General features: G+C 34.7%; 3 protein-coding genes, 2 long non-coding RNA genes and 1 other non-coding gene across 6 annotated transcripts; 3 read left to right on the top strand and 3 right to left on the bottom strand.

The window, feature by feature from the left end:
- Positions 1-38149: 38149 nt before the first annotated feature.
- Positions 38150-45812, bottom strand: LOC149082831 (uncharacterized). Its single transcript, XR_016193302.1, has 4 exons — positions 45674-45812; positions 43243-43257; positions 39192-39292; positions 38150-38325 (listed from the first exon to the last, which is right to left on the bottom strand). It is a non-coding gene; the product is annotated as an uncharacterized LOC149082831 (long non-coding RNA).
- Positions 45813-62828: 17016 nt separating this feature from the next.
- LOC149082830 (uncharacterized) lies at positions 62829-64965 on the top strand. Its single transcript, XR_016193198.1, has 2 exons — positions 62829-62869; positions 64732-64965. It is a non-coding gene; the product is annotated as an uncharacterized LOC149082830 (long non-coding RNA).
- Positions 64966-67001: 2036 nt separating this feature from the next.
- On the bottom strand, positions 67002-91716 carry LOC149082828 (uncharacterized). Its single transcript, XM_089235996.1, has 10 exons — positions 91592-91716; positions 90202-90312; positions 87445-87568; positions 85395-85493; positions 83139-83289; positions 80232-80310; positions 77821-77866; positions 76325-76432; positions 74122-74194; positions 67002-71855 (listed from the first exon to the last, which is right to left on the bottom strand). Exons 2-10 carry the CDS (start codon positions 90307-90309, stop codon positions 71852-71854), a joined length of 792 nt encoding a protein of 263 aa, XP_089092122.1. The 5' UTR covers positions 90310-90312; positions 91592-91716; the 3' UTR covers positions 67002-71851.
- Positions 72287-72360, bottom strand: TRNAS-UGA (transfer RNA serine (anticodon UGA)). The gene has a single exon. It is a non-coding gene; the product is annotated as a tRNA-Ser (tRNA).
- A 5971-nt stretch (positions 91717-97687) lies between the features above and the next one.
- Positions 97688-119785, top strand: LOC149082827 (uncharacterized). The gene is made up of 8 exons (XM_089235995.1): positions 97688-97875; positions 104072-104095; positions 107164-107271; positions 107457-107554; positions 110976-111099; positions 113323-113496; positions 119239-119402; positions 119488-119785. Exons 1-8 carry the CDS (start codon positions 97803-97805, stop codon positions 119599-119601), a joined length of 879 nt encoding a protein of 292 aa, XP_089092121.1. The 5' UTR covers positions 97688-97802; the 3' UTR covers positions 119602-119785.
- A 5302-nt stretch (positions 119786-125087) lies between these two features.
- LOC149082826 (uncharacterized) lies at positions 125088-135785 on the top strand. The gene is made up of 2 exons (XM_089235994.1): positions 125088-125297; positions 131547-135785. The coding sequence occupies exon 2, from the start codon at positions 131694-131696 to the stop codon at positions 135597-135599; it is 3906 nt and encodes a 1301-aa protein (XP_089092120.1). The 5' UTR covers positions 125088-125297; positions 131547-131693; the 3' UTR covers positions 135600-135785.
- The last annotated feature ends 8394 nt before the right edge of the window (positions 135786-144179 follow it).

Below are 144179 nucleotides of genomic sequence, written 5' to 3'. Positions count from 1 at the left end.
CATTCACATCTGGGGATTTTTTATAAAGCATGACGGAATGAGTTTTGTGTGTATATGCATGCTCTAAGGTGCCTATAAAATAAAGAGAGTTCGTGATCTATTTTTCAGCTATGTTCATGAAAAGAATTATGCTCATAAACCAAGTTCCACTGTATAATACATACATGGGCGAAGTCAGACATACATATAACGAAGAATTATTATATTTATAATTATTCTATTGCATATAAATGCCCATAGATGACTAGGGGTCCTTTAGGTTCCCTGATATATAGGCACCTGAATAATTTTTTTCCTCCTTGTTACTCAGAATTTTCTCCGGCGCGACCACGCCCTCCGGGGCAATGAGCTAACATCGCGCAAGCTACAGAGCCTGATCATGCTCGGTCCATTCTGTTCTGTATAATACATAGTATAGCACACATAAAAGAATGCATTAAAAGAGTAACGTATTTCCAAAATATTAAATGCACGTATTTTGTTCTTTCAATAAGTTGATATCAATATTCACATCACACATGGTATTTCAATAATACAGCCAGCCGTAAGTAATCTATCCTTTTCCAATTTTGATCTTCGTTAAAATAGCAAAACAGTTTGTTCAAATATAACTCAGTTCTTCTGCCCAAGTGACGCACTGGTAAGATGCTCGTCTTCCGCTATGAAGGTTACCGTCAAAGTCCGCGGGTTCGAATCCGATCAAGAACAACAGAAACAATTCCTTTACCTACCGAACCTGGGACGACTACCGATAGATGGAGTATTCGTTTCTCACCCACTTTCTCTAGTTGTAAATTGTCGTATAACGATATATGACCGGAGTTGGGGTGTGCGGTGAAGTAAAGTAGTTCTGTGAACAATTCGTGAGATGAATTTTCAGGTATGCGTCGTAATCATCATGATGAGCAAGTAAAGAAAAAATTAAGATTCCCCTTAACGCGAGTGTCGATTAAGCATTTCATTGAAATTCTGGTCACGTTAATTATATCAAGTTAGTTCATTTACATAATTCCAAAATCTTTTCAATTCTGACCGGGTAGTAAAAGCCTAGGTAAATAGAAATAATGAAAATTCGGCGCAAACTTTGAACTGAGAATCTAATAGCGTTCATCTTTTCATGTTTATAATATCTTACTTTACACAATGACTGCAATGAAGAATTTTACAAAATTCTGATCATTATTTCAAAAGTGCATAGTCAAGTCCTTTTACCATTGCTAGGTTTACCTGATGAAAAGGTTGTAGTAGTTTTATGAGTCAACGTTTTTCTCAAATATGAAAACTTCGTAAAATTTATGGTTCACAATTTTCCTCAAACATATAATTTGAAAAGAGCATAACAGCAGGTTTTGTCCATGCTATTAGATGCATTAAGCAAAGTTTGGCTTCCACCATAGTTAAAATGCTAATTGGTGGAACTTTTATACAAATAATCTAGTGGTTTGGTTCAGATTTTTTCTTCATTTACATATCTGATTGTGCACAAGTATGTTAAAATTACTTTCATGACATGTATAAAATATATATGAAATATAATAAATACTAATTGCAATCTCTCTTCAGGCTGTAAGTATTATTATTAAATTTCATACGGCCGTATTCACCAACGCAGTTTAAACTGCAATCGCAGGTGAAAGGATTGAAGATCGAAACCGGATTGGTTAAATTGAGGATTTTAACCAATCCGTGTCGATAGCTAATCCTTTAACCTGCAATTGTGGTTTAAACTGTCGGTGAATACGGCCAATAGTGTATAAGAAATGATTAACAGACCAACTTTAAATAGTTAATCAATGATATTGCCGCATCACTTCCAAATGAATGGAGTCAAATGTATTATTCCTTATAATGAATAATCCCATGAAAATGATGTGACTATAATGATTGATGAAAAAGTATTAGTTTTGAATTTCAGAATTTTTCTTTCTTTGAATGAAGAAAATATTTAGAGTATTTTTTATAATAAAAAAACACATTGGAAGCCTTTGACTTTACATAACATTTATTCATTCTTATTCCTAAGGGCTTCGTAAGTATTTCAAAATTTATATTATCGCCAATAGATATAATTTTCATTCAATAAAATTACACCAAATAAATTATTTATACTGTAAGAGAATTTTTATATGGATAACATCATTGTTTTTTTTCTTTGAAGGGTGTACGTATTTTCTAAATGCAAATTATATATATTATTTTTTCGCAATATAAGTATAAATTACTCCTATTGCTAACTCTCACAATAAATTGTGGTAGTTAGATATAGGAGGGAAACAAAAACACTCCTACATATTTTATAAAAATGTATACTCACTCACATTTTTGGATCAGATTGTTATGGTCTAGACCCGGATGTTAGATGTAGATGCCCTAAAAATCTTGAAAAATGACAAAAGAATTCCCTAAAAATTGGAAAAAAAAATTCATCAAAATTATAAAACAAAGTTCTCTTGAAAAACCGGTTACGTCCAAAATGTGGAAGAAAACAATCAACATCAAAAACATGTGCAAATTTTTTTCCCCTCTCGTTTAGATTTCATTGAAAATAACAATTTTTATAATAAGTCAATAAAAGTGAAAAAAGGTAAATATCATTTACATCTGGGCCCTAATCGCTATTCTTTGGGAATATGTAATTCAAAAATCCACAATTGTCAATTTTTTTTAAATTTATGAATTTTTTTTTTGAATTGCGAGGGCTCAGAGGATGTTCGTGGGGTCAGTGATCATGTATATGATTGTTCTTAAAATGTTTCGTAATTTTAAAGCAAATTGTAGACATTGAGGTTGTTTCTACTTTTTCTTCACTTAATAGCCTGGTGCTGTAAGTATAAGAACAATTTTCATTCTCTGTCCATGTTTTAGCCACATAAAATAATAATAAGGATCAAGCATGTGTGAAAATACTTTATATACATATTTACGAATTATGTATGTGCTCAACAAATTATTTTTTTTTGTCAATTTATCTTTTTAACAATGAATTAAAACATTCTGGCAATTTAATTCTTTAAAAAAAACTATATGAAAAAGTAATAATTTTTTTTAAAGAAATTTCTGAATTTTTTTTTATATAAAGATGATAGATAAGTTGAAGGGTTCGAACGAATAAAAGTCTGTTACATTTTTGAAAATCAGTTTTTTGACTGAATAACGTTCCGTTTTGCTTCCGTTATAGGTTTCTTATATTAGTTTTTGCAGAAACCCACATGTTCCGTTGCTATTCCCTTTTAAACAGCTGCAATCGGGAGTTCTGTAATTCGAACAACGGTCTATGTTACCTTTCAAGACGGAAAAACGGTCTATGTTACTCTCAAGCGAAAAAAAAAAAAACCTCCCCTTTTCGGCGATAAATTTAATCGCGTCTGCTGTAATGTTTGAAAAAACTGCATAAACCGTTATTCGTCCGAACCCCTTTAACTAACAAAACCCACGACTTTTTGAGAAGTGATTAAGATTTTGTAATAGAAAAGTTATTCCATCTTATGTTATCAAGGAATTACATCTATATGGTGTTCTATATATGGTATTACAATAACTTCAAGGAAATTCGGATGTTATGTCAAGATGAATTTCAGAAACAAAAATTCGTAGTTTCCGCCGGGAACCAACTTTTCTTTCCGCAGTTCCTTTTAAAATTTCAAATTTATTTCACCTGCACATGTTACGCAATTACAGGAATTGTTAATAGCTACATGGATAAAATAGATGGGATAATGGAGTAAAGATCATAGAGTATGGTCTGACGAGCTCTCTCACCCCGTGTGAAAAAAAATTCATCGCTAGGTCACGGGAATTTTTTAGACAGGAAAAAATAACTCAAGAAACCGCCGATAGATGGCGCTGACGCACCCAAGTAAACGAAAGGATACGCCAAGAACGAACAGAGTGCCTCCAAATCGTTTATTACAGTAGTATGTGTTCCACATGACCACCACCACACAGGGGATAACACATTGCAGGCGAGTCGCAAATCCAGCAACGGCAGAGTGCCAGAGTGCAGCAGGCCCACATACACGGTTTACAACGTTGGTTGTGGTACAACTGCTTGTGGATTAAGAGCGCAAGTTCTTATAACCGTCTCATTTGCATATTTCCACCGAAGTTGCTCGTACCAGCGCCACCTATCGGCTATTTTTCTCATCTTTTTTTCTGTCTTATCCGGCATGCCACTAAACTCGAGGGACACCAGATTTTTCAATGTTCGGGTATGGTCCATTCCCATGAAAAAGTCTCCTTCTTTTAAGAAAGATCTAAAATTTCTCTCTTCACACACCCTTTAGTCACTCAATTTTTTTTTTTTCTCAAGTACTTTTTTTATTTTTATTTTTACTGCAAACTGTAATTGAGTTTAAACCTGTAGCTTTGTTTCATAAAAAATAAATAAATAAATATTTTTATACAACTTACCTCGAACATTTAGGATTTCAATTGCTGGTTATCTTTTTTCTCGAATTTCAACTTCAACAACATGCAACTTTTTTCAAAAATCGCCAAAATTTACCTATATTTTGTGACAATTTTTTTTTTAAATAACTTTGATTAAAAAACATCCTTGTGTTAAAGTATGTAACACCATGGTACGAAGAGCCACACAAATTTGCGAGAGATTTGGATGAATGATGTTTAAAAAATGTTCCTTATCTAACAAAAAACTCAGTTTTCAGAAAAGAGCATTTTATTTAAAAACATTAGCATATATAACGCCTGCCAGCGGTTTGTATTAAAATATTTCTAGTACAGTTAGAACAAAAACTTGGACACGGTTAGACGCAGAATATTTCGTAGCATTTGAAAATTGAAGAATTCGGGAATATGTTTTTTTGGAAAATATGCGTGCACCATCCCTCTTTAAAGAATTTTCCAGAATCTATGATTCGAATTTCCTGGCATGCAGCATTGGTATGATGGTCTCCCTGACTGTTTTTCGGCTTGCCGGCTAATGCGGGGGGAATACGGTATTTGAGAATTCTGCTATGAAAGAAACTAAAACATGTTCTTTACATTTATAGGTTGGAAAGTAATTCCTGAAACCGATGATGATGCCTTGGTGAACATAGCGGTCCTTAGCAAATATCTCACCGGAAGAATCGAATGGAATCATGTGGATATGTTTAAAAGAATTTTAAAAGGATATTGTGTTTTTGGGGGAAGCATAATAAAAGTATGAGAAAAAAAAAAACGAGATCTCTGTATTTCTTTTGCATTCAGAAAATGATATGCTCCTTGACTGATTGTGTTTTGTGTTTTCTTTGTTGTGGAGGGTTGGTTGGACCTGCCCAAGACAGGTCCTTCTTTCTATCGATTCCTCCGTAAATTTATAAGACAAGAAATTAAAAAAAATTACTCCTGGCCCAAAGAAGGCTTTGTAGGACACCCATTAATGTTGATTGACCATGGGGTAAATGATATGGGTAATTTCCAGTTTATGACTCTATATTTATTTTATTATTTTACTCAACTTTTTATTGATTAAAAAACTTCATTGAACAAAAATGTAAAAATTCAGTTGAATATTCGCACTTTGCATGTGTGGGAAGAAGCACCAAATACGTAGCTCTGCGGAAAAGCAATGCTCACTAATTGATTTCAAACCTGGGACGACCCGCTGCCAGTTGGTTCATCAAATAGACATGTGGCGCTACGATCGCAACCGGTTTGAGAGGTGGCAAGTACACTGAAGGGATTTTTTCTTTCTCTCGAGGAAGAAAAGATCATGTCTCTGTGGTATATAATTGTCGGTGTGCTTGCCCGGTTAGCAAGAGACCCATGGTTCGATACCCGGGGTCGCAAGAGAAATTCCAAAATAAAAACGTCCTCGTAAGAAATCAACTTTCACCTTTAACTACGAAGTAAAAATAAATCAAACCAATGTAATGCTTCAATTCTCGGCTGAACTATTTAATACAGATATAAATTGAAACATATATCTACAGTCGACGCTCGTTATAACGACCTCCCCCGTTATAGCAGAAATTCAACTACAATGACCGGAAGGATAATTCCCAAATGTTTTCATAGAACGACTATCATATACGTTTTACTTTCGATATAACGACCCCACCAATATAACATCCATTTTCGATGGGACAAAGGGGGTCGTTATATCGAGCGTCGACTGTATTTAGAGCAGTGGTTCCCAACCTTTTTTAGGCCATGTCCCACCAAAGTCTATCTTAAATTCTGATATCCCCCTGTCAGGGCGGTAACTAGAACTTTTGTTATGATGAGGCACGCCCCCTCCCCCGTGAAAATTCAAAGTTCCGTGACAATTTTTTTTTCCGTTACATGAACACTTTTTTTTGCTTTACATCCTCAAATTTTGCAATCTGGATCTTTATCCTAGTTCTGTCTCTTTCTCCCATTTCTTGTAATCCTTGTTACTCAAAAAGTTGTCCTATTTCGAAGCCAAAAAGTCGTTTACTTAGTTAAAAGCAGCGGTTCTTAACCACGAGTCTTTGGAAAGACTTCTGGAGTCTCTGAGCTTGGATGAGATAACAATGATCTCATTGTTTTTACATTAATACATACAGAATATTATTTTGTAAAGGGGTCCGTGGCTTGCACATTTCTTCTTTTTATTGGCAGAGTGTGTCCGTGGGCTTCATCTCACTGGCACAAATTGCCCGTGAAATACAAAACGTTAAGCTCCCCCAAAGGAAACACTGAGAGAAAAATTAAAAGAAAGAAGTCATCAAAAGAAATTGAGGAAGTAAAGAAATCAAAATAAAGGCTACTAATGCCTCTACTTCAGCGACCACAGTGCGTGAAATCAGGAAGGCGGGTCCAGTGGTGTATATGGAAGCATGCTTGCCCGATTTGCAAGAAGGGCTGGATTCAAGCCCAGGTGAAGACCAGATGACTTTTCTTACCGAGTCTACTCCGGCGTAATATCAGAAAAAATATCTGTTTCCTTCATAAAGAAATTGTTCAAAAAGTGCAAATTTGAACTAATATAAAAAATGGCAGGGGTTCTGAAAAGTTCCAAGTCTTAACAGAAAAAACTCATTCCCATATTGCTCCTCCTAAGACGGGGGTCCCACGAGAGTGGGCTGGAGCACTATTGGTAAGATAATTAAAGTTAAAGATAATAAAAGTCTTTGTCAGGATTCGCGGTCGTCTCGGGCCTCGGGGAAGCAATAATTTTATGGCTTTCAATACAAAGGCAGCGAAACGAGCGTCTTCCTTTGTGAATAACCGAACAAGTAGGGATTGCTTCACGCCGGGGTTCACGCCGGCTGTGGTTTTTGCGGTTATGTTCAACAAAGACTTTTATTATCTTTAGACTTTTATTAACTTTAATTATCTTACCAAGAGTGCTCCAGCCTACTTTCGTGGGACTGAAGCTTAAAAAGTCGAATTGCCACCTTGTGCGGTGGGGTCCCACATTGTAAATCACCGATTTAGATTTAATCAATATATTCCGTTAACGCTCGTTATAATGACCCTTATCATAATATGGAAAATGAGCGTCACTTTGGCAGGTGAGAAATATTCTTATGAGGCCATGGAATATGAATTTCCTGTCAATATAAAGCTCAAGTCTATTTTTCATCGATTTGAACAGAATTCATCGCAAATGAATGGGCTGCACGCAAAAAAAAAACCTTGAACAAAAATTCTTCTGATCATGCATAAAATATTTATTCTAGAAACAAAAAAAAGAAATTCAGAGAAGCATTTTGCGTATGTGGGTTTTATTGAATTATATTTGATAGAGCTGGATTACTTCAAAAACAATATGCTGGAGTCGCTTCCATCACACTTATGTATGCTGTTTCTGTGAATTGTTTTCTTTTTGATACTGGCGTTGTGAGACTATTGTTGAGACGTTTGTTGACTGAGTGTTTCCGTCGTTGTGGTGAAGCCTTCATGTCATCGGTCTTGCAGCAGCTTACTTTCCACCCTGAAATTTAAATTTGGAGTAAATTAGATTCTTCATCTGAAAATCACATTATCCACAAAAAGTTTTAAGTAATACTCATACAAATCAAGAGGGGGGAAACATGTTGTAAAAAATTATATATGCTACTAGATGTGTTCAATAAAACTCCATTACAATAAGTGCAGCTTACAACGAGTGATTTGCATGTGATTGTCAACAACTAATGTTAAAGATACAAAAAATATTCGGTTGTAGCGAGTTTAAGTGTGGAAGCATTCACTATAATGTCAAAAGAATTCTGCAACACATGCTAGTTTTCTTACCTTTATCTTCTCTTTGGAACTTTTACTGTACTAAATGAATGCATTGACCTATTTCTAGTACATATAAGCTTTTTTATATACAGGGCGAATCCGGCCTATTCTGCCAAACGGAAATTGGTGATAGACGAGCCCAAGAGGATCATGAAACACTCCACCAATATCCTGCCCTATATCAAACCATTTTCGAGTTATGGTGGATAATCGATAAGGATAAAAATGCGTCAAGTTTGAAAAAACCATAATTTGTGAAATTTCTTAAAGATCTATACGCACAGTAAGCATACGTTTGGAAAGAACAGAAAAAATGCAATAAGGTGACACCAATTTTATTGAAATATTTTATTTTAATGGTGATCTACAAGCTCTGAAAGATTGGAAAAGTTCTAAATCGAATTGTCGAAAGAATGTTTAATCGCCAATTTTGCGAAACGTTTAGCTAAATTTATAAAATTTGCCGGAAACTTGCTCATTCCACCAACTTCCGAAACAGCTTACAATGAACTATATCAGTTTTTCTGGTTCGGGAGAACTTTAGTCTTTTGTTTGAAATAAATCACTGAAATCAGCGTTTGTTGAAGCAGATATTCGGTAAAAATTCGGAATTGTCGGTTACAAATTTTGGCGACAATTTGATTTTGCACAAAAATACTCCAATAAGGTGACACTACCTCTATCTACAGGATATCCGTATTTATTGGCGAGCTACAAGTGCTAAGAAATCAGTGAAGTGAAAAATCGATTGTAAGCCAAAAAATCTAGTAAAATTACTTCGACGAACACAGATATCAGTGATGTATTTCAAACCAACGACTAAATTTCTCCTGAACTAGATGACAAATTTGGTTTGTTCTAAGCTCTTTCGAAAGCTGATGAAATGAACAACTTTTTGGCAAATTTGATCGAATGTAGCTAAAAGGGTGTTTGAAGAATTGACGATTAAAAATTCTTTGATTTTGAACTTTGCCAATCTTTCAGCGCTTGTAGCTCACCATTAAAACACTAGATATGTCGATGAAATTGGTGTCACCTTACAGCATTTTTTCTGTTTTTTCCAAACGTGTGCTTAGTTTGCATATATATCTTTCAGAAACTTCCCAAATTCTTGATTTTTCATACTTGACGCATTTTTTTTCCATTATCGATTATCCACCATAACTCGTAAACGGTTCGAAATAGGACAGGGTTGGTAGGTTTTTTCTAGGATCCACTTGGGCTCGTCTATCACCTTGTTTCGTTTGACAGAATAGGTCAGATTCACCTTGTATATAACAAGGTTTTTTATGAGGTATTTTTTATTCTTCACTTATATGTTTTTCACAAACTTAAGTTTTTTAGGTTTCAGTCTCTCAAGGATTTTTTGCAAGAGAAATATGTGCATTTTTGTGTGTCACTTACCCCCTAGAATAAGAATAAAACACACGATTATGAAAACAAATCAAACAGTGGTACGTTAAGCAAACCTTCCTCTAAGAGAAGTTATCATATATATCTTTATGAATATTTATTTTTCAACAGTTACCTAAAGAATTGTTAATGTTATGACAATTGGCGCGCGCGAGACACGGACAGAATTTCGATGCCATTAAATAAAAAGTCTGAAATCCCCAACATTAAGTAATTATTTCTCCGATGTCTATATACAGAAAGTTTCATCAAATTTAAATCTTAATTTAAATATTTGTTTCCAATAAAAGAAGTTCTTTAAAACAATGAATTCATGGAGAATTACAAAACATGAAATGTTTTATGGAATAAAATACTTCAAAACAATGAATATTATGTGTACATAATATACTGATCATTTGAATTTAAGAATGCGTAGTCAATATATATATTACGACAATTTACATTGGAAATAAAACTCGCAATACTTACGCCCTTAGTTCAAAAGTTCAAAAACAAAATAGAATGGTAGTACTTAATAACGCACGATTATACGAAAAAAAAAAATCACTATCTAAGAAGGGTACGCATGTCACTTACTCCCTAAATTGTGATAGCAATACATGTAATTCTAACGAATACTTAGTTATCTCTTCAAAAGATTTAAAGAATATTCAATCTTTTAATAGTTATCTGATCCTATCATTGAATTCGATTATCGGCTATCTTCACCAATTTAATTTCAATGAGTAGTAGTAGTTCATCTCATCGAAATTATTAGACTATTCAACAGAATATAATCATTAATAATCCTGTTTAACAAGTCTTTAAATATACTTAGTTTTTATAGTCACTGATATTTGTCATAAAATTGTATTATACTTACGCCCTTTGTATGAAACAGAACAATATTAATTTTATATTAGACGGATTTCAAACTGCAATTTTAAAATTTATTAATAAATTACAGCACAAGAAAAATGCTCTAATAAATTGTGAAATTCAGTGGTTAAATAGAGAAAACAAAAAGAAGAAGAAAAAAGTACTTACACCCTATATTCAAACCAAAGACAATAAAATATGGCCGCACAAAAACCTACTACTTATTTAGCTGAGTGAGAAGCAAATAAAAATTGATGAGAGATCAATTAATTAAATGAAATTTAAATGTTATGTTGAGTACGACGAACATAATAATATTAATGCTACCCAATTTTATTAGCATCAAAATTATTATTTCTAGAGCATTCACACTTTAGATATTATTATACAATAATTTCGGCATACTGAATGGTGGAAGATAGTAATACAGTTCTAACAGCTTTAATACAGTACCTATAAAATCCGGCTTTCTTAAATTCGTTGTGATCCATAATATCTGACTTTAACGTCAGAATTTCACGTCATAAAAGTTTCACTTCTAGGTTTGACAAGACTAAATTCACTACAATTAAATTTAATTTTAATTATTTAAAATGTAATTTAAAAATTTAAACTTAATTTCATATAAGATTGATCATGTTGACCCTTTATCTTTCTTAAACCTTCCCCCTCCCCTTAAACTTGATCGATTTGACCTAAATTACCCCTTAAACCCAAGATACCATCCACCCCGTAGAATTCTGACGAGTTTGGCGTAATATGGAGTCATAATTGAACCCGCTTTAAATCCCATGAGTGGCAGATTTGTTCACTAAAAATTTCTGCGGTAATCGGGGTTAGCTCTAAGTCGGGGGGGGGGGGAGGGGGCTTTAGTACAGGAATGAAGAGTAAGTAGAAAGGGAAAAAAAGTGAAACACTATGGATATATTCGGCGGTATGACAGTGCCCGTATGAAATATACTCTCATGTGACCAGAGGATACGGCGTCACGGAGGGTAGGTAATAAACTGTCTTTGTGTGACACAAACCGTCCAAACCAACCCCTCCATCCAGCTTTATTTTCTTACACGGCCGAATGTCTATTGACAACCCCACCCCCCATCGCCCCCACAACACATCTGTTTCTCAAAACTTCATCACACAATCAGTTATTCTACGGAACGATTTTTTTGGGAAAAGAAAGCGTTTCACACTTTTTGTGATGAATTTCCTTTCCCTCACACAAAAATTTACTCCCCTGGCTGCACTTCAAAAAACTGCGAATTTTGAATGAATCTTTTGACAAAAAATCCATATTTTTATCAGTCATTTACTTTCTTCTTTTTTATTATTCCCTCTGTTTTTTTACGTGTATTTATTATGTATAGTTGATACCGAATTCTCTCTACTAAGTCGTAATATCCTGTATGATCAGCGATTTTGTTGATGGTTTTCGAAGGTTCCGATGAACATGAAACGTCTTTTAATTTTGTAATGGAATTATATTTGATTAAGTCTTATTTGATTAGTCTTACATCAAAGACTTAACAACTCTATAATCATATCCCTTTTTTGCATAAACAAATATTGAGTAGAAGAAATTCTCTGTAAAATATTTCCTTGTACGAGAGAATTCATTTTCTTTGTCAGTCATGTTAATTGGTTACTGAAACGATGCTATATACTCACTCCACCCTAAATTATTAGAGTAAAAAAAAAAAATCGTACGATTAGAGTTTTGCTGAATAAAATATTTTTATATACCCTGCTAATGTTACACAAGTTTCAAATGTTCTCAAGCAAATTACTAAACTTACGCCCTACGAAAGGGAAAAAATTTTCCAACGCAAAAAATGTTAATTTAATTTTTCTTCAAAATTGTTATATGCCAAATAAAAAATTCATTAAACTGCATAAATTTAACTGACAGAATTTGAATTTTTTTCTAATTTCCTACTTGATATCTCTCTTATTTAATTATCATTACATTAATACAGCATTGTCATTAATATTATCATCGTAAACATTTGCTTGAAATGTTCTCAAGGGAATTGCTAAACTTACTCCCTACGAAAAAAAATTGCGACATAAAGACTAATTTATAACTTCGAATTTTCTTAAATCTGAATATGCTAAATAAAAATTACATTTTTCAGTACCTGTCTTATTTAATCATCATTAATAAATACAGTCGACGCTCGTTTTAACGACCCGACTTCCCCATCTCTTTGTCAAAAACAGATGGTATATCGGGTAGCGTTACATGGAAAGAAAAAATATATCATTAAATGAAAACATTTAAGACTTATACTACGTGTCGTCATAATGGAAAGGTCGATATAACGAGGTGTCGTTGTAACGAGCTTCGACTGTATTATCATTAATATTATCATCACAAGCATTTGATGTTGATAAAGTTGTAAAGTTTCTCAAACGAATAACTCAACTTACTCCCTACAAAAAGAAAGAAAAAAAGAAATTGCTATATAAAAACGAATTTGCAATTGAAAATCTTTTCTGCTAAATAAGAAATTGACAAACCGTGTAAATTTAACTGATGAAATTTGAATTTTTTCGGTTTCATATTTCAATATGTTTCTTTTATATAACTACTACGTTATCGCATATAAATCAAGTCATAAAAAAATCTTTAAAAATATGTCCACAGTGATTTTGTAGAGATTAAAATGTGCTGAAAATGTTTAAACTAGTTCTTCACTGCACGTGTGTAGACGTAAATAAGAATGAGGCTTTTTGGATCACGTGATATTTCCTCTTTCTTTGAGGGACATACAAACCGTGGACAAAGTAACCAATACGGTGATTTCCTGTACGACTCATGAAAGACACAAATCTAAATTAAAGAAACGTAGAAATTAATCTTTTTTTTTTTGAAAGGGCGCTAGATATTTCGAAAATTTCCTTGAAGTTCAAGTTATCAATTTGCCTGTTTCTGTTTCAAAAATGCTTGATTAAAGCTGTGGAATTTCTTCAATGTAATTTATGGGCCCATAAATTAATTTCAAACCACCCTAAACTATATGGATTGATGCAGTTAGATATTATAAGACAATACGAAGACATTAATTTTCATTTTCGTGCTTTGAGAAGATATAAATAAAAAGTTATTGTTATTAAAATTATCAATGTTATTGCATGAATACGCAACTCAAAAGTAGTTCCGGTTAATTATCTTATAATTAATTTTCTGCGCTTTGTATCTCTAAGCGAACTCGATATTTTGAAAATCGAGAATTCAATGCAATTTTTAAAATTGCTGATGTGGTGGAAGGCCTCATTAAATTTCCGCATTTCGACAGTAAAATCGGCAATTTTAACATTGATTTCTATGGGGGATCATCCTGTGCTTGTCCGTCAAAGTGATGCTGATTATGACGTCTATTCAAAAAGCCTCATGGAAAATATCGAGTTATCACGTAAATCACATTAGCACATACCCACTGAAAAATTGAATGCAATATCTCAATTAAAAAACTGCAATTCATTTTCTTTCGTTCGAATCGCTAAATGTGTGTGTGTGTGTGTGTGTGTGTGTGTGTGTGTGTGTGTGTGTGTGTGTGTGTGTGTGTGTGTGTGTGTGTGTGTTCACATTGAAATTCATTCAATTTTAAACTAGCAGTCATGATTAATTTTTTTACACTTACGCCCTAAGAAGAAAAAAAAGTTGATAAAAAATAAGTAAATATATATGGAAACACTGTGATTAGAAGCATTTCTGAATTGGAGTAAAAAATTTAAATTGTGCTGAAACAATGTTCTAGAACGGAAAGTTTCCCCTTTTCCGTAACAGGGGATCTTTGAGGAAACATGGCGGCGATAACAATGTACGGTGTTTCATAAATTCGTAAATAGTTGAAAAATTTATAAAAATTAAAGGCATCGGTATACAGTTGAGAAGGAATGTGATTTGCGAAAAAATTATTCTCACAAAGGGGACCTTTTTTTGGTAGAGAAAAAAATTAGTTCAAATCTTTGTCGATAGTGGGCACTACATGAAACCACACAACAGAATTTTGGACCTGAACCTTCCCTCAATCTCTTCTGCGTCCGAAACTTTAGTAAAGCTTCAGCCAGTGATTCGTGGCTGAGGTAACACAGCTTCGTCAGTACTGCCCTATTTTCCAATATTAACATCACAATGAAAACCTTATGTAGTGCCACCAACAGCAAAATTCACAAATGAGCTGTTAATCGTACGCCCTGCATTTTATATATAGACTAAACGAATGAGACGTTTCTTGATGGAGAGACAGAATCGTTAATATGAGAGATTTAATTAAATGATTAAATTATATGATACATCAGAGACCCATCGGGAGCGCATTTTCTTGCATGCGTCCGGTCTCACACTTCAACATCGAATGATACTAAATGATAGTACCGCTACATGGCAGGTGTCTTTCTGCTACGCACCTACATCTAAAGAGCAGGTGGTATTCGCTAACATTCGGCCACCCTGCTACAAGAACGTCCTCGTTCACAGATACATTATTTTGCACAGCACAATTTTTCTGGAGTATATCAACAAATACACTAATTGCAAAAGTAATTATGGAAACTATAAAATACGATACACAATATAAATGTCAAAATATAACAAAGTACAAAAATTAGTAAACACACATAATATGAATTGAAGTCAGAAAATAATGACAGTTCTCTCATAGTTCATAGTCTTTCAAATACGACGGCAATTTTCTCGCCCTTTTAGTACGGTTCACTGTGTTTGAATCATTGTCAGGATCGCAATATTCCTCTCTCGGTGTACATGCATTTGATACATGATTATCGTTGATTTGTTTCACTTCACCATCATCATCGTCATTGAGCTCTGAGTCAATAACTTGATCTTCATCGTCAACAAGATGGAATAGTTTCATCTGAGATGCATGGGCTGTTGTTGTATAATTTTGTCGTCTTCCTCGCCCTTGACCACTTTGACGAAAATCAGTGATCTTATATGTGTCTGATGGCAGTATTCCAGCAACCACCATTGGACCTCGGTACTTTGCTTGTGTTTTGGTGCTTACTCCGGTCTGCTCTGGTAACCGTCGTACCACTATCACATCACCAACAGAATATTTAAAAGCAACGCTGTGATGAGCATCGTACATCTCTCTCATTTTCTCTTTTGAGTCCAGAATATTTTCTCGAGCTTGATCACGCAATTTGTTTGGTGACTCATATTCGGAAGACGTTGGCAATAATTCCGGTGGGAAGTAACCGGGTCTTTCGGGTTTGTACCCATGCAGAAGTTCAAAAGGGGACTTGCCTGTGGACTTACTGGGTGCCCAATTTATTGATCTTTGCACTTCAGGCAATACTCGATCCCAATCCCTATGCGACTCAGTTTTAACAGACGAGGTTATCATAGGTATAAGAACTCTGTTTATACGCTCGACTTGACCATTTGCTTGTGGCCTTTGACTACAGATAAGTGTATGTCTGATTCCATGCAATTTACAGTAATCTTCAAATGCTTTTGACGTGAAGCAGCTTCCTCGATCAGTTATAACACGATGGGGAGTTCCATAATCACTGATGAATTCATCAAAGTACTTGAGTACACTCTTCGTGGAGCAATTAGGACACGGTCGTAAACGAACAAATTTCGTGAAGTTATCAATAATGACCAAAAGTTCTTTGTTGCGATGAGAACTGGATATCAATGGTCCTAAGAAATCCATGTGAATAATTTCAAACGGTCTTTTACCTGGGAGTATAGGGTTCAATTTCCCTTGTTTCTTTCCTGACGGTGCTTTTGTAAATGCACAGACCACACACTGTCTCACATGTTGTTTGACGTAGCTCACCATTTTTGGAAACCAAAAATGTTCTCTGATCATCTGTACTACTTTTTCTGCACCATAATGACCTGAAAAATCATGATATTTCACAGCAAGGTATTTTCTCATGGTTCGTGGCATCACAAACAACTTTCGTTGCTTGCAATTAATTTCTTCGATGCGATAAAGTATACCTTCATTCAACTCATAGTTATCAATAGTAGATTTATCATGATGAGTACGTTTAGATACTGGCTTCTTGAGAACGGAAATAATTTTCTGCAATTCTTTGTCCTGAGACTGAATAAGAGAAACTCTATCTCTTTCGTTGGAAATGTAAAATGCCTTGGGATTTACATTAAATTCGCTTGGACCGTTAGAACGAATCCCGTCATACGATGTATTTTCGCATTCTTCCACAGGTGAACGACTGAGAGCATCGACGTGCGTCATATTCTTTCCAGGACAATGTTTCACCTCATAATCAAATTCGCTAAGTTGTTCAGCCCATCTCGCAATTTGAGGCTTAATATTTCGTTGAGTGTTCAAGTATATGATAGCAGAACAGTCGGTAACAAGCGTAAATTTCAAGCCAAGTAGTAACGGTCGAAGTCGCGTCATTGACCATACAACAGCAATGAGTTCAAGACGACTGGAGTGGTACTTTTCTTCATTAGGATGAGTTCTACGACTCACACAGTACACCAGCCTTAGATTGTTGCTATTGTCCCGTTGAAGTAGCATACCTGCTAATCCAACCGCACTTGCATCAGTGTGCAATTCTGTTTTATCACGAGGATCGAATAACTTTAACACCGGTTGCGACACTAGTTTTTCTTGCAAGATCGCAAAAGCATTTTGTTGTTCATCATTCCATTCGTTCCTAAGTAAACGGTTAAGAGGAAATGCTATGATAGCATAACGTTCTATGAAGCGCCGAAAGAAACCAGTCAAACCCAAAAATCGTCGTAGTTCTTCTTTAGTCTTGGGAACTGGATACTCAGCTATAGCAATTAATTTCCTTGGCCCAGGCTTCAATCCCTCTCTGCTCACCACGAAACCAAGATATTCCACTTCAGGCATACCAAATTCACATTTGGATAGTTTCAATGTTACCCCAGCTGTTTGCAGTTTTTCCAGAACCTTTTTCAATTTTACCATCATGTCATCGAAATCACATGCGCCAAAAAATATATCATCAACAAAACATGTTACAGTGTTCCACAATAGATCACCCAAAGCAACAGACATCGCACGCTGAAAAACTGGAGGCCCATTTGCTAATCCAAAAAATAAACGAGTTGGCTCGAAATGCCCATCAGGTGTTGTAAACGCAGCTTTACGTGATGATTCATCATCCATTGGGATCTGGTTGAATCCCTGACATGCATCGAGAATGCAAAACATGCTAAATCCTGAAAGACGGTCAAGCAAATCATCAAGACATGGAAGGGGAAATTTATCTTTCACGGTTTGAGCATTTAACTGCCTGTAATCAATCACCATTCTGTATTCACCAGTCTTTTTGGGAACAAGTAGTACTGGACTACTGTACTCCGATATACTATCTCGTATAATTCCTTGATCTTTCATTTCAGTTGTAATTTTTCGCAGTATTTGTCTTTCATAATGTGAAGCACGGTATGGAGATCGTTTCTTGATGGAGAGACAGAATCGTTAATATGAGAGATTTAATTAAATGATTAAATTATATGATACATCAGAGACCCATCGGGAGCGCATTTTCTTGCATGCGTCCGGTCTCACACTTCAACATCGAATGATACTAAATGATAGTACCGCTACATGGCAGGTGTCTTTCTGCTACGCACCTACATCTAAAGAGCAGGTGGTATTCGCTAACATATAGGACTGATTTGCATATTTCAAGTGATTTGCTTCCGTGCAGTGCTCTCTATCAACAAGAATTTTAACAAGTTTTTTTTCTGTTCCAAAAAAATCACCCTTCGTGAGAATAACTTTTTTTTTTTGCAAATAGCATTCTCTCTCACAGAGACATACCAATTCCTTAAATTTTTATATATTTTTAAACTATTAACGAATTCATGGGACGCTGTGTGCATGAGAGTCATCAGTGAATAGCTATAAAACTTACGCCCTTAAAATAAAACGAGAAAAAAATATCAATTGAAATAGAACAGCAATATCACTACCAAAAACTCTCTCTCTCTCTCTAATAATATTTGTTTTTAATTAGTGATTGAAATAACCGACCAGCCGGTATACGCATCTCAATACAAATAAAAATACGTCTAATACATTTATTATACGAGCAAAATGCATGCTTCCACAATTCAGCGCTGAATGATGTTAAAATAATATGCATCATTGAAAAAATAGTACCAAATCCAATAGCACCAAAAATTACCATTTTAAATAACTTTGAAATTCATTATGAATGCATGTTAGAGACACATTATAAAGTAAATTTTTACGCACAGTAAGTATTTTACAACTTTATAGAAAAGAATCCCGTGTACCAAAAAAAACCCATATGAGATAAAGCAATATTCAAGCGCAAAACAAAACTTACAAACTGTAAGAAAAATGTTTTCAACTCAATTACATTACTCATAATATCTCTAGAACACGTAATGCGATTAATTTTGAACAAAAATACGGGATACAAATGAGCATAGCAGTTACGTAATTAACACTAATACAATAATCAATCGATGTGGGTTTTTTTTTATAAATATTGATACTTACGCCCTTTTGAAAATATTCAAATTCCTTGTGAGATTTTTAAAATAAATATATTTTTTAAATGCAAATCATAATTAATTTGATAATTACTAAAAATAATAAGTATTTCATATTCTTCTGAAATCATTTTTTTTATATTGAAAGCAAAATACTTACACCCTGAAATATCATTGTGGAACAAAAACAGTATTAGTAAAGATAAATGTGCGGTTCATTTTTATCAAAAATATGCACATTTTTTGTTTTAAACCATTGTGCACTGGTCATTTGTTTATAAAACTGCATGAAGGCATGCGTTCATAAATTACATGTAAATATGAGTTCTGTCCTTTTCCTCGTGTGTAATTATGGATCAGCTACTGATTTTTGTGATTTATTTCATGTTAGTTCCAGTTTTTATTCGAGAACTATAATTCTATAATTCTTTCAAACGGGATGTCAGTTTCCATCTCTAGTTTACACATATGTGCATTATTTCAGTTTGAAGCTCAGGGTATTTTTGTATACAGGGTGCATAAATAACAGGGCGTATAGCACTTTACTGCCGTATGCCATTCTAGAGGCATACTTCCTATTAGAAAAAGTAGTTGTAGTTGTAGTACTCAAATATATCATCATGTTGTAAGGGGTTGTATATTTATTAAAATATAAATTTTTAACTTTTTAACGGACACCCTGTGCTCAAAAACCTAGTGGAAAAGTAGTTGTCCTGTCCCTCCTGAGGCCACCAAAAACATTCCACGTTTCTAAGTGGTCTATATTTCACTGAGATATTGGAATTAGAAGAACGGAGGAAAGTTGTAAAAAACATCATTAAATGCAGGTAAACAGGTTAACCTTTTTTTGGAATCAGGAAAAACAAGGCAACAACTTTCTAATTGGGTTTTTAAGCACAGGGTGTCAAAGGTGTAAAAAGTTAAAATTTTTATTTTAATGCCATACCGCATGTTTTCTGTACACCCTGTTATATTCAATAAAGAATACAGAAGAATAGAGATAAACATTGAATTTTTGAAATTTAAACCCTATTACGCTCAATTAAATACGTGGGTAAAAATATTTATGGCATTACAGTATTATGTGCCTATAGTGCATTAAATAATATTAATTTATTTTTTTCTATTTTCCGCAATTTATATTCTTTTTATTTATTTTCCTTGGTTGCAGAGAAACACGTTTCATACTGGATTTCAAATAACAATATATTTTGCTGTTCTTATAAATTTACTGCAAAAACATTTATATACTTACGGCTCCCTGAAAAGTTTAAAACAACAGAAAATTCAATTTCTCAGTTTAAAAAATGTCTACATCATTTACCTGCAACGATTTATTATTATTATTATTATTATTATTATTATTATATATATTTTTTGTCATATTCCTTTTCTAAGGCAAAAAAATCCTTCAACTGAAAGTACCCCGTATAAGCTATATCATCGAAAAAATTATTAAAATAACGGTGCTTATGCAGTTTTCTGATTTCACTACCTAAAAAATCAGGATATACGAATATATAAAATTCTTCATAATTATTTTTTTTCCAAAAGTTACTGTGTAAGTGAAATAAATTAACTAGACTCATCATTACAAATTTTCGAGATATTTCTTAGTGCTACCGAATAAGAAATGCACGTGTTTTAACTTACACCCTGTAAGAAATGAACGAGATGAAAATTAACAGTCATTCCAGAAAATAACGTCGCTACATGATGTAATAGTACAGTATATAGCTCTTTGTGGTTACTCGATAATGATTTTAATGTTTATTAATTAAAAAAAATAATTATTAGTTGCATAAATAGCGCGCGCGTCATTGAAAGATATAATACCAATTAGTTATTTAAATTGAATGTCATCGATACTTACACCCTTTATGGTAAAATATCATTATATATAGTACTCTCTCAGATACACTCTGTTGAGAGAAAAATATGTAGGTTTTATGCTTGAGCTTTTTATAGACTGAAGTGTATATTGACTGGGACTTTATACAACAACTAAATAAATTTATTGCAAAAAAATGTATTATATATATGTATATACTTACCCACTATTAAGGATAACAAAAATGCATTAGATAATTTACGCATATAAAGTACACAAAATATTGAAAACTTGAAATATAAACCTTTGTTGCGAATAGTATCCTTTAATTAAATGACTGTTCTCAGATATTTTGATTGGAATAATGTTGGAAAAATGTTTTATCAGTTTTGCCATTAGCTGTCAAATTTATATCAGTTTTCAAATCTAAAATTTCAACAAAAATCATAATGACCAAAATCATATCCTACCGGATGATCCAAAAGTCACAAGACTTTTGAAAACTCAATAACTTTTCAAATATGTATAATAGCAAGATGCGGTTTTCCCCAGATATACTTAGAAATACAACCGGTTCGTCCTTGACAGAAAACTTTCCTCACACGGGTACAACAGAAACGGCGACATGACCACAGCAAAAATTGCTACCGCAATGAGTCTCCCATCAAGGGGTTAGCGCACCAACCTCTCGATGAGTATTAAAAAGAAGCCTGCCGTTCAGAATTGGCAATAAATTGTAGGTCCCGGTCGAAAAAAAAATTAGCCCTCATGTGCAAAATTTTTAAAATTTTCACGTGCGGTAAAATCAATTGGTTTCAGGTCTTGCACATGTTTAATTTTGTACGGATAATATTTTGGAAATTCTAAGAGATCGCCACACACTTCCATAAGCAATTCTAGTTCGCTGTGAATTGCACGTGCACTGCATTCACCCAGTGCTGATGACGATGTCGATTGTGCGTCGGCATCGTGTTACCACCTCGTTCACGAGGTGAACTTTTTTTAGTGTCCTGCTTGTTGGACGATTTTCCAAGTGGGGGGGGGGGTTTATCATTGTGCCCGGGGGGGAAGCTCGAACTTTTTTATCATTGCCTTCAGTGGTAAAACTGCCATCGTTCCGTTTGCAATTTTAACGCCCTGCATTGTTTGAGAAGAACGGACTACAGATCAAGTTGTATCGAACTTTCGAACAGAAATATTTCTCACAGCAAAATCTTAATCCGAAAAAACAATCTAAGCAACATCGTTGCTCGGATCTTACGCAACTCATTTACTTACGAAATGCGTGTTAGGTACTTTGTGAAATTATAGAATAGCGCCATCTGTTGAACAAAAATCCAACTATTCAGATTTTATTATTATTGTTATTATTATTATTATTATTGAAAAATAAAATCGCAAGACATTTCCCTCAGCATATCTGCGATCCAGATGTGCTAAGCAAAACTGCATCTTTCTATAGTACATATTTAGAAAGCTATCAAGTTTTCCATAATCATGCGACTTTTGGATCAACCCGTTATGATTGTAAATGATTAAATATATATACAGAATCATCAGTATGTGTATCATATAAATTATGGATAATCTTTAAAAATAATCACTCAAAATAATGAAAAAAAAATGTGATACGTACGGGACCCTTCATGGGGAGGGAGAATAGTGCTTTCAGAAAATCACATTGAAAAAATTTGGAAAAATATAAAAGATAAATTATATATTATGTTTAAAACTGCAATGGTGTTTCATGTATGAGGCAAAAGCCACATTGAATCACGGGATAACTATACTATTCCAGTTTTAATGAAGCTCTAGTGATGATACCATGAAGATAGTGGCAGAGTTCTGGCGTTCATTGATTATGGTAACTACAAAGCAAAGTGGTATTGGCTGTACAAGAAATTTCATAAATTAAAACTCCACTTTTTTATAAATTCTTTCATCAAAAAATTTGCATATTCTTTAAAATTCAATCTTCGCAATCTCAGTTATTCGACGTTGCGGTAATAGGGTAACGCTTTCCTCGTGCTCTTACAAACTGAGATCAGATTGCTGTCGTACTCATCCTAATCATGTGATTTTAACGACTTAAGAACGCAAATCTTTCACCTTATCACCTTCCAGTATCAGGATGGCGTTTGCAGAAATATAGCAACCTCAATACTCAGTTTTCACACACGTTAATCTCCGTTACCATTTAAGGGCACTACAGTGTAACTTCATTAGTATTCGATTTTACTGAATGCATAACATTATGAAGAATAACGCTTAATTATGGAAGCTTTTTTTTCAAAAGAGGAAATCCTGTAAGCTTCAGACCGCTCAATTATGAAGACTGTTAAGGAAATGGTTTTTATGAATATTATGCCGAGGTGAACGCGGAAAGAAATGTCAACTGGTTTCCGTCGGGGATCCCAACCAGGTCCTCTTGCTAAGCGGACAAGTGAGCTACTGTATACACCACTGGAGACACAACCCTGCCTTCTTTAATTAATGCACTGTGGCGTGAGGCGCTGAGGTAGTAGCCACCCTTTTACTTTGGCTGAGAATAAGCCGTCTCACTCTATCGTCTGGGGGCCATTTGCTGAAATTAAGGAATTCTACTAATGCTTCTACTTCAGCACCTAACGCCACAGTACGTGAAATGAGGAAGGCAGAGTCGTGTCTCGAGTGGTGTATATGGTAGTGCACTTGCCCAATTCGCAAGAGTACCTAGGTTCGATTCCTGATGGACACCTGATGACTTTTCTTTCCGAGTTCACCTCGACATAATATCCTGAGAAAAGTGTATTTCCCTGATGTGTTGGGCTAAAAATATAAGCCATCTCGCTATCCTCTTGTCTCACGAAAACTGTTGGTTTTTTACATGAAAACTTGATTGTTTGTGAAAGCATACTTACACCCTGTCGTATGCATTTCGTAATAATTAGTATCACAAAATAGAGGAAGGACGATAGAAGTCGTGAAAATTAATAACAAATTGACATAAAAAAAGTATGTGGTTTGCACTAAATTACTTATCATGACATGGAGGGTTTTTTTTTTGCTTTTAATAAATTAAAAAAAGTTCAAATTTCACTAATAGGTAGCACTAACTCATAAGTAGACATAGGTAGACATAACACATAAAATTCAACACACACACATTGTATGATGTTTATGACAATTTGCGTTATATTAAACCATTACATTTCAATGAGCGCTTTTTTTTATTTCTGGCTACATCGAAACTAGTTAGAGGGTGCTCATGTCGAAATATGGCAGTTATATGTCACGAAAATTGTCATAAACATTACGTATGCACTGCTTTTGTTGCATTTTATGTGCTATGTCTAGTTTTTCGTTTTACAGCTCCGTCTGTTAGTGAAATTCAAACTTCTTTTTTTTTGAATTTATCAAAAAAAATCTACGCTATCATAAGTACTATTTCAGCCATAACCGCACCTTTTTATGTCAATGAGTCGATTTGTTGTAAATTTTTAAAACGTGGTCAGGACTTCTCGTCCACCATATATGAAGAATATGACATGAATGTCGCTCTCCACTTGTTAATACAAGATATACAGTTGACTGGATGTTGTGAAGATATTTATTATTTTAGATGTTAATTTTTTAAGGAAGGAAAAAAACTCATCTCTGCCTCTACCGGGAGTCGAACCATAGTCCCTCGATTGCCGGACGAGTGCTCTGACCACTAAGCTACAGAGGAGATAGAGATGGTGGCTCGTCGTCCATGAGCTATTAGCTGATCGGTTTCACCGTCCATTGCACGGTTCCGTTCGGCATATATACGCTCTAGCGAAGGAAAATCTCTATCTCCTCTGTAGCTTAGTGGTCAGAGCACTCGTCCGGCAATCGAGGGACCCGGGTTCGACTCCCGGTAGAGGCAGAGATGAGTTTTTTCCTTCCTTAAAAAATTAACATCTAAAATAATAAATATCTTCACAACATCCAGTCAACTGTATATCTCATATATGAAGAAATTCTGTTAAATACATTAAATTATTCTATTTTGGCTGAATTCCAGGTATGCCTACAATTACATAATCAAAATTGATCGTTGAATGTAGTAGCCGCTTGCTTCTGAAAGAAAACTGAAAAGTTTCACGAATGATCCTTTTTTATCATATCTACATTTTTATTGAATACCCAACATCGGTGTTTTGTATATGTGTTTCTGTTGTTTTTAATTAAGAATTTATGTCTGAGTTCGGTCTGAAGTTGACCCTTATATCAGGCAATTTCGAAACAACGAATAGAGTCGTTTTGAATGTTTAAATGCATCTTAAAAATAATAAAAATTACTTACAGGGCCCTTCAAAGAAAATGAAAATTTATTTCTTCTTAAGCCATCGATAATTATAAAGTTATTTTCTGTTAGTGTATTATCAGCCAACCTTCTGTCAATTAGATTAAAGGAAAAGAAATTCAACTCACGCCCTTTAAAAACGAAAAATATACGCACTTTAGATAGTACTGCGAAGCAATCGTCAAATAATACATTATTCTTTTATATTTACACGTGATATTTCTGCAATCATATTTTAATCAAAATTATTGTCATCATTACAGGCACAAATGCTTATTTTCATCTAATTTTTTCTCTTCTTTCTAATTTTATGTGTTTTCACGAAATGTTTTTCTTTGTTTCTCCTTTTTACATTAAAATATTTATTAAAATAGTGATTAAATCATGGTCGCATTTATTAACAGTTAATGTTGAACAGGCGAACTAGTTTTAATATACTAATTTAGATGTATCTATTTATTAATGCAAATAAATAGATACATCTGCCACGTTATGCAAAATATAAGGTTTAGGCTGGGGGTTTCTTAAGATACGCAAAGCACCATTCATTCTAAGTAAGCAAATGAAAACAAATACTTACTGCTCCCTTAATATATAAATGATATAATGAAAGTGTTTATATTATATAATTTACAAAACAATTTCGATTGAAGCAAGAAGTACATTGAACTGAATTTCGGCTCATAAAAGTGATTTAATGAGACTTGATAATAATCAAGATGTACTTAAATATTATTTATATTGACATATTTATTTTTTGCATCAGGGAAAAACATCAACTTACTCCCTGTTAAAATAAAAATGATCATAAAAAAATAATCATTCAATTCCATTATAGTACTGCTCATAAAAATCAACAACAACAAACGATATTTCTATAGAGCCATTCTATTAGAGAGCACACACCAACATTTGTATGAAAAGTTTATTGTATTAAATTAATATCGATTGATAGCAAATGCATTAACATTATTATACATATTATTTTATGAGTATACATAGGCCTACACTTCATGAGCAATATTGATTACGTAACACAATTTTTTAGAGCTCGTGTTTCACAATTATATTTAAAAATATTTTAACTATTGAAGAGTGACTTCCACAAAATTTCAAAATATTAAAAAGAAACCAACTTACCCACTGTTGAATTGTTTTTCCCAAAATTAAAACGATATTGTACTGCCGAATAGCACAGCTATAGAAAAATGCTCGTCGTGTAACAATCAAATAATTAGTAATCTCTGAAGATAAAAAAGAGCACTGTAAACCCCTACTATACAAGAACAACACTGTAATTTCTATAATTGGTTATACAAACTAAATATAAAATTCTATTTTATCTCTGGAGATGTTCAAATTCATAACTTCAGGTTTTTATTTCCGAGTGTGAAAGGACTAAAACAAAATGGCTTTTACCTTTAATTACATGGACATGCTTTACTGTTGTTTGAATTATATTAGATGTTTTGAAATAATTTATGATGGACAAATCTCAAAAAGTGAAATTTTTTTTTTTTCATTTAGACAAAATGCAATTTATCTTGTCGGGTGGGAAGCAGGGCTAGACAAATCTATTGCCGATATGCCCGGGGCACGTATTTTTTTTTAATATGCTCGACGCAGGCATATATAACAGCAACAGAAAATTTAAACACGTTCGTGTCTTTAATTTTAAGATTTCTCCTGAACATTTGTATGTGTCAGAAGAATAAATTAAGTTACCTTGAATATTGATGAATAAGTTCGAATTCTATTCGCTTTCTTGAAGATGAAAAAGAAAAAACCTTTTCGTATAGATAAAAGAATATTGCGCGTAAATATTGCTTAAAATCAAGAAACTTTGCGCTGAGACCTCTGCTGCCATCTATTGAATAAAAATAAATCTATCTGATATAATTCTTAAAATAAAACTATTGTCAGTTTTGAACCAATAAATAGCCTAAAAATGAACAACATGCGGTGTGAAACTATATGTATTTTTTATTTTTATGCTGTGTATCGAAATAAACTTTATGAGCCAAAATGCCGGATACTATATTTTTGACTTTTCCCCAAAATCACTTTGTTAACACCAGCAAACATGGTAAGCTGCATTTTGGTGCATAGAAATTTGTCATTTTGTACCATGCAGTATACAGCCATGCTGCACATCGGTTTAAAACAAACAATCGTTTCATTTTAAGAACTATAACAGATAGTTTTGTTTTTATTACATAGGTGACAGGAAAGGGGCTAGCTTGACGTGATTTCTCGTATTTATGATAGCAAAGTATAAAAATATGAGATATAATAAGCCAGAAGGTTAGGAAATTTTTCTCCTAATTTTTTTTCGCCAGTTCACAAATTAATTGCTGAAATAAATGAATTTAAAGAATTTAATTTCAGCAGTCTGCAATGAAGAATGCTGCACTAAACCGTGCAAAACTCAGGCTTTTGTGCCAATGAGTAATTTTATGCATTACCTTACATTTCAACACTATAATGCCCTCCGAAAATTTGTTTAAGATGACCGGTTTTTATCAGTGAATGTACTTTATGTGTGTGTGTCCAGGGTTTTATCAGGATTAGGCCCGCGCTCACCAAGTCAGGTCCTGTACCGTAATTCAGCAATAATTGTATAAGCGAAATGAATTTTTAATTCTTGATTTCTTTCCCGACGCCAACTGAGCAGGAAACTATAATTAGCGGTTTTATTTAATTTTAGATTTTTAATTGGTGACCACACTTTTTTTCCTTTTGAATTTTCTAATTTTTTAAAAACTTCGATTTTAAAAAAAATTATACCCTTTCGATATTTTTATGCGAAAAAAAAATAATCCGTTTTTAATTTTTTCAAGTACATCCATCAGTACATTATTTTGTAAATTTTTGGAGATTTGTCCAACCCCGATGGGAAGAGGTAAAATAAATAGGGTTAATCAAAAAACTTACTAAAAACATTTAAAAGCTCTTAAAATTAATTCAAATTAAATCAGCTCAGATAGTTTAACCTTATTCGATCGACTAAATATTTAATGCACTTATAATTCGGATTAACAAGTCTGAATAAATTCATCGGGGCCAATATCACGTCGAAGTTCGCCAACTATAGGAATGATAATGGCAAAGATCAGAGTTTATATTCACATAATATAATTTGTAAATTTAGTTAAATATGAACATTTTAACTGTACACGATATCTATGAATATTCTTCTATCTATGAAAACATTCTAATTATAAGCAACGTTAAGTCGTAAACACGTAAACAGTATTTATCAATTCCTCTCAATATAGAAGAGTTGATCAACTTTGCCCAAGAATATTAAGAAGACACCAACGAATAAGGCAAATACACGAATGTATGTATTTGCCTTATTCGTTGGTGTCTTCTTAATCCTCTCAATATACTTGAATATTTAAATTCTTTTAAAAAAATTTATAGCTTTTCATTATCTATGAAAATACGTCTTTCATTACCTTCATTATCTTTTTTACGCTTTTTTAACAAAAAAAAATCAAAGAAATTCCAAAAAATCTTTTGAGATTTACCGATTAGCTTATAGCTATTTATTTCATAAAAAATGCACGCTAAAAATACATCAAAACTTCAAAAGTTTCTCAAATCAATCTTCCAAAAAAGAAATCAATATTTTTCTTATTACAGTGAAACCTGTTCGAAACGGAATGTCAATAGACTGAAATATTATTCCCTCTTATTAGACAGATTTCCATTTTATAAAGGTGCAAATCAAAACACTAAATCATTAAACAAAATTTATTTTGATTTCGTTTAAGATAAGTTTCCTTCACAAATAGTATCCGTCTTAGACAGGTTTCGCTGTCTAATTCTTATTCCATAAGAACATGTATTTTTCCATTAACATATCTGCAAAGTTTCTGTTGGAGAAATGAGTATAATGAAATTATGATTATAACTTACGCCCTGTACGCAAACGAAAATGAATTTAGTGTCCTGCTTCTATATATAAAACTTCTTTACAAATTTTTAACAATTTTTTTATCCAATATCTAAGATATTATTTGTTGAAAATGTGCATATAAAGACATTTATACGTTTAAATACATATTTTTTCGGAGATACAAATATGTTCGATAAATAATAATTTAAAATTAATTTTGAAGTGTAGATTATAAAAATTTATTTATTTATTATTTCTAAAATATAATAAAGTATTTATCACTTCATTTCGGTATTTAATATTTGTTGCTAATCCCATTAAAACGATACTTTGGCAATTACGATTCACTGATAGAAGTTTATAATTTTTGCCTTAAAAGCGAAAATATTTTTTTTTCAATATTTTAATTAATATTCAATAACGAGCATTTTTTCCAAAAAAATATTCTTACCCACTGAAAATGATGAAATATAAGAAAATACATAATGATTAATAATATTTAAAGTATCGATATAAATAGTAAATAAGGTGTGAAATGAGATAATGGATAAAATCCTTTTTTTTAATTTTATCAATGTTAATATAAATTTTAAAATCAGAGATTAGGTGTGTATGACTTTTTTCCTACTTTCAAGCTTTTATAATACTCCCATACCTTTTCGAACTTTTTACTCCCCTTGAGTATGAGATTATAATTTAAGCTACTATACATTGAAGTTTCCCCCCCCCCTTTTCTACTATATCTGCACAAAACTTTTATACTCTAAACAATTCTGCACAAAACTTTTATTTTTTTCTAATTTCAAAATTGAAAAAATTTGGCATAAATGTTTACTGAATATAGTGTATATATAATTTGAGATATTCCAAAAATTACTTATATTTTTACTTAACTTAACGTTATACACAGATATGAACAATTTCATGTTTTTTATCATGTTATTTTTCTTGTATTTTCGAGATCCTATTTAATGAAGTAAAAATAGAGTATTTTATTGTACACTCAAACTTTACGACTTTAAAGTAAAAGAATCAACTTACAACTTGCTGATGTAAAAAAAAGATTTAAAAAAATCATTCCTAACTTCCATTAAAATACGTACTACGGGTGATTTCACTAATTTTTCAATGTTTCAAGGAAAATGTCTATCACTAACGAAATTACAACGATATTTATGGTGATTGTCTTGATGTTTTCCATGAAAATCTTTAATGAGTATTTTAATGCATATTTACATGAGAGCGTTCCCTCTTATGAGTAATTTAAGTTGCAAGAGAAAGCATATAGTTTTTTTTTAAATCAGAATATTCCAATGCAGTGGTTCATGAGGGCGTCCGTTCTTGGGAGTAATTTAAGTTGCAAGAGAAGCATATTCGACAATCTTGAAACGTATGTAAGAAAAGCAAGTCTTGATAAACTCACGCATACAAAGGTAGATAAACATTTTAAATATGCTGAGGTTGACGGGGTTGTCGGACTATAAAATGCAGGATAATAATTTTGCAAGCACTACCACTTTCATTCTTCAAACGAGTATTAATATGCGTGCTACATAAAGTATGATACAAACGAGTATTATTATTTTAGAGATTTGGGATGAATTCAAGGGGTTTTCATTGAGCGATTTGATTGAAAATACGTGATTTCGATGATACCAGTAGCAATCGAATTAATCTCGTAATTGTACCACTACATCCACTGATATTATTTTAAATTGGCATTATCGTAATTTCGTAATCCAATACCATGTTTTCATTAAAAACTATAAGCATGAAGGTGACTTACCGGGCCTGTATAATATGAAAAAATAACAATTCGCTTAGCATATGTTTTTATTAATTTTCTCCTTGCAAAAATATTATTATGTATAATAAATATTACGTATAAATATTACGTTCAATATATAATTTTTTTAATTTAAAACGTGAAATGCATATGGGTAACATTTTGTTAATTCAAAACTAACGAACGAATATTTGTTATTGCAATAGAACCTCGTTAAGTCGGACCCCTTTAACTCGGATCTCCTGAGAACCCGTACATGAAATGGGAAAGAAAATAGTATTTAATTTTTTTTTTTTAATCTAAGAAGATATCTTCAAATTCCCATAATAACTTTTTTTATTATTATTACGCTAGCACAGTGACAAGAAACGCCCTAACGTAAAACGGGGAGGGAGGGGAGGTTGAAGGATGTGAATTCCACTGATTTCTTAAAGCTTAAACAGCAATAAATGCTTCTCTTGACTACCCACTAGAAGGTCTTTATTATCTGAAGCAGTGTTATCCGAAAAAATAATTTTCAAGAGTAATTTTTCTCCTCTTAAAATCTTTAAGGAGTAGTTTTGTTGAGAGGAGTATTTTTTATGAAAAGTTGAGAAAGTTAGAAAAATAACTATCAAAAAACACACCTAAAATTTGAAGTATTTTCACATAAAGCTAACAGACATTGCTATCAAAAATATTCTTGATCTTCGCATAAAACTGTATAAGAACATTGTCAACCTTTGCCACCCCAGGTGGTACGTATTGAGCTTATTTTCGGGTTTGGCTCATGAACTAAAGTATGTTTTATGAATGTTATTCCGTGTTTTCCACGTTCTGCGGTTAAACCGGATTTTCGGTAACCCGGATAGGCTTTGGTCCCAATCTGTCCGACTTAATAAGGTTGTACTGTATATTATATTTTTTCTAATCAAGATTCTGTTGCATCTGAACCAGAGTAATTAACTATAATTATCTGAGATCTGAGTATCTATAAAAAAAAATATTGGTTATCAATTTCTGGCAGTGCACAAGTGCTAGATGACAATAAGGACCGACTCACAGGTGAAACCAACCCTTTATTCGAGGAAAGTTGTAGTAATTGTTTCTTAGTATGCAGCGTGTACAGTATTTATTAGCCCTCTCAGTGAAAATTGCGAAATATCTCGTCCCGATATCCTCTTATTTCGTCAATGACGCGCCCATCTCAATAAGCGGGCTTTTTTTTCGTGATCCAGTTTATTGATAAATGAAAAAATTAACCAGAAATGATAGTTGATTTTTTTTTTCATTCATAGATATTGACATTTAAGAATGACAAAAAATGTTTAGACTACATAGGCTTTATTGTATTATTACTTACGTTTAGCCACGACAGCTACAAAAAAGTAAAAAAAAAAATCGATCACCCATTTGATCATTCAAGTAATAAACATTCAATAATCGATAAAAACAATAAAAAAATCATATTTTAAAAGATGAATTTGTATTATATTTAGTTTATGATTTTTTATATTAAAAGAGCTTAAAGATGTGTGATTTATGTAATCGAATTCATGTAATCTCAGCAGAAAATTTTGTAAAAATTTTAGTAAAAAGTTACAATATTAAAATATGTGAATTTCTGAAATAATGGCTGCAAAAGTTATTTTTTTCTTCTAAAATGCACCGAAAGTTTAAAAATTAAATATTTAATTTGTGCAAACTATTCAAAAATATACGATAGTCATATTTTTATATAACATAGCAATAATTATTCTTTTTTTTTGTCTAAAAATTTATAACATCGCGGAAAAAACTGAAATATTTTAATGCATGATATCTTGATAATAATTCGCGTCGTATAATATTAATTTGGATGAGAATTTTACATTCTTAATGAACTAACTTTTAATCCTTATAATAGGTGTATATAGAAGGATTTATGTGGTTTTGTTTAAGCATATGTTACGGTAAATGTGATAAATCCTTAATTACATATAATAACTGGTTATTATGCATTCTTACCAATCGTCTTGGTAAGTTTGATAAATTCTTGGAATTTATCGTCCGTATCTGTGATTATACACGATACCTTTGTGTAATTGGTGAATGTAATAAATATAAAAAAATTCCCCAAATGAGAGAGATTAGTAGGTTATGTGTGATGAATATAGTCGTATCCCAATATAATGATAATGAATTTTACGATCGTACCCCGATGTAATGATACATTACATGTATGAATTATTGTGCATAGTATATCATATAGTAAGATTTATCGTATTTACCAACGACGCGGTGCTTGGTATTATGCATAATCAGCGGTAAAAGGTAATTTTTTTATTACTTATTAAATTTACCAACGACGCTTGGGTACTATGCATAATTGCCGGTGAAAGTGATGAATTGGGGGAAATTTATCAAACTTACCAAAATTCTTGGCGATTATGCATAGTAACCGGTTATTATGTATAACATATACTTATCCCTTGTACCATAACTGTATTTACTATAATACATTTACAGTATATATACGATATTCCAAATACTTCTCAAAACTCAGTTGAATAATTAATTTCAGCCTTTCCCCTCTCAAACAGTAATAGCTCTTGTTGTTTATTTTGTACCTTCTTTTTTGGAAATGAAAGAAATTTTCAATTTTTAAAAACTTTCTAAGAAATTTTCGAATTTCTACAATTCGATGAAATTATAATCCCTGATCGATATTGGTTCTTTGTCTTACCTTGAGCCAAGAAAATAGCACAAACGGCCAAGCTTATGAGGGCAGAGATGAACGTCTTCATTACGCACAATGCAAATGAAAATTGCTTTCGTGGAGTAAATAATATTTTGTCTCTGTGTCCTATGCGTTTTTTTAGAAAATAAAATCTGTATGTTCAGCGTTTCTACTAAGTATTTTAATCTGCCCCAAGATATTGTTGATGTCAATATATTTTCGATTCAAGAGATAGACATTTTTCCGCCATCCAAGAAGGATCGTACTTGTATCGCAAGCAAGATGGATTTGTGTGATTTTTCTTTTGCGAGGTGAATAAAGAAGACCTATCTGGAAAGGGATGTGAGCGCATATAATCTCGAAAGAAAACACCAGGAAATAATGTAGAAACATATACATTATTCCTTGAATATTATTTGCACAAGAACCATTAGTTCTAGTTTATCGCTGATAATAACAAACACAATCAAAAAGTTAACCTTTTTTCAGATAAAAACCAGGTTTAAGATATCCGACTACCTTACTTGGTATTTTTCTATAAAATGGTACGGGAGTGATCTTCTCTCATTTTTTGACAGAAAGTGTCTTGTGATGGTGAAAACAATAACAAATTTGGGACTACCTATGTCATTTTCATGACAAATTTTTAAGCAAAAACTCATGTGATATTCGAAACACGATTGCGAAACAAAATTATGAATAAAATGTTTTGTTATTTTCATAGTAACATTTAACAATACGTAGTAATGATGCAGGCCAAGAACCAAAAATTTAAAGGATTGTATGATATTCCCAGAAATTAATTGATGTACGTATGAATTTTTTGAAATTTCAGTTTACATATCGTGTATAAAAACATTAAAATTAGACAAATACATGCGATAGACCTTAGATTTTGGTTCATAACCTTAGCAATTTATGACAAAATGATACAGTTAATAGATTTTCAGAAATAATGTTTCTATAATTCAAGTAAAATATCAAAAATGGCATTCTTCGTGAAACGTGTTTAAAGTTTTATCCTCTTATTATTTCGTGTAAAAAGGCAACACTAAGTAAGCTTAACTTCTGTTCTAAGCGTAATACAGTGGAACCTCTTTTAACGAACACTTCTCTGATCCCCGGTCTTGTGAAATAGGGCTTTAATGTAATTTCACTCCCCGTTAGCGGATGCTTTCGATAGCGGACACTAAAATTAGACAAACTCTATTTTTTTTTTCAAAACTCTGATTTATTAATCCAGAATTCATCATATTCAACAATGATTATGTATAATCTCAAGCTCGTTTTTATAAAAATGATAATCCGGCAATAAATTACCTGATTAACGGAACATAGCCCAGGATTTTGATTCCGAATGGTAATGTTGGTTTTGTTTGCACATGTTGATACTGTGAAGAAAGCCAACATGACAAGGCTGATAACGGTTTTTTTATATTTTTTAATCTTCACACACTTATTTTATTTTAATTCAATTTTTATTGCAAAATACTGTAGTGCAAGTACCCGTTATCGAGAGGGTTTTACTGTATAAGCAAAACTAGGCCCGTTTTAGAATCACAGGAAATGTGGTTTTCATAAAAAAGGAAAATTTAAAAAAAATCGTTTTTTATTTTCTTCCAAAATACGTTTTCAACATAGTCGGATAACTCAAGAATCCCTTTTATCGTTTCGGTGCAATATTTCCCACAGTAACTTTCGTACAGTAAAACCTGTGTATAACGATACTGTCTATAACAATATAAACCTGCCCCTAACAATATTTTCTTTGGTCCCGGCGGAAATTTAATAAGAAATAGCGCGAATGCCTACAACGATAATCTGTCCATAACAATGTGTTTTCCGGGTCCCTAGAGCATCGTTAAAGGCAGGTTTTACTGTATAAGGCATTACAGTTTCTGTAAATATCGCTTTCAAAAATCAGTATGTTAGATTTGTTTTTACTTAATTTTTGTAATAATACGTCGAGGTATGACACAATTTTAATATTTTGTCAATTTAATATTTTTTAATATTTTATTCACTTTTCAAAGCTATAAAGGAAGAAACGGCATAAAGATATAAAGAGATGAATAAAATCTTGGCGAGATTAGGAAACATATAACCTAAGAACTACAATTTGACGTCGATTCTGAAACGGCTGAACAAAGACAACCATGCCCCAACTGAAATTCAGATCCCAGACCTAACCTATACATAAGAAGGTTGGTTTTGCTAAACCATGCGATTGTCAGAGTCACGTTTACTTAATTAAACATTTTATAAATGTACGAAAATTTCACGAACAAAAACAATAAACATTTCATTAGTCTTTCTTGTGATTTTTAGTGCACATTATAATATTTCGAACCTTTTTCTTTTAGGATATAAAATATTTTTTGTACTTCACCAAATTGAAAATCTCAAATATTTTCCGTTGCTTCCAAGGAAAAAAAAAGACAACGTTAGACGTTGACGTCGAAAAAAAGACCCTCTACAACGTTATTTTTTCATGGCTCACAGAGTATCCTTATATCGCGATTTCGCTGTAATCCATCGAACGCCGGCCATGAAAATGCCGAAGAAACTATTTCAATTCCATATTCGTTATAGTCACCAACTTACTTATTAAACGAAACGTACTGCCGAAAAATTGTCTATGTCGTTTTTTAAACTTTATTGTAGACACATTTAATGCTATTCCTGAATTTGAGAAATAACTTCGATAAAGTAACATAGCAACGTCATCTCTTGGTTTCCGCAAGAACTGACTTGAGGAACGTGTAACGGAAGTTATATGGTACGTTACTCAGTCAAAAACATCCAATTTCGCAAAAACGTAATATAGACCGTAATTCTGCCAAACGCTTCAAATGTTCATTAGAATTTTATTGAGGGAACTTTTCCGAGCATTTTACACATCGGATTTTTTTTTGTCACTCAAACCATTTATTTGAAAGCCTGAATCTGTTCCTGAATGCAATGAATTTTGTAGTATCCAATACTTCCCATACTGTACGAGAAAAATGTGATACAGTCGACGCTCGTTGGTTACAGTTAGCCGCTGTGATAGTCGAGTGGTCATAGTGACAGACTCGGTTGGTTTTCAAATTCGAGGCACGAATGTGAGCCGATGTCCCCGTTAAAATTCTCGCCCCGGAGAGCAACAGCCCCACAACGGTAAAATCTTCAATCATCACACTTCACTCATAGTTGGAAACTTTTATGGCGGATAGCAGCACGACACATAACAAGCATTACACAGAAACAAACTTCACGTTAAGTTCACAGCACGTACACGCACATTCCGACATGTACCAATTCGTTAGAAATTCCGTAGAGGAATGTGTATGTGAGGCTAAATAGTAGTAGTCGCAGTCGCTTGTTATGATTACGTTATAAATTCTGTATTGCAACCATTCCATTATAACGACCGTGACATGATAAGTCCTAATTTTTTCCTAGCCATCCATATTATTTTTCATCGAATATAACGACCTACACAGACCATTTAATACAATACAGCGTCCGAACTCAGCTTTGGATCACCGCTTTTTTTGCAGAGAAATTTACAAAATTCGTCTTTTTCGTTTGAAAAAATTGTGTTAGATCATTACCTTTGATACAGTCAATGCTCGTTATAATTGCCCTACATTATATAGCCATTATGAGCGATATGATAACTCCAAATTTTTTTCATATAGCAACCTACCAACCTATCCATAGGCCTATGTTTTCCTTTCAATATAACGATCACCCGATGTGACGCCCAAATTCGTCAGAATGAGTGTGGTCGTCATATCGAACACGGACTCTATTGGAGAATTTGGTACGTAGATGCGGGCATGTGTGTGTGTAATTGATTGTTACAATTTTATATAGCATTTCCTCACCTCATGAATTTTCACCGCAACTGCTCACATTATAGCAAAATATCGTTTTTTATTTAGTCTAAATATTAGTTATGTTAACCCTTGAATTGGCAAGCGTTGAAATATTCCGAGGAGAAACTTTTTGAAGGGTTATACGTATAACTAAGCGAATGAGGAACCCTGAATGCTATTGCATGAAAAAAACAATTGTTGTCAATATTTTAAAAAATATCTGAGGTTGCTCTGCAGGGAACAACACACTGTGTACATATATGATTTACGTAGATTTGAATGGCATAAAAATAGTATTTATTGTTTGCAACTTACTTTTCTATCATTTTTGAAGAATGCACACAGCAATATCTCTCCTCCACGCATGTTATTTCCCTCCAAAATGCAAGGGTGAAAAATCGTTCTTGCTTTTCTTGTCAAAAAAGGTGACATTGAGCCATTCTGCTTTTAATTATAGAAACTTCATAAACAGGTCACAACTAAATATCGAATGCTTAGTAGTTGCTTCGAGACATCAATGCCAAAATACAAAATAAGCTCAAAATAGAAAATGCCTTTATTTGGAAAATATAAGAAACTCGTGTTGTGTGCTTGAGGACAACAATGCCAAAAAAAAGGCTCAGTTTTTTTTTTTCAAACCTGCGATATAACGACCTCCCAATATAATGTCCGCTTTGCATGCACTGAGCGGGGGGGGGGGGGAGGTCATTAAAACGACCGATGACTGTATTCTTAAAACCAGGGGCAAAACATAAGAACTGCAAATGAATTTATTTTATAAATTTTATTTAGTGTTCAGAAGTATGAGTAATGTACAAACAGCAGTAATTTAATTTCACAAGCTTAAAAATGCCTATTGCGGATTGTTGAGTTATTTCATCATGAGGTTTCTTTGGTCGTCGCCGTTGTGAAACGTTTGCTTGACTTGAGAGCATTACTTTCCACCTCCGCCCTAGAATCATTAGAAAAGTATTAATGCAATTAGTAATTCTACAAGAGGAAAAACTTAAATGCCAATGTTGAATGAATGCGATTTGTTTCGTCATAAGCAACTAGTATTTTCGAAGTCATTAATTTTTCTTTTCAATTAAAAACTGAAGTAATCAGTTTTCATTAAATCGACTTGTATCTTCCCCATGCCAAAAAATACTGGTCCAAATATATTTAAATTTTATCACTTATTCATAATAGTATATATAAGTACATAATTAAGTACTAAGACATAGGTGTCGCTAAAAAAAATCAAGTTAAATTACAAACTTTTTGCGCAAATTTTAATCGAGTTTTAATCGGATTGATCGAATCGATTAACTCGACTAAAATTTTTAACCGCGATTAACATTTGATCGATTAACTGAATCAATTAATCAGACCAGTTAATCAGACCATTAATCAGTGTACTACTTATAAATAAATTTACTATTTTGCAACAATTCCTGTACCTCTATTGGTCCCGAATTCCTTATTTCTTTATAAAAGAATCTTTTCACGCTTTTCTTTAATTTTTTTAAGAACAATAAATCATTGCGAAAAACTTCAAAATGTGCATGATTCTTACCCACTGTAATATTGAAGGCAAGAAGAGTTGAAGCTGCGAAAATCTTTAATCTTATACCTATTTATTGGAATATTAAAATTTCCTATAATTTGGTTATGTGTGTTTCACTGGTATTTATGTTTCAAATACCTGGGGAAAATTTATTAACTGACACTGATGGACTAAAAGAATGGTGATTATAATTATTTAATTATATGTAAAAAATATGAAAAATCTTATTTTCTACCTTTTTTGAATTTCTATAGGTATTTCATATTTACCATGTATAGCTCCAGTTTAATTGGGTCTTGATGTTTTTCTTTTGCTTCTCTATCAAGCACAACCATCAAGCAGCTTACTTTCCCAATTTGATACCCAAAATCTGAAAATTATATAATTTCTTTCTAAATGAAAGCCAATTATAAAAATCAACGTTAACATTTCTTATTAAAAGATCACTGTACTAAATATAAACCAAATAAATGTACGTGTAATTAAAAGTCAAATGCAACACAATATAGTATTTTGCAGTATTTAATGGTGCAATTATTTTTTTAAATTATTTAATACGTCATGCATCACGACATTTGTACAAGATTTACTCCTTGTAAAATATTTTAAAGGGGGTTTTCAAATTCAACTTTTTTTCTTTTTTCAATTTTAATTTTATTTTCGTACATGAAGAAATTGCAGAGCATTATAAAACTGATATAATTTTTGAGGCAAATGAGCATTAAACAATAAAATATAAATTGTTCGTGTACAGTCAAACCACAGAGAAAAAATGCGCATAAATGCCCTGGCGAGCTCCGGGGGCTATAAGAATTGTTGGCAAAAACAATGAGGAAAATAAAAAGATTAAAAAAAAAGAAACATAAATTGATGCTATTAATATAATAAAAAAAAAATACAGGGTGATTCAGAAAAGATGGGAAAAACTTTAAGAGGTGATAGTGCACACCATTACAAATAATTGAAATCAAAGAATGTATGGTCTAACATGAAACGCAAACGTGCTAGCGCGTTTCGAAACGTCCACTCCACAAACGTTAAAACGGCATTTCTGTTGAAATTTATCGGGGGAAAAAGATCACCATGCATGTAAATGTAACCTGGGGGAGGAAGAAGAAACTATATGCAAGTCTGCGTCACTGTTAATAATGGGCGCGGACGCCAGCCCTGTGAAGTTATTCCAGCGTGCAACCGTTCTAACAGTTGTAACGTACAGGATAATGGCGCACTTTAGTAATACTGAAAAGGCAGACATGCATTTCATTTACGGAGCTGCAAACGGAAGTAGCAAGAGGCAGCACGAATGTACGGTGAGCGTTTTCCCCCACGGGCGGTTGCCCAATCCGAAAACATTTGCGCGCTGCATCGGCAGCTGTGCGAAACGGGATCCTTTCTTGCTTTTCGACATGTTGTGCCCTGTAACACGTTTGCATTTCATTTCAGACCATGCATTCTTTGATGAAAGTTGTTTGTTTTTCTGTGTACTATCACCTCTTAAAGTTTTTACCATCTTTTCTGAATCACCTTGTATACAAAATCTCTCATGGCTGTTGTGTTAATTAGATTTTTAGATGAGTCCTTAACATGCGTAGGTTATTGATTTCTGTTAAAGCGGCAGGTAGCATATTCCAGCAGCGTGGGCCCGCAGTATTAATGTTGTTGAAAAGCATATTAAGGCTAGATGTAACGGGGTAAATTACCTTACATGCACGGGTATTATATTCGTAGTTAATGGAAATCAGTTGTATAATATCAGAGAACATGTGTAGTTTTATATTGTCTTGAACATAAAAATTTAAAGAAAATAATCGCGAAGTATATGAACAGGAAGTATGGTGAGAAATTCCATTGTTTAAGGTAGTGGTTTAGAACCTGTGCTTAATTTAGAGAAAAAATAATAAAGGGGCTTGGGGGGGGGGCAAATTGTATAGTTGAAAGGGTCTCCTAGAGTCAAAAAGTTTCGGAAACGCAGTTTGAAGATTATGAGCGTCAGTGAATCAAATTATTACGGAGAAGAAGGCGTAACAGAAAATAATAAATTGTGAGAGAAATGACAGAGGATGGCAATTGAAAACTATTGAAAAAATGATATTAAATTTTAATTTAATTTGGTAAAAAAATTGATTGAATTTTGGAAATTGGTTAACGTCACATTTTGAAATATTACAAATATTATATATTCGTTTATTTATTTATTTCTGTTTTTGACATCGCATTTGTGTAAAACCAGGTTTTTTTGTAATGAACAAAAATAAAAATAGAAACCGATCATAGAATCTTCAAAAGCTTTAAGAATGTTCCTGCCCAAAAAGTAAACTGTTCGCCAAATTTGTCATACTTTGATATTTAATTGAGTTTTGTGTTTCTGGAATTTCAACTATTTTTATAGTAACAATAATTGATTTTTGCCAATAATTAACTCGTGATTGATAATTCTTGTTAGCAATTAAAATCATTGAAATTAATTTATTTTAAAAACTCAATGTTTTCAAGTGTGATGCGGGATAAAAAGGTTGAAAAACCCTGCTCTAGAGAGACGTTTCTTTTGGTGGGATGAAAAATTGTGCAAGTTTTAGTGAGTTTAACTGCGGAATTTCGAATGCATAATTTTTGGAGACAGTCCTATCGCAGAAACTTTACAGGGTGTCCTGTAAATGCTTATGCGGCTTTTATCTAATCAACTGTTTGTCGTAGAGGTATGGTTTTAATTTAAAAATTGCTCAAAAGGCGTTCAAAAATTACCCTATTCCAGTTTTGAGAGTGAAAATACAGTGTGTCACAAGTTAAATAAATCTAAATTTTTATACGATCCCTATGTCCTCTAATATCAAATTAGAAAGTTGTTGCCCTGTCTTTTCGGAGTGTAATAATAGAGATCTTATATTTTTAACTGCAATATATTTGCAGAGATATTCGAATTCAAGAATTGAAGAAAAGAAAGAATAGTATAAATGAAGGAAAGGGGAGCTTTGTTTGTCCGTTAGTTTTTGCTATAATTTGCCAACTTCGCCCGTTTTTTGAATTAAAATGTCGCAGTGAATATTGCAGTTAAAAGCATGGAATTTTTTTTTTTTTTTGGGGGGGGGGGCTCAATAAAGACAGGACAACAACTTTCTAGTTGAAAGTTAGGGGGAAAGGGGGCCATATAAAAATGAAGATTTTTTTATTTTGTTATGCACTGTATTCGCACTCCCAAAACTGGTACAGGGTAATTTTTGAACGCCTTTTGAGCATTTTTTGAATTGGAATCATACCTCTACGACAGGTGGTGGATGAGATAAAGGTCGCATTAGCACTTACAGGACACTCTGCATATTATTGCCCAAGTAAACTTTGAGAAGCAATACCAAATGAATTTTACTTACCGGACCTATAAAGGATTGAAATTAAAAATTTACTACATTATGAAAACGGTTTTTACAATGTTCGTAGGTGGTACAGACAGACAAGACCGCTGACCGCCCAGAAAGACCATCTTGGGATGGTTTGCGCTCTTTCCGAAAGAGATGGACGGTCTCGTCGGCGGTACAGATATTTATTTTAAAATACAGTGTATTATTCAAAGAGCCAACTTAAATATCAAAAAGTAATGTAGACAAAGATATTTAATAGTTTGACCATAAATTAATTGAATTTCTTCGCTGGGTTTTTTCCTCTTAATTGGATAATTAAATTTTTCAAGATATCAAAATATTTGAGTTCTTACCAGGGCCATCTTAAGCCGTGATGGGCCCCCGTGCTAAGTGATTTTTCTGAAGATCTACCTGGTGAATTCTAGAAAATTTCCACCAGATCTCCTTTTTATGGGGCCCCTCTTCTCTTGAAATACTCGGGCCGTGCCTGGGTGGACACGGGTTAAGACGTCCCTGGCACGCACCTACTCTAAAATGTTACCAATCTTAATAGTAATTTTTTTCGTCTAGTAAAACTGTTTTACACTTCATATGAATTCCTTTTTATTTGTTCATTAATCGGTTTATCCAAGTTGTTATTTGCAGCCACGTATTACATAGCGAAAATTGCTAGGGTTTTTTTTTTGCTTTACTTATTCTTGAAATTTGTCCAACATTTCACTGACAACTTGGAGTAAATGCAGTATTCAAAATCGTAAAATATACCATAAATACATTTGATAACTATTATATAAATAAAACCATAAATGTTTGTAGTGTTCTGTAACTTTGTCGGAAAATTCAGTTCAGTCAAAAGGGTGGAAAAATGGTTTCAAGAGGAAAAAAAATAGAAAGTAGCTTTTTAGAATATAAAGAATTAATTATAAGTGCAGTATAATATTTACTTCCAATTAATGCCAATACTTACTTTCAGCTAACACAGCTGAAATAAGAATCGTATAGAAAGACGATTAGATGCTAATCGAAGAGAAATATTTCATTTCATATCGAAACATTATATAACCTGGCTTTTATATTTTTCAACCATCAAATTTTCAAATTAACATATGTATAAATTTTAAAAAACGTTCACTAATAATATAAATTGTTTCGCGTTAAAATCTCATTCAGTATAAAATGTTTCTTTCCTTTCACTTAATGAAGCGATCTCTAGTTACTTATCACCACTTCATAATCATTGGGAAGTGAATCGATTAAAAGTTTTAAATGATTAATCAAAAAAAAATTTAATCGATTAATCGGATTTTAATCGAATATTTCCAAATGCCAAGCATTCATAACTAACGTAAGGCTGGTTGTTAATTGATGCTGTATCAATATATTCTATTCATTTCACGCGTCTATCTACTGAATAGATGTAAACAAATAAAGAAAAAGTTTCAAGGAATGAAGGCTGCGCCCGCTTGAAGCTGTTAAATATTTGAATATGCTGAAAATACTGTACTTGTCATATCCTGGAATTTCTTAACTTAGATCTTGCCTTTCTTTTTTTTAACCAATTATTTTAGGTTAGTCATTGATTCCGAAACTAATTTCGATTTTCATACTGTTACTTTTTTTCCTTAAAATTGCCCTTAAATGGTACTGGTGGAGGAAAGGAGCTATTTTGTTTCCCGAATAAGTAAAATGCTATTTACAGTGGAGACAATAAATTTTTTGTCTTTCGAAACTTCCATAAAACTGGATTTGAAACTGAAATCATCAATACAGAATTTTCATTGAATATATTTGTATTATCGCCGTGTCGAAAAATTTGATGAAGACATTGATTCAAATACAAACACAAAAGCAAATTGTCCAACGAGGTGCCTGAAAAAAGACGCCCATAAAAAATATGGATGTCAAATATAACCAAAATACAGCAACCCAATATAAAAGCATATGTCACGAAAGAGAAAACTAACAATTAATACTATATAATACATGGCCCATAAAAAGAAAAGATTGGTTGTCTTATTCTAAGTATGGATAGCTTCTCGATTTATCTCACTATGGTACTTCTTTTTAAATGTATCAATTGTGTTAGAATTCACGACCCTCCGGAGTTAAATTATTGCATTTATTAACAAACCTATTAGAGAAAACCTCCCTGCCACAGTACATCCCGGTGTAGTCTCCTTACTAAACGATACTATTGTCTCCTTGTCGAAGCAGTAGATTGACGGCGTATTAATAATTCTTTATCCATCCTATCCATCCCATTGAAAATTTTAAACACTTCGATTATATCATTTTTAAACATTTTCAACGGCAATTAGCAATTAATCGATTAATCGGACCAGTCCTAATAACCAGTGTCCGAGTGGCGCAGTGGTAAGATGCTTTTCTGGATCAGAAATAATTTATTTACCTACCGACCACTGATATAGATGGTTCCTTCATTTCCCACCCAATTCCACTGGTTGGAAATTACCGTAGGGTGATATATGACCGGAAGTTGGTATGCGGTGAAGTAGTCCTAATAACCACCGCTCGAGTGGTGTGGTGGTTGGATGCTCGCCTACCACTCTGAAACTAGCCGTCGCGGTACCAGGTTCAAATCCGGACAACAATACAGATACGATATTTTCCCCTAACGAGCTTGAAGTGACCACCGATAGATGGCGCCTTCATTTTCAACTGAACTCATTGATGGCATTAAATTGCATTATAGTGATCGGACAGGAGTTGGTGTTTGGTGAAGTAGCCCTAATAAGGCTGAACGCATTTCTCTTAAACAAAATTTTTCATTTAAAACTAAGCTCATACAGATGGTGTTAAAAAATTCAGTCAAATGTCAAAGAAACATTAATTTATAGTAGTTGCTCAATCAACAATCGGGAATCAATGAGTGAAGAACTATTCAATGAATCTTTTTTTTTTCCCAAACCTCAAAAAATGTTTAAAAAATTGGGTTTTGTAGTTTCGTTTTTTAATTAATTTTCCAAAATATGAAGCCAAAATCTAAAATATTAGAAATAATCGAAAAGACATTAAACAGTAATTTTAAAAAAATGATAGAAATTACTTATTGTATAATTAATGTAATCAATTACTGAAAAGTGTAATTGTAATCCAAGGGGATACGGGAAGGTAAGTCGCATTGCTCTGGGGGTGCGAGAAGGGAAAAAAGGTTGGGACTCATTGTTTTAGAGTATATTCGCTTTTTGGTGTAATTGCTCTTGTGTTTCTGTGTTTTTTGTTATATTCGACACCAATATATTTTATGGCCATCCTTTTTTTTGTCACCCCGTTGAGCTTTTCGTCCGTTGTGACATTTGTATTAAACTATCGATCATATAAGACAAATTTAAAAATATAAACTTTTTTTTTCAGATTTATAACATAAAAAAAATTACCTTGGATCAAGAGAACAAAGCCAAAAATTGCAGCGCAAAGTGTCTTCATGGTTATCGAATGCAACTAAAAACAGTGATTGTGACTATTTCATAACCTTTTATATCGTTTTCAGGGAAAATGTATTGTGTGTTCCTTAACAAAGAGCATTGCAATTGATTGTATTGAAAAATGTTTGCATTATTGAACAGCTGGAAAATATTCATTTGATCTCTTTATGATACGGAAACCGTTTTCTTTCTTCTTAAGATTACAAAGAAGTCTTCTTACAATAAATCTCCGGTTGAACAAAGACTTTTCATGTTTTGAATTTTCATGTCTTGAATTTTCATGTCTTGCTTATCTTATCCGCTATTAATGAGTTTGATTCGTTTTTTATTATTTTCGTGCAGTTGTATTACAACAATGTTTCCCCCCCCCAAAGTGGACACTATCACCCCTCTGGATGTCGATGAAATATTCCGGGGGGCGGTAGGAGCTATAGTTTCAGTATAGAATCCTATGGGCGGGTTTGAGATGGGGGGGGGGACGATAAGAAATTTTTTGAAGAAAATATTTTTTTTGAATTCGAGTTACAGATTCTGGAAAATTCTTATAAATATATTTATTATATAAAAAAACCAGTGAAACGCTGAATGCATAATGTGGTCCTTATTTAACCTCGCTTTTCCTGGCATGTCGTGGATGGACAAGATTCCAATATTCAAAAGTCTAGTCCCTCGAGTTTGGTGGCATGCCGGCTATTGCGGGAGAAAACGGTAGATCTCAAATTGAAAGTTTTGGTGGAAGTTGACTAAAAATTCGTGTCGAAAGCTAAAATTCAAAGTACTCCCTCTACAACATTTGTATGTCTATAAAAGTTTAAAAATGTTTTGTGAAAGAAGTAGTCATCTCAATCTGATATTACATAAACCAAAAATACACTGGCAGGGTGGGGTCGTTTTGACCCCACGCATTGTTCATCTTGCCACCTCTTGAGAAAGAAATGCATCTGGACCATCTTATTTTCAGTACCTTTCAAGATAGTCGTTTACCAGCGTTTGACAAATTTATGATGTTTTTCTACTTTTCTACTCCCTCTATATCACTGATTAAAATTTCCGTGGGATCAAAATGACCCCACCACACCGCTTGCGTAAGGCTTTTTTTGTCTGATAGCCGAAGTGTTTAGATCAAAATGGTGTCTCGGAAGAGCAGCAGTTTTCTCAATAATGGTTTCGAATTAATCATGAAACATCAGATATCCAAGATTGGCATGAGGATAGTGCTGCTAATGAATTGTATGCAAAATCCGTGTGATCAACATGTTGTATTGTTGTTTGCAAGGACTGTGTTCCCGACTTCGAATAAGACAAATTTTGGTGCATATGAAAAAACTCAGTAAATATTATTTTAATTTGTAAATTTTATTTTTTGAGTATCATTATATAATACGAGTATTGTAATCATAAATAATCATGAAAATTGAGTTATTAGAATGCAACATATTATTTTTAAAAATGTTCGAAAGTCATGTATTCCTCCATTGTTTTCAAATGCGTAAAAGACAATTTCTAAGTTGTTGTTTCTAAGTAAAAGACCATTTTAAGAAAATAATTAAAGAAATTTGAATAAAAATTTTAGTGACATGATTGACACACAGATGAATGGAGTAATGTGAAAAAAACGATTGCGTTTATAAAAGTTTCGTTTGTTGATCTTTGAAGTGTATGGGGTCATGAACTTTCTGGGGTCAAAATGGCACCACGAGCCAGTTATGCACAAAATTTTCACAACGCCAGTAAAAGGTAAGTCTGAATACAATAATACGTCATACTTAGGTATACGTAAATTTCGTATTTACGAAATAACCGCGATAAATGCGAAATTTGCCAACTTTGACGAATAAATGCTGAAATTTATTTTTTACTACTTTTTCGCGAAATCTAGGTAATTTACACTTTTTGAAGTGGAAAGTCGTAATTTTGCTCAGTACTTGTGAGCGTGCTTGAAACGGAAACCACAAGCATCACTTCTTTCCCCTTTGACGTTGTGTAATAAATACAGTCGAGTTCGGTTATAACATAGCCCTAGGTGATTCGAGAAGTGTATGTAATAACCGTCGTGTATGTTATAGAGAGGTGTTGAAATTAGATTACGTAGTAATGACATATATGCATTATTGAGGTTGTCGTGGAAAAAATAAGTTTATGCCTCACATAATTGAAATATAATATAGCATGAATATAGTTTTTGATTGGTATCTGGAAATTTTGGAAATTTATTTAGAAAACGAGATAAAATATATATACAACAACATGCAGATATTTTTTGAAATGTTAATGATTTTTTTGAGTTTATGCTAATAATTTTTCCCTTCGAAGTTGACAGTATTGTACATTTAAAAAATTCACAAAAAATAATTCCACTGATGTTCATGAATTCACCAATCAATAATACACTTGAATTAGCCACCAATCTCAACTTGAATTGAGACCACCAATAAAAAGATCACAAAGTTATAAAAACAAGTAAAAATTCCATAATTCGAAAAGCATAGACGGTACAGTTCTGCACAGCAAGACAGGATTTTATTAAATGTCAACAATTTTATTGCCAAAATAGTTACATTTATTATCGACAGGTGGCGCTAAAGTTTGTCAATTATAAAAAACGATGCTGTCTGTTGATTAGGAAGTGTAACTATTCCATCCATGTATTTTGCCGTTTATTGAAAAACTTCAGGTGTAAGATATCACCCGTATACAAGGAATGTTGCCCATAAAAGGCTGTTTTTGACTATATTTTCCTGGGTGTTTTTTTTTTTTTTTTTGCAGTATTATATCGGGATTATTTTTTTGGTTAAGCCCTTTTTTTTGGTTTGTTATATCCACAGCGTATGTTTTAAGCAGGGTATAACAGAGATAAAATGTATAGACGTGAATGGGCCAAATCTTAAGGATTTCACAACCGTATCCACCGGTTATGTTATAAATGCACCCGACTGTATATGCAACTTTTTTGAATTTCGGAAAATCATGCTATAAAAAGCATTTGAAAACTATAAGATTAAATTAATAGAAAATAGAGGTACTTTTTTTTAAAATACGGAATTTTTGATTTAAATTTTTCATTTATTCGAGTTGTTTTTCGTGTGTGTGAACGAAAGTGAAATTTTTCATTTGGAATTCGTTATTATGAATAAATGCGAAATTTCTGATCTGAATTTTTTTTTTTTTTTTGCGAAATTTACGTATCCCTAGTCATACTATACAGATACTGAGGCCAAATACAACTCGTTTCCAAAAAATTTTCCTTTATTTAGCTCCGAAGATATTTAATTTACTTCCTCAGTCAATAAATGAACAATCTTCATGAACATCTTTTACAAATTTGAAATCTTGGCTGTTAACTCAAGAAAATTTAAATTGTCTATTTGACATTGCAATGTAATCTTCTTATATCTTGCATACGCCGCTATATAAATGCCGATTTTTTTATTGTTCTTCTATCAACTCCATTCCTGTTGCCCCTTATTTTTTAGTATTATACAGGGTGTCTTGCAAGCGCTAATGCGGCCTTTATCTCAATAACCGCCCAGCGGCATGGTTTCAATTTAAAAAATGCTCAAAAGCCGTTACAAAAAATTACCCTGCAGCAGTTTTGAGAGTGAAAATATAGTGTGTGTAACAAAATGGAAAATATGAATTTTTAAATGGTCTCCCTGTCCTCTAACTTCCAATCAGAAAGTTGTTGCCCTGTCTTCCCTGAGGCCAACAAAAAAAAATTCCGAGTTTCTAAGTGCAGTATTCACTGAGATATTTTTTAATCCAAAAATAGCGAAAAAGTTTCTTTACAGTTCGTTAATACTGTCCTTTCGCAACTTCTCTCCGATTTTGGAATTCGAATATCTCTGCGAATATTGCATTTAAAAATATCGGATCTCTTTTGTTGGACTCGGAAACAAAAGACAGGGCAACAACTTTTTAATTCGAGAGACCGTATAAAAATTTAGATCTATTATTTTGCAACACACTATTTTTACTCTCAAAACTGATACAGTGTTATTTTTGAACACATTTTCAGCATTTTTAAACTGAAACCATACCTCTACGACAAACGGTTGATGAAATAAAAGCTGCATAAGCACTTACAGATACGTGTGATTTTTTTTCCTTTCGTTATTATCTGTAACGATGAATATGTATCAATTATTGTTTTTGTAGGCACAAAAGCTTGTTTAGCCCCTAAATGTTTTTTAAACGCTCTAAATAAAATTACCTTATCTAAAATTATCCTATCATTGAATAGGCTATGCCTAAGAGTAGGTACTTTCAAGGAAACAGTTATTTTCCGGATATTATGCTGAGGTAAACTCGGAAAGAAAAGTCATCCCGTCAAAGCCAGTACTCGAACCCAGGCCCTCTTGCATACCGGGCAAGCTTGCTACCATCTACACCACTGGAGGCATGACCCTGTCTTCCTTATCTCACGCCCTGTGGCGTGAGGCGCTGGAGTAGAGGCATTTTAGTGGCCTCTCGTAACTTCAGGAAATGGCCCCCGGGTGGGACGATTTAGAGTGAGATAGATGGCTTTTTCGCAGCCAGAAATATCAAGAAAACAGTTATTTTCCGGATGTTATACTGGGATGAACTCGGAAAGAAAAGTCATCATTCAGTAGGTACTTTGTTCACCATAATTAAAAACCGTGATTCAGTTAGGGGTCATTCAAGTATTACGTCGGCATCGATGGGGATGGGGTTGCCGATTTGCTGACTTTTGATAAGGGGGGGGGGGTTGAATGATGCTTACGTCATCAACCACCCTTTATGAAGATATGAAATGATTTTAATGGCATCTTATTCGGTGCGCCAAAGACGGGAAAAACATTCCGATAGTTATGGGGCACCTGAACTAACATTCTCCCTATTGATAAGTCCCCTACAGAGCCACTTTAGTGATCCCTAAATGTTTCACGGATCCTTCAAGTGCTCTGGAAATGTGTCCAGGCCACTTAAGTGCTCTGGAACTGTGCCACGTATCACTCAAGTGATCCGTAATTATGCCACAGATCACTTAAGTAATCTGGGAGTGTTCCGCACTGGGGCCACTTAAATGCTCTAAAACTGTGCCACATGTCACTCAACGGATCTCTAAATGTGCCACTGATCGTTTAAGTGTTCTGGAACTCTATCGCGGGTTACTTAAGTGATCTTTTAGGCCTATTTCAGTGATCTGAAAATGTGCCATGGGCCACTTAAATGCTCTTGGAATTGTGCCACGGGTCAATTAAGCGATTTGTAAATGTGCCGCTAAGGTCATTTTTACAAAATCAGGTTTGAGAGGCCACATCAGATAACCTTCAGGGCCACATTCGGTCTGCGGGTCAACGGTTTCTAATATGTGGCTTAAAAGGCGGGTCGCAATGAATTTCTTAAAGAGAAATTTTAAGTTCTTCAAATAGCATTGAAATTAACAGAAATTGATTGTAATAACATATAAAGGTATTTTCTTTCGAAGTTTTATTTCTTTTCTAAATTTTTGCATTAAAAATTATTTTTTTTTCATCTGGGGGAGAATTGCACGAGTCCTCTATGCCCCCCCCCCCCTGCTGTGATCTATTTCGTTAATATAGATGGCAGCATCTAATAGACCTTATTAGTGCTTTGTTTATAATGTCCAAGTGATTTAAGATTGCTGTCTGTTCTGCTTCTGTGTCTCACGCTCTCTCGAGCATTCGCAATCATGTAGCCAACGCGTTAACATCTATTGCTATTCGTGCTTCATCATTTATCATGTGTATGTGTATTAAATGCAATAAGTCAAAGAGTTCACTTCGTCTTCTATCGTCTTCCACTCGGACGAATGTTTCAGCGAGAATGAAACATAAAACTGGCGACGAACTATGGGATAGTTTACCAAACTGATGCCTGATGAGAGCTGGTATGTTTATTTCGACATTGCTTTTCCTTATCACGCTCGAGTTTCGCGTGGCACTGGTACCTATTTATATTGATGTTTATAAAATTCTAACATGGTAACAATTGGGTCTATGCCTGAGTTCGATACCTCAAATTCGGGGTCCTGGGATTTATATATACAACAGCTGACTTTTTTCTTGGAAGCAAATGCGATAACGCTTCCTGAAAAGAAAAGGGCTGTTCTTTTGGCTGTGTGCGGAATAAAAACGCTAGGGATTTTGCGTTCCCTTGTGTCGCCTCAGCAGATTTCTGATGTGAGTTTCGATAACATACTCGAACTACTGAAGAATCATTTCTGCCCAAAACCCTCCGAAATTTATTGCAGATTTCAATTTCATAAGAGAGTACAGTTAAACAATGAGTCAGTAAATTCGTACGTTACCGAATTAAGAAAATTAGCTGAAAATTGTAATTTTGGTACTACTCTTGCTGAACGATTGCGCGATCAGTTGGTATGTGGATTACGAGATGAAGGAACTCAACGGAAGTTACTAGCAGAGCCAAAATTGAATTTTGACGATGCTGTTGCCAAGTGCCTTGCAGCTGAAACTGCGTTTTCACAATCAAAACAAATTCATTCTCAAAATTCTCAAGTTTCTAATTCAGGAACTTCTGATTTCGTTGATCAAGTGAAGTGTAAAAAGAAATTTAATTCGAAACAAAAAAATGTTTCAAAGGATGATTTTTCTAATAACAGTTATGTATGTTTTGGTTGTGGTGGACGACATGACCGTTCTAATTGTCGTTTCAAATCAGCGACTTGCAGGCACTGTGGCAAGAAAGGGCATGTACAAACTGTATGCCGGGCCAAGAGTATTCAGAAAAATAAAGCATACACACATAATACACATGAAATTAAAACCGAAAATGAATATTCGAATTCTGTAGTTAACTTTTCTGGTTTCAAACAAGGTATCGAGGTTTTATTGAACAACCATGCATTAAAAATGGAGATTGATTCTGGATCTTATTATTCTATAATTTCTAAAGAAACTTTTGAAACTTTGTTTGGTTGCTGCAAACCTAAGATTAGAAACACTTTTGTGAAGTTGCGGGATTTTCAAGGAAATTTAATTTCACTTCTAGGTTCATGCATAGTAGAAGTACAATTTGGGAACAAGAAAGTCAGATTACAATTGCTAATTTCAAAATGTAAATGCACAAATATTTTGGGTTTGTCATGGTTTGAGCCTCTGGGTATTTCATTGAATGGAGTCAAAAAGATTGAATCTAATCCTGTGGATTTTGTAATTCAAAAATATAGCGAGGTTTTTGATGCTGGATTGGGTACATTTGCAGGACCTGTCGTGTCTTTACCTCTTGATCCTCAATTTCCTCCCATTCGACTCAAGGCTAGGAATGTTCCACTTGCAATGAAACCAAAAATCGAGATTGCTTTGAAAAAACTTCAGGATGAAGGAGTTATTGAACCTATTTCGAACCCAAAGTGGTCAACTCCTGTTGTTCCCGTTATTAAACCTTCAGGTGACGTTAGATTATGTGGGGATTATAAGGTAACTTTGAATAAGGCCATGAATGCTCACCCCTATCCAATTCCAGCTGTTAATCAGTTACTGTCAAACCTGAAGGGTGGAGGATATTACGCTAAAATAGATTTAGCTCAGGCTTATTTACAGCTTCGTGTAGACGAAACTTCAGCTGAGGCCCAGACAATTGTAACTCACAAGGGTGCTTTCAAGGTTAACAGATTGCAATATGGTGTTAATGTTGCTCCTGGAATTTTCCAAAATATGATCGAAAATTTGTTTTCAAATTTGGAAGGAGTAGTTCCATATTTTGATGACGTTTTGATCAGGGCTAATTCTCTAGATCAATTAGCATCAAGATTGGAATGCGTTCTAGACAAACTTAAAAATGTCGGATTACGTGCTAAAAGAGAAAAATGTCTTTTTGGAGTCACTGAAGTTGAATTTTTAGGGTACCGTATCGATGCTGCGGGTATTCACCCTTCCAATTCGAAAATTGAAGCAATACGTTCGACTCCCATTCCAAAAAACAAACAACAATTGCAGGCATTTTTAGGGCTGATAAATTTCTATAACAGTTTTCTTAAGGATAAGGCTACAGTTGCGGAAGTGTTGCATAGATTACTGGATCAAAATGCACCATTCAAATGGTCAAAGATCCACGATGATGCCTTCAATTCTCTGAAGGAATTGTTAAGTTCGGATTGTGTGTTAGTTCCTTTCGATGAAAAGCTTCCCATTGTGTTGGCATGCGATGCTTCACCTTTTGGAGTTGGTGCGGTTTTGAGTCACGTACTTCCTGATGGTTCAGAAGCACCAATAGCTTATGCCTCGAGAACTTTAACTACTACAGAACGAAACTATGCTCAAATCGATAAGGAAGCTTTGGGTATAGTATTTGGAGTAAAAAAGTTTCATCATTTTCTGTATGGTCACTCATTCACTATAGTTACTGACCACCAACCTCTTTTGGGAATTTTCAATAAAAATAAGCCCACGAAAGAGATTTTATCTCCGCGAATGCTAAGGTGGAGTTTGCTTCTAAATGCATATGATTTTTTGTTAATTCATAAGCCGGGAAAGAAAATTGGTAATGCGGATGCCCTAAGCAGATTACCGAATGCAAAAACTCCCGAATCCATGGTCACTTCTCCATTAGAAGTGCTATTCATAGAAGAATTAGAAAATCCACCCCTTCATGCTGTGGATATCTCAAAAATGACTATTAGAGATCCAATACTTTCTAGAGTATTGAACTGGGTACTAAAAGGTTGGCCTGTTGAGATGAAAAATTCACAGTTTCAAACTTATTTCATAAAAAGGAATGAACTATCAGTGCATAAAAATTGCTTATTGTGGGGAAATAGAGTAATTATTCCAGTGCCAGGTCGATCTCGAGTTTTAAGTGAATTGCATGTCGCGCATCCAGGCGTTGAACGCATGAAAGCTCTTGCAAGATCGTTCGTATGGTGGCCAGGCATGGATGCTTATATTGAAAACTACGTAAGAAGATGTACGAACTGTCAACGTACAAGGCATGCACCTCCCAAAGTTCCAATCCATCCGTGGGAAATAACGACAAAGCCTTGGTCTCGAGTTCACATAGATTTCGTTGGACCATTTCAAGGACAAAACTTCTTGATTCTGATTGACTCTTACTCCAAGTGGACTGAAGTACGACGAATGGCATCAACTACTGCCACCGAAACCATCGATGTGCTGCGCGAGATTTTCGCTACTCATGGTTTGCCCGATGTTGTAGTTTCCGATAATGGACCTCAGTTCACATCTAACGATTTTCGCCGTTTCCTAGAAAGTAATGGTATTCGTCAAGCACTGATTGCTCCTTACAGACCATGTGCAAATGGTCAAGCAGAGAGAACTGTCCAGTCGGTGAAGGACTCTCTAAAACGCATCGTTTCAGGTTCCTGGAGAAAGCGTCTTTCCAATTTCCTACTTCATCAACACATCACGCCATCTTCAGTAACAGGGGTCAGTCCAGCTGAGCTACTGATGGGAAGGAGGCTAACTACTGTCTTGGACCGTCTTCATCCAGACTTGGTGGGTGATAGAAGGTGGAAACAAGAGCAAGATGCAGCTACAGAGCAAAAGCAACGAAAAGTGAGACGATTCGATGCCAAAGATGCTGTCTACATCAGAAATTATAGCCAGGGTGCATCCTGGATTCCGGCTACTGTTGTGAAACCAACCGGACCAGTGTCATACAAAGCCATCACCAATACCGGAGATGTTGTCCGACGTCACGCTGACCAAATGATGAACCGTTATCCTACAGATCCTACAAGTTCAGAGATTTCCGGATCGAGTCCAATTCCTGCAGATGTGTCAACAGAGACTAGTGCAGAACCTTCAAGTTCAACGTTTGCAAACGAGCAGATACCAAACGATAACGGAACTGTGGCAACAAAGACTCCGAGACCGGAACGAACAATCATTCGCCCAAAACGACTGGGAATCGACGACTTTCCTAACTAAGAAGGGAGGGGTGCTGTGATCTATTTCGTTAATATAGATGGCAGCATCTAATAGACCTTATTAGTGCTTTGTTTATAATGTCCAAGTGATTTAAGATTGCTGTCTGTTCTGCTTCTGTGTCTCACGCTCTCTCGAGCATTCGCAATCATGTAGCCAACGCGTTAACATCTATTGCTATTCGTGCTTCATCCTTTATCATGTGTATGTGTATTAAATGCAATAAGTCAAAGAGTTCACTTCCTCTTCTATCGTCTTCCACTCGGACGAATGTTTCAGCGAGAATGAAACATAAAACCCCCCACCTTCCCTCGTACGTTTCTGATCCCGCCAATATGAGTAAGGAGGTAGGGGCAGTGCTGAAGAAATTTTGTTGATGGGGGGAGGGGGGGGGGTCAGAGTTTGGAATGGCTTTTGCTGACAGGAGGAAGGAGGTCAAAAATGGCTGAAAATTTGCTGACGTAATACTTGAACGGCCCCTTATAAAAGCAGAAGAGTTGGGGTTTCCTTGTTGGCGTAGTAGATCACGGGAAGGGAAATTCCAACATTTGAAAGAAGCGGAGAAGCTATATTTTACGATTTTTTTTTGAAACGTTCGCTATAATTACCTCCCAATATAACGTCCATTTACCGTGGAACGAAAAGGGTCATTATAACGAGCATATATGCACGCGGAATCACCTGCGTTTGAAAAAAATATATATAGGCTATATAAATATATATGCATATAGAAACGTCCTCTCCGCTTGTCAATACAAGATTCATCGAAAGACTGGTTATTGGTGGAGATGAAGATTACAAAGAAGAAAATTCATCACTGCCCCCACGGGGGACTCGAACCCCGGTCTCTCGCTTGCCGGACGAGTGCTCTACCATCTAAGCTATGAAAGCAGCTAGAATATTTCAACCTTGGAGCGTATATATATGTTGAAAGGCACCGTACATGGACGGCGTCAACAATCAACAAATAGCAAGCGAGAGACCGGGGTTCGAGTCCTCGTGGGGGCAGTGATGAATTTTCTTCCTTGTCATCTTCATCTCCACAAATAACCAGTCTTTCGATGAATCTTGTATGTATATATATATTCATTGTATTTTTTTTTCGGGAACAATACAATTCTCTTCGAATGGAAATTGAGTTCTTTTAATCCTTTTGATGGTCATTCGAAATTTGCTCCTTGAATAAAAAATGATTGAAATGGAACGCAGTTCTCATTATATATAAACGAAGCTGTATATTACTTATTCTCGATTACTTCTTCGAAAATTCTAGAAGAAATGCCGAGATATCAAAAACAACTCATGAAGCGAGAAATAGAAAATCTCTATATTTTCGAAAAGTTCGTGTTTTTTCGCTTAAATGAAACGTATTCATTATAATATGAAAACGTAAATAAACACATCAAAGACGTATTAAATGTGGAATTCTGGAAAATCTCGATAAATCTCAGATGAAAATACTCCAAGTATGAGAATAGTATTATCTTGGAACTTGTGCATGTTTATACTCTAGAGTTAATACGGAATATTTTTTTATTTTTTGTATGCGGCTAATGAACATTAAGCGTGCTGTTCATTCCATTTGGAATTTTTTCTAGAAGAATAATGCTTAAGTACTTTGTTTTTCTCATGAAATTGGGTCATGTCGCCGGTATAAAAATGTTGCTGAAAATTGCAAGAATCGTAGTCTTTGTGTCTGACGCCTCGTCATGAATACATTCTACGCTGCTATCGTTGGTCTGGCTATGCTCATTCAAGGTAGGCGACAAATTTCAGCATACAATGCTATGTTTTTTCCCCAAATATTTAAGCTACAGAAGGTACTAATTAAACCCTACAGGCTGAACCCGTGGCCCTCGGAGTCACCTGATGTGGTCCGTGACCTCAAACCTAATTTTGTAAAGATAACTATAGAAATATTTACCAAATTTACCGACACTTGGTTATTATGTATAACCACCTGAAAAAAAGTGATAATGTTTTTAATACCTATTAAATTTACCAACGACGCTTGGGTACTATTCATAATTACCGGTGAAAGTAATAAATTAATCTAACTTACTAAGACGATTTGTAAGTATGCATAATAACCGTACATTTACAGTAACATGTGTAGTATATTTGGCATAATTCTCCTCTTTATCAGCATGCGAATAACTCAATAACTCTGAAAATTGATGAACGAAATGACAGTAAAAGTTTAAATGTAGTTTCTCTCTCTTTCGCCATGAATGTCTCTCTATATTAACTACTGACAATATCTAACCATCAGGGCGTGACAAATTCCAGGCGCAGGATCGCCATTGTGATAAAAAAAAATGGTATTGGTGCCTAAAAATTTTCTGTGTGTGATTTCTAGCTCAGGCAATAAAAAAAGGTGTATGCCTGGCTCTTTGAATATTTAATTGGTGCCTATATTTTGGCTCGATATTTCAAACCCTGTTGACGATATCTGTGATTTTCCCATGCTGAATCTTAATGAAAATTGCTAGAACGTTTCCAGGTATATTTTGTGTAGCGTATTTGAAATGTGATCGTCGCTAAATATCAAATCAACCTATCTTGACAATAAGTTCAATTCTATGAGCCTACTGTGCAGAAATTCTTGAATAATTGAATGAAATTAACTGCTATGAGATTCAAATATGCTTAAATTTATGTCATTTTCTTTTCTTTTAGTTGCATTAGCCGAGAGTAAGTGTAAATTTTTTCACACACTAAATATTAATTTGAACATTTTATAAAATATTTCTTTCCCCAGAAAAAGTAAAAGTTTAAGAAATTTTACATAAAGCGTATGTATATAAACATTTTAGAAATGATTATACTCATTCAACGGAAATGTAAAGCTTCGTAATACAGCGGAGCCTCCCTATAACTGACACTTCCCGTTAAAAACACTTTTCTGATCCCCAGTCCCGTGGAATAGGTCTTCAATGTATTTCACTTCATGTTAGCGGACAGTAAAATCAAGCAAACTCTAATTTTTTTTTCCAAATTCTAATTTATTAATTTTCTAATGCGAATCATAAAGTATAATATTAGCCAGACGTGATTTCATTTCGGGGGAAAAAAAAACATTTGAGCTCAAGGTGATGGTGGGAGGGGGGGGGACACTTGGGGATCTGGTTCCCCCCCCCCCCGCAATGTGAGAAAATTACCGAAAAAAGGGAAAAAGATGGCCAAATCTATTTTTCTATATCACTTTGGTTTCCCCCCCCCCCCCCGAAGAAAGTTTCTAGCAACGGACCTGTTTTTTGAGCTATTACTGTGAAAGCACTATTTAAATTTTATTCTAAAAGAAAATATATAAAAATATTTTTTCAAGATACACAGTGTATTTCCGAAAATGTGATTTTTTCCTTCTTTCTGTGAACCTTTTTCCATTAAGAATCGTCGTGTTCTGTTCTCATTGTAGATCCATTTATAAAACGAATATCCAAGAAACTATTAATATCTACTCCTTGATAAATAGACTTGAAGGAGAATGTTTCGCCAACCACAGAGCAAAAGTCTTAAATAATCTTAGTTCCAAAATCTATTTTGGCACTGCGATCAAAGGGAAGAGATTCATTTTGCTATATGAAATCTTAATCATTAAGAAAAATTTAGGCTATAATGATTGCATTACTTTTTTCCAGTGCCCGTAAGTATTTGTACATTGACATATTGTTTTACATTATATAAAGTAAACAGAATAATTTATACGGAAGATATCGGGGTTCGCTTTTATATTTTTGCCCGCTTACGACTATGGATACTCCATATATTAACTGTAATGAAAGATATTAAATTATTTGAAGTTTTAAGAAATATAATATTCGAAGTGTGATCATGAATATTATTTAGAAACAGCAATTAATCATTTCGGCGCACACAGTCAATCTTTTTATTTCATTTATACATTATTAAAATCTTATATTATTTTATTTTTGTATGTTATTAATAATATAATTTTGTATATTATAAATAATCTTATATTTTATATCTTAGGATGGAGTGAGTATACTTTCTTCCACTCTCATGTTAATAGAATACCAAAAGCTTTCATTCGTTTTTACCAATTAGTACCGATTACTTTTTTAATTTAATTTCATTACTGAAATTTTTATTAATCACAAAATAAAACAGCACATTATTAATTATAACGCATCAGATAAAAATAATTATTATCCCTATGAGAGAGATATACAATCCGTCTCAAAAGTTTAGATAACGCACTTTTTTCAAAATAACAAGAAAAATACGGCGAGTAGAATTAGCACCTTTTAATGGATAATACTTGAAGCATTTCTATATTCATAGGGAAAAAAATTTACGAAAGAACATTTAGAATATTTATAGTATCGAAAATACAAAAAATTCCTGTCTCAAAAGTTTAGAGAAAATTCAGATTTAAAAAAATTGCAGGTTTTTAATATAGCAAATAGATTTTACCTTTTTTTTTCTAACAACCTCAAACACACTATCCTCCATGAATCTAATTAAATTCTGCAGGGGTTTCAACATCAAAACTGTATATTGCTTCCTTGATAGAGCTCTGCACGTCAGAAACAGTCGAAAAAAAATACTGTATTTCATTTGCAAACACATTTACCGTAAGTATGTCCCATACATGTTTAATAAGATTTAAATCAAGACTCATCGATGGCCAATCTAAAACCGATACATTTTCGCGATTAAAGAGCTTTTTTTACGGCCGCAGATTTCTGAATAGACCCTTTTTCCATAGAACATATGATAACTTAAAAGATGTAATGTGTCGTACATATGATTTCGTGCCCATTTCAGCCTCTCTTCTCCACCTCTCGTTGTGACAGGCGATTTCCTAAGCAATCATTTTGCGTTGAAGCCAGTCTTCCAACAGTTTGTTTCCTCGTAAACTTGTACTGCGTTGCCTACCTCAACCAGGTTTTGGCTTTTGGGACACACGTTGGGCCAATACACGTCAGACACTTCATTTCTACCTGCTCAAAGCAATAGCAATGTGTGTTGTTGTTGTTGTTGTTGTTGTGTGTGGTGTGTGTTTTTTTTTTCTTCTTCTTCTTCTTCTCCTTCTTCAAATGAAGTGCTCGAAGGTCTAACTTCATCGTACAAAATATATCGTACACAATTTTTAATAGCTTTCCACTTTAATACTGTCACGCCCCTGATACGCCATATAGACGCAATTTTCGAAATTCGCATATTCGAAATTCGGAAGTTTTTATAAATTTTAAGAGCTGTTTTTCAAAATTTTTCAGTTTAAAAAAATCTAAAACTCATTTTTCTCGACAATGAACAACGTTTAAAGTATGTTTTTGCATTCTGATCACAAGCAAAAGAAACTGAAACGGTATCCACGGGGCAATTAAAAATCTAGTGTCTAAACTTTTGGGATGGACTGTAGTAAAACAATATTTTCAGAGACTATGTGTTGTAAAAATTAAACTGAAAATCACATCTGTTACTTTAAATATGTAACAGCTAGAAATCCTATCAATAATAAATATTCAAAATTTTTTAAATTGTTTTTGCCCATCAGATAATAATTATAGAAAATATAGTTTAGATCAATTTCTATGTTTATATATTTTCAGTTTATCATGTTTTCAATGTTTAATGATCAAAGGGCGTAAGTGCTAAATCAATACATACTTGCAATTTTTAATAGTCATCACAAAAATACTTGATTCATAAATGTCTGAAATAACTGTCAAATGATTGTCTGTCTCATGTTCAAATCGCTGTCTGAAATAAGAGACAATTTATTCCGTACTAGCTATAATCAGTGCCGTAACTAGGCAGGTGCAACGGGTGCAGCCAGACCCACTTGGAAGGGGACCCAGAGAATGGGCCTAAATGAGCCATTCTCTGAGCTTAAGAATGGGCTAGAAGGGACCTAAATGTAAATTCTTGTACAGGGAACAGAAATGGCTAGTTACGGCACTGGCTGTAACACCCGGCACTGTCCGGGTTTTCTTTAATTGCTGGCAGCATTAAAGAAGAGACAAACCATTATAAAGTCATGAACATGTCTGAAACACATTGAGATCCACGGTAACCAAAGTAAACATTCCAAAGTCATTTGTTGAAACCAAGGAACAATTGTTGCACGACAGTTTTTTTGCTTATTCCAAGCATTTGCCCAGCTCTGACAAATTTTTAAAGTAGCCTATCGTTCGAGTCGGTTCCTGTTTGGCATATATGCAAAATTTAGCGAAGATCGATCTAAAGTTGTAGATTTGTATAGAGAACACGCACACACAGAAAATCATGAATTATGTATATAGATTATTCCCATTATGTTATATCCTATTCAAAGTTTTCACATCGTATGCACCATACCCCGATGGAATAAAAATAGTCTACGTTTGTTTTTACGAACACGTAAGGACTTGATAATTAGTTCGTAAATGAGAGAAATGATGAAAAAAGTGCGGGAAATAAAAAATTAGTTAATCACTCTCACGATTATTTTGACGATTTCCAAAAAATATCACTTATTTTTGTTTGCACCCCATCGTAACATTTTTTTTTTTTTTTTTTTTTTTGTATTTTTTTATATGCACAACCGTAAATGTAACTTGCCATTTAGGGCTCATGCAGGAAAAAAAGACAACTTCCAGAGAAAATATTATTTTATTTACAGTAAAAATAATTGTTATAAAATGACTATTGTAAATATTATTTTTAATAACATTTTCCTACTTACAAAATGTAAAATGAACAAAATAATGCAACTAAAAAGAATGTGACATTTTTTGGATCGAATTTGGGGTAAAAAAATGTTAAGGGGTTAATAGAAATGGGAGTTCGTCGTGTTCGGTAAATTGGAGGTTCGCAAAATCAAGTGTCCACAGTAACAATAATCAAAAAATTGTTATTATTTCTAAGTTTATAACACAGAGCCCTTGTCATTATCATTTGTGACGTAGTCTCAGCATTGTCGTTTCGTTAATATATGTGCCTGTCGTGTAGATAACAGATACACACGTTATTAAAAGCTCGAACTTATCAAGATTGCGCAGCCCCACCTCCTAAGAGCATTATCTTGCCTCAGTTGAAGCCATCCTTTAGCTCGAGATCGCCGGGCAATGCTCCGTTTTCGCCGTAGCTACTTTCTTGAAACTTATTAAACGTTTAAATTTGTTTGCAAAAGGTATTGTTGATCATTTCTCATTTAGTCGGTAAAATTCAATATATACACATTCCTTCACCAACCAATTATATTTTAGTAATGAATGCTTTTCTGTTTTAGGGAGGAGGAGGAGGAGGAGTAAGTGTGACTCTTTGGTTTAGTTCATTTAGTGTAGATTGTTTTACTACTGCCATGAATGTGAGATACAGTCGAATCTCGATAAGTCGAATGTGCAGCAGCCGACAAAAAAAGTTCGAGTTATCGTTAGTTCGACTTATCGGAAATTCCGATTTGAGAATAGGAAAAATTTATTAAAATAACAACGCTGTTTAGGAATATCGTATTAGTAAAACATGTCACTATACTGGAGATGAAGAAATTCGAAAAGATAAGTTACTCTGATTTGATCATATTTAATTATTGAGTGAAAATATTTAGAACTAAACTAGACGTACATGTTGCATTGAAAAAACGGACGCATATGTTACTCATTTAAATGGAAACAAATCATAAAAGTGCATACAAGATTATTTTCTGTCAAAGAATGCTGATTTTTGACTGTTTATCTCTTCTTTCGTGAGAAAGTCATTCACATTTTGCAAGAAAACAAATGAATCTGTGCTTAATTCTATTGCTAAAAAAATTCTACCTACTAAAAGCTATTTTTTAAATTTCTCTCATTCCCAAAAACTTCAACTTGAAAGAAGAAAACTTCGAGTTAATTTTAACATTATAAAGTACGGAAAATTTCTTGAACTTTCCGTCGAGTGAAAACCTAAACAGATACTCGAGCTATCAGAGTTCGAGTTATCGCGAATTGACTATATATTGAGTGTTTCAAAATTTATTTGAATCAAAAATCTATAGTTTTTACCATTGAAGAAAAATTTCTTCATTGGGTGTACTTAAAAATAATTACAGTGAAACTTCGCTACAATGATATTCGATGTAACGATAAATCCCTCTACAACGATATTTTTTCAGGTGATGTTTAAAAATGCTTTAAAGTATGTCACGACCCCTGATGTCGATTTCTTCCAATTGTAAATCAAATGTTAAATATTTCGTTCAATCGGTTAATTCGTTCTTTCACTAATAAAAGAAAGAAATAATGAATTGTAGCGCAAATGTATGCAAGAAAAACACACTTTGAACGTGATTATCTCAGATTGCAGTGTGGTGGTGTGTGTTTTCGAGCTTATCTAAGATTTAAACAAACCATTGCACCAAAATTTCTGAAATTTCGCAGAAATGCTCATTCAACACGTGTTAGAAAAATGAACCTCCGATTTAGCAATTGGTAGATGGGAAGTAATTTTTTTTTTTTTAATGTTGAATTCTCAAATTTTTTAAATTCATATATTTTTTTTAAACTTTAAAAATTCATGAAATTCTAACGAGAATAGTCAGATATCCAAGTTCGAGGTTCATTTTTTTTTACATACGTCAAATGAACGTTTCTGCAAATTTTCAGTTTTTGGTGCAGTTTTTTTTTAGTCTTACAGATGAGCTCAAAAAAATGCAATCGAAGAAAATCGCGTTCAGTGTTTTTTTTTTTTTCGTACACATTTTTGTCCTATAATTCATCATTTCTTCCTTTTAGTATGAAAGAGCAAATTAAACGACTGACACGAAATTTTTAGTATTCGATTTGCATTCGGAAGAATTTTTTTTTGTCAACTTTTGAAAAATCAACTTCAGGGGCTATGATAACGCAACCCCTTAATGTTAAAAACTGCTGATTCTCGATACAACGATAATTTCTCTAGCACATCGGTTCTCAAACTTTTTAATTTAAGATTTCTCTGGTGGAGGCCCGTAAGCCACTTTTCATTTATCGAACTTTATGGTGCTGGAGCGGCCGCGGAACCCCTGGGAAGTGCACGTGGACCAGAGATTGAGAACCCCTGATCTAAAACGATTTCCGCAGAGTATCGTTATATAGAGATTTTACTGTACAATGGTGTGCGATGCATTTCATTTTCTTCAATTACTTTCAGGGCGGAAACTAAGTTTCAGGAGAATTATACTCGTCAAGGAAGAAGGAAAATTGAAGATCCATATTCTGAACAGTATATAGCAGTTTGTCTTTATGCATACCGCCGAAACAACCTCTCAGAAGTATATGTATTTTCCAACAAGAAAAATACTCATCAACGCTCATATACAAGTTTCCGACTACCTTTGCATGAATGTATCCCTGAAAACAAAATAAAAAGCATTGCAAAATGTAATTTGTCTTATGTTTGTCAATTGTACAAAAACTAATGATTTCTGGCCAGGGATTCTTAACCTATGAGTCGTTCAAATTTACTAACAGCAAGGGGCTGTTGAGCTACGGTCCCGCCCCAGATTTGATTAGAAGTGGCTTTCGTGATGGATCGTATAAACCCATTCAGAGCCATAGATTCTTAAGCTATTGGGTCACAACCCATACTTGATTTGCAGGGGCTTCCGAGATGGATCGTTCAAATCCAGTCCTGTTATAAATTCCCTTATTGCGTCACTGTTTTCATTAATTTCGAAAAACTGTCCCGTGGGTCGCGAAGCTGGTCTTGCTGATTTTAGGTTGAAGCTTAAAAAAAGGTTAAGAACCCCTGCTCTATATTAATATAACAAGATATTTACTAGAGCCCGAAGGTTCAGGAAAAATGCTACGATTACTTGATAATTTAACCTATTTTCAAGCTCATTTCCAAAAATTTGCCTTTTCTCAAGTTTTCTTGCTGTAAACATCTTTTTTCACAAGTGTTTTGAACTCATATAAATCATGGAAATTCTTGATTTCATATCCTATTTAACACTTGTAGTGAAATTTAGAGGTAATATCCTTCTGCAAAAAAAAAAAACGCTCTTTAATCGCACATACTTAAATATGGATCTGGCAATGCAACTAATATTGCAATGATAACGAAAATATTCAAATACTTCCGAGATTGGGTAGGACCATAAGAGACCCTAAATACAGGCCAGCATATATGCCCGTAAGTTTAGGAACAAAAAATGGTCGAAATAGGCAGGCGAAAAGCACTAAATATGCTTAAAATAGGAATCAAAAAAGGCATAATTCACTGAAGGAAGAAAAGATAAAAAGTAAGGTATTAAGGGTCCAAAAACTAGCTGAAAAAATTGGTTGCACTTAATGTGTCAACTGTTTCAATTATAGTTTATAATAACTGCATTATCCAAGTTAAATTGATTTCATGCCGTAATAAAATATCAGTAGACCCTCTGGATTAGGTCTTTTCCAGGGCCGCCATTACCAGACGCAGAGCAGGCCATAGAGAAAATTATCTGTGGGGCTCCTGCAAGTTGGAATAATTTGTTTTTATTTGTATTATTTTTGGAATAACCATTTCTATAGTTGAATACCTTATCACGTAGTTATCTTGTTCTAATTGTTGTGAGAAAAAAAAATTAACTTATTAATACGTATGTGGGAGCATGGGACCCTGTGTGGCTGCATCCGTCACACACCCGAGGGTGAGTCTGGCAGATTTAATCGAATTTCTGAATATGTAAAATAGTCATGGTTGTTCACAGTCCATTTATGGTGTAAAAAAACAAAAACATGGGCCCTAAAGCCCTGTATGCTCCTACTCCACCTTGTGTGAGCCATGTCAACTGATGACCTCTTGGGACAGTTATCGGTCAGCTACACATATACAATGCAGTCCAATGCCTGAGCAACACACATTATGTGAAGCATGCAGAGAAACAAATTTCTAATTTTTGTTTGCATTTCTAACATGTGCCGTGTTTATCTAAACAAAATTATCCACATCTAATACCATCCCGTCAAAGCAAAGTTAATGCATGCACACACATGGCAATACTAAAAAGAGAAAGAGTTCTCTATATCTCAGATCACTTATTCACGCTTAAATGGGGGTTTCCTGAAAATTAGCACTGAGTTGAGGAATTTTAAAAACAATTTTTTTTTCTCAAAGCTCACAATATCCAAGTTTTACAGATTATGTGGCCTTTGAAATTCACTAATAAATTTATAACTATAATAAAATAGACATTTATGGCAACAAAAAATTGAAAAAAAGACATTTTTAGCAGTGAAAATCTAAAAAAAAAATTAGACATTTGCCTGAACTTCCTGGCACTAATGATATTAGAGGATATATGCTTTCATTATTGCAACAATGAGAACATAAAAATATTCAACTACTTCTGAGGTTGGATAGGACGATAAGAGACCCTAAATACAGACCTGCACATAACAATATATGAAAAACTCAATTCACAAAGAGACAGGAGATTATATATTCATTATATTTTATTCTTTGAATAGATGAAATGATACCGCACATGAATATGTAACGATGTTCCTCTCAATACATAGAAGAAAAAGTTCTGAAACATCCCAGTTCAGTTGAAAGAATCAAAATACAAAAGCGCAAAAAATACTTTTTCCCAGTAGAAAAAAAAAAAAAAAAATCAAGAATGAACTGAAAATTAAGCAAGGGAAATAGTCTCAAAACACCATAAAATGAATTTGACTGTTCATTACATATGCAAAAAAAAAACCTAGTTCAAAATGGATGCATTGTTTTAAATCACGGAAAAAAACTAATTATAAGCAAGAGATACAAATCAAGAATTAACTTCAAACCAAGACATGTGCATGCAATATTTGAATTATTTTAAAGTTAAATATAAATTCCACTGTAAATTGACTTAAGGAAACCATAATAGGAAGTAATGGCCGAGAAACATGAAAAACATCATGGACAGTTCTGCATCATAATAAAAACTAAACTTTGTGAACATTAAAAACTAAAGTATGACTAGTAAAATATACTAATGAAATCATTCAGGAACATATGGAAGTAGCCAAAAGGAGTAATTTTGTAAAATTACGAAATCTTCTGATAAAACAATCATGATGGCACACATAAATATCTGAAGGAATACTAATTATTTTAATGTGTTTTATGCACTTTATAACCTATTGAAAAAATGGATGAGCAGAAACGAAACCGAATCGAGAATTACCATTTCTTAAATTCACAGAAATGTGCACATTATTTTAAAATATTTTTTCTATGTTATCAGGCAGAACTACGAATATTATGAATAATCAAAATTATGCACTCTCATCAGAAAATAAATGAAAAATTTCTACACGAAAAACAACGATTCATATCATTTCAGCACAGATCCAATGTGTATCGGTCCTCTCATTATCTATGAACATATACTTCAAAATATGCCTTGTTGAAAAAAATATACATATGCATCTAAAGAAAAATGTCCAAAACTTTTAAATTTTGAACATAAAAAAAAGGACATTTTATTTTCTGAAAATTATCTAAATGTTAAAACATTGCTTTATTGCAAACAATCATGGAGTGTTTTTTTTCTGCAGAAACTGATATTTTTCATTCATTCTGCTCAACATTTCTGCTTGTATTGCAGCCAAAAAAAAGTGCAAATGGCCTATTGATGTGCAGCATTCAATAAGAAAACTTTTTCAATGAAAATTCATTTCATTCTCTGAAAATACCCTTCCATATTCAAAATTTCAGGGATCATTCTATCTGCATTAATTTTTTAGCACAAGTTATAAATCAAAATTTCCTAAAATTAATTAAAACAAATGCATGTAAACACAGCTGTGCAACATAGACATCAAGCATGAAAAATAAACACTTTTACACATTCACTTACAACCTATTTAAGACCATCAATCTTAACATTTTTAGAAATCTTTGCAAACACAAAATGAAATATTTCCAATATGGAAGGAATCTCTGCAAACACACTAAATGGAATAACAAATTATTTTAGGTTTGCATGTAATCACTTTATGTCTACACATTTATCTGGATTGTTAATAAAAACATTTAAAAAAATAAAAGATTGAAGTGTTTAGAAATACTGTGCAACAGGACATGAAAAATAGCAAAAAAAACTGCGCTAGAATATTTTTTTCCATGAAATACAGGCAAAAATTTTTCTTAACTTTTCAGTAATCACCTTTGGTATTGATAGATACAATGATACCAGTTCCAAAAATTCTGTGTTCTCCGATTCCCCTTTAGCAACCACACATAAATAAATAGTCATGGCAATTTCACCTAGGATTTGTCAAGCCCTATTGATGGAATATCAAATAAAAGATAGGACGCTGACATGTAACTGAGACAACACTTGAATTGATAACAAATAAAGTACACATCTCTCAGCAATTTACATAACATAAAATCTGCTAGAATCCTTAAGCAGCGATCACAGATCAACACATGCACAAAATAAAGCAGTATGTACAAAACAAGTTATCTTAATATCTTAATTCTCCTTTATTGGATTGAAATCTTCTCACGCCACACTAGTTTTTGTAAATATATATGTATCAAAGCATGAACTTGGAAATAAATCTCTCGGGGGGGAACACAACTTGAATAAATCGAATTTTTACGACAGAAAATATATGTGCATGAATGCAGAAACTAAAATTATAGACATTCAAATAAACAAAAATGAGGGATGAATACAATTTCGTAATTTAGAAATGTTTTTCACTCAGTTTGGATTTCTCGCAAAATCTACTGTACAAGCCAATACTTCTCAAACGTATCACAGCTAAATTTTCCAACATAGATCAAACTAAACATATATACAGGGTGTAAAGTCTTGTAATTATACGCTTATTATCTTTTGAACATTGCTGATAGACACACACTTCCAATTGTAAAAAGTATATAAATAGCATTCCCTTTTAGATGTCCTCTGACCAGCAACTTCTAACTTTCAATTAAGAGGTGTTGCTCTATCTCTACTGGGCTCAATAAAAAAAACTGGCATTTGTAAGTGCAATATTATCCAAGATATTGCTCATTGAAAGTTAAGAGGGCATCTCAGAATCTCAAAAAGTTTCACCAACTGTGTCTTTGAAGAATATTTCAATTTTCAATTGCCAAATGAAAAAAGATTTATCCTCAAGACACTACAACAGCTTAAAAAAAGGCTGGCAAGATAAAAATTAACTGTTTCTTCTCAAGTTGGTCCCTTAATATATGTTGTTCTTTCTTTCCCTTGTTTTCAGCATAATTTCTTGCCTAATATTGCGCTTACCACTATGGATTTTATTTTGTTTAACTGGGGGAAAACTATAAAAAAATTGAATTGTTATATATACATATGTAAGATACCCCCCATATACCCTAGTAAGATAAATGGCATACAGGGTTCTCAGCAAAATATGATGGATCATTTCTCTGACCAAAACTCTGGAAGAAAAACAATCAAAAAAAAATTCCAAATTCTGAATTTTTGTTTTGAGCAAGTTCCCCCCCCCCTCTTTCACAGGACTTTTTTTCTTCTTTTATCAAATGTTAAAATATTTGACAAAAATCAGGAGAAATAGGTAAAGTTTTTCCTCACCATTTTTCATTTTCCTTATTTTCCCTGACTTTTCAGGTTGCCAGGAACCCTGAAACATCTAAGATATTTGAAATCGAAAAACAGAGAAAAGTTTGGAAAAACAGGATAAATGTGTGCTTGAAAACATATTTTACCTATGTTTATCCACACAAAAATCTCAGTGAATATCGCACTTTAAAAAAAAATGTTTTTTTTTTCTTTTGCATCAGGAGAAACAGGGCAACAACTTTTTAATTGGGTTTTTGAGCAGAGGTGGAAGTCTGTATAAAAAGTTGATTTTTTTTTATTCTGACAACTATTTACACAACCCCTTGGAATATGAATTACTTATCTGAGGTAGACTCAATATTTGGATACTTTTTGTAATTGGAAAAATGCCTTTAGGATCAACAGTTCGCCAGTAAATCATGATGTGTGTGCTGTTAACTATGCACCATGTGTATATATATAGTATGTTAAAGGGGAAAAAATACAAATTTTCCCATCTTTGCAAAAAAGAAAATTCAACCAATTCACTCAATAACGAAATTAATCTAATCTATTAACACTGCTTGATATAGATCGATACCAAACCATATAGCATCATATCTTTACATTAAGCTTTTACAAATTGGAAAAAAAAATCTCAATCGTAACAGATTTTTGACTAACAAAATAATAAAATGAAGGCATCAAAGTGTTTCTAAAACTGTTACAGAATATTGAAATTTCAAATGACAGGAGAAAGCACTAATATGTAAACTGAGACAATATTTAAATAACCATCAGTAACAAGCACAAATTTCATACAATTTATTTAAAACTATAAAATATTCAAACAAATGGCAAGTAATTATTTATTAATTACAATTTTTACAAAATATGGTTTTGGAAATAACTGTTCTCAAAGCATGACAATATCGTTACTTGGCAAGTAAATTTCTTTGGGGGGGGGGGGGGGAAACAGTTCACACTGAATCATATGAAATAATAGTTTTTGAGGAAAAAAATTACAGTTCAAAATTTTCAGGTATTCGATGAAAATGAGTGAAAATTGACTATAGTTATAAAAAACCTTTTCAAAAATAGTAATATTAAGGCACTTTTCAATCTTACAGGAAATTGATGAAATGGTCAATCACAAGGAAGAGATCCGGTCTTCCCTCTTGTTTTCACCACTAATATAAAGAAAAATGCTTCAATTGTTGAAAAATACTATACTTTTAAGTGTATAAAGGAAACCCTTTTACCAAAAATTGGATTCCAAAAATAGGAGGGTTTTTTTATGCATAGGTAGTGGTGTATCTTTCCTACTATTTTCCAAACGTTTAGCCAAAAAAAATCTGGGGGGTTCCTTCTACTAATTAAAATATGGTAATTCTACAACACTACACAGCAAAAGGTTTAATATTTAATTGATCATATGAATAGCTTGATTAGCACTATACATATGAGTGTCATATCAATCCTGATGTAAGATAGCTCATTTGCAGAATAAAATCGTTGACAGTCATTTGAATATTCTAAGATATAAAAGAGCATTAAGAATAGTAGAAAAGAAAAATGAAATAATGAAATGCTCCATTTACTGACATGAAAGTTAACCTTATGTTAGATCATTTTCATCTTGCACCCTAATACAACTTTTGTTTTCTGTTAAAGATGAAAGAAAAGAAAAAAAATACAAATAAACCACTTTTGGATGATATAAAACATCTGAAGCATATGAGGCATACACTGTCATTACCTGAAATGAGAAAAAAAAATGTCACAAAAAATGGTTTTCAAATCTGGTAACAAAAATTTTGCCTGTCTAATCTCTAAGAATAAAAAGTTTCTCTTCAAATTATATTTATGAAAACTGACTGTCACCTCAATTTAAATTTCAAGCCAAGTTTTGAAATGCCATGCTCAGGGCTCCCACTCAAAAAATGAGAAAAAGTAGGAAAACGCAGGACTAAAAAGTAGGATGGGGGAGGGTAACCCCCTTAGACAACATAATCATAGCGTAATGGAAAAAAATCCCTAAAAAAAGTTTTTTTTTTTTAAATTTCAAATTTAAAAAAAATAATTTAATTTAATTTTCAATTAATTTTTTTTTCATAGCACTATTTCAGTTCGAAGGATTTAACAACTGGCTGTTGCGAAGACATATTTTGGAAAGAGAGAAAATTCAACTGCCCCTGCAGGGAATCGAACCCACGTCCTTTCACTTTCAGGGTGAACGCCCTAGACCACTAGACTACAGAGGCACCAAATCTCTCAATCTTTCCTTGGATCTCGTGTACACTGAAAGGGACCGTACATGGACGGCCGGACCAGACTCAGGCCAAGCTCACAACTGCTGACGCTGCCACCAGATGGCGACTTATGCAAGGATGACGTCACTCTCCGCTACCATACGAATATCTTTCCAAAATATATCTTCGCAACAGCCAGTTGTTAAATCCTTAGCGTTGAGCTCCAAGGAAAGATTGAGAGATTCGGTGCCTCTGTAGTCTAGTGGTCTAGGGCGTTCACCCGGAAAGTGAAAGGATGTGGGTTTGATTCCCCGCAGGGGCAGTTGAATTGAAAAATAGATGGCTGGCAAAATAGATGACCTATGAGCCCTGTGTAAAGACCTGTTTCAGACTTGCTCATCTCAGTGATTTTGTTAAATTAAATACAGTAAAACCTCTCTTAACAGTCACCTGTGTTACATCTAAATAAATATTTCCCAGCAAAAATCCTATTTGAATAATGAATTTCGAACCCCTGCTTAACTGTCACCCTCAGATACAACCACAGACACGATTTTCATTATTGGAACGAACCCCGGAAGAAAACCAATAGTTGTGATTTTAGTTCAAATTATGCTCACTAGATAGCACCACAAGTTCAAGTATTCTGTCCACTTTATTGCTATTTTTGAACGAAATTTTGGCTTGAAGTTTGCGAATGTTTGGTGGCTCCGGCATCAATTTAGAATCTAAATCATGTGTTGCTGGTTGTGCTCATATATTTCTACACAGTTTAATAAGGCCAACTGTAGTATCATACAGGGTGGGCAAAAAGTCTGCAGGAAATTTAAAAATGTATAAAATCTGGAAAAATAACTGAAACAAAAAATGGTTTGCAGGGTTAGCATCACTAGGTCACGAGAATGTTTTTAAGACAGGAAAAGAAATAACTCAAACAGCCGATAGGTGGCACTTGTACGAGCAGGGGGGGGGGGCATTAGCATCAAAGGTGGAGTCGACTGATCTAGTGTATATATATATTTTTTTTTATTATAACATACAAACATATACAGAAACACATTGAACATACACTTTTGACCTCAAGGGACATGCCTGTCCTTCCAGTAGGTCTACAAGGGTTTCTCCGTGGATTATTATATATGTATATGTGAATTGACATCATCATCGTGCCCCCCCCCCCATCAATAATGACCTTGCCCCCCCCAGACTTCCAAGTTTATCTCCGCCTATGGTTGTGAACTTTATATTTGTATAAGAATCCTGCCATCAGTAAAGCCCAATATAACAGTAGTATGGGTACATAAAGTAAGTGCAAACATTTCTTAGATTTTTTTACATGGATAATGTGACATACACCGAAGTCATTTTAAACAGGTAAAATACATAAATACTTTTATTCAAAATGTTATTTTAAATTATTTTTCCACTCCCAGTGGTTTACCCATATTTTTTGATTATCCGTGTTCCTGCCTTCCCCACCATTAACCCAGATAATCTAGATCCGAATGTACTTTAATGACTTTAAACGCATCTTATGTCAGACTTGTTCAGTTTCAAATAATGAACATTTCAGTTATTGTTAATACTGTGTATTTCACAGTTTCAACAGAAACCTCCTCAAATATGAACAAATGTTTTTGTCCGGTGAGTGTCTGCAAAAAAAAAGGGTTTTACTATATCAGGAGCAAAAAGGGTTTTACTTCATCTAGAATTAAATGAGCAAACTAATTAAATAGCGAAATATTGAATTCATACTTGAAAATCAAAACTTACTTCCTCACTGGATTTCCACGTCCCATACCAAGAACAGGAAAGTCATTTTCGTAACTCTTGAGACATGCGAGACCTACGAAAAAATGATGAAAATATGCATGATGGAAATATTTTTTAATGAAATTTTTCAAAGAAATTCAATTATCTCACTAATTACAGCAAAAAAGTACTATGACCTCACAGGGCTAGGTTCCATGGGAACAACCACCCACCCCTGTCTACAACAGCAGACATTAAAAATGTGGAAACTTTATTTATTGTTTAACTGTAAACTTTGTTTTATTTTACCCGATTTACACTCAATATTTTTCTTTATTATTAGAATTTGCACATGTTTCACTGCATTTTCGGGTGGAGTGAAAAACACCTTTTTAGAAAATTCATATTGCCCAAGTCAGTAAACAACACCAAATTGGCCAGAACAAATTGTGTTCAAATTTCAGCCCAAAATATTCCTATCTTGAGGTTCCAATAGTTCAAGTGGATGCTTATTATGGGGTACCCTATTTTTTTAACATGGTGAAAAACTGCTTTGGGGCCATTCAAGTATTACATCATCATCAATGGGGAGTTTCAGATTTGCTGACGGGGGGGGGGGGGACCTTTTTTGGAACTCACCCTGTCTATCTCACTCCTTTTACTCTCCTCTCTAACTCCATATATATATTTTTCTTTGGCTATCCGCCTACTCCTACATCCTACCTATATTCCATAAACTTCATCTCATTCGCTAATTCCGATTTTCTTTACCAAACTTCTCTTCACTTTTCATTATTGGCTAAATTTTTCCTATGGATGTGCATTTCATTGGCTACAGCTATCCCTTTGGTTCGGTTGAATGTTTGTTCAACTTCGAACCTTTGGTTTGTTCCTGAGGGAACTATTCCCGGAATTCGTAAGTCTTCTTTCACCTAATACCATCTGCTATAACCCCGGACTTTCTCACATTTAGGTGTATACAAAATTCAGACCAGCTGCAAATATCATTGAAATATGAGTGCAGCTGCTGAATTTTATTACCATATTCACCTGATACAGATTTCTTTCATAATGTCCTGCACCCTTTATAAGATTCATTTCAGTCCCCACATTTATAGATCAGTTTATCGCTACTTTTTATAATGCTACTTTGAATCCGTATTCCTTACGTGCTACGTGCCAAATTTATAGGTTTCTTTCACAATCTATATTCTATGGGGCTCTAGCTTCTAACACCTGGCTGGTATGGCTTTGAAATATATAATTTCAAAGTACAGCCTTTCATACCATTACCCCTCGAATGATACTATTATTTAAATTTTGCCAATTCCTTTACAATATAACAAGGGGGAAGGGGGGTTTGGATAATGCTTACGTCATCAACCACCATTTATGAAAATATGAAATATTCTTAATGGCATCTTACTCGGTGAGCCAAAAACGAGAAAACCTTTCGATAGTGTGTGGGCACTCGAAGTAACATTCCCTCCCCCACTATTGATAAGTACAGAGCCACTTTAGTGATCTCTAAATTTTTCGCGGATCCAAGTGCTCTGGAACTGTGCCACGCATCACTCATGTGATCCGTAATTATATGCCACAGATCACAAATAATCTGAGAATGTGCCGCAGGTAACTTGAGTGATGTAGAACCATACTGAGGCCACTTAAGTGCTCTAAAAATAAGTGTCATGTCACTCAAGGGATCTCTAAATGTGTCGCGGATCGCTTAAGTATTCTGGAACTGTGTCCCGGGACACTTAAGCGATCTGTAAATATGCTGCTTAGTTCATTTTTACAAAATTAGGTTTTGAGGAGGGCAAGCCGCATCAGATAACCCCCAAGGTCATATTTGGTCCGTGGCCAAGGGCTTTTATGCGATTTATCATTATATGACTTAGAGGGTGGGTCACAATGAATTTATTAAAGATAAATTTTCAGTTCATAGCCTTCAAATAACATGGAAATTAACAGAAATTGATTACAATATCATATAAAGGTATTTTCTTCCGAAATTTCAATTAAAAAATATTTTTTGCATTAAAAAATAAATTTTTGATCATTGGGGGGCACAAAAACTAGAATGCAAAAAAGTTCTTACATTTTTAAAACCCCAAGATTTCATTTGTTATAAAAAATTCACTTTTTTTGTAATAAAGTAATTGTAAATTGCAAGTTTACAGAAAAACAAAAAATAGAAGGAAAAAAAAAATCAAATAATAACCTGGATTTCCCCGTCCACGACCAATTCTAGGATTCTGCGTGATGTCTGGAGTAACATTGGTTTGCTGCTGCGGAAAAATATTTGCGGCAATTCTTGAATCCATTCTCCCTATAAATACAAAAAAAGTTAATACGGCAGAATGTAAATTCGTTTGGCTGAATATTTATGCATATCCAAATTCATCTGAAATTATTCAAACAAGAAAATGGAGCTTGACACTAGAACCGTAGCACTTTCGGAATACCTAAAACTGCGGACTGGGTCAAATTGAACCAAACAGTGAAGAAACTGTTTCATAGTGAAAACAGGAATTTCTTTTCGATTCCTGGGTTTTCCCTACATTCATTAAATGTTGTTTAATTGTGTATTCATAACGGAAAACAATATTTGTTTATGAATATAAAATGATGTAATTTAATAAAAATAAGATTTAGCATACATTATTTACACTGTTGATTACAAAAACTTTCAGTAATCCCACAATATGAGAAGGATGTAAAATAAGCATGTCAAATTAAATATGAGAAAATCTATAATACGATTCTGTCAAATAAGTATTGATTTCTTACTGATAAGTGGAATTTATGATGAGCAGTTGGAGCAAACATTTTTTTATTATTCTTGTGCATTCACCTCATGTTGAAGATGCGCAACCCATGCAAAAATTACCGTTTTGTTTCCACATTTTGATGTTGCCCAACATCAGACTCCTTTATTTTTTTATGTCTCACAAACAGTTACATGTTCAACAGCCCACAAACGTTTTCTCTTGCGCAAGGGCAACATGTACGATGAACGTAGCTCTTTAATAAGATTTTACAGAAACTACATTTGAAAAATAGTTCTGACTTTTTGTACTGCTCTATACAAAACACAGAAATTTTATTATAGTGAGATCTAGGATGTTGTAGAAAACTTGGATGAGCCACCTCCATGATGCAACCTTCACCGAATATTTTCTGGCCATTTGATCAGCTACAACTATAGCAAATTGTGTTGAATGGTAGTGAGAAATAGTTTCTGGAAGCTTTTTGGGACTTCCCCTGCTGATATTGGCTGTCAGATAAAGTGTGCTGAGACCTTGAAAGACCTTTATTCATCACTATCTTCATTTAGAAATACTTTTTAGAAAGGGTAACCACTTCCAAGAAAAGTATACACTCACTTTTTCCTATGGAATAATACGTTGGGTCAAAATGACCCAAGCCACGGTTCTAGGTATTAGTACTTATAGCTCTGAAACACGAAATTTCTTTATTATCTGAGCTTAAGTTTGAGATAAATTAAAACAAAGTTTGATTCAGGTCAAATTGACCCACTCTGCAGTTCTAGTGTTAAACTATATTTCAAACCTAACCAAATCATTCTTCAGTACCAGCAAGTTAGTTAGAAGGTGATTACTTTTGTGCCATATAATATGCAAAGTTTTTAAGAAAAAAATCTTTTCAAAGGAAAGGCTAAATATCTCCTAAACCTCTTCCCATGAATTCCATTACCTGAAACTCCATTTCCATTTCTCAGCATCGATGCCTTGAAAGCCTCCTGAAAAACAAAAGTGGTATACAATTTTATTGCTTTTTCACCGATTATTATCAAACAGTGTGGAAATTTTAATGTACAAGGTGTGCATAATCAAAGTTCTCCAGTTCTGAGCAGTCCTAGCTATAACTGTTCATCATTAAAGTGGCACGCCTGATAAAATAGCATAACATCAATGAATTTGAATAGAAGTTGATTCAAAATAAAGGAAACGGTGCAGTTCATGAAATGAAGCAAATGACTCAGTCAATGAAATCTTAATCTATCTTAATCTTTTGCTTCATTTCATGAACTGAACAGTTTCTTTTATTTTGAAACAATTTTTATTCAATTATATTGATGTCATGCTATTTTATCATGTGTGCAAGCTGTTTTAATGAATTATTTTTGAAAATTTGCAAAAAATTAAATGTATATAAAACTTTATATACAGGATGAACATGACATGCTCTGCCAAACGAAAGGTGATATCCCAAGTGGAACAAGAAACACCCTACTATCATTGTCCTATCTCGAATGGTTTGAGTTACGGTGGATATTTGATTATGAAAAAATATATGTCATTTCTGAAAAAAAACGCAGAATGTGAATTTTCTGAAAGATCTACACGTAAACTAAGCATATATTTGGAAAAAGCAAAAAATCCTATAAGGTGGCACCTTTTTATTGAAATATCTAGATTTAATCGCTGAAAGATTGGTGAAGTTCACAAACGAATTGTTGCCAAAATTCATTGCCAATTATGCAAACACCTTTTCAGCTAGAATCGATCAAATTTATCAAAAACTTCTCCAATGAACATGCTTTCGAAAGACCCTACAGTAAAACATATCGGCGATCAAGTTCAGGAGAAATTAATGAGAATAATATTTATATCCCTTTGGGTCAAATAGTGTTTGTTTTTTAGTTTTCCTTGTCTTTGTCTTATATGTTTTGTCTAATAAATAAATAAAATACATCATTGTGAAAAAAATCTGTATTCATCAAGGTAATTTTAATCGATTTTTCACTTCATCTATCTCTCCAGTCTAGAAGCTTGCCATTGTATACTGATATCCTATAGATAGAGGTAATGTCACCTTATAGGATCGTTTGTGCAAAAATCAAACTGTCACCAAAATCTGTAGCTGCCAATTTCAAATTTTCTTTGACTATCTACTTCAACAAACATCAATTTCAGTGATGTACTGCAAACAAAAGGCTAAATATCTCCTGCAACAGAACACTGATATGGTTTATTGTTGACTCTTTTGAAAGGTGGTAGAATGGAAAAGTTTTTGGTAAATTTGACCAATTATAGCTACAAGGGTATTTGCGGAATTGGGGATTAAAAATTTTGACAACAATTTGATTTTGAACTTCACAAATCTTTCAGCGCTTGTAGCTCACCATTAATTCAAGATATTTCCATGAAAAAGATTATTTAATATGAGATTTCCATGAAATTAAAATGATGGTCTATTATTAGGCTGCCAAACCTATATTCAGTATAGGTATGGTAGGTACTTTTAAAATAACTAATGACTTTTCTATTCATTGTGTGTGTTTGGTTTTTTAATCTTTGGGCATAGTTTCTGAACGTCTTGTGTAAAAGATTCAGGATCATCCCCATGGAGGGGACATGCATTATATAATACAATTATGTTGCGCATCTATGAATTTTTAAGTGTGTTAAACTCTTACAAAGATTATTGGGGGGGGGGGGGAAGCACCCAAGTCATCAGGTTCCAGTGTCTATGCCCAACATTGTGTACGAAAGGTGAACTTCTAAAGAAAAACATACATGCACAATCTGCATTGCAATAATCAAATTTATGACTCAAAAATAAAAACAATTCAGAACTCACAAGTGTGACGAACCAAAATTTTTTACGAAAATAAGAGGGGACAACCAAACAATATTTTACAGGAATGGAGAGAATGCTCATGTCCCTTAAAACAGGATGCATGGTCTGTGTGCTAAAATTCAGAGTGGAACATGCATAAAAAATAATTTTTATTTTGGCACGGCTTGGAAAAAGGTTGGCCACATCAGGTGTAATTGATTACCGAGATTCTATACACATGATCGTTATAAAATTTTATCTCCTTTAAATACAAGTCTGACAGTCATTGCTATTCAGGGCAATGGCTAAAATTGCCAATCAGCGATAGAGTCAGACCTCGTTCAGTTCAAAAGGAAATGAACAGGATATAGGCAGCTCTGAATAGGTAAACTGTAAAAATGTACACTCTGTGTATATTTACATTTCAGGCAAGATTTCTTCGTATATTTTAGTTAAAAGAATGAAAACAATCATTACAATTAATTATGAATTAATTTATGATAGTAGCAAGGATTCAATCAACTATATAAGTTACTACTCACTTCATACCGCTGCTTTGGCTTTCGAGGTTCAGGGTCTTTGAGAGGTTTTGTCTGACTAAGGCCTGGGATCCTCACAATACTAAAAAAAATTACACGTATAAAATACTTTGTAAAATAAGCTAATTCATCTTCAGAATAAGAATGGCATTCTATTCCGATTCTTCTACATACCTAATTTAATCAGCATGAACAATACAAATTCTATCAAATTAACAATCAGCTCTCAATTACTGACTGGAGTTTTGCAGCCATCACTCAATGAAATACGATTTTCTTGGACTAAAAGGACAATCACGAGCTTCAGTATTGACCCGAGGTTCCTCCAACACCAGCAGTTGGCATAAACAAGAGATATTGGTTAAAACTTATGGCAACTAACAGAATAGAATCAAAACTCACTGTCTGTTTTGACTAACTGTCTAAAAATAATGTTTTTTCAATGACAAAGTCTACTCGACTGAACATTTGTAAGTGCTTTTCCGTATAATTGAAGGAGTGAGGGATAAAAATAATTTTTGCTGGATAGAAGAGCATGCTCTGTTTAACCAACCTGCAGTTTCTTGCATATTCTTTAACACAATAAGTCATCTGCTATATTTCTCCACAGAACATCAAAGAAGCCATGAAGCTCAGGATAAAAATAAGATTTAATAAAATATAAATGAGATAGAAATAAGAGATCAAGATAGAAATAGAATTAAAGAGAAATAAAAATGCATAGCTCAACAAACGATTGGTAAAAATTTACTAATTGAAAGATAATATTTACAATCAGACTTACTGACCAGAAAAATTAGCACAGTGAAACCTCTTTTCTACAACATGTGAGAGGCCAAATCATAATGTCTTATAAATGTGTAAGTCGACAAAATAACTGAAGCTTTTTTTTAAAAAAACTTCTTTCCCACAGAAACAAAATATAAAATTCAATGTGCTTAATTGCATCTCCACAATTCTGTTATAAAAATATTTCAATCATACTTGAGGGGAAAAAATTAAATCACATTTCAAATCAGTTAAAGAAATAAAATTCAACAGAACATTACATTTGGGACACAACATTGTGTAAAAAAATTACAACAAAATCTTCGACTTAGGAAAATTTCCCATCTTAAACTCATTTTTTTGGCAGTAGATGATTTTGCAACTAGCAGCTTGGTCTTTGATTTTGTTTCCCTGCTTTGTAATTGTTTTAAAAATCTACACAGGGATATTCAACTGTTTTGCAAGATCAACTTTCAACATTAATTTAAAATTATTGTTGAATTCTTCAAAATTTCCAGTTTTTTTAAGAGAAAGTACTTTGTTTTCTCAACTTCACAAACAGCAGATTTGACGCAGCCAGTAAGCAAAGCATCACAGGAAATGATCAAAACAACTTAAGGTGTGTGTGTGCACCATATGTATTATGAGCAGACCTGTACCTTCCAAATACTTACAATGGACTTTCTTGCTCTCTCGAGATAATACTGAAAACATTGGGAGCTCACTGGATATTTTTGTATACATCAGAAATCACCCTAAAATTTATCACTTTCGCAGTAGCAATATGCAAGTATAACTGTTGCTTTTCACACAAAACTTTTAGGAATCTGATGGATATAAATGACTTTTTTTCAAAAGATTCAGAGTGAGAGTTGAAGTGAAAACGTGGATTGAGGTTTTGTATTGAATAAATCAATCATTTTAGGGCTGGGAATCGATTAAAATTTTTAATCAGTTAATCAAAATGTTTTAATCAATTAATTGACTGATTAATCAGATTTCAATTGAATATATTTTTTGTAACTAAAGAATATTAAACTGATGGTACGAAAAAATATTTTTTTATTCATTTCTCTATTACCCCCCCCCCCCTGAATTTATTCACTAGATGCAAACAAATATATGAATAAATAGAAAAATTAAGACTGCTCGCTTGAAGCGCCGGGTATTATAGCTAGTGTATGAAAGCTATAAATGTGCTATGCTATAAATGTGAGTCATATAGGCCTAGTGAATGGCATGTGAGAGGCCAAATAGAGTTGCTCTGTTTTTTAGTACAAAACTAAATAGAGAAAAGAATTCCATGTTTAATGAATTTTTCTTAAATAAATTGCAGTTAAGGGGTTAGCTGTCTGATAAATTAATCTCAAATTTATCAAGTGCCTCCTCAATATGCTGTTTTGTCTCATTTTAGAAGTGTGGTTAAAAGTAAATTTACATGAAACTATCAAATAAATGATGAATCGCATTAAATGAAAATTAATATTTTGGAAGGAACTAATGAGAAAGTAAATAAAAAAGAACCATAGAATTTCTATCATATTTTAACACAACACAATGGGTATAGTTTTCAGAGAATAAACATAATCACTATTTTTGCTGACCAGGGGTCCTACTAAGGTTGGTTACCAAATCATAACTCCTGGTTATTCAACAGAAAAAAAATGTCTGTTTGAGTCAGGCATTATGGTTAGAATTAAGGTTTTGTAACCAATCCCAATCAGGGAAACTGCACCTTATTTATCCTCTGAAGATGTTATTCATCATCTGTGGAGTACAGTATTGAAAATAGAAATTTTGTGGTTTTCCTTTTTTGCTTCTTTTTTCCCGGCTCCATCCAAGATTATATCAAGTATAAAGGATAATTTACTCCCCCAAGATTAACATTGCAGGTTTTTGTTCATGCTGAGGCCCCCATGACAAAACTACTTATATCGGGAGGGAATTTTAAAATCACTCATTACTTCTAAACATTGCAGAAACTATGATGTGCTGAGTCACATACTGAGAATATAGTGGTATGAGCTCACACAAACACACTAATTACATATCAATTACCATTCTGCCTATCTCGCATAATGCAGCTCCACCTATCAGTCTTAACCAATAAAAAAAACTGGTTATAGTTTCGCTGGTACTCACTTATTTGTTTTCTCTTCGTTGGCAGCCAAAGACAATTTTTGGTAAATCAATTTGCGTTCTGATGGCTTAGTCACACCTAAGTCATGTATGATGCCCCCTCTTGGTACCTCTGACAGAGGAACATAACCAGCTGCAGGTACTGAACTTATTTCTGAAAAGAAAATTTTTTAGAATCACACAAGCTAAAAGAAAAATACGCCCACGGCAAATTGTTTTGCACAATTTTCTGGAGCTGTGGACAGCCCAGAATCTGATTCTAATTTTGAGTTCATTATTTCTTTGAAAAAAAACTCTGGTTGCCACGACGATCACAGAGAGCTAAAACACAAATATGTATGCATTAAATTTCAAATCCGAGCATTACCAATTTGGAGGATAGATGCAAGGCCACAATTCGGGGGGGGGGGGGAGCAGGTGGGTCTAGTACCCCGGGCTCTGGACTAGAGGAGGTGAAAACTCACCCTTCCCTTTATAACTGCTATATTGCACGGGAGTGCCAAAATATGTGCTTCTCCCGTTTGAGAAAGTATGTAGTTGCATCCTAAATAGATGGCACCTGGGCCGCAACTAGATGCTTGGTCAGCCAGGGCAAGCACATATTTTAGTGCCCCCCCCCTCATAATGTTGGAGAGGTCAATTAAAAAGTGAAATTTGCACCCCACCTCTAGTCCGGCACCTGGGGCACCAGACCCGCCTCCACCCCCCCCCCCTAGTTGCGGCCCTGGATGGCACCACCTACTGAATGCAAAACATGCGAAATGCTGGGCACACACAAGCACACAGTAAAGTTTCACCAACACAAATCTGACATACATAGCTCCCATATTCAGGTGTGAAAATATATGGCAGTTAAATGGTGACAGATCAGAGTGGTGGATCATCAGGGAGAGAAAATAAAATCATTCTACCAGGAAATCGCTTTGCAAGGATTCAAATGAACAGGGAATCAGAAGATGAGTGCCTGAGAATGTGTGCACTGAAGAGAGAATTTCATTTGCATTAAATTTAATCAGAAAAAATTATTGAAAGAGGCAAGAGTTGAGATTTGGTATCCAACCCAAGTGGGATCCTCGACCAGCGTGCGATTAGTGGGTAAATATATTTCCCTCAACACACACCATTGTGCATTGAAATGCATTAGGATTTGTGTATTTTGCATGTATTTGTTTTATTTGTTGGCAAGTTCTTAATATAACGCAGTGTACATGTGAATGTCATATGTAAAAAACTGCACATTTCAGGAGACAACAAAAAAGTAGTAATAGCTGATTGGCTTGTACACAATGAGCAATTTATAATAATGCCATAATTGGCATTCTATTTGTCAAAAACATTTGAAATTTTTACAGAACGTGGAAACACTTGTGGAGAAGCTTTTAGTTCCATAAAAAAAATAGAGAATTGACAAATGATAGGATAAAAACTATAGGCATACCAAAAATTACATTAGCAACTGATTCCCAACCAGTGTTTAAAGGTGCTGCCAAAGAGAAGGGTAATTGGAAAAGACTAACAAGAAATTTAAAGTTTGATTCTGACTCCCTAGGGCCAATAAAAAAAGTCACGATTCATAAGCTACAGGAATCCTTTCAATTCTAACACAAAATAAGAAATGAAGAGGGAAAAAAATTGTTTTACATTTCAGGTGCATTGTAAATTTGATACAATACACTGTGTTTAGTGTGATCACATCAGGACTCAGGATTTTGATAACAATAAATGATTGATAACTATAACCAGGAAAAAAAACCCCAGATGTAAACATGACCCATACATCACATTAAGTGTAGAAAAAACATGACACAGCTCCATTTTTTTTCTTTACAAAATTCTTGGAAAATACTCAATAGTGTTCAGAACCTTTTTACTTATTTATTTTTGAGATTAAGATTTCTTTTTCTTTTGGATGAAGATCATTTTAATTCTCCTCTCCCCCCCCCCCCCCTCATTCAGCCAGTGTGAGAAGTAAGAATACGACTGTTTGAAGTGGTTTTCAAAGACAATATTTTGTTTCACATAGGAACATAAAACAGATCCCGTAAGAAGTAAGAAAGTCAGCTGAGGAACTGAATTTTAACCAACTACCACTAATATGCACAGGGATCAAACTTACTCATGATGCCCACATAGCATTATAAATTTTCATACTTATCATGGTAATTACAGAAATCAAATGATTATGACTTCATCACAATGAGAACTTTATGCAACATGCAGAAAAAGAAGCTTTTTCTTTTTTAGCTTGAAAAAAATTACCATTTTCCCATGATTCACTTGGCTCTGGAAGATCTTGCTCAGTTGAATAGCTTGGGACTCCAGTGTGTCCTTTGAAGGGATTGTTGCGGTCAATATTAGCTGTAAAAAAAGAGGAATATTAATGAAGGTATAACAATTTTTTTCGATCACAAACGAAATCAAAAGCAATTTGAAGAATTTAATTATTTTTTTTTTTAAATTGCTAACATTTTATAAATGTGGTGCAGCAAGATAACTTAGCACACTGTGAGATCAGTGTTTCCTAAAAATGGGAGACATCTTCTAGGGAAGAAAGTAGAAACAGATAAAACACAAGATCTTATGGGTTGGCTAGCCTGGGATTGATAGGAATTTATTTTTTATGAGGAGATGGATTAGAGAAGTTTAGAATACTCTTAACTGGCCAAACATCTCATGCCTTTTGCTCATGAGAAAAGAAGCATTTAAAATTGCAGACATCCAGAACATAGGAAAACTTTTTCACAGTACTGTGTGTAATGTTTGAAATGTTGTAAACATGTTTAAAGTATATTCTATGTTACATTATATTATATTCATTTAGTCACAAAAAAAATGTTTAGGCACCAGCCAAATTTCTTAGGAGCCAAGCATGATATTTTGCTCAAGAAAAATTATCCTAAATAATGGGTTTTTCTTCCCCAACATTTACAGGACTTGATATATATATACTGTAACTTCGGTTAACGAGATTAATTCATTCCGGAAATGTGCTCGTTATTTGAATCAAACTCCTCGTAAGAAATAATGGAAACACGAATAATTTGTTCCACAATTATTCATTCATATAAAAGACTAATAAGGACAGCATTTAATCAATAATACAATGCAATAATAATTATAATATATATAATACATATATTGTAATAACGCCATAAACAAATATGTGATACAATAAAAGATGTAGGCCTATACAAATTAACTTATTCTAAACAACGAGAGAGAAGAGGACTATCTCGCATCAGACGATTTATGGACTCACTGTTGTTTGCATTCTTATTCTTTTTGTGCGATTTTAAAAAGAGCGTATCCAATGACACTTGCTTGTCGTCTCATTTTTAGAATTTCTCGGAGATGGGAAATTGCATCGTCAGTGAACAGATTTATTGCTTGCTTTATTGTTTATGTGTGCTTTTTGTATTTTGCTTCTATTTCATTGGTACTTTTCTGCAGAATTTTGCAGATTCCCACATTTTACACACCTTTCTAATCACATTTAAAAAAGAGGGACTTCTCACGCTTCCTCAGAAAAAGATACCCTCAATATAAGCTTTTGCATGCAATGAAGGTCCATCAGTTCATCTACGGTCAACTCCTGGGCAAGCAGAATTTATAAAAAAAAAAACAAGCGCACATGCGAACGATTACAATGTGACATCTAGTTTTGTATCGTACAGTCACGCTGAATATTTTTCAGTGAGACGTGCTGACTGGAGACTGTAGGGGAGAATATTACCAACAATTACATAGTACGCGAGTGCGCGAAAGCAAAAAACCCTCAGCTTAATTGTGAAAACGTGACAATGAACAAAGAGCAAAATTTTTGCTCATAATGAGAATCATCGCTCATTAATCTAATCATTTTTTTTTTATTTTTACTGATTATGTAAATTGCTCACTGACCACAAACTGCTCATTAACCTAACTTCCACTGTATATTCCTTTTTCTAAAAGACAAGCTATTATGCAATCAGAAAACTTCCATTTTAATGTAGACCTCAATTTAGCAGTTACATAAATACAATTTTAGGTGCCAATGCTGATTTTCTAGTCATCGTGGTAAACTGGCTAATGGGATGTATCAAGCTCTGATTTAAACTAGCTTTCTTCTGCGTTCATTTTAAATAACTTTATGAGAAGCAAGATGGTGTTCTGTAAACTATATACAGGTATGGAAACATGATAAAGTAGATACCATCTTGTGATTTGTTTGCATCTATAGGCAGTCACATAATTTTGCAATTTCTTTTAAACAGCGTGGACTAAGCTTAAGAGAAATTTGATTTAAAATTTTAACACTGAATTCAATTACCTCCAACCAATCTGTCAACTTTATGACGTTGAGGACAATTCAACAAATGATGTTGGTATTCATGCTCTTCCAGCCTATGGGTATGATTAAAGGGACACTCCTTCAAAACCATTTCTGGGTGATTCTGAAAATATAAAAAAATTTTTATCAATTACCAATGAAACTCAATAATGAACAGGGTGGATGAGAAACCCTGGACAAATTTTAAAAATCAATAAAAAATCAACCAATTGACATAAAAAGATTGATTGTGCTTAAGTACTTATCATGGCCTAGGTGGTTTTTTTTTTTTTTTGATAATAGGAAAAAAAAAATCATATTTCAGTCATAGATGACACAGTAAAATAAAAAATTCAACACAAACAATGCATAATTAATGTTTACAACAAATGGCATTACATAAAACTAACATACGAAAGTTTTCACAACTAGCTGATGCAAAGATGAATTCAGAAAAGCAAATTCAACTTCCTGCAGGGAATTGAATCCATGTCCTCTCACCAGGTCCGCAACTAAGGAAGAGCAGGCAGGTCTGATGCCCCAGGGCGCCAAGCCGGAGGAAGTGCAAATTTCACCCTTTAACTCTTTCAACACTATGGGGGAACGGCAAAATATGAGCTTGTCCCGGCTGACCAAGCATCTAGTTGTGGCCCTGCCACTCACATGTTTGGTGTGAGACAGCCCCTTTTCCCAATCAGGCTGAAGATATCCAACTAACAAGGCTGAGGCCCTGTCTATGGCTAAAATAATGAAAGATTATTCCTTTCATTGTGTTACATTGCACCAGCGAATACAATGCTACAATGCAGAGCAATGAAAAGCACAAAGATTCATAGAAACACTAAATGAATTGAATAGCATATGATGATGAGTAAAGTAACTTTAAAGTAACTATAAAGTAACTCTTCATAAGTAACTTTGAAATGGTACAATTTAGGTACTGAAGAAAAGCAAACACTATGATAGAACATCTGCTCCCTCAATAGTAACGTTCACATACAAAGAGAGTACATTTCAGCATGTTTTGCAATCATATTAGTTAAACATCTCTACAGCGGTCAAAATGGCAACAACAGCCATTGAATTTCATTTTGTCACTAAACTAAGGAGAATCTAGAACATTTATATTTTGAAGATTCAAGAGCCTTAACAAGATGAGAAAAGTCTTGAAATTTCAATAACCTGAGATACAACAGTTTGAATGTAACCACATTTCAAAGTAGCTTTGCAGTAAAAATGACTGCTTCCGTCGTTCTAGTGTTAATAACCTGGTTCGACACATGGAATGTTGCCTAATCAGAAAAAATGATCCTGGCATGGAAGTTAGGTTTGCTGTCAATATTAGAGCCAACATATCCACATAAGAATTTGCAGCTTCTTTTATGGTGACACCATTTTTTCACTGTTAACAATGGCAGCGTACATAATGATGCTTTCAGAAAGTTTATCAAACTCGTAAAGTTGGGTAACCACATTTTTCTAATATCGTCACCCTGGATGACATAACTGAATTTCAATGTTAGAAATTCCACGGTCGCCACAGTGGTAGTCAGCTGTAGTTTGTTTTCTGTGATTCCCCACTTTGTGGTGCAAATGTGAGCTGATCTCTCCGTTATAAAGTCTTGCCACAGAGAGCAACAGGTTTACAATGATATAACTATCCGATCATTTCATTTCACCCCAGGGCCGTCAACTTTTTCCAGGGGGGGGGGGCAAAGCACATGTACTCAATGTATGTATATATATATATACCATTTTTAGTGTATTTCCAAAAGCCAGAGGCCCCCTCCCCCCCCCCCCCCCCAAATGACAGGCCTGAATTTCACTCAGTTATATGTGAAATTAGGGACATTTGATCGCGAGATATGAAATTTGAAAAAATGACAAGTTTAACCATTTGGAGTCCAGAGATTTTTTTCAATACTCCCTTGGCACTTTATAATTCATACTTAATAGTCAATTAATAGTGTCATTTTCCCCGCAATCGTAATTACAGGAAGGCCCCTGGATTCTTTCCAGTAGCTCACAAGTTTTGCTAAGAAGAAGAAACTACTCGGATCTTCCTGTAATTGGAAAAAAAGCTGTTATAACAATAAATAGTTTTTTTCCTGTTATTCATTCCACCTCAACATAGGACCACAAAAGAGTTAACGCTTAAACCCAATTGAATACTTTTACCCGATATACGAACCCTAGCTCTTCAATAACATGGATTCTAACGACGTAGGAGAAGTTGTATCTCTCGGAATGTAGTGACATCACTTATATGACCACCCTCCAAAGCAGCATTTTACATTGTTCAGAGCTGCAACTATGAGGCAGTAGGTGTGTCTGGTGCCCCAGGCGCTAGACATAAAGGGTGCCGAATTAATCCTTTAACTACTTCTGCATGAAAGGGATGTCAAAATTCCAGCTTGCCTTGGTCGATAAAGTACTTAGTTGCTGCCCTGTCTACAATGAGTTCTCGGCTGACTGAAAATGTTCTGGGATGAAAATTGTCATAATAGTGCTTTCAACACTTTTCTCAAAATTGTTCCAGATTATTCTGCAGCAGCACTGACTATTCTTGGGCATGTTACAGTTTTCAGCATATTATTCTGCGGTGGGGGAGATGACTCTTAGATATAACTTCAGAATGAATCAAACTTTCAAATATCACTAGATACAGTTACAAAATTCAGATACACAAATATATATTTCCTCATTGGTTATCAATTCATAAAATATTAACGAAAGAGAATCAAATTACAAACCCACCTTTGCGCACTTAACTAAGTGCATTTGCATCCTGCTTCTTTTTAGTCTGTGCACTGGATCATAAGGGCACGTAACAAGTTCATCTCCACTTATGTTGTAGGATGCCATGATCTAAAAAAAAAAAACATAATATCAAATTTCGAGACATATGTCTACATTAAGGAAGTGTAAAATCAACACAAAACACTAGGAAGAGTTAGACCTTCCTTGCACAGGGATACCAGAGGTCTGCCCAGCCAAAATTTATGTCAGTTTCCCTCCGACCCTTCACAAAATTCCAGATCTCAAAAACGAGCTTTTCATGAATATATTAACAAAACCATAAAAAATCTGACAATTCATTTCTTTTTTGATAAATGAAATTGACTATTCCGCTTTCCACAAAATTACTTTTCACAAAACTAATGACAATTCCTACAATAATTTCACAAAATCAGGACGATATAAAAAATTTTTGGGATGGTTCCACATCACTCAAGTGACTTGCAGCACATTTACAGCTTACTCAAATGATCAGAGACATATTTACAGATCACTAAAGTGACATTTGATACAGTTCCTTACGAGCACTTAAGCGGCTCGCTGTGCAGTTCCACATCACTCATTACTAATGGTGCAGTTCTAGCTCTGTCAGTTGGCCCACAATATATTGGCACGCCACTTATGTGGCCTAAAAATCTTCAAAAAGATTGAAGGTTCTCGCCGCAAGGGGTGCTCTTAATCTGACAATGAGCATAAGCAGTGCTCCAAACACTAGAAAGGTTGATGACACCTGGTGTAGGGTATTGCAGTCAGTGCAGATAAGTTTTGATGGACAGTGTTGGAACGCTGGCTGTATAGCCCGGATCTCTCATCATGTGACTTGCGACTAACACTTTTGGTCGACTGAAAAAGCCATCCAAGTGCGGTGCGACGGTTCTCTGTCTGACAGCAAAGTCATGGACAATGTTAGAAAAACTGGTTCCGATCTCAGCCAAAGTCAATCAAGGTATTAACAACTTGGTGAAACAGCGGGACAAGTGCTTGTGTAGCTTAGGAGATTAAGTTCAAAATAAACAGCGTCATTTCATTCCATGGCATTTGATCCACCATTGAAATTCGACCACCCAAATTGATATTATGATAAAAAAAAAACAGCTGTAATTGACTATTAAATTGACACCACCATTAAAACATCAACAAAGTTAATTTTTAAAGGCATATTCTATTACATAAACCAGCATTTATTGAAGTGAAAATTATCCACAAATCACAATGTTAAATGACAACCAAAACTAGGTAATTAAAGTATTAAAAATCATTAAATGTCACACGAATTTGACACTTTGGACACACGTACATAAAATATATTATTATTTAATACAAGTCAAGATATTAAAAAAAGACTCACCTATTCAAATTTTAAAAATGTAATGAAAATAAAAACGTGTTGCGTCAGCCACGAGGTCAACACTGCAACCAGCTGGCAGAAGAAAAAATTGCAGAATGAGCATGAGCAGTTGAATGAGCAGCCAGTGATGGGAACCTATTTTAGCAAAATTTCCCTCAAAAATTTCCCTTTCCACTAAATTTTTCCCCCACACATTCCGTGCTGCCATCTAGCGGACAAAATACGTACTCAAGTATTTTACAATAGAAAAGTGTTGCACTTCATGTGACCATACGTCCCGTATTTCCCGGGACTGTCCAACACCACACTAAATATATTTCTAGTGTGGTGTTGGACAGTCCCGGTATTTTCCGGTTTTTTGGTCGTCCCGACTGTTTGGCAAAAGTATCCCGGTTTTTCCCGTATTCTACACGAAGCATACTTGAATTTTTATTCTTTATTGAAGAACAAGATTGACATTATTTTTCAATTCATAAATTATTTTATGATAATTACAACTATAAAAAAGAATATTAATCTTCCACATTCGTCTTTGGTGAACGTTTTCTTCGTGGAATTCATTTTAATCCACTTCAATTTGCAGTAATGGTTCATTTCCCGCTATTGTGATTTTTCCGTAATTTCCACAATATTTGGCAACTTTGCTGGGATTTGGCGTCATTTTTGGCAATAATTAGCAGTGTCCCGTATTTTCCCGTATTTGGAATCCCAATGTCCCGTATTTCTCTCGAAGAAATATGGTCAGCCTAGTTGCACTGCATTTATTTATATTTTTTGAAAAAATTCTTTGAAAAAATTTTGTTGAGAAAATTTCTATGGGAAATTTCCCATGAGTTACCATCACTGAGAGCAGCTGAGCTTTTGGGTTTTAGGAAGTAGGAAGAAGGCTAAACATCTGCCTGGCGGATTCGCTAAATTATCCTGCCAAATTTTTTGCAAAAGTAGCCAAGAAATACGCTGATCATATCTACTTGAGAAAGAAAAAAACAAAGGAAAGAAACAGCAGACTGTGTCATTAAATGCAGGAAATTGCAGGATTTTGTCAAATTTCCTCCAAAAATTAGCTCAACGTAAAAAAAATGCCATGCCAATTATTGTTGGGGGTCGGTTGACAATATTTTCTCCGGGGCTACAGGTAAGCAAAGCTGCCAATGATATAGCCACTGAAAATAGCCACGTCCTTATACAGACGCCTTAGCCAATGAGGCTTTTTACATTGACATCAGCATCAGGATCACTTTGGGTAAGGTGACCATACGTCCCGGGAACCCGACTTTTTGGCAAAAGTGTCCCGGTTTTTCCCGTATTTTACACGAAGTCTTCTTGAATTTTTATTCTTTATTGAAGTCAAATATTGAAATTATTTTTCAACTCATAAATTATATTGTAATGATTACGACTATAAATGAGAATATTAATCTCCCACATTTGTCTTGGAGAACGTTTTGTTTTTCCTGGAATTGATTTTAATCCACTGCAATTTGCAGTAATGCTTCATTTCCCACCATTGTGATTTTTCCGTAATTTCAACATTATTTGGCGACTTTGTTCGGATTTGGCGCCATTTTTGGCGATAATTGGCGCTGTCCTGTATTTTCCCGTATTTGCAATCCCAATTTCCCGTATTTCTCTCGAGGAAATATGATCACTCTAACTTTGAGGGACAGGCATTAGCAAACCTTTCAAGTGACTTCAGGCATTTGCGAGCATTGAGCGTACATAAAGTCCCGTTTACTGAACGGTTACGGTAAGGGGGCATTCTTCCGCCGCGATGGCAGCGACATCGAATGCAAGGACATAACGTGACTCGTTGAATAACACAGTTTTTGCCTGGCAATTTCACCATTGAAACGTATACAGTTCAGTCTCTAAATATTGCGTCCAGACCAGAATCAGATGTTTAAAGCCCGTGATCGGCTCTATTTCGAGCCATTAGCGGGCGTAAGGGCCGGAGCCCATGGGAGCCCCATGTGAAGAGAAAGACAAAGAGAGTAATGTGTAAATGTGAGTGCATGTAAGAGTCGGGAAAGTGGTTTTTTTTTTTTTTTTTCTTTGACAAGTCCGGGAATTTGGTCAATTAACTGGTCCTGACGATTAATTAAATTTAATTTTAACGACTGGTAAAATGCCGCCACTGCCTCACGTGATTAGTATTATCGCTTTCATTAATTTTTGGAATTATCTCTTTCATTAATTTTTGGAATTATCTCTTTCCTTAATTCGGGAATTACCTTTCATAGCTGAATGTACCTGCTAATAAATTTTTGTGCTTTTTCTCGAAAATAATATCACCAAATCCCATTATCACGAGGCTTTCCCCTTGTGCTTGAGGCCTTCGCCCCGAGCCGTTCCCTGGTTGTCCCATGAGTTAAGACGGCACTGATTTCAAGGCGTTCTAGCCCAGGCAGGGCCACAACGAGAACGAAATTTACTGCTCCCCTCTCCCTACAAGCGGTGATAGACTTGAAAGCCTGGAGGGTGGCACGATTATGATTGTTCGGGGGCATGACGATGATTATGTCAGTACATGTATGCGTATAAACATTAGATTTGTCATCTCCGTCTTTGTCGCCGGGGTGGCATTGCCCATCCCCGTTTCTCCGCCCATGCTGCCGTCCCCGAGGAACAACTGAGAAGGCCAGGGTCCACTTTTTTTTACAGGGTGCCCGAATATAATTATATATAATTATATTCAGCACGTTCAATAAATTATATATTAATAATATATAATTATATTATTAATATTTGTCGAAACTCACCAATACCAGCGCCATAGGCGGCCGTAATATGGAGTGTAGCGAAAAAACATTGTTAAAATATCAATTTTTTTATATGAAAACAGAAAACAAAAATTATGTGAACTGGAAAGCAAGAAAATATGAACAATGAAAATTTCAAAAAGGAAATACAACGAAGAATTGAAAAATGAAATGGTTGAATGACTATTTTCATTTTTGAATTCATTCTACTCCGTATGGTTTATGCATGTTGAGAAATACTGCCCACTAAATATTTCAAAATCTTCCAACTCACTTTTGACAACTCAAGTGTTGTGAATACATGTAATATTCAGAGAAAATACAAATATATATATATCACACGAAATAATGTCAACTTGGTCATAGTATTATGAAAATTGTCTGGCAGTGTTTATATTTTTGATGAAAATAACAAATTCATCACAAGTAAACTCGGTTTATAAAACATTAAAAACCCGGATAAATTTTGCAAAAAAAGTCGGGACGGACAGCAAAACAGAAAAAAACTGTTACTTTCCAATAAGGTATTGGACTTTCCCGGGAGATACGGGACATTCTGCACTTAGCCTCAAAAACAAAGCCATTATGTACAAGTCAGTCATTAGATCAATTATGTGCTATGCAGCACCATGCTTTTCCTCAGCGAAATCCTCTGTCATCAAACAATTACAAGTCAGACAAAATGAAATACTTCAGCGATATACCGGGGCACAATGGTATATCAGAAATCTTGACATAATGAAGGATTTGAAAATTGAAACCATACATGACTATTTAGTCAAACTATGTAGAGGATATTTTGATAGGGCTGAAACATCAGAATATCGGCACATAAGAGACATCTCGCCTTATCCTGCGGGAGAGATGTTGAAGTTTTTCTTAGACCTAGGAACATACTAGGCTGAACTGCCTGATCAGGAGTCAGTGAATTGGTTTAGTTTTGTAAAAAGTGTAAATAGTTCTTATTATCTCTTCATTGATTGGAGGCATAGTGTTGCATATATACTGAACGCTTACCCATATTTATCGTGTATCCACATGTAATCATATATAGTATTGTATTTAATCACGCAATCAAATTTTCACGCATTAGAATATACTCTGTTGTAACTATTAGGTGTAGAATTCCACACTTTTTTGTAAAGTTTTTGCTGAGATAATTGACAGTTAGATTTTGTAATTGCATATGAAATGTGTTCTTGAGTTTTGATACTTCACCTCCTTCAGACACAAACAGCTCTACAAATTCCAAATTTCTGTGATAAGTAAGCCACAACTTATCGAATTCATTTTCTGTAATACGATCTCAATTAATTTGACATATACCGACTCTCTGAGTACACCATAGGCTGTAAATTTTATTATCTTTTATTGACACGCCTATTATACACGTACATTCACACACTCAACTGCACATACAAACAGTTTCTAAACTTCTTCATCCAGCTCGTATGGAGTAGCATCGAACAGGGAAGCTTATGGGAGTCTTAAAGACTCGGTACGCCCTGAGAAAATGTATCTACCTCAGTCAGTCAGTCAGCGTATCCTATTCTTTTAGCTTGCATTCAAAGGAAGCTGAGGAGGTTTGCTACAATTTGCAAGTTTTACTGATGTTATTTTACTACATAATAGCTGTTAAAATTTCGAGACAAACTTAATAATTTAATTTATAGTATTGCTTATAAAATATTAAATAATATCATATTCCTTTTTTCATGCGGCGCATCAGACCTGGGTTTGTTCGGTTTGAAAGAAAAAATAAAAGAATGGAGTGGAAAGAAGTGTGTGTTCCCCCACGCTTCGATATCTTGCAAACAGTAAAAGATAGATGTGAGGCAAGGTGAATCCAGTCGTGTCAAATCAGACTTAAACGACCTAGAAGTTTCGCTTCTATCGCACGAGATTCTCACGCAGATTGTTTTTCTTACAGAAAAATTTTTAGGAAGCATTTTTTCCTGGTCCTAACGACCAGGAAATCTGAGCATTCAGACCATTTTCTGGTCTGAATGCTCAGACTCAAAACATAGACGTTCAGAGTCTGAGAATGACTGAGAATGCGTCGTGTATACAGAGTTTTTGTCACGCAGAAAGAAATTCTCTTACATTTCATAAGGCAGTATGCCATTTTGTAATTTCGCCCAAATATGGAAATTCTGGGCTCAGAGAAACAACAGGGCCGTGCAGGTGAAATAAAAGAGAATGTTCCCCCACCTTAAAGAAAAATAAGTATCTTTGGTATCTCCGAAATAAAGATATTTATCATCAGGGAAAAGTGTTTCATTGAAAAATCAACTTTACAGAAATATCTGGGTTTGTCAATGCGGAAATAAGAGGCTTTCAAGGAGGCGAGATATCTCGTCGAAGAGAGCTACTTAAAGGGTTTATAAATAAATTCAAATGAATCGAAAAAAAGGGGCTCAAATTCAAGATATTTAATTATTCCAGATTCCCACTGTCCGACAAATTACTGGAAATTTTTTCGACATTACAAAATACTTAGGCTTGTCGATACTAAAATAAGTGGCAAGAGATTAACGAGATATCTCGTCATTCTCACTTGAAGGGTTAAACATACTGTGTATAATTTATTAACTTGATAATTTATCAATTAATATGATTAATTTTATTCAAAAAAGACATCCAAGGCTGCAGCTTCTAAAACGCATGCTTCTAGTGATAAAATTTCTTAGACATGTCTTATTCAGAGCAGAAATGTGATTTGGTTCAAGCTTATTCTTCTTCCGGGATCCCAAGAAATAAGCTCAGACTCCTTGGGGAAATTCTCGGTTGCATTTGAGATGCACAATTCCTGGAAAAACGGGATCCTGGAAGAGAAACTCTAAGGCATAACCACAAATCCACCTCTGGGTATAGGCTGCTGTCCTCTCCCGTAAATACGTCTCTGGAAAGAGAGAAAGTTAAGTTAAAAATCTCCCCATCAAAACTGATTGAGACCAAAAGAAAATCTATCTGGAGATCCAACATCACATAAAATAACGTATTTAATTAGATGCAAGCGTGACTAGAATTTTTTGAATGAAGGCCAAACACTACAGTTCTCTTAAATAGGATATGTGAATATGCACATACACATATTAAATATATTTATATTTTTTTTCGTTTGAACATTAATATCAGCCCCCACCGTCATCGGTCGAGTGACCTTGTTCAGGATTCGAGGTCAAATCATTAGCGGTGGGATTGTTTAGAACATCCCGACAAAAATGAAATAAAAGACTGATTTTGACCTTTGCCATCAACGGTGACGACACAGTCTCTTTCCTGTTTATTGGCTAGAAATTCCGCTATTGGTGGATGCAAGCGATTATTTTGCTGGCCACAGTCAAACGTTTCACGGAACTTGTTCTCTCACTATCAGATACAGTTTTAATCGCTAACCAACAGGCTGCTGTGTCTTTCTCTCTTGTTATCGACCAAAGATACATATAAATATGTTGGCCAGGGCATCGTTTGCCGCTCTGTTTCTCATATTCGTTTCGGATGGGATAATCTTCACTGATGCAGGTAATATTAATTAGTTTCTTAAATTATCAGAGACTCATGTTTAGCCATCTTTATTGTCGTTAAAGTGAAGTCTATCTGGGAAAGCTATGAAAGTCAGAAAGAAAATACAGTAGACCCTCTCGATAACGGATACCCATGGACCAAATATTTTGTCCGCTAACGGGGAGTGTCCGCTAATGGGAAGACGCGATATGCAGTAGGAGCCTCGTTTATACGACTCTCACATTTATCAGACGTTTGGCAATTGGTTCCAATACATTTTAATGCTGAAATGTATATGTTGTCGTAAAAGTGGTGCACGGGGTTATGTATAATCACCAATCATCTCGATAAAGAAAGTTTGGTTGAATTGCACTACATTTTTCACTTTTACCGGAGTAAAAATGCATAATTCCCAAATAAAGGTGGAAAGTGATAAGTATGAAAAAATTTGTAACCTTTCTTCTCTTAATTGAACAATTAATTATTTTTACTCGTGCATGATATACGTGCACTCATTGGCGTACGCGGGGGGGGGGTTGAGGTTCTAGCACCCCCCCCTTCCTCAAACAAAGATTATAGTGTTATTTCGCCGGAAAAAACGCAAAAAACCCTCATTGAGAAGAAAAAAAATTGAAACACCCCGCCCCCCGAGAAAATTCTGCGTACATCTATGCGTGCACTACAGATATTTTGCAGTAAAAATTAAATTAAATTAAAATAAGTGTGAAGGAGATAAGAAACATTCATAACAGAACAATATCAGTCTTGTAATGTCGGCTTTCTTCGCGCGTGTCAAGAAACAAAACCAACACATTACTATTCGAATTCACCATCCTGGACCATAAGTCAATTGTTCACTAAGTAATTAATTGACGATTTGACATATTTACCAATACGAGGTTGGGATTAAACATAATCTTAGTTGAATATGATAAATCCTCGGTCTACGACCAACACTTTACCCGTAAAATCACATCATTATGCGCCGCTTTCAATAGCGTTGCAGCCGGAGGGGGGGCTACTCGTGCACCCACAGTAATTTGTGATTCGGGTCTGAGCACCATAGAATTGATTCAAAGTTTCACTATATATAATCTTAGTTTCTAATATAATACTCAAGACGAGCACCCACAGATTCGAAACACTTTCGACACCACTCTGTCTGTTTCTTAATACTAAAACCCTTCGTTTGAAGTCAAAATTTCTATATACAATCGAATCTCCATACAGGGTGATTCTAAATTCGTGGGACAATTTTTAAGAGGTGATAAAAGACACCTATAATAATAATAATAATAATTTTTTTTAAATTAAACATTTTTGATCATAAAATGTGCAGTCGAATCGCAATAGCAAAGGAGGTAAGTGGGGAGTTGGGCTGATTTTAGAGAGTGCACACCAGCACTTCACCACAAACAAATATTAACCATTCGAGTGTGCACATGAGCCTTCGGATTGGATTTCAGTTTGTTTGTTATTGGTGCAAGGACCATCAAGGTTATGCTTAGCCAAACAATGTTCAAACGGTGCAAAATGACTTGTGGTAGAATTCGTTACCCAGGTTGCACCATGAGTAAGGCCTATTGCATTACAACCCCCCCCTACACCCTCGAATGGTCGATTGCACTTATTGCAGCAAATCCATCAAGAAAATATGATATTTGCTTTTGGTGACGTGCTGTTGTGCACTTTCAGAAAACACCCTCTACCTCTATTGCGATTCGACCGCAGATTCTACAGTATGATCAAAAATGCTCTCTCTCGTTTAGGCGTCTTTTATCACCTCCTAAAGTTTATCCCATTAATTTAGAATCATCCTGTATAATGAACTCATTAGGAACCATTAAGAATGTTCCGAAGTTTTTGTTGTAGGAAAATAACTTCCGTTTAATTGGAGTAGATTAACTCTGCATTTTGTAAGTCGGTAGGAACCGGTAAAAATTCTCTATGTAGAAAAAATTCATTAAGTAGAAACCACGCTACGTCAGTGTTTCTCATTCTCCGGGCCCCTGATATCAATAAAACCACAGGTCGTGAGCAGTGATCGCCAATACTCATGTAGATGTATGGTTCACGCATGAAAATTCAATTTTACTCCTCCAAATTTTGCTGTGTGAGGAGTGGAAATACTCCTTCAAATTTTAGGTAAACTTTTTTTATAATATATTTTTCTCTGTGCTTTTATTAAAAAGATACTTTTTTTTAAAGAACTACCCCCTTAAAATTTTGGTGAGTGAAAAATTACTCTTCAAAATTATTTTTTCCGATAACACTGGCCGTGTGAGAGAATCACCGTTTTATTTTTCCCATTTACTTCCCGTTAGCAGTTCGTATGACCAGACCTTTCACGTACAATAATAAATTAACTGGGTGCGTACTCTTTAGAAGGGTGTGAACTACTTCTCTACATTTCATACAAGAAAGAAACTACATTTTCACTCTACTTTTGATCTTTAATGTATCCCCGATTACCCTTCCTGTCAGACCAGATCCGGGTTATGTCCCCTCCGAGGGGTATTAGCCCTTTATCCTTATGGGTTAATAATTGCTTTCCCACGCCGGGAATCGAACCCTTGCCCCCCCCCCCCCCGAGAGGAGGCACGTATCCTAACCCCTAGACCACGTGACCGGTCACTTTTCTATAAAATGATATTTTGGAGTGAATTTTTTTTTTTTTAATAACGTGATCTTCACGTATTCCCAAGGGATCAGCATGATCCGTCCAGGGAATTTGTTAGTGTTAGTATACATCCATGCCCGAACCGGGATTCAAACCCAGACCTGCACACTGTGAGAAGCTAGTTCCCTAACTTGAGAGCATTTAAAACATTTTTTGATAGTGTCTTAGATTGGTGAAAAAAAATAATCGGACTGTAATCTCGGCCTTAGGTCGGGATTACACTATTGAAGTTTGATAAAAAGTCCTTTTATAAAACTTGAAAAATGCAACCAATAAGGTTATTAGTTACATTCTAGAAAATGTAACCGATGACTTTATTGGTTGCATTTTTCAAGTTTGTTAAAAGAACTTTTACAAAACTGGAAAGAAACAACCAATAGGCCTGTTGGATGCTTATTGGATTCATTTTTCTTATATTTGTGTAAAATAATTTTTATAAAACTTTTATAGTGTAATCTTAAAGCCTAAATATATTGAAATTTAATAAAAAAAAGTCCTTTTATAAAACTTAAAAAATGCAACCAATAAGGTTATTAATACCATTATAGGAACTACTAGAATGTTTGATATACTATAAAAGTTTGATAAAAGTTCTTTTATACAATTTGAAAAGTGCAACCAATAAGCATATCGATTGCATTTGGGCGAATGTAACCAAGAGGCTTATTGGTTGTATTTTTTTATTTTTTTTCTAGTTTAGTGAAAGATTTTTATCAAACTTTTATAGCGTAACTTCGTAAAGCTGTTAACAGGGTTAATATCTCAAAAACGAGAGCCAATAAAACTTTTTCATTGTGATATTCAGCAGGTCAAAAACATTCGGAATTGTATAGTTTCATGTCGGACGCGATTTCACAGTTGTCCATCCGGTGTCATCAATTAAACAATCGATTTAATTCTATTACATTTTAACGATCCCAGAATTTCACAATGAATTGAGTGAGATGATAAAGAATCGTTGGGGGGAAAAGAAACTCGTGTTGAAATGAAAAACTGATTATATTACGTAATCAGTCACGAGAAGCTCGTGTTTTGCAAGCTTCTCGGTAGTAAAAGTAGTTCTAGGAGTGATTTATTTCCAGAGAATTTGTGTGAGGTCATTATGGTAAGAAGAAGGCCATCATTCAATCATTGGGGAATCTCAGCGGGAAATTGTTTCCACACACACACATACTGTTTCAAAAATATAAGTATTTCTTTATTTAGTGTGGTGAAATGACTAGTAGTATACAAGGTTGTTGGATTGCAACGGCTATTATAAATTGAATTGTGATGTGATCATCCTAAAAGCTCAGCGGCCATTGTGTAAACTTTTACCTGCCCTTCTGTATATTATTATTATTAATTTCAATGTTTCCAAAATGAGCATTAATAATTATTTTGAAGGATACAGAATACATGCAGGGTAGAAATATGTTTCGGAGATAACTTTTCGTGCAATAGGACAACGGACAACTTCATGCTTTAAAATTTCTGAAAGGTGATGATGGATTATTATTATCGTCAGAGGAGAAAGTTTATCTATGACAAATGGCATTGTATTTATTTGAAATGGGGGTTTTTTTTTTTCTGCGTGAAAGAACCTTGTATGGATGTGAAAATTACACAGCAATAGAGAAATATGTCCTTGACAATATAATCATTTGATTGTCATTACCAGTAGTAAAGTTCGGGACAACGGATATGAAAACTTTTATTTTTCTCTTCTGCAGTTGAAATGGTGCCATGCAATAAAAGGTTATACGTTATTGTGTTAATACAAAACGACGGTAACGCCTTTAAAACATAGACGGCATTTCACTGTCATTATTTGGTTCTGTACACTGAGTGACTAATTTATTGTGTGTATGTGTGAGCTACTCCTCAGTACTTCATTAGGCCATCCATTACATTTTCTGTGTAGATTCTTCTTGACCCCACGAGATATTGATAGGTAGTTATTTGGAATCTGACACCATGCTTGATGAATAGCTGAATAGCACATTCCAGTGGAGTGACATTTGATGGTTGTCGATTTAACTACATATATGAGGATTTCATCAACTTCATCCCACAAATGCTCAATTGGCTTGAGGTGTAGAGATGGGACGGGGGACGGGGTGTCACCTTAGCGAAGTAAACTACGCATTGTCTTGCTGAAAGTATCATCTCCACCATCGACATGAATCATCAACATGATGAGATGAACCAACACCACTCTAAATATATTTCTCTAGTGTGGTATTTAATGAATTTGGTCAGCAACGATGATTAGATATGATGTGAATTCAGACATCGATCAGCACAAACTAGAGTCCAAAGTATTCGAGGAAAACATTCCTCAAACCATAATGTTGTCTCTACAAGCTTGAAAAGCTATAGCAATGCATTTCGGGTTCATACTTTCGTGCTGTTTCCGTTAAATTCTCACTCGGTCATCTGCATGATGTAACTTAAAGCTAAATTCATCAGACCACATGCTTTGTTTTCAGTTATCGACTGTCCAATCCAGGAGCAGCTCGAAAAAAACAAAAATCATTGAAAGATTCGGGGGGCCTATTTTTGGCCCCCCGACCACCTGTTTTCGGCTGACAAAGCTTTAAACTTGGATTTGGCGCCTCTATCAGGGCGGCGGCCCATGCTGGCGTGCAAGTCGCACGTCCCAAGAGCCGCGCCTGGCCTAATCCTGTGCGAAATGCAGACATTTTCTCTTCCTAACTTCAGGTAGGAAAGTTTTTTAACAACGGGGGTTTTCATTTTCATTGTTGTGGACTCACATCGCGAGAACCCTGGTTCGAAATCACTGGCGCCACAGTGGTGGTCAGCTGAAGTTTGTTTTCTGTGGTTTCTAACTACAGAGAGCAGCAAGCCTACAACGGTAAAAATATTCAATCATTACACTTCGCTTAAAATTGGAAATATATATACATATATATATACGTATATATGGCAGCACTGGAAATTCGTACACATTGCACGCATTTTAATACTATATAAGGCCACAACAAGCAAAATGCCCTACGAGGTGGATGAGAAAAAGATGCCCATAACGAGTATGGACGTCATATATTACTACACTCAGACCCTTAGGTACACACATACTCACACTTCCGGCACAATTCAATCGGTAGTAAATATACCCATAGCGATAGCCCGGAGCTGTGCTCAGTTTGAAAGAAAGTAAAAAAAGGAAGGGGTTTTTTATATCTCATGCGATGCAGTGTGCGATGAACAGTGCGTTCAGAGATCATTTTAGACAATCCTTGAGTGAGATTTACAGTAATTTTTGTTGGACTGTTACGCTTCCATTGTGTTTTACAAGTCTGGGCGCTCTTCGTTCCGATCGAATGTTCATTCATGCTTAGCCTTATGAAATTTTAACAGTAGCTGCTTTTGAACAATTTGTGGCTGCATTTGGTGATATATTTTACCTGAGTTCCTCAAGTCATGTTGATATATTTTATTTGTATATATATAATAACAATACTTCAATTGCAGTATGGACTTTTCTCGTTAATCACGCTCATTCATAAATTCTTTCTTTTTCTTTTTCAGAGCCAACTTGGACGTCATTTAGAGGTAAGAATGATAAGAAAAAAAAAATAAACCTTTTTTTTTATCAGATCATAATTTCCATGCACAGCCGCAACTAGATACGCATTTCGGCACCTTTGTGTAATGTTGAGGTAGCTGTTATGAGGCTTAAATCTGGGAAACCAAACCGATCTGCTCGCCCCCTTGTGGCAGTCCTGTTTACATATAGTATGACAATGAACTACAATGTTAATAATTAGTGCAATAGCTGTAAAGTTGGGCCCTCATGGAGATATTGCGAAAATTTGCCGGAACTTTGAAAAAAAACCCTGGGTCTTCGAAAAAATTTTCTGCAGGAAATTGTATTGGCATTTTATGGGGGGGGGGGGGGAGATTATTTTAATAAATTTAAAATGAATCGATAATAAATGAAAAAGAATGTGACAAGGATAGTTTTCTTCTCTTATATATTAATATATTTAACCAAAATATATTTCCTTTTTCATTGATTAACATTCTTTTTCATTGAATTGAAAATCAATGCTGTACATCCCAGTTCCGTAGATTCACGGGTCTTCATGAAGTTGGATCTTTTTGGATAGTGTTAATGGAGGTAGGATCTCTCAAAAGGATCTCCAGGCAAATGATATTCAAACCCCTCCCCTCGCACGCATAGAATTAGCAGCCTACCAGTGTATATACGGGGTGATTATAAAAAAACTATCCCGACATATGGGCCCCTAACTATCATACCATTCGCAGAAACTGAATGAAATTTTGGCATAAGGTATTTTGAGGTATGCGCTCAAGAATGATATGGAAAACAACAGTGTCACTCTAACAGTTACGGTTACAGTGAGAAAATTTCGAAAATATCAAATGGCAACACCAAGTTTTTTATATTGGAATGCGATCTCCATACTGAAAAACACTAAATAGCGTTGGAATGACACCTGTAGCACGAAAATCCTCGGAGCTAGGCAAGGAAAAAGTAAAAAAGGACTTTGCCGTGCACCAGAGCATTAATGTTCGTTTCATTCGTCACACCGTTTCTTCGATCCCAGCCTGATTAGTCCTCCACAAGGTCATGTGGAAAATTTGTGAAACACTTTAAAATGCTTTATTTTATGCTGCTTCTCTGTCCTTATTGGTTGTCCTCACTTTTAGCCTATCTACCGCCGGTGATTTTCATGCTACAGTTGCCGTTCGAACGCTATTTCACAATGGAGATCACATTCCAATACAAAGAACTTGGTGTTGCCATTTGATATTTTCGAAATTTTCTCACTGTAACCGTAACTGTTAGAGTGACACTGTTGTTTTCCATATCATTCTTGAGCGCATACATCAAAATTCCTTATGCCAAAATTTCATTCAGTTTCTGTGAATGGTATGATAGTTAGGGGCCCATATGTCGGGATAGTTTTTTTATAATCACCCTGTACTTTCTCGCGAAAATCATGATACAGCATAGGTGTCGAAACCTGGGAAGGGGGGGGGGTGCTGAGGCCGTTGAACCCCAGTGCCGTCTTAACGCATGGGCCTACCCGGGCAAGGCCTGGGGGCCTCAAGAGAAGAGGGGCCTCACAAAAGTGAGATCCGGTTGAAAGTTTCTAGAATTTACAAGATAGGGGCCTCAGAAAAACCATTTGGCCCGGCGGCCCACGATTCTCTTAAGACGACCCTGTTGAACCCCCCCCCCCCCTCAATAATTTCTGAAAAACCTTGTTCAATGTACTTTCTCTCTCCTGCGTACGTGCTTGAGTCCCGTACATACGGGAAAGGAATTTGATATGCTACATTTAACACAAAAGATAAAAGAATTCTCACATATCAATAAACAAAACTCTATTTCTCAATACCGTGATATCTCGGCTAAACGAACTCTTCGGTTTATGAATATTTCGGCCAACGAAGATTTTTTTTCGTGATTTTTCTGCCTCGGCGGCTAACGGATTAGACTAACGAACATTTCGTGATACGGATGCACATGATAACCCGCAACAACCGCGTCTTGAGCTGAATTTTAGCTCCAATTATATCATCAGAATTAATTCAGACATTCCGATTTTACTTCATGTCCACCTCGGAATATTTTTCACGATGTACCTCAGTTTTTCTTTCTGAAAGTGTTTTTAACCATTTCATGTAAAATGAAATATTAATGATAGATAGAAAATGCATTAAAAAAAGGAAGCCTATGTTGTTTCAGTTTAAGACCCTTTAGCATTGAACTGAACAGTCTGGACATTCTAGGAGCTTAGGTTCTCCAAAAGTTACTCTTCCGGTTTTCCGAGGCTTAGTTCGTCCTACTTACAGATAGGGATAGACGTGATTGAGGGGGGTGCATTGAAGAGCTACGCGACTCTTGTTGGCACACAAGGCCTGAGCTATGAAGAAAGACTTATAGTATTGGGGGGTGGAATTTATCGAAGTGTTTAAAATTTTCGACGGGATGGATCATGAGTTATTAATACACCGTCAATCAACTGCTTCGACAAGGGGGCACCAGAATTGTTTAGTAAGGGACAATTCCAGATTGTGGGGTCGCCGGGAGTTTTTGTCCAGTAGGGTTGACAACAAATAGAATAGCTTATCCTCGGGGGTCATGAGTTTGTAATACAATGGATACGTTTAAAAAGAAGTACGATAGACGTGGGGAGATAAATTGAGAAGCTATTCATACTTAAATTAAGACAACCATAATCTTTTTTATAAGCAGTATACGATGCAGGGTGTCCTGTAAGTGTTAGCACGGCCTTCATCTCATCAACCGTCCGTCGCAGAGGTATGATTCCAATTTAAAAAATGCTCAATAAACGTTCAAAAATTACCCTGTACCAGTTTTAAGAGTGAAAACACAGTCGCGTCAACATGAAAATTCTGTCAAGGAATTAGTGCGAGGTGCATGTACGGTTAAGTAGTAGTAGTAGTAGTATATATTCAATGGCTATTGTGTTTGGAATCAAATAAAGAATGGCGTTGTAGTTTTTCTTAGCACTTGAAACAGATGACGGAAATTCATGTTCGTTTTCACCAGAGTTTCAAAATTGTGTGTGTGTGTGTGTGTGAGCGCAGTATGTGAATGTCTCTCTTTTTTTCAAAATTTTCAGTGACGTGGGGTTTGAACTTGTTCAGCTCACGTAATTTCGCCAAACTTCCCAGGAGAGAATCTAAAGCTAGAACACAAGGATGGACGAAACTGCCAGGAGAATGCTCAGGTAGGGGAAACATGTTTCACTCTCTTCTTCATTGAAATGAGTTGTCTCTAAAGCACAAGGGTATAAGTGAAATGTAAAGTATATGTGTTTTATACTCCTTGTGCTCTAAACTCCTGAAATTAGATAGCTAAAATTGCTTCAAGGCTCCATGTATGCTTTACTTTTTTTTTTCGTCTCGAATTTAGGTGGAAAATTTCTTGGACACCGTTACATCAATTCTGGAGATGTCGCCTCCGTCGTTCTTTACGACACCAACGGTTTTATTGCTGGATTACAACATGGCGTAAGGCTTTCTTATTTAATAGGCACATAGATATTAATGTCACAGTATTTCCAAAAATGAAACTATTAGTACTTCATCATCATGCACTTCGTATACATTCCTCTACCGAATTTCTCACCAATTGGTACATGCCTGTCGGCAGGGTAGGGACGGGTTTAGGTATTTTGCGGCCCGGTGCAAAAAAAAAAATTGTGGCTCCTCTGAACAGCGGTTTTCCAATACCCCAGGGTGTCCGTGGGTACTCTGGTGCCCGAAAATGATTGCAAAACTACTTCGTAGTCATAAAAAATTGTCATTTGGCAAATAAATATGGACAAAATGTCTGCTTCCCAGTGAAAAAATTGTGAGTGAGCCACCAGACACTTGAAGGTTTAGGGGCTCTCAGCGCTAGAAAACCGATTATTTACCCAGATCATCAACCTTAGTGGTCCTCTATCTTGGACTGAATTTTAAGCTATCGCTTGCTAAGAAGTTGAAGTCAAAATGTAATCAAATCCCTTCGCACCTGCGTGAGTCCGGCACTGCGGCAGGGCCGCAACTAGATGCTTGGTCACCCGGGGCAAGATCGCATTTTGACGTCCCCTTGTAATGTTGAAGGAGAGGTTTCAGAATCAAATTTGCTCCCCCTCGGGTCTAGCGCCCGGGGCACGAGACCCGCCTACTCCCCCCTAGTTGCGGCCCTGCCTGCCGGAACTTATTGTGTGTGAATTATCGCGGCACTAACGTATTTATGGTGTTGAAGTAGGGTTGCCAAATCTGAAAACTGAAATAGCAGGACTCTCGTTCAAGCACCCTTAGTAACGTAAATTTTCCCGATTATCACAGACAGACGGCGCCACTATACCGACAAAAAACCTGCAATCACAATAATTTTTTCCAAATAAAACAGAACCACCAAAAAAAAAAAAAATTCAAATACAGAAAAAAAAATACTGATCCGCTTATATCCCTTCGCTTATAATGAATGTTGTTCCCACCGTCTGATCAGTTATATTCCTTTGTGGCTTTTGTCTGGAGCAGGGCGAGGTTTTCTTTGGTTAAGAAACTTGTCTTTTGTTACATTTCTTCTTCCAGAGCTCTTTTTCCCGACTGTCTTTTTTCGTATTATTCTGAAGCAAGATGGGCCATGGTTGAAATTGGCATCTGCTCTGCTTGGTGGCAACTTGGTTTTTGTATTCAGGGAATTTCGACGGCGATTGGTCAAAGCGTGAAAAAACGTTCATGCCAATGAAGAGATGTATGTTTCTCTCTAAAAAAAAGTGGAAAAAAATAATAATTGTGGAAACGTGAAAAAGGGGACAAAAAAGTGAATTTTTTTTCTAAAACGTTGGAGGACGCATGTGAAATGGCATCAAAACGGGGGACATCTGATAAACCTATGTAAAAGTTATGCGAGTGTCGTGTTTTACTGGTGCTGCCATATGTCTTCAATATTTTGAAGTGAAAATAGCAATTGCCCGAATTTTCATGTTGTGTAAGTATCGTGTTGTAGGTCTGCCTGCTCTCTGTGGAGAAACTTTTTCAAATGAGAGATCGGATCACATTAAATATGATACAAAAATATGGCAGCACCAGCACAACACTAAACAAGCACAACTCTGATAACATATATACGTCAGGGACCGCACATACGAACTCAGATTACGCATTCCGTTGTGTACCGATTCGTTAGAAGTTCCGCAGAGTAGTGTGTACGAAGTGCATATGCGGTAAAGTAGTAGTATTATTTAGAAATCGGAAAAAATATATGTATATTTATTTTCGGAAAATGAAATTCAAACTAAAAAGATAGATAGATAGATAGATAGATAGAGAGAGAGAGAGAGAGAGAGAGAGAGAGAGTGAGAGAGACGGTTTCTGGATCGCTCTGACTCTCTTGGGAGTTGCTCGGAAGGCATAGCTGGCAAACGTCATAACAGTCAGTATCTTTCAATGAGAAATTCGATATACGCGTTGACGAAGGTCTTAGTTATCCTGCTTATCACAAATATAATCCCATTAAGGAATTCTAAGATCTTTAATGGGATTATTTTCAATCAAAAATGTTTATACACACAAGAGAAACAAAGATTAGTTGGGAGTCATTAGAGTGATGTTTTTGTCCGTATTATCATATCTCGCCATCTTTCTTGACGTATAGAAAGATTTACAGTCCGTTGAGGCATAAAGATAACCGATCTTCCTTCCAATATTCTTTTTTTGGCATTACTAGCTCAAGATACAGCAGGTGGTTTCCAATGAATCGCAAACGACATCATTAGGGGTCATTCAAGTATGATCACATGATCACATTAAGCGGTGTGCAACTGTATTTAGTTGTGGTCTTGTTTCCTTTAAGATTTATTGTATTATTACCTGATGTGTAGCGAATCATTTTAATCCAGTGTTTCTCAGCCTATGGTCCGCGGACCAGAGGTAGCCCAAGAAGATGGTATAGGTGGCCGCAAGCAGACTTGATAAAATTAATTCTAATAAAACTTAATTCTAAGTGAAAGAAAAATTATTCAACCTTTGTAATTGGTGTTAGTTTTTTCCCCATATTGGTTCGAATATAAGTTATGTCTTCATACTTGTGTTCAATATACATCATCTTGGAAAATTTCAGGAATCGCGATCCTGGGGGATGCGATAAATCCTGCGGTATCACTAAATTTAGTCAAGAAATGCAATTTAGTGCCTTAAATACAATTTATTGCCTCGAATGGTATTTGCTAATTGGTGCCGTGTGGAGAAATGAAGAACACTGCTACAAATTGCAGTAAACAAAAATGCATTTCGCGGGGGGGGGGAAGTATTCAAATGATCAGATAGCCGTATGAAGTACGAAAGCCTGGGTAACCAAGCGGAGATCGAGATGTTGTTCGGAAAGAAAATTCACATTCCTCTGTGGGGAATCGAACCACCAATCTCTCACTGTCCGGGCGAGTGTTCTAACCATTGAACTACAGAGGACAGACATTTTCAATCCTTAGAGCATATGTATGAATGCTGAACGGGACTGTCATCAAAAGCGTTACCAGAAGTAGGTACAATCACCAATGTGAGATGAATATTTATTCCGAAATTATCATAATATCCTTTACATATATTACGAAAACGCTTTCATGACCTTCGTAAATATTACAAATTCAATATTTACTGCATAAAAAATCGGAATAATTACAATCAAAAGAGTGTCCCGTAATACGGGACCCAAGTGGTCCGTCAAATTGTTTCAGTCATTCTACTGGTCCTTGGATGGACCAGTAGAATGGTTGAGAAACGCTGCTTCAATCAATTAGAATTTTATCAAATTCTGGTGAAGAAAGCATTGCAATTCTTACTTTTATATCGTCATCGTCTGATCTGCTTTTTTTGTTTGTTTGTGTGTGTGTGTGTGTGTGTTCAAAGTTTTTCCTTTTTTTTTTCAATGAATTTGCAGATACCTAAGAGGGATGTCCAAAATTCCAACACAAAGTTTCCGTACGACGATTCTCCCGCCTATCAGCTGGACACAGTAAACGAAGACGATGTCTATTTCATCACGACCTACTTCGTCGATCCAAGTAAGTTAATAGTAAATATACTGTGTGGATTACACACACACATCTTTTTCTTCTCATTATTCCATTTCGACCTACTGTAGTAGTAAATCGCGACGTACCCGTTCCTATAAGGTCAGTGACCATGAAATAAGTCTATTAAGAAACTTCCTCCTTCGATCAGACTACCTGTAACGCTCATTTTTCGTTAAATGGTAACAAATAAATTAAGCAAAGAAAATAGAATTCATTGCGCGCTACCTATTGAATTATTCGAATAGAGCAAATAATGCAAAATGAATTCAATTAAAAAAAAACTTTTATATTTTTAGATAGAGAAACATTTTATCATATTCCATTTATAGGACAAGCTAATTTGTATTATAACGAAGATATATATTTGTTTTTCATGAGTAAAATATACCAGGAAACTATTACAACTTTAGGCTAATTAGTATGTGAAGTGTATGTACAGTATTGAAGGGACCTTCGTCTCACAAATAGGCCAAAACAAAAGAAAACGTCGGTAACTTATCAATTTTATTTATAGATCCGCTTTTAGAGCAGGGGGTGCACAACCTTCTACCCTTGGGGCCAAATGCGGCCCGCCAAGACGGTCCATCCGGCCAGCGAAAGGAGTTCCTGTAGAAAAGTATCAATAAATTCCAACGTATCGATACATAAAATGATAAACACCTTTGCTGTGACCATATTTTCTTCTTGTAAATACGGAAATGGGATTCACACAAGACATCGTAAATTATCGCCAGAAACATCGTCAAAGGTGGGTAAAATCATAGACAAAAAATCATCAAAAGCAAGCAAAGTTGCTTATTATAGCCCCAAAAAAATTGTCTCATGGGAAAATGAAATTGATATAGCTGAAATATTGTCGTAGAGAAATAAAGTTGCCAATCATAGCCAAAATAACTTGAAGGCAAATAAAATTGTATTGTAATTTATATAGCCAAAGACATTGTCTAAAACAGCGGTTCTCAACCGGTGCTCCGTGTGCATTCTCCAGGGGCTCCACGGCCACTCGAAAAAAAATAAAAAAAACAGTAAATTTGAAAAAAATATAATTAGGAATATTTAAAATAATAAAAATAAATCAGTAAATTTGATGAATAAATAAAGTTAGGCCTATGGGGCTCCACCATAGAAATTTTCTACTATAAAGGGCTACGCGAGTTAAAAAAGGTTGAGAACCACTGGTCTAAAGCACAGCTTCCCAAACCTTTTGTTCTATCGCCCCCTTCTTCAGAAATTTTTTCTCTCTCATCGTCCCTTTACTCAAGCGAGCCCATAGGATCTTAAACCAGTACCTTCTATCACTACCTGGACCCTTCCATCGCTCACCAGTGGGGTCCACTTCGGGACACTTGTCCACTTGTCCACTTCGGGAAACACTGATCTACTCTAAAGTTTGTAAAGATGCCAACTATCACCAAAATTCCTGTAAAAAATCGCCATTAACGGGAAATGGGCTACTCATTGCAAGTCACAACGGATTAAAATGTATAATTCACTAAAGAAACTTATATATTCGATAGAACCATAATTATTATAGTATAGTCTATGTCATGAAAATAATTTTTTTTTAAATAAGTAGTTCTTTTTACCTCTCTGATGAGGAGGTAAAAAGCTTTTACTCTGAGGTTAAATAGGTTCTACTATATACATGTCCATAAGAAAAGGAAAGAAAACAGGTAGGTGAGGGTGAAAAGAGAAATATATTTCATACCTACTCTTGCTCTAGAACTGTTACGCGGTGATCTTAAATGTGCCGCGGGTCACTTAATTGCTCTAGAACTGCAACACCGGCTACTCAAGTGATCTGAAAGTGTGCCGCAGGTCACTCAATTGATTGTAAATGTGCCACAGGCCACTCAAGTGGTCTGGGAATGTGCCGCTTGGTACCTGAAACCTAACTTTACAAAATTAGATTTGAGATCGCGGTCCACGTCAGATGACTCCGAGGGCCACATTTGGCCAGCGGTCCATGGGTTGAACGTGTATGTGTTACACCATAGTTTCCCCAAACTTTTAGTTTCATCGCCTCCTTTCGTCAGAAAAACTTCTTCCGTCTCCAAATCAAGCCCCCATCCATAGAATTTTATACTTAATCAATAGTTGCTACCGCCGCTTTGGATTATTCCATCACCCCCAGGAAGACGATTTTGCCTACTTTGAAGAAACACTGTGTTTCACCAACCAATAAACACTCTTAAACTCTAATTCTCATAGGCATCATCTGCCACGAGGGAAGAACCAGGGATGACTACGATGAACAAGGCACTGGAACTGGCTTGTACCTGCAGAACGGCACAAATCCCATCCGAGACGCTGTTCATGTGCCTCTTTATGAAGAAGGAGTGAACGTCACCAAGTGGCAGAAAGGCGGATGTTTTCCATCCATGGGTAAGAAAAAAGTTTTCTAAACAATTTTGTAGCAAGTAATTACTTAAGATGCAGTAATTACTTACTGCTGGCTGACGTATGTCCCGTATTTTACGATATTTTGGGCCATCCCGAGTGATCACTTGAATTCATTATGCGCATTGAAATTGTGTGGGAAATTCCCAATTTTTAACTATGGCAAGTATTTTAAAAACCAACAAAATATGCTTCGTAAAAAATGCATTTATGCTCTGAAAAAAAGCTTAAAATATGCCGTAAAAACGTAAAAGTATGCCTTTACAAATAGACTGATTTCGAGAAATAAACGGGAAATTACAAGTAATCACCAATCTCATTGACCAAAATGATGCCAAAGGCAGACAAATAAAATACAAATTGTTGCTAACATTGCCGAAAAATCGACAATCATTGCCAAAGATGATGCAGAAGTTAAGTAAAATTGTCAATAGTTGCTAATACCGTGGTATAATTGTGGAAAATAAAGCTAATGAAGAGTGAAGAGCTTGGGAGGGGGATCCCCTCTTCATTGTTCTGCTGAAATATACAAAATAATGTTGTGTATATAAAATATGAAAATATGCCTTAAATTTTGAAAAATACCTTAAAATTACTGAAATCATAAAAAAAATGCTCTATCTGTCTACAAATAGCGAAATATGGAAAATCATAAAAAATATACAGTCATATAGAAATTCGAGCCCTATTTATAACTATAGCATGGCCCCCACACCCTATAGAAGGGTTCCTCCTCTCATCGGGGAGAATCCAGGTTCGAACCACTCCTCTAAGCTGGGATCTTTGACGGTCCTTTCAAAAGTGAATTATCAGTGTGAAAATACAAAAAAAAATGACGAGATTCATTCTGGGCCCCCGAGCTAGGGTCCTTTCAGTCTTGTGGAGACCATGAACCATAGATATATAATACTGTATTAATTTTTGTCTTTAATGAAATGCATTTAAATTCACTGATTGACTGTAACGGGTTTATATTTTGGGGAGAGTTTTGTCCTCTACTCTCCTCCAACCTTTTTTTTTTCTTTTTGGTAACTAACTACTGTATGTTTCGGCAGTTTTAGGATGAATTGGCGCACAACGCCGGACCTAGAAATTCTACCGCCTGAGGCGAATAATATTCTGCCGCACTGAAGATACGACTGTCTGAAAAGTTTTCTTTCTTCATCTCTATTACCTTGATACAGTGGTTCCCAAAGGGTTTGTCACGAACCCTAGGGGGGGGGGGGTAACGCGCATGGCTTAAGATGTCGCGAGAGAATTTCCTAAATAAAAACGTCTGATGAGAGCAAATATATCGAAAATCTATATAATAATTCTTCTTTGAAGGGGAGGGTGGGCGCACTTTTTTACATTTTTTTCCTATGGGTTTTGGAAAAATGTCTGCCCTTCAAAGGATTAATTGAGCTATTTAGTACATATCATAATAACGCATTAAAATCCTACATAAAATTTACTCAAATAATTTGAAAGAAAATCTTAATCAAGTACCACAAATGTGCTTTTGCGCACTTTTATGAGAAAACATGAAAATTAATTAATTAATATTTATTCTGATCCCAAAGGCAAAATTTATTTACTGAAAATCCAATAATCGTTCTCCCCATTTCCTACTTTTAAATCGTGATTTTCCGCGCGCCTCTCAAAGTTACACGTTGTTACGTGTGTTGCGCAGCAAAATGATAAGTTTTTCCTACTTATTATGCTGCGAAATGTTCTAGCGAAGTAACAGCCCTTTGTTCATACGTTTGGAACCAGAGGCGTAGTACGCAGGAGAGAGCATAGAGGGGCCCGTGCCCTCCCCAGGACGATCAAAAATTTAAAATATTTCCAAATATTTCCTAAAAATAAAATATCGGAAGAAAATACCTTTATACATACAGTATGTTATCTTTATCCATTTCTGTTAATTTAAATTGCTTTTTGAACGTTAGTAGCTCAAAATGTTTCTCAAGGAGGGATTCCTTGTGCTCCCCAAACCCAATGTGACCCTTCTAAGAGTCGATTCGTTCTTGCGTACGCCAATGCTCGTGACCAAGGTGCAGGGTACTGTGTGTAATGTGGTAGGTCTTATGGTGCAACTTGAGTAACGTAAATTTTATCATCAGTCGTTGTACCGCTTGATCATTTGGAGCAGCATAAGTCATGCTGCATAACCTTGATGCAGAGTTGGATCTAGAGCTCGCTGTTGGGAGGGGTGATTTTTCAAATTGCTTTGCAATAAGTGACCATACGAGATCTGCGCCTACCTTGATGGTCCTTGCAATAATTAAAAAACAAATTCCAATCTAATCCGAAGGTGTACCCTCGAATGGTTTATGGAACATATCGTAGTAAATCCGTTGGAAAAATATGGTATATGGTTTTGGTGAAGTGCTGTTGTGCACTCTCCAAAAACAACCTCGACCGCACAATCTATGATAAAAAATGCTTGTTTAGATGTCATATCACCTCTAAAAGTTCCTCCCTTGAAGTCAGACTCACCCTGTATTTACATGTGTGAAAGACATCTACTCCTTGCGCTACCTATCAAATTAAACTGTTACAATTCTTGGATTGAAATTAGCCACCAGATTTTGATTAATAGGTTTTATGAAAAAAATCAATATAATTCGATATTGATTGATATTTTATAAGTAATAATTAATTTAATTGTAGAGTTTGATTTGAAATTATAACAGTTGTTATTTGTGTGTGATAAAAAATTATAAAATTTAAAAGTAAACTCGCCAAATTTATTACTATAATTGAAAACAATATAAAAATTGAGAATGGTTCACATTTGCGATGTTTATTAATATTATTTTACCTTATACAAATAACAACTGTTAAAAGTTTGAAATAAACTTGAGAATTTAATTAATTTAATTGTTTATAAAATATTAATTAATATCATATCATATTTTTTTTTAATAGGACCTATCAATCAAAATGCAATTGCTATTTCAATCGAAGAATTGTAACAGCTTTAATTGATAGGTGGCGCAAGGGGTTCTGAATCATTGATTTTTTCTCACATGCAATATAATACTGTAGTGTATAATTGATTTCAATATTTTCTAGAAGGCATATTTTTGCTGATGAAATTTTATTTTTGCCGTTTAATTGGTTACGGACAAAAGTGCCTGTAAGAGAGAGGCACCCTTTTTTTCATGGGAAATAGTTTACAAAATATGATGCTTAGAGTCTGACTCCCTATCTGGAAAAAACAGTTGAAGGGCTCATTTGATGTAATAATAAAATTTTTCCTTCTTGCCGCGAGCATCTAGGTGCTCATCATGCTTCCCATCCCTCCATCCTGGAGGAGCCATGCAATGACCTCAGTTGAATAGAAACATCCACGATAAGATCTTGCACAATGATTTATTATAATAAATATTTAAATTAAGAGATGCTGCCTAGGCCCTCTTTTATTTTGCCGTAGGGCTGTGATGTTGTTGGAACGGTAGTAGGGACACAAGTTTTTTGGATAAATATTCAAAAATTTGTTCGAGTTCTGTAGAACAGCCGCATTATCACGAAGGGTTCCGCGAGAAACCTTACGTCGCGGAAACCCCTGATATAAAGAACAGATATAGGTATATAAAAATGGGCAGTCCGGAAGTATGGAACATTCCACAGCCGAAACGGCACCACACTAGAGATTCTTCTATTGTAGTGTTGGCTGAAAGAGGCATTTGTCGGAAGATGAACAAGGAGCCCAAACTTGAGCTGGTGGATTTGACTAAAAAAAGAAAGTCAACTGAAAAAATGTTGACAAAGAGAAAAAATACATAACAAAAAATAGAAAAGGCCTAACTTTTTTTTCAGAAACCAGCTTCTCTAGAGATAGGGGAAACTTTTAGGAAGTGCAAGAAAGGAGGTGTGTTGAGATATGAATTAAGCATTGAACATCAAAGAGTTGAATAGCATTTCAACGCTGAAAAGTATTGTATTTACCTGCGCTTATTTATCCACTCGCACTTTCCCTTCAAAATTATTTGGATGTGTAAAAATTTACGGGAGTGAATACACCGTCATAATAAATCTGCGATAAAACAAAATGCCACCCTGGGCAGCCGCCTCATCGCCTCATTTCTGGCGCCGCCCCTGAATTGGCGATTATTTTAACGACAATTGACAATACTCTGTGTTTTCATGTGTTTAATATTTAGACAGTTTCATTGATTTAAAATACCTTTGTACCTTTCATACCTGTCACTCGGAATCCATCCGGAGGACATTTCTAATTGCCACCAAAAACTTACCACTTGTTTTGAAAATAAAACTTACTGCTAAATGGCTGAAAAAAGTTTCCATCGGGGAAAAATAAAGGGATGATGTGAAATTGTGCATAATTGCAGTGCTTTAGAATGTAGGGCTATTACACACACAAAAAAAAAGTTGAACGTGATGAATATATTTATGGTCAAATTATCATAGTTTAATAACAAATTTCGTTAACCCTTAGGCGGCAGGAATAGTCGGAGGAAAGCTGCTCTCAATACGGCTGCGTAAAAAAAAATTCCCTTTTTTCAATTGTCTTTCGTGAAAGATAGATGGTACTCAAACAAACTTGCAAATACAGTGATACTTCAGCTAATGAAAATAATTCGTTCTTAAATCACTTTCGTTGGCCGGAAACTTCATAAGCCGAGGTATCACTGCGCAGTGAAACTTATCAAAGACGGATACTATTAGATGGAAACCTGTCTTCGACGGAATCAACAAATATCCTCTTCATTATAATTAATGCTTTGTGTGTGTGTGTGTGTGTGTGTGCACAACACACCTTTATAAAATGAAAACCTGTCTAAAATGAAATACTATTTCAGTCTCTCGATGCGTTCCGTGTTTCGTACAGATTTCATTCAATAATATAATCGAAAAAAGGTATGATAGAAACAGTTTCTGGGTTCGAACCCACAATCACTAACAAAATAGCGGCGGGAAGGCAGGCATTTTACCACCACTCAACAGCGTACTGCTCAATTCAGTATAAGCAAACCTATAAGAGAATAGAGAAATAATTTAAAAAAAACTAAAAAAAATGCGTACGCCATCTATACGCCACATTTTAAGAACTTCATGTTAAAAAATTTCTTTGAAAAAAAAATTCAGATCGTCTCAGGATGATCGAGCCAACCTCTTCAATAGAAGAAAGCCTCCGCTTCGACGTCACTGAAGTCGTCCATTTCACCTGTATCCATTGGATATAGCAGTCCGACATCTTTGCGAAATCTTTTTTTTTTTGCAGTGTATCCAATGACTACAGGTGAAATGGGCGACCTTCAGTGACGTCACGAGCTTCGCGCGGAGGCTTTCTGCTATAGAATGTGTTGCTATAGGTGAAATGGACGACTTCAGTGACGTCATGAGCCTCGTGTGGAGGTTTTATGCTATAGAATGTGTTGATCGAGTACGCTGCTAAGCTCATCATCAGAGGATGATAGGAGTACGCCGAGGGTTAAACAAACAGTGTATAGTCCAAATATATATATATATTTATTTATTTATTTATTTACATTTATATATACATCGAAGTGACCAGAAATTTAAAAAAAAAATGCGGTAACGTGTTTCCGCAAAATTTCATGCGATCAGCATATTGTTATCTTAAAGTTCAATTTTTGTCTCAATGATACTTGATCATCCTGATGATCATTTAATTTATTCATAATTTTATTCGTATTTTTGGCGTTTTCATGTTCTTCATTGATTTTTTTAAGTAATTTTCTTATATTTTCAAAGGAAAACATTACTGGTACGATACAAGTGATAACATGAATTGCGACCATTTCTTCCCAGTCTCAGTCATATACAACAGAGGCAAAATAACAGGCTTCAATTTCGCTTCGTTCGGTCATTACGACTTTTCCGAAAGATTCGAACATCCGCAGGAATCTACCCTCGGCGTAAGTTTTCTTCTAATCATTTCTCTCCCATTCAATTAGTTATTTGAACAAAAAAATTAATTGTTGTTATTTATTTCTACTGCAGAGATTTTTGCCGACACCGGTACCAGAGTGCATTAAAGATGAATTCGACAGATCTGGGGGTATCAGCAGCATGCACGTCTTTTTCAGCGTTCGACCCTGGAATATCTTGTGTTGAGCTGATGGAGGAAAACTCTCCAATTTCCCTCTTTTTTTTCCGCTCAAAAATACAAATTAAATGTGAACCACGTAGATACGAACTTCGCTGTAGATAGTTTTGTGACTGTTATTTCTTTTTTTTTCTTCTTGTAAGACTGTTTCTTTGTATTTGCAAAAGAAATTAAAGCAATAGGCACGAAGAATAGGGATTTATGTATTTTATTTCTTTCAACTGATTTTCAAATTACATCAGGAATATGGGCGGATCTAGACCTCACTTTTTCTTCAGCTTTTTTTTTTTGGGGTACAAATTGCTCAAAAAATTATTCGCTTTGAATTGGGTGAACATGTGTCATTTTACATCCCGCATTTTCCGGCGCTGTCCCTTGTTCTGCTGCCCGTCCCAATTTGTTTTGCAATTTGTTTTCAGAGTTGCTTTCTCCATTTCAGGGAAGAAAAATCCACATTTTCAAGTTTTATACGCGAAAATGCGTGATGCGTTTCTGAACAGATTGATTAAAAATGCAATATTATCATATAGAAGTTCCTAAAATTTTATGAATTATCGCATTTCGCTTGGAGGAGGGGGCATAGATCCGCGCTTGATCAGGAATTTAAAATGGTGATGCCACAGTCTATTGTTATTCCGCAGTTTATTGTCGTTTGACTACTACTGTTGATACTGTCGTTACTGTACTGACGTAAATACTGCCGTTTAAGACAACCATAAGTATTTTTTATGGGCATTGTATGATATTTATCACGTGTATATATTGTTTATAATTTTTGTTAATTGCGTTTTTAATTGGGTTACTGTATTTTTGAAATATATGACATCCATATTTTTATGGGCATCTTTTTCTCAGCCACCTCGTTGGGCATTTTGCCTGTTGTGGCGTTATATTTGCATTTGTTTGAATTAAGGTCACTAGATTCCGAAAAATAGATATGAGGATGCATGCGTGCGCACCCTCGGCAACTTCGCTAGCATACTGTATGGCGACACTGTACCAACAAAGAACAAAAACGGTAAATACAACGATTTTTTTTTCCATCCAAAAGAACCACAACAATAATATAACTCTACCCTCCCGACATAAGAAGGAATACTTCAGGGAGTTTTTTCTTGCAAAAGGGGATGCATATGCACAATAAATATACAGTATATATAACCATCATTAATATTAATTAATGTAATCATAGTGAATTCATTCACTTTGGTTTTGAAGAATGACGGCAACACTTCGAACAGCGCCTGTGTTGTCATGTATTCATCGTGACGAACTCGTCGCAGGGTTTCTCCAGTTGCGAGCACTGCCTGTAGCCATCATGAAAAAAAGAGCACCCTTACGGAAAGTTTGACGTACGAATGCAAGAAATCAGGATGATTTCAATCCTTGAATACAATTTGTACAAGGTGTTTAATTGGAACTTTGATCGCGCTCACAAGCACGAAATCGCACACGAGCATCGAGGCACTCTGGGTACTTCAGGGAGCACCGTGGTGCTCGCGAGCAACGGGATTAAGATGTGTGAACTAGGATGAGGTCCGCAGACGGACACGAAAATTTTATTTTTACTGAAATTAAAACTTTCAACTCATGGAATACTTGAAACATGAAAATCAAAATATTAAATACAACCCCTTGCTTGAATGGCGCTCTTTCATATGAATCAAGTAGTGGGTTCTCCAGCTTTTGCCACCTGTGACTCCCTTGATATGAAGTCGTTTATCTGCGGCTTCCCACAACATTCTGAAAAAAAAACCACTTCAAAGCACTGAACAGGTAATTTCATGACTTCATCTCACGGCACAATTCCGGGGCACTTTAGTGGCCCGCGGCATATTTACAGATCGCTTAAGTGGTCTGCGACACGTTTTCAAACCAACGAAAGGTTGAGCATCCTTGATATAAACATTCTCAAACTCTGAAATGCTGACCTGCTGATCCGTGAGCTGGGTAAGAATAGTCGTATATGGAGAAAAGAACTTGAAAAAATCGTAATATGGCCGTAAATTTCCCAATCTCTCTATTGTTCCTTCGAATTTTCTCCGGGTTGCATGTTCATAAACAGAGACAAGTTCTTAAACCGAAATCAATATTTATTGTTTGTAAACCGAATTAGACGCATACCGAGGGTTGACCGTATATAGTATGATGACTATACACAGATAAGATACATAAATAATAATACAAAAAAATCAAGAACATTTGCAAAATGACATAAATCATCGTGACATTTGCTGACGAATCAACTAATCGAAAAAAAATACTGTACAAAATATCTTAGGACTTGAGAGGGGTACACCTAAGGGACCAGGGGCCCGTAGCCAGAAATTTTATTCGGGGGACCAAAGTGATAGAACAATAGCTTTGGCCATCTTTTCCCCTTTTTTTTGTTTTTGGTCATTTTGTCATTTTCTCACATTTCGGGGGGGGGGGAACCAGACCCCCCAAGTCCCCCCCTCCTTGCTACGGCCTCGTAAAGGACCCCTTGACAGTAATCAATGCGAGAGTCCGCAGAACTTGTGCTAGTCGGAGTCCTCGGCAGGAAGGAGTTGTGTTGAAACTGACCGCATAGCGGCAGTTCGTATAACACTGGATTAAAGCAATAGATGAATTCGTGACCAATAACGAAACATATAGTTATAATTTTTTTAACGTTCACAAATTGTCTTTCTACTGCTTAACCGTACATGCACCTCGTACACATTCCTCTTCGAAAATTCTAACGAATCGGTACATGCCGGAATGTGTGATCTGAGTGAATTGCTGGCCCTCACGTATCTTTGTTGTAGAATTGCGCTTGTTCCGTGTTCATGCTGCCATCCGCCCCTTCCCCCCTGCTGGATTCGCGCCTGAGCAAACGCAGATGGCTTCAGATGTGAATGGAGAGGAGGCATGGGCGGAGATACGGGGGGGGGCACCCCCCCCCCTGCGTCAAAGGTGAAGTTGACTGATTTAATGCATATATGAATTGAGATCATCATCATCTTGCCCCCCCCCAGACTTCCAAGTCTATTCCGCCTATGAGAGGAGGTGCATATTACCAGCTGCAAATGAAGCCTGCAGACATCGCCAGTTTGGTATGGAGTGAAGGCAGACATCTTCAGCTGAGAATGAAGCCTAGGCAGATATCGTTAGCTTTGAATGGACCGAATGCAGATATGTTCAGCTGTTAATGGAACGAAAACAGACATCTTCAACTGTGAATGGAGTGGAGGCAGACGGATCCAGGGAAGTGACTTAATGTTTAGGTGCATTGGATCATCCCGTATGTTGGACACACAAGTTTACTCCCATATTATTCGGCTCATGGGAGGGATGATCGCCCCCATCGCCCCTCTGGATCTGCGCTTTAGTGGAACTAGCGGAGGTGTAACTAAAAACTAATATGGTTGTTCGCACATGGGAAATGAAAGAAAAGAAAGTGAGAGGGAAACAGGTTTCCGTTTTTTTTCCACCTCTCCCGGCTACACTTGCTCTATGTGTATGTTGTACTTTATTAATTTCTACTCAAACCGTAGTGTGGGAGATAAGATATAATGATAATATAATAATATAACTTTGATGTAAAGGAAAAGAGGGAAAAAGTCAGTACTCTTTTATAGGCAAGGGGTGGCTTAAGCGAGGGTGCACCAGGGTTGCAGGTTGTAAGGGGCGGTAGCGTAGACCTTAGTTAAGACTGCAAGATTAAAAAAGAAATTTATACAGAGAAAATATCCATGACATCACGATTTTGAGTCATAACTCGACAACGAAGATGTTGAGAAAACTTGAGGGAATAGACAGGACCTGGAATGGGAAGTATTATTTGCGCCTCCTGCCCATAGTCCCTACATCTTACACCGGGCCTCTTAGCCAAAAGCAGTAAAATCTGTTTCAATGGCGTGATGTATGGTCACGAGTATTTAACACGGTAAGCAATGGTGTGCGGCTTTCTTCTGAAAAAAAAAAATCGAAGCCCACTTGACCGAAGCCCTGTCAACCTTCCACCAGGATCACCTTTAGGGGCGGAATATGAAGCTTAGCACCCGGGTCAAGTGATTTTTGTGGCACCCTACCAGGCGAATTCTCGACAATTCGAACCGGTTCTCATTTCTGTGAGGCCCCTCTTCTCTTGAGGCCGTTCCCGGGTGGCCCCATGCGTTAAGACGGCACTGTCCTGGGCGGGAGTTAAGTAAGCTTTTTAAAGCCGGATTTTCTCCTAGGAGTAGATGATGAAGGATGGGGATTGGTTAAAAACCAGAAATTCAAGTTTTTTTTAACCAATCAGTGTTTTCACGTTGCACCCGCCATAGATAGCCTGCTCTTGGGAAAACCCAGCTTAAGTGGATAAGGCAGTAAAAAAAAAAGACCAAATTACGGGTAATATCGTCATGTATTTTTTTCTTACACTTTCATCACCTTAAAGTCTGCCATTGATAAGCTGACCATATTTTCTCGAGAGAAATACGGGAAATTGGGATTCCAAATACGAGAAAATACGGGAAATTGGGATGCCAAATACGGGAAAATACGGGACATCGCCAATTATCGCCAAAAATGTTGCCAAAACTGAACAAAGTTGCTGACACTGCTGAAATTACGGGAAAAACAATATGGCGGGAAATGAAGCATTACTGCATATTGCAGTGGATTAAAATGAATTCCACGAGAAAAAACGTTTACCAAGATTATAATATAATAATTGAGAATTATTATATTATATGACATGAATGTCGCTCTCCACTTGTTAATACAAGATATACAGACGACTGGATGTTGTGAAGATATTTATTATTTGAGATGTTAATTTTTTTTAAGGAAGGAAAAAACTCAGATCCCGGTAGAGGCAGAGATGAGTTTTTTCCTTCCTTAAAAAAAATTAACATCTCAAATAATAAATATCTTCACAACATCCAGTCTTCTGTATATCTTGTATTATATTATTATTATTATTTTCTTCAATATAATAATTAAGAATATTCTTATTCATAGTTGTAATTATCATAATATAATTTATGAGTTGAAAAATAATTTCTATTTTCGACTTCAATAAAGAATAAAAATTAAAGTAGGATTAAAGTAGGTTACACGTAAAAAACAGGAAAAACGGGACACTTTTGTCAAAAAGTCGGGACGACTATACGAATAGAAAATACCGGGACTGTCTCTTAAATACGGGACGTATGGTCACATCAGCTATTGATATCGTCATGCCAATATCGCTTCGGGAAGAGAGTTTTACAGTTATTTCATAAAAATAACATCTACTAAAATCTTAAAATACTATACCAATTCGAAGTTTTTTAAAATCTCGTGCAGATTATACCTATTTTTTCAAGTCTGACATGCCCTCTAAAAATTTTGTTACTAGCTGACACAACGCTGAACGAATCAACTGCTATTTCATATCGTCAAAAATGAGAGATTATGAATAATAGCTCGTTCTTGATTCGTCCATTTATGTGTTTTGTTGCTCCTCTGCTCCAACGTATTTTTAACGTTCAGAAAATTTGGCAACAAACCGGCTTTATATACGCTAGTTGAAAAATAAATTCACTAAAAACTGTGAGAAAAATATACATAATAACGTTAATTATCGTCTGAATAGAAGTTCACACCGAGGTGATCTCAACGGAGACTTTACACGCGATCTGTCGATATTTATGGGCGGTGATTGTTTTTATCGTAATGAAATCGTGCCGCGAACTGTACCGTCCTCATTATGGTAAGTGTCCTCAAACGCGATTCTCATAATGAGCTACATGTTGTATAATCATTATTTATCATTAATTTATCCATAGAAACAATAATTTTTTTAATTCAATATGTTTACATATACGTGTCTAACATGATTTCGTGTGAGTGGTCATTAATGCATGATCATGAGTAACTAGTACGTTACACAACATTGAGATGTATGCATGCATGCATCTGAGTATTACTCAATCATGGTATTGTTTTGATTTCAAATTTGATATAAATTTTAACAATTTACACAAAGTTCGTCGTTTAAGTGTTTCATGAATCTTAAATGTACAGATTGTTTAAATGTACACATTGTTTCTTAATCTTTTTCAGCCTTGGCCATGTGTTTTTTTTCTCCCCCACCCCCCTTCCCCCCCCTCCAAGAGTGAGATCCTTTCTACTTATCAAATTGAGTATAATCAAAACTGAATTTAGAATAAACAATAATTTGTTTATAAATGAGACCAATGTGAGATCAATCCCAATAACCCTGGGCCAATCACAGATACAGGCTGATCATCCCTCCCAAAAGCCAAATTAATAGGAAAAATATGTCTGTCCTACACGACAATCCAACAAACCTGCACAATGTATCGACTCTCCCAACAAGTCATCCTGGGTCCGCACCTTCCCTGGGCAAGAGTTTAACTCGGCTTCCTTCTCGTGGGTCCCAAAGCAGAATGTTTTCCATTGTTTCCCAATGAGCCCTTGGCTGATTCAAAATGTTCTGTGGTAAATATTCCCATAATTGTGTTTTCTACACTTTTCTTAAGTGATGTTCTGGAGTCCCAAACTTAGCTGGAAGTGACAGTTTATATAATTGCATGCAGGGGGATTTAGCGATTTCGCTGACCAATACTCAAAATTTCAGAAAAGGATGCAAAATAAAATTGGTTCACGCGTCCCTTCCATGGGATGCGTTTTCTAGTAGTAGAGAATGGAAGTAAAATTTATCTTTTTTTTCTTAATGAACGAATTATTTATTTGATTCATAAGGATACCAGTGAATGGGAGGGGGGGGGGGAGGAAACCATACGTTAATTTTTTTTTGAAAGGGACCCACGTTTACACAAAAGGACCTATATTTGGCCAATAACCTGGGACCCAGGTAAATTAGAGTGCAGCTGCATCTCCGGTGATTCATACAGATCTTGGCCCCACAAAATGAGATGCATCACAAAAGATACAATACTGTTCTGGATAATGTCTTTCACAAGCACTCGAGATGGCAAATCACGAAGAAATTCAAAAGATAACACTAATTTATTTCACAGCGCAGCTAGTCATACGTATTTACAAGCAGAGATTATGACGAAACACATTAAAAGCAGAGAGCGACTTTTCTCTTGCATACAAGAGATCTTGTCCCTTCAAAAAAGCCAACAAAATTCATAATTCAACCCTGGCTGTGCCGCTATACAGAAAAGGAAACCATACAGAACAATCCCTATGATTCTTGAAGGATTTTTATACTTCTCTTGGTGCAATGACATTGCCAAATCATTCGAGCTGTCACCAGACTTGCCAAGTGTTCCGTTAGTCTGACAAGATTTACAGAGAAATGCATTAATGGCTATTTATAGGCGGAAGATAACATAATAAATGATAAATAATGACTATTTAACTACTTACATAGTTTTCGTAACAATACATATAATTATGTGCTTAATATGTAACTGACCTTGGATTGTATACTGTATGTTCGAGTAACATTCATCGTGATTAGAGCAGGTGTTGAAAGTGGATGCCCATTTTCTGAAGCCAGGCGACCACTCGATGTTCCATGTGCTCAGTGATGCGTTGCAGTGTTCATTTGGTGATTGTTCTGATCGTAGCAGGAATGTTATTCAAATTTAGTAGCATGTGAGTTTGAGTTTTGCCTGTGTGCATTCTGGTAATATGCACCCATCCTTCAGTAATGTTTTGATACTTCTCTGAGATGTGAAGCAGGATATCTATGGTCCCCAAATGTTCTATGTGTATACTCTGTTTTTCAGAGAATGGTCCATAAAAAGAAATCAAGACTTCTTCGCAGCTCTCTGTAGTCCCCTTTATTACTTGTAGTGGCTCTGCAATTATCTGATTTTAACCCATGCCCCTCTCCCATAGGATGTCCCAAGACTGCAGGGGACATATGGCCCCAGGTCCAGCACCACTGAACAGTGTTGGCAGGTTTCTGATGCGTGTCAGTTTTTAACAGATTAAACCTTCATGTCAAAAATCTTAAATATTGCTTTCGTATATGAAAATTCCTGTTGAAAATACACATATTGATTGCATGCAATGTTTGAAGCAACTGTTATACAAAGAATAAATACTTAATATGACTATAAAATATTTTTCTGCTCTCTAAAGAATTATTTTTTGACGATATATATGTGTATTTTTTCATGTAAAATATACAATTTGAATAGCGCATAACTTAAAAACTGAAGGAAAAATGGTGGAACACTATCTGATATTCCTCAATTCAAGATGAGATTCTCAATGTTCAACTGCTTATTTATGTGTATTGATATAAACCAGTGATTCCCAATGTGGGCATTAACACCCCCCTGGGGGCGATAGAATGTTCCAGGGGGCGGTAGAAGCTATGGGTATAACAAAGGATCCTATGTATTTGATTGCGTTGGGGGGTGATGAGAGAAAAACATTTCTGAAGAAGGGGGCGATGGGGCAACAAAGGTTGGGAAACTATGATATAAACCATCTGCTGTACTCTTTTCATAACAGATAGGTGTTTAAAAAGTTATTTTATGCCAAAAATAACGTTGATTTCTGTTGTTATGAAGTTATCTAAATAATCACTGACACTTAAAACAATACAAGGATGATGTCACTCTCTGCTACCATACGAAGGTTTTTAACAACTGGCTGTTGCGAAGATATATTTTGGAAAGAAAGAAAATTCAACTGCCCCTGCGAGGAATCGAACCCACCGAAAAAAAAAACCTTCGTGTGGTAGCGGAGAGTGACATCATCCTTGTATAAGTCACCATCTGGTGGCAGCGTCAGCAGTTGTGAGCTTGGCCTGAGTCTGGTCTGGTTGTCCATGTACGGTCCCTTTCAGTGTTCAGTGTACACGAGCTCCAAGAAAAGATTGAGAGATCCGGTGCCTTTGTAGTCTAGTGGTCTAGGGCGTTCACCGAGAAAGTGAAAGGATGTGGATTTGATTCCCCGCAGGGGCAGTTGAATTTTCTTTCTTTCCGAAATATATCTTCGCAACAGCCAGTTGTTAAAAAACCTTCATACTTAAAACAATGCCCCTTATTATGCATAACATTAGAATATATCTAGTAATCAAAATACCAAATAATCCTTTAATTTAGCAGTGCTGATTGTATATGATGCTTAAGAAAGGCTACTATAACGTATTCTAAGTGAAAAAGTAACAATGGCAACATTGACAATAGGTTATTGATTGTTTTAATGCTAATTTTCTGATGTCAAAAAACCTAATCCAGATCCCCCTATCACACATATTTTGAATGAACAGCTTTATTTCGCTTAATAAATTGAACACAGGCAATCGGTAGTTTAGATAAAAGGGATCATAAAATTATATATTATCTGCTCTGTCGAAAAATTCAAAATTGCAAATTATAATTATATATAATATTTTGTTTTAATTATTATGATAAATTAGTGTTAAAAAATAAAACTTAATACACAAAAAAGTATGTTACCCATCATGTTATCAACCTATTGTGTTCAAGATATTGTCCAAAAGCATCCGTTTAGATTTTTGACAGTTCTAACTAGTTTTTTGAAAGTTTAAACCAGTTTTTGATGCTTGTCATTAGTTTTTGATGTCAAAAACTCAACCTTGCCACCAGAGCACTCTGAAATTTACAAAAAAATTATAAGATCTCGGAAGTGGTTTACACATTTTTTTGGGGAATGGCCCATATTATGTATTTTTTTCTTATACAATATACTATTTGAATAAAGTATAGCATAAAAGATGAAGGAAAAATCATGGAATGATTTCATATTCTTTGATTCAAGATGGTTCTTGACCTTCCAAAATATCTTCAACTGCTTATATAGGTGCATATACAGCCAATGCTTGTTATAACGACCCCCTTCATTGACTGTATTTATAAACATTTGCTGGTACTATAACAGATAGGTGTTTTTTTACACCATATATGTAATGCTGATTTCTGTTATTGAATTATCTAGATCAGGAGTTGGCAACCTTTTTTGGCTGCAAGTCAAAATCAACCAAAATGTGTGTATTAAGAAAACAATTTGGGTATATAACTTTACATATCCGAATATAATTACAGTTGCCCTTTCTCTCCCCCCTCCCTGTATTCGTGGGGTTACGCTCTGGGGGTGACCATGAATACAGGAAATCCGCAAATAACTGAAACCATAGTTTTTTCTTGTATACCTCATTTATTGAACAGCATGAGAAGAGCAGGGTAACGCAAACAATCTATTGCTGATTTGAACTTGCGAAACCCTTCCACTATGTTGAACGCATAATGAACTTGTCTTCTATTTCTTCATCTGGTACCGCTTCAGTTTCAGGAGCAGTCAACCTGCATTAATTCCTCCTCAGTCAATACCTCTGAATTGCTATTAATTAGCTGTTAGACTTCTATATCCATATCATTGACAACATTGACAATAAGTTTTTGCTTGCTTTAATACTGAGTTGGTTTCTGAAGTCAAAAACCTAATCATGATTTCCTATCACACATATTTTGAATAAACAGCTATATTTTGCCCAGTAAATTGAACAGGTAATGAGTAGTTTAGATAAATGAACTACAAAACTTTATATTTTATATGTTCTAGACTCTTTTTACGTCAAAATATTCAAAATTGCAAATTAATATTTCATTTTAGTTATTGTAATAAATTAATGTTTAAAAATAAAACATTGTAATACTGAAAGTAAGTTCATCATGTTATATACCAATTCTGTTCAAATCATTATTCAAAAGCATTCATTTAGGTTTTGGATGCTTGTCACATCAAAAATTTAACCCAGAATCCGAACCAATGGAAATTGAGGTTGGGTGCCATAAAAATGTTGCTTGCTCGTGGGAGTGGGGAGTTGGCAGAGTGCATTTTTGTTTCTAATTCACTGATTTCTTCCTTCTTTTGGCTAACTAGGGAAGTACACAAGGTGTTAGTAGCAAATTTTCGCAAAAGTGGTTAAGTAAGAAATTTTCATAAAAATGGTAAAAAATCTTATCTTGAGTAGTAAAAAAAAAAATCAAAGGTACTACCTTTCAGAGTTGTGCCGTTTTTGAAATAAAGGTAAATTTATCTCATCAATATACTGAGTGCATGACTAACTTCCTGCACCCCAAATTACTGGCGAACCCTCGATTATAGAGGTGGACTTCCAGTTAAAAAATGTATCTGATAACATTTAGAGCTCAGATACATCATTCATACTACAAGCAGTTGTATAGTTATTAAAATTTTTTAAGAAATTGACTTTTTTTTATGACACGTCATCAAAAATCTATTAGAAAGTTGTTGCCCTGTCTCTACTGAGGCCAAAAAATAAAAATAAAATCAGATAAAAGGTGGAAAAGAACAGCATTTTTTTTTTAAATAAGAGAAAGTAGTGTAGCTGTTTTAACCTTTTCCGCAGTGACTTTTTGAATTCAAATATCTCAGTGAATATTGCACTTAGAAACATTTTTTTGTTGGCCCAGAAAAGACAGGGCAATAACTTTCTAATATGGTTTTTGAAGACAGGGTGGGTGTCCATTATAAAGTTAATTTTTTTTTAATTTAATGACTGTACAACCCCTTGTAGTATGAATGACGGTCTGAGGTCTACATGTTGTTCGGATACTTTTTCTAACTGGAAGTATGCCTCTTATATCAATAGTTCTCTAGTAACTTGCGGTGTGAAGAGTTAGCTGTGCACCCTGTATATCAGTTGAATAAATTGGCCTCTATCCCAAAAATGGCTCGACTCTGATGTGTAGTTCCACTAATTTTTTTCCTGCCCATGACAAGACCTTTCTAACAATGCCACTTTTGTCCAAATTGCCAACTGACACCTCATGCACTTCCCTAGTAAGTAAATTTGCAAAGCTGTGTCCATACTGTACATCTTCAAATGCTACCGGGCATGTAAATCTTTAGAACTTTGAACCTTTTTCATACTGCACTCGCAAAAAATATTTTAATTATTTTCTTTTATAATTTTGTTCATTTTGAGGATATTAAAATGTTTTATTTCAAATTTCAGGTACGACACAATGTTTTGTGAATTCCAGAACCTTGTGATGTATTTAAAGATCTGAGAGCTGAAATTTTTCAATTGAATCCATTGTGTTCATAAAAAGGAACAAGAAACAACTTGTTTTATGTTTATGTGAATTTGTTTTATGAGTCAATGAAACACAAAAGGGGTGAACCAGACATTGCTCTAGGTCAAGTCATTAGGAGAAACTTGAAGCAAAAGAAGAATGACTTGGGCACGAGAAGTACAAGAAGCTACAAGCATTCAGATTATGTGGACATTCTTGCAGTGGAGAAGCATCTGAGCAAAATTGTCCATGGCAAGATTCGACCTGCTGCAAAAGCGGTAGATCTCGAGCTAGAAGAATGTGAGAACAATGGAATTGGTGAGTCGCCTGATGTGAATGTCTCAGAATGTTCTAAAGTTTCATCCCCTGCTGAGCAGGCTGATAGTGTAAAGGAAGAAAACACTGTGATTTGTGATCCTTTGTATAAGTTTTTAGAGCGTAAAGAATTGACTGCAACAAAAGAAGCTTTCAATTGCACTAATCTTAGTGCAAATGGTTTGAGTGACAGTGAGTCCCACAATGAGATGGCCAAGGAGCAACCACTTAGATCTGAATCCAGATACGAAAAATGTGTGCTTTGTTATAAGGTGTTTGGAGCATCAAAGATGGCTAATCACGGTTGCCATCCTCAACGCTGTGAAATTTGCCACTCCCTCCTCAGAGACAGAGCTGCTTATAACACACACATGGAAATCCATAAGAAAGCTAGAATATCGAATAGATTGCAAGAAACTCAAGTTTGTGAAACGTGTGACAGCGTGATCCCCAAGAAAGAATATTCCAAACATAGCCTGACCTGCGGGAAAAAGAAAATAAGAAAATGTGCTAGCTGCAAGAAGATGTATTTCTCCAAGCTAGAAAGAGACACTTGCGGGAAATGCTTCAAGGAAAAAACTGGGAGTGTTGTTATGAAAAATACAGATAACTCTTTATCAAGTGCAACTATCGATATAGAGTTAGTCTCAGAAAAAGATGCAGGAAGTGAAGAAATACCCACAAAAGAAAATTTAATAGAAAATGACTACAGTAGAAGAAGAAAAAGGAGAGGAATCGCTCCCATAGACACTGTGAAAGCGTCTGAGGAATCAACAGCTAAAAAAGATGTTTTGACGGAAGATATGAATGGAACTTGCTTGCTATCCATCGCAAAAAATCTGAATGGCTTTAATATAAGGGAAATCCTAGAAAAAAGTTTGAGCAGTGGAAACCACTTGTCGCCTGATAAAACTTCAGAAACTAGAACTGTTGAAACATCGAAAGGTCCTAAATTGCAGGGAAAGAAAAAAAGAAAGAAATTTAATTTGGATACAGGAACTAGTTCAGGCCAATCATTAGATGGGAAATTAAGGAATGAAACAGCTCTTGAAGACCGAGCAGACAAACCGGTTTCTGCTGGGAATCGATTATCTGAGCGAAACAAAAAAAAAGGAAAAAAATTTCCCAAGAAAATGATTTCATCAAGAGGTTCTGAGAGTGCAAATGCTGCATTTGGTACTGAAAATGAACAAGATATTGCAGCCAGTGTGGAAAGATTTCCATCACTAGGTATGAAGTCAAAACAGTATAGCATCAAAGATAATATGTCAGACGTTGGGAACAAAGACACTGCTCTCGATTTAGCACAGAAGCAAAATGATGACATGAGAGATATGGCAAAATATGTTAATGGAAAAGATTCATCATTAAATGTGAAATCAAACCAAAATTGTAGAAAGAGTTCTATTTTGAAAAAAAAGAAAAAAAACAACTCTGAAGATACATCTCAGATTAATAAAACACTCCCATCAAACGATGAACTAAGAGAAAAAAAAAGAGCTGATTCTGCTGAAAAAGATATGCGATTGAATGATGTGTCAAAGCAGAATAAAATAAATGATGTAATGGAGGTTACCGAAAGCTATTTATTGTCATTATGCAAAACAACGGATTTGGATTACCGTGGAGATGATTCAATTGAATGTGCCGAAAGGGATTTATTCAGTGGAGAGGAGTTTGTACCCACTGACACAAGTGAACTTTCTCAAAGTAAGAGGGATGTAAAAACAATGGAAGATAAGAAAAGATGCATAAAAATGCTTGATCTCAATAGGACGAAAGAAACCGTAAAAAATTCCTTGCCAAAGGTAAAAAAAATACAGAGGAGACCTATTGCAAATGGAGATGCTATTAGTACCTCCTGCATCAGAAGATCCAATAAAGAAATGCTTGGTAATAGTATCAAGACAAAAAATATTCGTAGAGATTCATCATCTTCAAGCACCAGAGCAAGTGGTGGTGAGAAAAATTTGAGTGTGAGACAAAGGAGTAGATCAAACAAGAATTCTGACTTACCAACGAAAAAAATTAGGAGAACTTCCTCTGTAGATCAAACAACTAAACAGAAGAAGGGCTTCATTGATAGAAAATCTACTGATGGGCGACTTCGTAACAAGGATAAGGGAATGAGTACTGGAATTAATGTATCAGTTGGGCACGAGAAAACTACAACAATTAAGTATGCCACAACTGCAGCAGAAAAGATTTACAGAACATGTTCTCGCTCTACTCTATCGAGAAAAGGCAAGAAGCATAGTTCAACTGCTAATACCAGTAGAAAATACAAAATAATATCTACAAGAACTGGTTCAAGTGCAAAGGATATTTTCCAATGCAATCGGTGTGCTTTTCGATGCGAAAGCAGATTTTATTTCACAGTACATGACTGCAACCAGCGTTTGAATTGTGTGGTACTTTTAAAAAAAGAGGTAGTGTGCCCTATGTGTTACAAGGCTGTTCTGCCAAACATAGGCACACATGTGTGCAGGCCTTTCAAAAAGCCATCATATGTGGGTCATATAAAACAGGAACCTGAAGAGTTAGAAGTCAAAATTGAACCGCCTGATGATCCTAGTGTGATGTACTCTGAGCATTCGTCAGGTATCGGTAGCTCAATATCTTCTTTTCCATCCCCATCAATCTCTCCAGCATTTAGTGACCAGTCCACAGCATCAGAAATCATTAAATGCTCCATCTGTGATGAAGGTTTTACTGTTGTTAATCATTTTGAATTTCATATGGAAAAGAAACATAAAGAGATGATTGATTTGAATTCTGCAACACTTTGTACGGCGTGTGATACTACGTTCTCAAAACCACGATACCTCTATCACCATAGATGCAACAACATGATTGCCTCTGACTCGACACCCACATACGCACATAGCCTCTCTCTCAACCTTAAGTCATTTCATCAAATGAATGGAAGTCATGATTTTTCTTCTCCTACTCGCCTCAGTTTTGAGAATGAAATGTCAGATTATGTCATAGAGACATATACAGAGCCTGAAATTGCATCTGGCACTGACCAGATGTCCTATTCTGAGTTCACAAGGACTTATCAACCTATACTCCCGCAGATTGGAAAAGTTTATGGTGGTTATAAAACTTATTCAACTACAGTTTCATCAAATGAGTATGAGCTTGAACCGGGCGGTCAGCCTGAGATGCTACAGCAGTCACAAGTCGAAAATGATCCTGATGTGCATCTCCAATCAGACATAGTTGGTCAGCCTGAAACGCATCTGCAGTCTCACATAGTGGGTCAGCCTGAAATGCATCTGCAGTCTCACATAGGGGGTCAGCCTGAAACACATCACCAGTCTCAGATGTCTGGGATACAGCTTCAGCCTGGTATCCTTCACTCGCAAGAAGCAAGTGCAGGAGCTGACAGCACACAGATAGAGGATGTTACAATCCCAGATGCATGGGTAGTACCCAAAAGAGGTGCTGTTCAGATAGAATACATATGCAGATATTGCTTTTTCAGGAGTACCGTGAATTATGAGCAGTTTCTAATACATCTTCGACAGCATGTTACTTCAGAAAGCAAAATTTTATATTTGTGCACATTCGAGGAATGCTTTCAGAGATTTCTCAGTGAAAAGGATTTGATCGATCATTTGCTAATTTGTACGAAAAAGAAAAACAACATTTGTAGTCAAAATTTTTTCTGAGATACTGTCTGTGTCATAAACGTTTTATTTTGAATGCTACCATACGTTGATAGTTTAAAAAATTTGTGCAATTGCTGTTTTTTACATTTGATGATGCTCAGAATTATTTTTTGAGCAAACTATGGGTAAGAATGGGTAACTATATATCATATTCATCAGCAAAATATGTTGTATAAGTTGATTTACAAAAAACTGAAAAGAAAAATAACTTGTTTCTCCATTGTTATATTGCGCCTGATATCATGTGTCATTATGTATATTTCAACATTTGTGTTCCATGAATGCATCTGGTTTTTTTTTAATTATTAAAAATAAGTTAATGAGAATAGATTTCATACAGGAATGAGACTCATTTGTATAGATCTTTTTTTCCTTCTGAAAATTTGTTTCTACAAGAGAAATATGTATATATATTAAAAAAAATAAGTTCCAGTGATCACAGGGAAAAAGCTTTTTAAAATTCATGTATGATTTTTCATCATAAAGTAAGGTGTTCATTAAAAAAATCATAATTTTCAATGATTCCTATGCACACATTATGCTAATTATTAGTACAGTTGGCTAGACCCTTAATAACTTGACATTTATTATTCTCATGGTTGGCATATTAACTTGACATAAGATAAATGAACCCTGCTTAAGTTAACTATTGTTATGTATTATTGCTACTAATTTTTCAAAATCGCCTGTGGATTGGCCAGTTAATAAATTTTCACACAACATTCCTCTCTTATATTTCAATAATTCGTAGTTTTTTTGTCGTTTGTTGGTCGAAAATACTTTCATACCTTGGGGGTAAGGTCATTTTACACTTTTTTTGGAGCCTGGAAACTCGTTCTGTGGACTATGAATGTCTCAGATACACACAGATGATATATGCAATGCGAGAGGATGTGAATAAACTAAAAAAAATAAACGTTTTTCTTAGATCAAAATTTTTAAGTAAAGAAATGGAAAGTTTTCCTCTTTCTGCAATTGCACTGCTCATTTGCAAATAATAGATATTTCTAAATTTCCGATACACATGCTTTTTTCACCATAATTCGGGATCATTCGGAAGCTTTATGTAGAAAATTGCAGATATTTTTATTTGTTAATTTATGGGTGATCCTTTCAAACTGAGCACAACTCAGGTCTAAGAATTGTTCAACTATATATGTATGCTGGACATAAAGGGTACTATGACACAAAATATCTGTCATTTATTGAAATAAATGACTTGGTATCCTATACCCATGAATAGTATAACAGAAGTACTCACTGTAAATTAATAGCATTATCCCAATATTGATGAAAATGGACATAGTGTGCTTTACCTCCTGCATACAGATATATTAGTACATGACATAAATGATGTTTAAAGATTGGGAGGATGAAATTAAATGAAACCTCATTAACTTGACATCCACTTAAGTTGACATGTTTATCGATACTTTTGGAATATCAAGGTTCACTGTATTTTTATTATCATCTGTACCCTCCATGGTAGGGAATACTGTCATCTGAACTAGGACTCGACTAATTTTTTTTTTTTTTTTTAAAGTCTAATCCCCCATCTTGATCGTCTTGCTTTTTTCCAACAACAGCATTTTTTTGTGGGAAAAGAGCATTTTAACTTTGTATTGTAAACTTTCAAGAGTCTTTTATGCTCAGGGATTTCAAGTCAATGTAATGTTTTTCATTTTGATACCATAATATAAGTCTATCCTGATGCATTATTATTATTATTATTTTTTTTTTTTTTGCTTATTATGTTACAAAATTTGGATTATCGTTAGGAAAGCGAACAACAAATTATTTTCACCTCAGGTCTGTCATTGATATAATTGTTTGAATGAAATTGCTGTAGATCATGATATCCTTATGTAGTATATGCTCTCACCATTTCTTTGTGACTTTCCCACCCAGTGGAAATATATCATAGATGAGATATATATAAAATGGGTAGCACAGATGATGCCCATAATTTGGCTAGCTTATGGATAAAAAATTTAATTCTTTTCTACTCAACCATTAAAAAAATGTCTTGAATGAATATAGAATTACTACTATATATATATATTTTAGTAGTTGTATTCTTCATAAATTTAATGTCAGGTAATTTTTTTTTTCGGTATTGCTAAGAAAGTGTTTTTGTAATAAAACTATGTAATGCCTGTTTTGGGAGACGGTATTTCATTGAAGCTTTGCATGTATATTTTATGAACCAGTGGGGGGAAAAACGGCAATAAAAAAAATTTTCTACCAACAGGTGAAAATGTGACGTTTAGAGAACAAGAAACATAAATTGTATATATATATATAAACTATATTTAATAACAGCATTCATTCAATATGCATTCATTTGTATCGATCACATGTTCAAATGTGAGTCTTAAGGAGTGCCCTCCTCAATGCCTCTAAAAGGTGTTTCGTCACAAGTTCCTGTTTTTGAGAACTTCTGTAGCAGTAAGTCATTCCTACTTTTCAAATAATGATTAAGGGACTACTGTCTTCTTGCAAGAAGGTGCAATTCCCTATTGCCGACAAGTGATGAAACTGTTTCATGCTCACTTCGTGGATGTTCGGGTAATCTTGAGAAGTTTTCTGAATGCCTGGGTTTCTGAAGTCCAGAGAACTTGAATCCCTACTACTTCTGGTTGTAGGTATTCCTGATCGATCCATGGATGAAGCATGCAGAATTGAAAGCTAACATAACAGGCCATGTTGCTGCTATTCCTCAAATAGTGTTTCAACATTAGTGTTTCTTGTTCTTTAAGTGTCACTTTTTCACCTGGTGTACAAAAATTTAACTAATTTTTTTATTGCACTCCCCCCCCCCCACCGCCACCACCGGTCAGTATAAACATGTATACCAAGTTTCAATGAAATAAATGCCGTCCATAATGGGCACTACATAGGTCTGAAAAGTATCATTTTAATTATTATAACCACCCTGTATTTAATGTCTGGCTGCTTGAAAATTTCCAGTATGGTGGCATAAATGAAACTGCTCTATTTATCAGTGAACAAGACTTCCGAAGTAAAGTAGCAAACAAGTCTCAATTCATGCATTCTATCATCATAGCTATTTAATTTTTTCTTCTTTCAATTTCAAGTGATAGTGATTTTATTCACCATCAATTTCATTTGCAATTTCTTTTTTTAAACAATTACTGAGAGTGGATTCCTGAAAGTTTGCTGTACATAGTTTCTGTAAAGGGTTTTTTTTCTTTTCTTTTGTATCTTGTTCTGTCTCACAGCTTCAGACTGCAAAAATCCTAGTGAATTACCCTTTATGTGTGGGGTCTCTAAGTAGTAATGCAGGATTTATATTGCACATCATTTTCCTTGGATAGGTACATAGGTAAAGTATGTACCATGCATCATTACAGTATTTTATAAGTGGGGTAGAAGTTTTCCTGTGACTGTGTACTAATTGGGTGACATATTACTCATTGAACATCTGTCCCATTGTTATTTGGCTTCAGTTTTTGAGTAAGTTTCATCTTTTATGGGTGAAGAAAATCGGCTCTCTTGTGTTAAAATCTGCTGTATGATGCTTTTTGAAATGCCATGTCTGAATATACCACTTAATTAGCTCGGAGTCTTTGTGAAAAACTACTGTAATGCATTTCAGCAATTGTGTTTTGCTCCTACGTTATGTTTTTTTTGCATCTTGATTAATTACTAGGCTTATGCTACATGCAGTCATCCAATGTAGTATTTACCTAAAAAAAAAGAACTTTAATTTCTAAAATAATGCATTTTTGATTAATTTGTCATGCCGTTTTTGTTTTCTTGGCTTTATATACAATACAATTATGGGATAGTCAATTTTTTTAGTGTTGATTTATTTCATTCATACTCAAAGTAACAAATAGGCTGTTAAAAACTCCCTGAATTGGGCACTGATCTTGATAACATTTTTCCACTTTTAGCTTTTTTATTGCTATGATTAAGTGCTTTGTAACTGTAAATTATAAATTTAAAAATTAATTTATCTTGCTTTTAATTTTTTTTAATTTATTGTTAATGCTTTAATATAGTGGTTTTTTGTTAATCTAGTCTATGTGTCTCTTAAATGAAACCTATTTGCCATATGTTGATAGGAACAAAATTTTGTATACTTTCAAGTTTTTACTTTTACATCGGCTTTGTTTAATTTTAGCTAGAAATAATGCTAAAATGTGTGTAGGTGCATTTGCCCCTAAAATTTAACAGACTTAATATTTTATTCATTTTATAAGATTGTTTTGTGTGCATTGGGTATCTATGGTATGATGAGTCAATTTATCAATATTTATTTGAGATGTTGTGAAGAGTTCGTAGTGCACTGTCAATTGCAGTTCCAGTAACTTGTGTTGCGGAAAAAAAATGTGAAGCTATTTTAGAAAGTCAGCTATAGCTTTTGGTTTTTTGAGTTGTAACATCCTCAAATAAGAGTAATTGTTTTGAAGCGCATTTACTTTCAATTTTTGATTTATGCTCTACGCTCATGGTACCTTTTTTGATTGCATCAATGAATTGCAGAGGAAAACATTTTTGCTCATTTTAAATTTTTTCCTCATGATTGCAGAGCAACAAGTAGTATTTGTATGTTTTTATTAACAGTAGTGTCATTGATATGAGTTGTGTTGCCTTATCTTCATGTCGTACTGTTTGCTTCTAAAATGGTATAACTCAAATAATTTTTCAACTAGTGGTATGAATGTTCACGTTTCTAACATGTGCATTTCTATTGTAGAAAAAATTGTACCAGAGCTGTAATTGTAGTTCATAATGTATATGTTACAGTGAATGTGATAAATCAGAGATTATACACAATCACTGATTGTTTCAGTAAGTTTGATAAGTTTCTCTACATTCATCACTTTTACCAGTCATTATGAATATTTTCCAAGTAAAGTTGGTAAGTATGCTAAATATGGAAGAAATTTTGAGTATGCGAAAATATCACATAAATTCTACCACTTATCAGCGTCTTCTATACATGATGGGTGCACCACACATATTTTGCCACAATAATTGAATTAAATTTAAATCAGTGTTATAAACATAAAAACATATAAATTATTATCAGTTTTGTTCTAGATATAAGAATAACAAACATAAATGTGATGTGTATTTCTATTTTAATGTCAACATGTCTTATATTTTCTGTTTTCTATTTGCACTTGTTCTTCTTATATTTTTGTCTTCTTTCTATATTGTATTTTGCACTTTTTTGTGTGTACTCATCATTTACAAATATTCTCATTGTTTTTCAGCATTTGTGCTACTATAATCTGTGCACCAGCATTTTGTTGTTAACTGACATTGTGGTGGTCATATATTTTGTATTTTCTCTTTTTTATTTCATTTCCCCATTGCTCTTTTATTATAACTTGTTCATTTTCTTCGGCCGGGTTATGTCACTAAATAACAGATTTTGCAATTTCCACATCAAAAAACTTTTACGAACACCTTTATTCTCTCAAATTGTAAACATAATAAGTTGGGGTTCTGAGTTTTATTTCCCTACGTTGTAATTTAACGGATTCATCCAGGATCTCAAAAGCACTATGTAGCTCCAAACTTGATATTTTAAGAGCTCTCATATAGGACTGTTGCATGATATTGAATATGAACTATTTGATTTCCATTCAATTCTCTCTAACACAGTTGATGAATGGAATGCCATTGACAATATGTCTTGGATAAGAACTATGGAATCTATTGCTAACCAAAGGTCTCGCTAAAAGAAATTTTCCACATCACTTTTGGTTTATTTACATTAATATTCTTATACCTATTTTCTCACCCAAAAGGTAATTCATTTCCAGTTTTGTAATGCTAGCTTTCTTCACATCAAAATTTTCAAATATAATCAACATCAATCAAACTGTCAGGTGAATTTAAGTAATTCATTGACGATTTCTCATGTTTACCAATACAAGCTGGAGATTATACATAATCACTAGGGCTATGATTTTTACAACCTAAAAACTGATGTGATATGCTCCATAAAAAATTCATTTATGCCCTAAAAAACTTGAAAAAAAGCTGGAAAAACCTAAAAATATGCCTTTATAAATATGGTGACCATATTTCCTTTAGGAAATTATGGGAAAGTGCTAATCATTGTTCAAAGTGATGCCAAAGGCACACAAATAAAATTTCCAATTATGGCTAATATCGTCGAAAAATTGCTAATTGTGGGGAATGAAGCTAGTGATGAGTGAACTTGGGGAGAAATCCCTTTTTTATCGTTGTGCTGAAATATGCTTTAAAAAATGAAAATACGCCTCAAACGCTGAGAATTATGTGAAATACCTAAAAATAACAGTCATGGAAAAAATGCTTAAAATTATGGAAAATGATGAAAAAATGCTCTATTGTGTAAAAATATCAAAATATGCAAAAATTAAAAAATATGCTAAGTCATAGAAATCTGAACCCTAATAATCACCATGGTAAATATGAGAAACTTGCAAAATTTATCAAATTCACCTAAATGGTCTGTGATTATGCATAATCACAGGATTTTTCACATTTATTATAACATATACAACAACTGCAATGACAATGCCTATGTTAAAAACATGTGAACAATGTCACATCATTAGTTGAAAAGCTCTGAGTTGTGTCACTGTAAATCATAGATGCGGACCGAAAAGGCTGAACATCTGTATTGGAGGCAAACAAAAAAAACGATCTTATAAAATGTTATTTATGCATTGTATTAGATTTTTCACTCTGAAAATCACCTGAGATTCAAAAATCAAAATTTTATGGTTTAGTATTTTTTTACTCTTATAAATATTTTTCTAATTTATTGTAATCTGTTAAGCGCATTTTCATTAAATTTTTTTTTTATGTAATTTGAATTCCATATTATATTGATTATTTTTTCCCTGAAAATAGAACTTTCAAAGAGGTTCATTACAACAATTTTATTTCCCATTTGTGTAAGAAAACAAAGAAATAATTTCTAGAACATTTACATCATTTCAGAAATATGTACTTTTTTTCATCTTAATTTTATTTACTCAGAAAGGTTGTTTAATATTCTTTTATCAATAATGGTATTTGCTTACAGGTACAAAAGTGCATACAAATATCTTGGATATTTATTATAACGATTTTCTTCCATGCAGAAAACTAGTTGCTTTTGTTATGTAACAAGGTAGATAAAGAAATTGCAAGTATTCATTATGCTAAAAATATGTGAATTTTTGAATACGGATATTCTTAAAAGATATCTATTCAGTGCCATAAAAAATTTTTTGTGTGAAATACTGTTATAAAATAAGATTAAAGTATTAAAGATATATATAAATTCAGGTTATCTGATACTCAAAGGTGTTAAATATTTAGAGATATTTATGCATTACTATTGTTTATTTCAACCCCCCCCCCCCCATAAATCATCTACATATATGCGTTTCTAATAATTACGTTTTTCTAATAACTTAAGATTGGTTATGAATATTCAATTATTTTGTATGTGTGTGGAGTCTTGATACAAATACAGCCCTTAGTAAAATGGCACAGCTAAGGTGGACACATTATTTAAATATTTTACTTAATTTAAAGTATGTTTTTATAGTCAACAGTTTATGAGTTATTTGAGATGAGACAAGTTTTCGTCCTTTATATATACATTAAAGTTATTTAAGGAGAACGTTTCAAATGATTACTAATATAAGATCAATTCTTCTTTGTATGCAAGAGTAAGTACAGAAAATCTAGAAATTTGCAAACAAGCTAGAATGTTTCTTAAGAAAGTAAAATATTTGAATTGCTTATCAAAAAAAATTTCCAATAAGAGAAAATAATTGTTACTGGAAGTGTGTGTCGAATTCAAAGGTTGTATAGGGCATAATAGTGCTTAAGCTTGTTTAATATCTTGAAAACACTATTTTCTTGTATCGTGAAAATTAGTGTAACCATCATTCACGTCTGTGAAAAGCTGTATCAGGTGTTTTTATGTTCTCTTACTGTCATTGACACGTGTTAATAAGTCAGAGACTTGTCTCTATTTCAGTCTTCACAGCTTTTGTTCTTGATTTAGCATCCCATCACTTCGCCCTGTATTGGAAGGATGTGCATGTGTTGTGTGAATGGGAAAATTATTTGCTCACATTCAGCACATACGGTGTAACTTTAACTGTGTTAAACATTAAAGTTACCTGATTTTATTGTTTTTTATTTGTAAATTTTTTACAAAAATGCGTGATATGATCTTGTGGCTTCTGTCAAATAATTGTACTCTTACAAATTTGTTCATCGATTCTTTGAAACAAAACTTTTTTTTCCCCCAGAATTTTTTTTTTATTTGCCAAGAAATTTGTGAATTATCTTTCAAAATGTATAAAGTGATAAATAGCTCTTATTTAAAAAAGATTGGATATAGCTACCAAATTTGTTAGCAAACACGTTAATATCAAATTACCAGGTAATATGAAGTTACATCAAAGCCATGTGCAGATTTTAATTAGAAGTTCTTTGATTAGGTTATAGCCCTTACCAGATTGTTTTTTAGTCTGCTCAAGCTTATATAAAAGGGGTTTTCTCAATATCTACAAGCTTTTCTTTTTCATCATGTTTGTATAAAAA

Source organism: Pholcus phalangioides, unplaced genomic scaffold (genome assembly GCF_987345545.1).
Source record: "Pholcus phalangioides strain wild (caught in Gottingen) unplaced genomic scaffold, Ppha-v1.0 ptg000009l_1, whole genome shotgun sequence".
Lineage (NCBI taxonomy): Eukaryota > Metazoa > Arthropoda > Arachnida > Araneae > Pholcidae > Pholcus > Pholcus phalangioides.
The sequence above is the reverse complement of the archived record's forward strand: the minus strand, read 5'-3'. Positions and strand labels throughout refer to the sequence as shown.

Bases quoted from the DNA above. Each gene is read 5' to 3' on its own strand.
- LOC149082828 (XM_089235996.1), bottom strand. From the start codon at position 90,309: ATGGCATCCTACAACATAAGTGGAGATGAACTTGTTACGTGCCCTTAT. The intron at 85,494-87,444 runs GTAATTGAATTC...CTTTTTTTACAG, and splicing joins AGTTGACAGATTGGTTGGAG to CTAATATTGACCGCAACAAT. The intron at 74,195-76,324 runs GTTATTATTTGA...ATTTTTTCGTAG, and splicing joins TCGTGGACGGGGAAATCCAG to GTCTCGCATGTCTCAAGAGT.
- LOC149082827 (XM_089235995.1), top strand. From the start codon at position 97,803: ATGTTGGCCAGGGCATCGTTTGCCGCTCTGTTTCTCATATTCGTTTCG. The intron at 97,876-104,071 runs GTAATATTAATT...TTTCTTTTTCAG, and splicing joins GATAATCTTCACTGATGCAG to AGCCAACTTGGACGTCATTT. The intron at 104,096-107,163 runs GTAAGAATGATA...CAAAATTTTCAG, and splicing joins AACTTGGACGTCATTTAGAG to TGACGTGGGGTTTGAACTTG.
- LOC149082826 (XM_089235994.1), top strand. From the start codon at position 131,694: ATGAAACACAAAAGGGGTGAACCAGACATTGCTCTAGGTCAAGTCATT.